Below are 103,290 nucleotides of genomic sequence, written 5' to 3' on the forward strand. Positions count from 1 at the left end.
GATACACAGCTATCATTACTGATATTGTGACAGATTAAAGGAGGGTACAGCTGAAGATCTATTCATTTGTGCATGTCCACAGGAGATTGCTTAATGAGGCGTGTAGCAATTGAGACCTCCCCAGGCCCCCTTTTGGCAATCCACGAGAGGCAGCAGCTGAATACCCCCCCCCCCCCCCAATCCCTCTCATCTTGAGCTCTGTAGGGGGTGGGGAGAGACTTGGATGAAAAATGAGTACCATACAAGTCTGGGCAATGACGTGACAAACAGGACCAGGGTAGGCTTTATCTATTCTTTTATTTTAATCATAAAGCTTATTTCTCACTCATGTACTCTAAGAGTGCACTTCAGCAGGATGCAATACGTGTATTGCTGGTGTGAGCAGCTGTCTTCAGATGGTGTTTCTTTATGGATGCGGTCATTAATAATGATGAATAAGGATGTTCCCTGGCCAAATCATTGCGTACTCGATGAATGGATCTCTTCAGGCAATTATATGAAACATGTTGTAATGAATAATTAGAATCTACATCCACAGAATAAGGAACATCATTTTGTAACATATGCACATAATTGCACCAACAGTTCCCAAGATATAGCTTTCAATAGCATTGCCATTGAAGGTGTTGGTACATTTAAAAAGGTTCTGTAACTCACAGGGGCCACACTGAGCACTAGTTCCATGTGACAAGAGCGTTTAAAATGACAACCACAAAAAACTAAGCAAGATTACAAATGTATATCACAAGGCATTTTATATTAAAAGATCAAGAGTGGAGAAAGTGTAAAGGTTGGCAACAAACATGATTTGAAAAGCATATAGCATACAATTAATTCACTGTCAAACCAGCCAAAGCTGGCTGGAATGTATTGGATCGCTTTGCTGTGTGTGTTATTCCAGATATGTTTGCTTGCCTAGCTAACATTCTGACACTAAAAGATAATTCAATACTTATGGTGGACCAGACAAACACAATGAAAGAATCTGTATTCAGAATCCTGAAAAACTTAAAAGTTAAATTATTTTTTCTAAAAACAAACCAAAAAAAAACCCTTTGACCCAGTGCTGGTTTTGCTTACTAGAAAACATGTTTTCACTGCTGGTGAGGAACTAGATTTTTTGGAATGCAGTCATAGCTTTTCAACAGAAACTTCTATTACTGCTGTAATAAAACAATACATGCAAAAGGGGAAATAATAAACATCAATATTACTGCAAAAAAAGTCTGGTCGTGATTTTGCTGAAGTATGTACTGTGACAACTTTATTTTTATTTTAAGGAAACTAAGCTACAAAAGGTATCTGGTCAAAAATCTTGAATCATCACTATAAAGTAATTACTATAAATGTATAGAAATTAAAATTACAATAAATTAATCCATAATTGCACGATTAAGATCAATCACGAGGTATTAAAACGACTATCTGGGATTTATATGGCAATAATTATAATAACAATCCCAATATGATTTTATTCTTAGTTCTCTTATAGCTGCCAACTGTTTCACAAAGATGCTAATTGAATTGCTCCCTAAAATATATTTCTTATTCAGGTGACCATCCTGTCCTTTCTAAAACTTCATAAAAAGCACCACTAGCTTCATTTTCTAATTAACAGGAACCAGCAGGGGCTTTAGACATCGCCACAGCCTCAGGTCTGAACAGTTGTTGAGAAGATCAGTCTGTTTTGATGTTCTTATGTTTCCAGGGGTAAATGAGCTCCCCGATAAACAGGTTCTTGCACAGCACCCCCCAGGAGTCCTTTGGGTAGCAGCTGTACGTCAGTGTCCTGTACCACTGCAGCACTGCACTGTACGTCAAGGGATTAATCTGTGGGCACACAGCAGGAAAATGCGTTTAGGGGTCAAATCTGGAAATCCTAATTCTGCTGCAAAGAGAGGGGATTTTGTTAAAAGGCAAACTGAAACATTAATGCAAACTCTGACCAGCATGATAACACTATGTAACACAAATTTTGTTCCTGGGTAGTAAGTGTTATTTCCTAATTGCTTATGCCTCAAAAGTATAGAAAATGGCTATTATTCCCCACAAACTTTGCTTTTGTGACCAGGACAGTGATATCTTGAAATTTACCTATTTCCAATGAGAAAACGGGCGAATCTGTGTCTTTTCGTTCACATAAAGTCAGAAAAAAACAACATATGAATCCAAATTAACATGTATTTATACTAAAGTAATACAAAAATGACTACAAAAGATTTAGAAGTAAGTAGTTTTACGAGATTTACGATTATACTGTAAATCACTTTCACGAATCAGCCCCCAAATGTAGTCTCCCATCATGTTCTCGTTATACTGTCCTCCATTGACAGCTCATCCAGGAGCCTCAAAGCCGTGCTGCTCCATAATGGTAACAAGTACCCGTCTCTTCCCCTGGCTCACTCGGTGCACCTCAAAGAGGATTACAACAGCATCAAGACCTTGCTGGACGCCTTGAAGTATGATGAGTATGGCTGGGACCCCCGGAAGGTGCTGATGCCACCACTGCACATCAAATTGGGCCTTATGAAACAATTTGTCAGAGCTCTAGATAAGGAGTTGGCAGCCTTCAAGTACCTTCAAGACTTCTTCCCTAAGCTGTCTGAGGCAAAGGTCACTGCCGGTGTCTTCATCGGACCACAGATAAAGAAGATCCTCGAATGCAATGAATTCCCCAAGAAGCTCACTAGTAAGGAGAAAGCGGCTTGGAACAGCTTTGTCGCAGTGGTTCGGGGCTTCCTGGGCAATCATAAGGCCGAAAACTATGTGGAGCTGGTTGAGACTCTGGTGAAGAACTACGGCACAATGGGCTGTAGGATGTCCCTCAAAGTCCATATCCTTGATGCTCATCTTGATAAATTCAAGGAGAACATGGGAGCGTACTTGGAGAAGCAAGGTGAGCGCTTCCACCAGGATATACTGGACTTTGAACGCCGCTACCAAGGACAGTATAACGAGAACATGATGGGAGACTACATTTGGGGGCTGATTCGTGAAAGTGATTTACAGTATAATCGTAAATCTCGTAAAACTACTCACTTCTAAATCTTTTGTAGTCATTTTTGTATTACTTTAGTATAAATACATGTTAATTTGGATTCATATGTTGTTTTTTTCTGACTTTATGTGAACGAAAAGACACAGATTTGCCCGTTTTCTCATTGGAAATAGATAAATTTCAAGATATCACTGTCCTGGTCACAAAAGCAAAGTTTGTGGGGAATAATAGCCATTTTCTATACTTTTGAGGCATAAGCAATTAGGAATTAACACTTACTACCCAGGAACCAAAAAAAGAAAATCTGTTGCACGGTGTAATGTAAGCATTAAAAAGAGATATACAAACATGCTGGTTACTGCATTTAAACACAGAGACTCTCAAATTGGCATGAAGGAATCTCAAAATCCACCACTCTTTACATACCTCCATTAGTAAGTGAAGTGGCCTCTCTGGCTCTTGTTCCAACACACGAAACTTCACTCCAGCTGTTAAAACAAGGAACATACAGTACTACACTCCAGTATCCACCGCGACGTATGAGGCATTCATTTTCAAGTTTGTATTATTACTGATGATGATGATGAATAACATGGTCAATGTTTAAGATTGCTTAATATCTATTTATTTATTCTTGAATCACTGTATTTAAAGTGAATTAACTGCAGCTCGAAGGTGAGATTACCTGCCAGTCTATAGGATCTGCAGATCCTGAGCCCCATAGCGAACAGAGGGAATGAGTTTATAAAATCCACACAGAGGTGAAGCAGACCCTGGAACAACACCACCAGCAGACGGAGCTACAGAGTCAAAGGAATACAAATTGAAAATACATTCATGTAGTTTTGGTCATTCAATCAATATGTCTTTGTTCAAATCTGCTTAAAATCGCTACCCTCTATCTAATAATGATCATCTACTAAAAACTATTAAACACGTATCTTGAACACCACCTTTGAAAACGTTTGCTTGTTTGTTAATGAAATAAAAGATGCTACCTATGAATACACTGTTCTGAACTGCCAAACTCTATATAAAGCTGACAATATTGACTGCCTTCTCACATGATAGAAATGGCCTGCCCCCCTACTCCCCCTTGTGGAGAACAGGTGTAGCCCAGTACTTACCAGTGTGAAGACCAGGTAATACAGCACTGTGGTTGGCAAGAGGAAAAAGAGAATGGCGAACAGCAGAGTCCCGATGAACAGCTGAAAAACACAAACAATTTCCTGGTAGTAAATGTATGGACATTCAACCACTTACATTTCTAATCAACTACCATTCGAATTTAGTAAACCTTGTGGTTAGGGCTCTGGACTCTTGACCGGAGGGTCGTGGGTTCAATCCCCAGTGGGGGACACTGCTGTTGTACCCTTGAGCAAGGTACTTTACCTAGATTGCTCCAGTAAAAACCCAACTGTATAAATGGGTAATTGTATGTAAAATAATGTGATATCTGTATAATGTGAAATAATGTATAATGTGATATCTTGTAACAATTGTAAGTCGCCCTGGATAAGGGCGTCTGCTAAGAAATAAATAATAATAATAATAATAATAATAATGATCAGGGAAGGTTATCCTGAACCAGAAACTCCAGTGTACTGGCATTAGAGCCATCAGTCCAGTCTCCTGTCTGGATCACAGGGGGCACACACACCAAGTAAGGAAGCTCTTTGTTTAGTTCTATCACTTACCTGGTCCGGGTCATAGGAACAGGAGTCCACACGTTGCCTCAGCACATTCCACTTCTTTCCACGGAACAGCCGCCACAAAGAGGTGAGCCCATAGATCTTTAGACAGTAGAGTCTGAGGGGAGCAGCAAAACACAGTTCAGTGTATCAAGGGTTACTACAATAAGCTGAGAAGTGTTTGACTTTTATAACATACTCTAGTGGATTTGATTATTTTACTCAATCACAATGGTTTTCATATTTTATCCACATTACTAAACTTGCTCTAGCTACAATTTCAGTGGTTTCACGTAAGCATGCAGCAATACGACATTAATAAAATGGGTTGGCTGGTGGTGTTTGAGAGCAATACTGCACTTTCTCCCCATACTATGGATCTATTGTGTTCTCCTAATTTAGGAACCTGTTGCTGCCTGGGGCTATTTATATACTCCACCTAATATCCCCATGCTCTATTGTTCACAGGGGAAGTACAGGTTCCCAGCGATAACTCGCTACTACTGTGTTACAGACCAAACAGGATTTTCCCCATTGAAGTGCAACTATCAACAATACCAACATGAGCGTTTATGCAACTCAGGTTAGTCTCGCTACCCACAAAATCGAAAGCAGAGACCTCTTCACAGAAGGAGAGTCATTTGACAGGGCTGAGAAATTAGAATTGGTCCCTACTGGTAAGAACTGTAGCTACATCACAGTTAAATATAACTCATGTATATATACGCAGAAATATCTATTTCGGGGGTTCAAATGCCCTCTGCAGGCAAGATCTTTACACTTGCAAGAAGGACTTAAGAGACAGGTGCAGCTAAAAGATTTAGATCAGTTTCTGAACTTTATAAAGTGCTGCTTACTGGCGGGGATTATAATAGGAGGCAGATTTTGAGCGGTATGAAATATCCAGCATTTGGGGGTGGGGGTCAAGCAGCTGCCACCTCTTTCCGCAGCCCTTATGAAGAGGAACTAAACAAGGGGATGCTTCTGGGAAAAGTGGGACAAACTGTACACAGCAGGTCTCGTAGTTTTCATTGCAGTTCATTTCCTACCTGGCTCCATAGACGTAAAAGCAGTAAATGTGGAAGGTGAGCAAGGCAACAATATCAGAGAGGACAGAGAGGGCAAATGTCAGCCCCAGGCAGGCAGAGAGGCCCACGTACCACAGGATCATCCCAATGAACGGAGACAGCAGGTGAATATAACCTGCAATCCAAGGGTAAGAACACATTTAAGAGAAATTTTTTAGAGCCGGTAAAAGATGCTGGATGGACAGCATTATAGAATGAACACCCTTTTTATCCTGAAGCCACAGAACAAAAATATAGTTTTTTTTTTTTTTTTCCTCTTTTCTATCATTTTTATAATTCTCCCTCAGATATAATGCGGGGTCCCTAAGTGTCTTAGTATTGTCCTGGTGCTCACTGATCCACAGATGGATGTGGTACAGGAAGAATCTCCCCAGCACCTGGTCCAAGGCCCGATTCATCTTCAGCCCAGCTGGGGCTCCCATCAGCCACTTTAGCAGCTCCTGAAGATCCTCTGCGATGTGCTGCAATAGAAACACAAACATCATGAGAAACCAGAGGGTTTAAGGTAGGGTCTCCCTAAGTTCAACATTTATAAAACTACTGTTACATCTTTTACAGCTTTCCTGGTGAAAGTCATCTGAATGCACTGAAACAGACAAAATGCCAACAACAGATTTGTAATACTTGCCATATCTTTAGTACCTAATTTAAAAAAAAAAAAAAGAATATATAAAGAAATGCAAAATCTTTTGACATTTGTAAAAACAGTAGAGATAGTAACATTGACCTGATCTTAGTCTTTATTTTGTCACAGTGTTGACTTTGTACAGAAGTTGATATTTGTTTATTATAAAGTGGAGATAGTGTATATTGTATTACTATTTCCTTTTAGCTAGATGTTTTAACAGCTAGAGGTTAATGGGCTTACATCAGCAACAGGAACCAGAGTGTCAGCAAGCCGTCTGATTCGATTCTCTCTGTAGAGCCAGGAGATGAGTAGGAGCCCCAGTGCCATATCAACCAAGAATGAAACAAAGATATTCGCCTTTCTGAAGAAAGAGAAATCAAGTAAAGATCAATAAAAGGGGCATTTCCAGAACAAAACTATGCAGAATCAACAGTAAACATGTTTAAGGGATAACTAAGCTCCACTGGTATAAAATGGGAGGGCACCTCATGAACTCTGTGTGGTCCTCTGCCTTCCTGGGCATGCTGATCGTCTGCAGGTGTTCTGCCCGATGACTCAGTTGGATGCAGGAATACAATTTGCTGGACACAAAACGCATTGGCCACAGGTTCAGAATCCTAAAGGAGAGGGGAATTGAAGGAGTTTTGCAATAAATTATCCCTAAATCCTCCCTCAGAAAATATTCTAACCAATCTGCACCCAGGGGCTAGACCTGCTCTCTCTGGAATAGCTTATTCCCCCAGGTCTACTTTAATTAACTAGGCTATCATTTAAAAGCCTTATACTCTACAGATTTACTGTATAACCAGGTATACTAAACAGGCCAGTACATTGAATATATGTCACAAAATTAACAGAAAATGCTATTTACAAGAAGCAGAAGAAATCAAGTTAGCCCATTCTGACCCCTAACGAACCCCTTGTTTCCTCACCTGCTTTTGCACACCCAGTACCAGATGGACAGCAGCCATGCGAGTACTAGACACACTGGCACAGAGGCTTGCTTGGACAGCTCCACTAGAATACTGCCCTCTCTGCCCTCTGACTGCCAGTGGGTGAGCTTGAATGGCCCTTCGTCATACTTGTCTATATAGAAGAGTGCCTGGCTCTGGGATACAGTCTGGAAGACCAGCCTGAGCTCGGACAGCTCTGTCTTGGGGTTGAGAATCCCTCCCTGGGCCGGGTGCAGCTGGGACAGCATGACCTTGCACTGATCGTAGTGGATACAGATCACCTGATCACCCTGGTCCTCCTTATCCCCAGACTCGATCACCTTGCCGTCTCGGAAGTTCACCTGGCAGCTGAAGCACTTCTTCCCTTTCTCATTGCTCAGCTGGAGCCAGCGTCCATGTGGGAAAATGGTGCTCAGATCCTTCAGAAAACTCTGCACTCCCTCCTGGCCCTCTGAAGGCTTGCACCAGGAGCCCAGAACAGTCAGGTCCACCTGGGTCAGGCTCTGGAGCTGGCTCAGATACTGCTTTACCTGGCCTGGGATGAAGGGGAAGTGGATCACAGCCAGCACAACGGCAGAGTTATGTCCTGGAAGCCACCGGCCGATCAGGAGACCGCTATCTGCCCCTTTGCAACACTGAGGGAAGAAGATCTTCAGCAACATGACTTCTGATTCCTTCTGCCGTCAGATCCTATAAATATTGCTGGCAAAAAGTAGAATAATAGTAATCAGAATTTAGCCTACCACATGAAATTACAATTCCACCAACAGTATGCATTTACGGTATTCATTTTGGAACATTTTGCATTCAAGTTATGAACTGTGGTTGGGCAAAATAACTGGATTCCTACTCCAAAATTTAAACAGATTAAAGAGCTTTGTGTACAAATAACAATCAGCCTTATCCATGTTTTGTTGATTGCTTAAATTACTGGTATTTACTTTACAGCAAATAGTTACGGCAGTAATAATGATTTACCTAATTACCTGTAACCATCAAAAATCAGTTGATTCTGTCCCAGTTGCTTCATTCTATAAGATGTGAATTACTTTATAATCTAATAAAACAAAGAGTAAAGCTTGACATTGAATCTATAAGCAAAATGCAATCAACTCCTTGAGCTGCGGAATGTGGAACACTACCTACATTTATACTTTCCCTGCCACACACTGACTAAGAGAACAGAATTATTTGCAGTGCTTTATCTAGAACAGTGTACTGTATATTGGTACAGCAATACACTGCATATACGTCACAGTCAAACACACATGGAATGACCCTACTCCCCCAGTCACAAAGGAAATCAGACAAGCTCATAGAAAAAGAAAACAAGGTCACAGATTTGCCCCGTGGCTGGTTTACTGTCATGCTGTTACCAACCTATTACCAATTACCAACCTGCTAATAACACACTTCAGATCTGTATTCCAATAGATGAAAACATGATCATGAAACACATATATTATTAGTCTGATAATAATAGTATGTAATAACCTAGCTTCATAAGACAAGACAAAGGAAACACAAACTCAGATGGTCGTCCACAATGCACTCATTAACATTAACTACGTTTTGATTATATTGGCTTCGGTGTCCTTTCTGACCTTCACACGCTGTTTCTATAGAAACCAAAAAAAAAAAAAAAAAAAAAAAGCCGTGGGCAAATTTGGATTCATTTGTTCACTGGTTGATGCTCGACAACACTGGTCGTAATATGAGAGGCCACACTTCGGGTATGGTAACTCACACACTCAGAAACACAAAGTTCTACCAAATTTCTCATCCTTGACCTTTATTATATTAATATAAAGAAAGAAAAAAAAATTCTAAACTTATTTACAAAAATATAGTAAAACAAAATACAGCTGTACCATTATAATATATCTCTCGTTGAACCCAAACAAAAAAAAACTCTAGAGATTGGGAACAAAAATACATCTATCCTTAAACGGGATATATTTGACAAATGTGACAAATCATATATTTAAAACCTTTCTTTCCCTTCAACAGAACTAAATGTCATGTTACTCCATCATTCACCTTACCTCATTTACAATTACTACAGCACCATTTATTTGTCCATGCACAACTTCAGTCCGTACCACGTCATATGCGATTTACACCTCCTAAACTTAACCCCTAAATCTAAACCCTACCCCAACCCCTAAACTCTGTCACTACTGTACAAGTATTAATCCCGTTTGTTTCGCGCCCTCTAGTGGCTATTATATCCGACGTTCACCGCCTGAACTGAAAGGAAACGCAGAAATATTTTCATCTATATTTCATAAATAAATTCATAATTACTGTATTTTCCACACTTTCTCATTTTTTTTAAATGACCTATTAAAGCTTAACGACAAAACATTTTGCAAAGTTTTCTATTTTTGACTGTGTGAGTTATGTACCGTAACCCACCCTTCTTTAAAACATAAACCTAATATTCAAAATTGAAATCTTTTATAAAAAAATAAATTAAAAAATCCAACCTGATTTTTTGGGCTACTGTCCTCAGTAGGTCCACATTCTCGTTGTTGTTTTATTTTTCTCGATAAAAATATATAACCAAAAGTATATATTATAACGATTTTGTTAAAAGCACCTTGACTTGTAATGCGACTGCAATGTGACTTTTCTAGGATTTTCTTTCGTTGTTGTCGGTAAGGTAATAATACATATACAATAAGAAATAGGGATCTGTGCTGTTATTTGCAATAACTACTGTTGTCGCTCATGTATTTAATAATGCATACTATCGAACGACGAGCAGGAACGATTAAATAAATTCCGCTTCAATGAACAAGGGACCGCCATATTTGTTGTTATCTGAATGGGGTCCGTCGTCTATACAGCTCCTCCTTGCGGACTGTGCTGCAGGATGTGGTTCCGACTACAAATGAACCTCACAATTTTACTCAAAAAGGCGATTTTTATTTTTCTAAAACGAGGGTGAGCCCTAGTGGAATAGATAACACGAGCTTCTTAACTTTGAGCTTTTCTTTAAAAAAAAACAAAAAAACAAAACAACTGCAGTACTAAAACAATACTATAAAAAACTGGACTAAATTCTGAATCTAAGAACCAGCCAATTCAAAATAGAGGAGGGAATCTGAACATTTCAGAAAATACAATTGTACAATGGACTTTAATGGTTTCCATATGCTTATACTTTCCACATTTACCGTGCCTTTTTTTTTTTTTTTTTTTTTTTTAACCATTCTTAACCATAGTCGTTTTACTATGGTTTCACTAGGCTGTAATACACTTTACTATGTTTTTACTGTGGTGTTACTATAAACACCTTTTAAAATGGAAAACTATAACTTAAAGAAGACAAAACTTTCCACAGATGTCAGTAGTGGAGCAACGCTAACTTGCCCAATAGGGAGACAGAACGATCACCATATATTGGAGACATCAGTGCTAACTCTGAGGTTTCTTGCCTGTTTAATAATTAAAGAGGTGAAATACTCATGTACTCACCTGCAGTGCTCTGTAATAGAAGGGGCTCATGGTGTCTCCACTGCAGTGTGAATGTCAGAATGCATCTGTGTGTGTCTGAAGGACTCTCCTTGTACAGTACTGTGACTCTGCAGTAAAAAGAGCGGGCTTAGCATCAGTCTCTAGACCTGATAACACAAAATGATAAACCCTTCTACTTTGAGAAGATTCTATTCTAACTTACTGTGAAAAAAAAAAAAATAGAAAATGGAAATCATTTTAAGTGGATTTAATTACAGGAGATGCATGTATCAGTTAATCAATGAGCAACATATTTAATAAAAACATAACAAAATGAGATCCATAAAAATAATAATTTAGCACCGGGACTGTTTCCCTATGAGATTGCATTCTCACAGAGTTTGCCCTTTCTCCATGATAAGGATGGAAAGTGAAGACCCCTTAAGGTACACCATGGTTTCTTCTTAAAATACATTTGAGAGTGACTTAAGTATCACAAGGACCAGATCCAACCTGCCAGTAAATTTTAAACCCGCTTCATGCACCTCATTGCAAAAATAAGAACGGTAACATTATTTTTATTTGTTGGACACATATGTCCCTTGTACCGCATAGGGTTAAACATGAGTAGCAGTGTGGAGTAGTGGTTAGGGCTCTGGACTCTTGACTGGAGGGTTCCCCGGTCGGGGGTACTGCTGTTGTACCCTTGAGCAAGGTACTTTACCTAGATTGCTCCAGTAAAAACCCAACTGTATAAATGGGTAATTGTATGTAAAAATAATGTGATATCTGTATACTGTGAAATAATGTATAATGTGATATGTTGTAACAATTGTAAGTCGCCCTGGATAAGGGCGTCTGCTAAGAAATAAATAATAATAATAATAAATAATAATAATAATGAGCCCTTTGGCAAGCACGTTTGATTTCAAAAAGGATACTGGCTAATATAGATGGTGTAATGGCTGGGGTGCCGACTGCCTGTTTCTAGAACGTGTTGCTCAAGTCTTCCATTCTGATATAACCTTATTAAGGTCTCCCTAAGTCACAGTGTATCAAACAAGGCCAGCAAGAGCACTACTCAAAGCCGACTTATCTATCATGGCAAACCTGGCCAGCAGTTGCTGACTGTCCTATATATATATATATACATACAATGCCCTACTGCCTTGAGGCTGCTGAGTTGCAGCCTATTATTATTTATTATTTATTTCTTAGCAGACGCCCTTATCCAGGCCTTAGCCCTTAGCCCTTATCCTGTTAAATTACACAGTCTCCCTTAAATTAGCATTTGAAAATATGCCAAGTTTTAGAGTAACAGGTTATGGTGCACATTCATCAGAGGTACAAATATGTTTGTGTGTATTCTGTGAAGGGGCCATTTTTTTTATACATAATAACAAACAAAACCTTTGCATTTCTGAAACAAATACAATTGTTTAATCTTAAACTTAAATCTTAAATACAGTTTATCTTAAACTTTTCCAGGGAATTTTTCTGAGTTTATTTTACTGTTAAAATAGGGGTAAAATCTGTAAAAATGAGTTTTTAATTTAAACATCGGTAAAAATCGGTAAATAGAATTATCAGTACAGTATAGACACTTTACATGTTGAATATGATGCTTAGCCGTTCTGGTTTCTGATTAAGTTTAATGTCCCTGGCACATTTTGCCATGTGTGATAAAGCAGAATCTGTGTAAGTCGAGGCCACATTTTCGCAAGTTACCTGGTACTTTGTGAGCGTTTGGGCAATCGCTGTCCTGACAGAGTAAGTACTGTATCTGCAGAAGGCATGACAGAGCTGGACGGTCAGAAATCCCACTGGACATATCCATCAACGAGTTCCATGCTTATCAACTAAAACATCATCATTTTCTGTCAAATATTTACAAGTAAGATTGTCGGCGTTAGGCAGTGTTTTATCTGATGTGATGGATACACGAAGTCACCACACCCCCTATATTTTCGTGTATTTCAATTTAGTTTTTGATCAAGCTGCTACACCTAGCACCTGCCACAATAATCGGACTTTGATTGACCATTGGCCAACAGAATCAGGTGAGAATGTGTTTGTTACAGAGAACCAATCACGAGCGACGTTTGAACGTTATTTGATCCTCTGACGTCTTAACGTACCAGCTGTATCCTACGTCAGTGTAGGGCTGCTTATTACAATGTAGGAGTCAAAATAAAACAGCCTTTTAATCCAAATATTGTGTATTTCCTAGAAAATAGTACCGGGAAAATACTGAATAGTAGACTAAAAGTCGGGTACAAACCAGGAACCGAGGTTCAATTGAAAAAAAAAAATCGTGTAATGTTTCGGTAGAATTCGGAATAAACCGGCAATGCGGAACGCAGCACTAAAAGTGCGTAAAAACTACATTACCCAGGTTCACGCTCGCAGTGAATTATGGGTAGCTAATAATGAAAAACTCTCCAGTTCCTTTTTAAATAAAGGCACTTGTATTTTTACTCCTGTTCTTGTATAATATATTAAAATTAAGAGGCACCATAGCATGTACCCATATTTTAAAGATGAATAATACAAAAGAGCTAGAAGTGGAAACCGAAAGCATTTCTGTATCATGCGGGGGAGACGAAAATGATTTATTCACAACCTTCCAAGTCTCGTTCTTTGCAATGTGCCGATTGGGGTCGTTCCCGTGGAGCGTAAGTTTACTGAATATTACTTTATACAGTGGTATGTTGCACTTCAGGGTACTAGTCCTGTTAGTATTGACGACGTTGAAGTACTGCCGGCCCTGTGTCAAACACGTGTATGTATCGAAACGTTTCTTTAAATGTCCTGTTTAAATTGTAAGCTGCCGCACGGTGGGGCTACTACAGCTGAAGTTTAACGATATAGCTTGTTGCTGTGCAGTTTGCCACAAAAAAAGTTTATTTTTCAGTTTAAACATTTCAGAACACGGTTTTATTATTGTTATTTTTTGTTTCCATCTTATATTAGAATATGTTCTAATATGTTAATGTCAACTGGAACATGAACATTGGTAATGCAATATGTGATTAAAAAAAATAATAATGTTGACGATATAGTGTCAAAATATGTGCTGCTGTGTGTGGCTTATTCTTCTTGCTGTATTTGCACAGACGGTTGTTGCTCTGTATATCCCCACTAGTACTGAACGTTTTGTGACAGGCTGCAGTTTAGACATACTGTAATCTGGTGCTCTACCTGTTTTTCTTGTGTCAGACTTTTCAGTTTCTTTCTGTTTCAGGAGTTTGAGGGGAAGCTGAAGAGTTCAGATTCATCACCAGTGCTACAGGAGATACTAAAGAAGGTACAAAGCTTTGGCAGGTCTTGTGTTGAAGGTTTGCTGGTGAAAGGTTAATACCATAGTAACACTGAAAACTTGCTTTTTTTCCCCCTTTCAGACTGTCTGCCATCCAGTTTGTAGAAGAAACCCCCCCTCTGTCAAATACAGAAGGCTGTTCCTGCAAGAAATTATAAAAAGGGTACATTTTCTCTTTTTGGTTCCCATATTGTGGCGAGGTCTGAGTATACAGACTAACAGTCTTAATCACATACATCTCTAGATTTTGGTTTCAATTAGTAACTTTTTTTTTTATTTAAATACCTGCAGCATGAAGCCACCGTGACAGAACCCATGGACGAGTTGTATGATGCCTTGGCTGAGGTTCTGGGAGCAGAGGAAGGAAAAGTTTGTCATAAAAACTACCTCCTGGTACTTTTTTATACTTTTTTTTTTTTTTTTTTTAAACATACCTGTAAAAATGATTCTGACTGCAATAGAAGTACCATAGGTACACTACAATACCAGAAGTTTGTCTTGTTGCTTTACTCCTGTAAGGTGTGTGATTTCTCTTGTTCTTCTGCAGCCCTCCGGGGACTTTGTGAGCCTGACAGAGAGCGTGGCTGTCATCTCTGAAGGGACGACAGGCCTGGTCACGTGGGAGGCAGCTCTCTGCTTGGCAGAATGGGCATTGGAGCTCCCACAAGTCTTCAAAGACAGGTGGGTTCTGGGGTCTTCTTTTAGGGGTTGTTGGCACATGCCTTCTAAATGGAGATGATGAGCGTCCTCTACCTGTGTGTGTGTGTGTGTGTGTGTGTGATATAATATATAATAGATGGGCTTCAGTGAGTTACAGGAAAATAATTCCCATCTAGGGTTTCTGTGACCATCATAAATTACGAGACCCTCCCTTCAAAATATCATTTACTGTTGCTACTTCAATTTCTATTTCACTTAATTTTCTGTTTAATATGTTTCTTTGCTGAATATGTATTGCATTTCCTGAATATATGTTCCACTGTTTCTTGTTTCCCACAATTCCTACATAACCCATTCTCATGGCTCCCAATCCTGTATAAAGGATGATTTTAATGCTGTACGTCCTAACCTTAGTCTGTTAATATTAGTTTCTGGTTCTGGGGTCCAAGGCACTTACTGAGAGTGTAACAGAGGGGTGTCTAATCACGGTCCAGGAGGGCTATTCCACTCCAGGTTTAACATGTAAAATGAGACAATTCACCATTTCGGAGTCTGGATGGAGGTTTAATTGATTCCATTAAACAATTTAGAACAGGGTTGGAACAAAGACCAGGAGTGGAAGGGCCAACTTTTAGCTATAAGGTTCAGTTTAGATCAGGGGTGGCCAAAGTTGGACCTTCCAGTCCTGGTCTTTGTTTGAAACCTGTTATAAATTGCTTAATTGAACCAATTCAAACCTCCTTCCAAACCCTAGTCATTAATTATCTAATTTTACCTATTAAACTTGGACACTCTGGTTTAGAATGTACATTAGAGGGACTGTTGTAAGATGGGGTCATTTGAATAAACTTCACTTGTGTGTGAACAGGTGTAAAAATCTACTGGATATACATCAACAATACACCCCTTTCCTAAATATACTTTTTGAAGCAGGAAAAGCTCAATGGATGCGAATGTGGGGAAGGGTTTGTGTGGAGCAGGCTAGCTTAAGTACTGCATTTAAAAGCTCTTGCTTCCCTTCATTCCCTAAAAGCATCATTAAATTAAAAAAAAAAAACTGTGACAAGGTCTGATTGGAATTTTCATTTTATGTTTTGCTTACAGAAGTACAAGCAAGAGGATTCCTACTTGCAGCTCACATATTGACAAGCAGGTTTCGCTACCTTTTGGGGCATGCAAGGGCTAAACTATAGTTCTTAGTGGTCATACTCTTTGTTGAGGGATTTTCAACAAAGATGCTGCACATCTGATCAGTTTTGTTTTGCGTGGAAGATACCATCCCATGCTGTTGCCTAATTTGTTGTTTATATGCCCTGGCCAGGTCAGTGCTGGAGCTGGGCAGTGGAGTGGGGCTGACTGGCATCGCTTTGTGTAAATCCTGTAGCCCCAAGAGGTACACATTCAGCGACTGCCACCCCACCGTGCTTCAGCAGCTGCAGAGGAACGTGGAGCTCAATGGCCTGGCTCTAAGGGGGAGCTCAGTGGCTGACTCGAGCTTAGCCGATGTGGGGGTGGCAGTGGAGGGACTGGACTGGGCAGCTGTGTCTGAAGAGCAGCTTCAGGATCTTCAGGCTGACGTTGTGATAGCCTCAGGTAGAGCACACAACTACGGCATAAACGCGGGCAGCACACGGGTGCTCGAGTCCATTTGTCTGTCTGTTGGTGCATGTACATTGTCTATTTCTGTTGCTAATCCGTGTTTAGTGTAAGGATGTCAATGTACAATATAATGCAAGCTGCAAAATAAGATAAAATAATACTGTTTTGTTAAAGTAATTGCATTTATTGCATGTTACGACCGTATTTATCATGCAAGCAAGCTTTCATCTTCACAGTATTAAATTGTTTTATCTATGTCTTCTCGTCTACACATTATAGTCTACGTGTGCCTGATTTATGGATTAAAGACATATACACGCCAGCAATTAAATAATCTACAATTAACCTTTTCAGATACATAATGTGTTATTAGAACTTCATTCTGTCTTGCTACTTGGTTTTGGATTTCTCATACAGATGTGGTTTATGATCCAGAGATTGTCTGCTGTCTAGTGGGGCTGCTTTCAAAACTTTTATCCTGCACAGTCAAGGACAGCATCCCTGAAGTTTACATTTCTTCGACAATCCGCAACCCAGAGACGTACAGCCTCTTCAAGACGGAACTCGGTAAATACTCCACATGCTTGCAGATTCCTTAGGATTACAAAGCCACCCTGCACCCTGTGATATCATTTAAGATTGCAGACTGCTTGACATCTGTTGTGGATATTTTTTAACAGCTGTGAATTATCCTTGACAGTTAGCATTAAATAAGTAGTGATGTATGGCAGACAGTCTAACATTGCTGCAGACAGTTTATTTTGTTTAAAAAGCTGGGACAATTCGGATGCTGTAGCGGTGCCTCTGTGATTAAATGGAGATGTTGACAGGTTTTGAGCTCAGTAGGTCACCGCAAGACTGGTTGTCATTCAATCCCATTTACCACAGAGCCCTGCAGTGAATTAGTAAACATTCCTGAGCCAACAGTGTTTGGCACTGCGATTATACTCCACAAACAGTCAACCGTGGTGTCTGTGTAATTTTAGTGGTTACAATTAAAATTAAACTACAGTTAAATTTTCAACACATACTTTTATCATTTTGGTCTAATTGTTCTTTTTTTACAGGTAAAATTGGGATCAGACAGCAAGCCATTCCAGGTCCTACAAAACAGGTGTTCCCCTATAACAGAGCCTCGAAAATAGAAATTATGAAATTGTATTTATGAAATAAAAAAATCTTTGTTGCAAATGTGTCCTAAATTAATATGTATCATTTGTTTCCACAATGGCCTGCATCTACGGAGTAACAGGGAGAGCTTTGACTGTTGTTTCACCATTACATGAATGCACATTGTAGCCTCGGTCAGGTCATCTAGCAATCTGTATTAACAGAAGACTTCCAGAACTGCTAAAGCATGTCACACTGGTCCTGTTAGTGGTGCTGTTATACCTCCCAGCTTCAACATGGCTAAAGTCCCGCAGACCTAGTCTGAAAGGCTATTGATACGGAAACTATTATCCGAATATAATTGTGAACATCATTGGAAATGCTCTGTTCCAGTATAATATTACTCTGCTTGTAACATGAAGTTCAGCATACTTTCATTCTGTGCCATACTCCTTTTAAACATTCAATTAACCACATAATCTGATGCTCCCAGGATCACAGATTAGGCAGAATCGAGATACAACTTTGTAAGTTTTGTATACAGCATGGTTCGTTGGTCTGAAGTAGAGAATAATAGGAAGTAATAAAGTAGCTGTTACTGAGTGTGGGTAAGGCAGGGCTGTTTAAACTGAGATGCCTGTATGTACACACTGCAATCAGCTCCAGCAGCTGGTTTTCTCACGTTTGGGTGCCTGGGGCCCCTTTCAGTGTTGCTGCAGTGTTAGCCATCAGAACAGGAAGAACAGTCTAATCCCACTGAAGTTGTCCAGACTCCCTGAGGTTCCTGCTGAAGGTGCTCTGCTTGCAGTAAATGCTGGGAAAGTCAGTGTCTGGAGGTGCAAAACAAAGGAGGATCTTGGTTGCAGCCTATATAAGCTCTGAACCCAGCATATATAACTGAGTCAAAAAAGTCTAGTTCGACATGTAAGTTATGTTGAGGGTTATCCAAGTACAAGTGGAGTCCAAGATCAAACGCCAAATAAAACAATGAGGACCTTGAACTAGGATCATCAATTATATACCTTTAACTGCTCAGCCAGTTCCTGTGAGTCCATAAATATCAGTCCATTCACTTCCTCCTTCACAAGTTCATGTAAACTGAGAAAAGAGAGGTTTATGTTTCATGCAACCAAGCTGTGCATTTCTTTCGTCAGAAGCGCCCTGGTGTCTTGATCCCACCCACCACACTATATGTATGTAGGAATATACTTGCTCATGTCATGTTATCCATTTATATGCTTATCAATAATCTGTCCTGCCCCTGACTGACATACGATCTAAAAGGAAATCATGATGTTTGCTCAGTGAAAGTGGAATGCCAAAGGTCCTTCATGCTCACCGTTGGAAATGTATAGCACAGACAGGGAGACAGCAGCCAAACATGTCCACCACCTTCATAGGCAGGTCAAGGCCACTGGACGACTTGTAGAGGCACACCCCAAGGTCAGCAGATCCTGCAGATATGACCAAAACCAAACCGTGAGACGACGACTCTTTCATGAATAGAAATATGCAAACCCCTTTTTATATATTGAAGGATTTACTTAGTAAGACTGGATAATCTGCTTCCAACCATGGTGTGCAAATCTACATGTTTGAAATGCATTTTTATCAATCAGTGTTTTGTAGTATTCTTTCAGAGGACCTTTGCCTAAAAATACAAACCAAAACCAGCATTTGAAAAACAAGTGTTTTTAAATTCCCATGTCTGTGCTGGCTTGTGTTGTACACATGACGATGGTGTGGTGCTCGACACCTATTCATGTTGGTTGTGGAAAGGCTAGGGCAGGATGTCAGATGCAAGGATGGAGATTTGTTATAATTATGACACAGACCAATGAAGGCAACGTGGCTCCATCATTAATGAATGGTTCATAATCTGTTTAAAAAATAAATAAATACAGAACAATCTGTTAAAGGTGAACTGCATCCCAGACTTGAATATCTGTTTTTAGAACTGACCATTTTGAAAGATTTAAAGACATGCCTGTTCCTACTTTCTAGAGCCTTCAGAAGAATGGAAAAGTCTTCATCCAGAGCTACAGCGTCGGAGGACAACGCAACTCTGGGCAGTTTCACAGGCAAGCCTGCAGGCGCCCGGCCAGTCCTCAGGGGTCGCTGGTGCGCTGCGAGCGAAAACTTAGTTTGGAAACTTAGTTGCAATGCTGATAGTGTGACAAAGTTGAGATACATGTTAAATAAAGCTCAATGAGAACTTGTCGAGTACCCACAGCCACACTCAATATTTTAAACAAACAATATCTATATACAGAGTTTAAAATTTACCAAGAAAGCCAACTAATGTTATGCTATATCCGTGCTTGCTGAAGGACGCAGAATGGTACTGCATTCTGGGGCTGCGTCCGATGTCTCCCAGAACCAGCACGCATACATTGAGACTGCACGCGTTAGATGCCTGGGTTACCAAACGCGTGCTCTCAGGTAACTTTATATACGGTAAAGTTCATCATGCTATCTTTGCGTGTTTACGTAAAGCAGGATGGCATAATATCGAATCCTTATGTGTTAATCATAGTTTATCACTATTACTTATGTAACAGTGTTAAACTGTAGAACACAAACTAAAAGCACATCAAGTTAAACAGTAGAGTTATAACGACGCTTCTGTTATAACTGAACATGCAGGGAGCAGTACACTTAATAGTTTTTTTTTACGCGACGCTGTTTTTGTTGCTTGCATATTAAATATTAATACATCATTTACAATCTGCACTGTCCATCTTTACCCTCATCACCTGTTGTAGTTTTGTTTTGTTTAGTATAGTATTAGTAATACAGCGAGTTACTCAATTTCCACCTAAAGCATTGGAAATGTTTTTCAATTTATCCCTGTAAGTTTGGAAGATCTGTACATAATAGTATGTATTTCAATATTGCATTAAAAAATCCCTGTTAATGTAAGAGGCGTGAGACACCTTTTTGAAAATCGTGTTGCTCTTTTTACATGTGTGCATTAGTCGCACAGCAAAGGTCTTAAAATCTTTGAATGGTTGCATTAAGTGTTATACAGTAATTAATGCAAACAATCATAGGAGACTAGTAGTTATAAAACTAAAGATTTAAAAACTGAAAAAAACCCATCCAGACCAGTCAGATCAAATCGAGGTATGACACAGGCCCGGTTTTTTTGGGATGGAACCGCATGACAGTCTCGCGTTTTGATTGGTCCATCTCTGTCACATGAATATGTCGTCACACGAGTGGAAAAGCGTGCAGGCATTTTTAACATTGTGATCAGAGAGAAAGAGTGAGAGAGATCTGCTTTCCACAACCTTACCATTCAAATAAAATTTGGTATTACGCTGTACTGATATAACAAACTATGGGTGATTACTTTATATGAATTATCATGTTATGCACAAATGTAAGAATTGGCTTTCTGTGGTGGTGTACTTTTTTCTTTCAAGTAGCATATATCTATAATCGTTTTTGCGATATATTTTAATATAAAATGTATACACTATTGCAGTTTTGTTACAGGATACATTAGTTTATCTCTAATGTAATCACAGTTTTATATATAGACTGCCCCTGTTTTCATTTACGTCCCAAATTCTGGGCCGCTTTGCTTTTCAGACAATGTCCCAAATTCTGGGCCGATTTGGTTTGCAGATAATGTCCCAAATTCTGGGCCGCTTTGGTTTTTAGATAACGTCCCAAATTCTGGGCCGCTTTGGTTTTAGATAGTGTCCCAAATTCTGGGCCGCTTTGCATTTTCGAATTCAGCCCAGTTTTGGGGACTCAGCTGACAGCCGAGTTTCTAAGTCATCCATGCAGTTTACCATAAACTGGATCGTGAATTCATTTGAGAGTAACCCTTAGTACATGAATCAAAGTTAATGTATTTTTTACTCTCCCCAGAAATCTTTTTTTTTTTTTTTTATGAAAATACAAATAAAATGTATTTCTTATTACATGTAGAAACTACATTGCACTGAAATAGATACGTGAAAATTAATTAAAGCAGTCGTTTTCCTTTATTAAAGACTACTTTATTAAAGACTAATAGTGAAAATAAATGATTGTAGTAATTTTTCTTTTACTCTACCCTTCCCAGTCTTTTACCCGCCCCTCTTTTGCGCAAAACCTGCACTCAAATTCCTCTCCACACACGTGTACCACCATGCAACCCCGGCACGCACACACCCACCATTCAACCCCTGCAAGCACACACCACCATGCAACCCCTACATGCACACACCACCATGCAAGCCCTATATGCACAGACCACCATGCAACCCCTGCACGCACACACCACCATGCAACCCCATAGCAATTCTTTGCAAAATATATTTTCGGGTATTCAGCCCCATTCATGTCTATGGCAGTGTTAAAAAACACTTTTTCAGTCATATCTCTCGAACCAGAGCACGCAGAACCACCATTCAAAGTGATATAGACTCAGGGGAGCACCCCAAACCACCCCCTAAAACAGTGTGGTGGTTCACCCAAAAACTCATGTCATGAAGAAAAAATTCACTTTGCCAAGCCGTCCTGGCATCTGAACCATGAAAATGGTGACTCCTTGTGTGGGGCCCCATGGGGCCCTGCCACAAAAATAAAATCAAGTTCCTAACCCCCACAGAACCCGAGATACGCCCTGTCAAAAATGTCCAAAAACTACCCTTTTCGAGGTCATATCTCCATGACCCTGGGGCCTAGAAACCGGGTTGAACTTCCTAGGGTCATGTCTGGGGGCCCTCTTTCACAGGGAGCCACCCGTTTTCAAATGCTACATTTTCAACAAATTTACACATTTTCAGCATGATGGCATGTCAAGGTTGCATTTCCAAAAGCTTTTGAGCTCCAGGTTGGAAAAAAAAGTCTAAACTGGTGTCCTTTCTAGCTGGGGACACGTCACTTGGAGGGATCGACAGGGGCCCCGAGGTGGACCTCTGTACCGATTTTCAAGTCTCGGGGACCCCCGGAACCCAAGATATAACACCCTGAAAAATGTCTATGGGAAATCCCATTATAAAACCCCTTTGGGGCAACGCCCACCATCTGGCGGTGGGGTGGCGTATGAACCCATGGCCAATGTCTTTCTTTAGCTAAGACTCTTGTGCACGCAAAGAGTGCCCTTCTGAGTTCGTTGGCCCAGGGGTCGTGGAGATACGGGTACGATAAGAGACCACCCCCTTCCCTATGGCAAATCCCATTATAAAAACACCATTGGGGTAAGGCTCGGCCAATGGCGGTCGTGGGTCATACGAACTCGAAGGAACCCATTTTCTTTAGCTAAGACTGTTGTGCATCTAAAGAGAGTACTAGCGAGTTTATTGGCCAAGGATTTGTGGACTCATGGGGTACGACAGGAGGACCCCCTCGCCCCGACTGCGATTTCCTATAGCAAAATACATACAAAAAATGTCCATTATATATAAGACCTGAAATGTTCTCATTTTGTAGTGTATTTATTCAACAGAAGCACCAATTTAAGTCCATTCCAAGTGTTTTGTGATCACAGTATCAGCTTGAGTGTATCGGAGCATAGTTTTGCACCAAAAGCGAGCAGAGGTGAAAAAAAGCACTATATACCCTATTCTTTAAAATATCACTTTGCAATGCAAATTTGAGGAACGCAACCACTTAGCAACTTGCAAATTGGTACTGCAATTTAAAGGCCTGTAGTGTTAGACTGGTAGTCCCTAACTGATTCAAGTGTTTTTGGAATGATTCCTGCAAAGACTGATTTATAAGAAAAAAGAGAAATTGACAAACAGCATTTTGCTTTATATGCAGAAATGGGCAACTACAAGAGGGTGTCAAACAAGCTGTGAATGTCCTAGGAGGCTACTGAGTACCTCTGGGTATGAATCCAGATGCTCGCAGTACCTGTTCTTAGATGTCCGAAACCACTGTATCGCTGTATAACTGTATACCCTATAAATATCACTTTTTATTGTGTATTTGAGGAACACAACCAATTACAAACTTCATTTGAATTGCTATGCTATCAGAATATCAGTGTATAACTTTGCTGGGTATTGCAGTGTATGCTGGGTATCAAAAGGCCTTCACTTTTACAAAAGGCTGTCAAAATTTAAAAAAGGCCGTCAAAGTTACAAAAATATAGGTGTGCTCCTAACCCAATACTTGTCTTTTTAATTCTGTGCATCCAAATACTTGTAGTTAAAAGTTTTAAGAATTAAGCCTACTGTTTGTTGTTCTGTCCTAAACCAGCAGTTTGTCACCCAAATTTATTAAACAAACGGGGAGGGGGTCATCAGATTATTCTCCATTTTATTGTAACTGAGGTACCGTTCAGTTGAGCGAAAATTGTAAAGGGGTACTCGAGCTGAAACCTCCAGATAGAAGGTGTACAGTTCTAAAAAAAAGGTTGAAAACCCCTGACCTACAGTATAAACTATCAGGAATAGATAAGGGAAATGTTGACTAATACAATACAATAGGATTTATCTGAAGTTGTTGAAGGGCACTGGTCTCTTAAACCCAGAAGTTCTGATAAACCCCTACGCCTCACTATATATTGATGGACATTACATAAGCAAATGAGATGTCTTTTTTTTTGGTATACCATGTTCCTAAATGTTTTCTGGGGAGAGTAAAAAATACATTAACTTTGATTCATATACTAAGGGTTACTCTCAAATGAATTCACGATCCAGTTTACGGTAAACTGTGCATGGATGACTTAGAAGCTCGACTGTCCGCCGAGTCCCCAAAACTGGGCTGAATTCGAAAATGCAAAGCGGCCCAGAATTTGGGACGTTATCTAAAAACCAAAGCGGCCCAGAATTTGGGACGTTATCTAAAAACCAAAGCGGCCCAGAAATTGGGACGTTATCTGCAAACCAAATCGGCCCAGAATTTGGGACATTATCTGAAAAGCAAAGCAGCCTAGAATTTGCGACGTAAATGAAAACAGTGGCAGTCTATATGTAAAACTGTGATTACATCAGAGATAAACTAATGTATCCTCTAACAAAACTGCAATTGTGTATACATTTTATATCAAAATATATCGCAAAAACGATTATAGATATATGCTACTTGAAAGAAAAAAGTACACCACCACAGAAAGCCAATTCTTACATTCGTGCATAACATGATAATTCATATAAAGTAATTACCCATAGCTTGTTATATCAGTACAGCGTAAAACCACATTATATTTTAATGGAAAGGTTGTGGAAAATAGATCTCTCTCACTCTCTGATCACAATGTTAAAAATGCCTGCACGCTTTTCCACTGACAAATTCATGTGACAGACATGGACCAATCAAAACGCGAGACTGTTATGCGGTTCCATCCCAAAAACCATCATACCTCACCAAATCGGTACCCACCACGTCTCAAAAAAACACGTGACAGATCCTGCTTCAACCTGGCGTGCAGCGTGCAGTTGCAGCAGCTGTTCATCATCGACGAGCTACAGAACACATCTGCTTCACAGATTCAAGCTAGGAAAGTTACCATGAGCTCGCGCCTTGCTGCCGTGATTGCTTTACTTTTAGCCTCAGTTGATGCCACACACCAAGAAGTACTCGGCGAAGTGTTACTCGCGTTGGAAAAGGCTGCCGTCTTCTTTGAAAATGAGTTTAGACACATTAATCTGGACGGGGTCATGGGATTTCAAATTTTGAATGGTAAGTAACATCTGGCGTTTAAACCTAATGTTGAATATACATGCCATGTGTGAATGCATTAAAGTGTTTTGTCAAATAAATAAATAAACAAATACGGTAGTGTGGGGCATTCACTAGAAATCTACACTGAAAATGAAATGTTTCCCTACATAATAATTTTTCTCCATCATTTTTTTGTTCTAAAGGTAACATTTATGTGACTGGTTTCACAGACCCTGATTAGCACTAAACCTGAACTACCTAATGTTAGGCAAGTTAGACCAATATAAGCGTTAGCGCTCTGTGAAACTAGCCGATGATGTTGTCTGATGTAAAAGATGGAAACGATCATAATTCGTTTTTCGTTATAGTTATGTATTTAACGATTGCACAACTATGTATATTAGTAATGCCATTCTTGCCTTTGAATATATTTCTAAGTTGTGGCAATATTTCACGGGGTTGCCAAATACTGTATGAAGCATCAGGTTGTTTATAGAACCTAAATAAAATAAGAGGCGAAGAAAAAAAGATGAGTAACTGACTGAGTTATGTGTATTGATCCTGTACTGGAACATAAAAGCTTTGCACTTACTTATAGTCATTTGCAAGAGTTGGAATCAGATTCTGAAACCCATCTCTTTCATGTGTACACCTTCCTTTTGCTATTTGACTGAAATGAACTCACCAGTCTACTCTATAAAACATTATCTTCAGCTAGCAGAAACAGCATTTGCACTGACACAGACAGATTTACCACTAATAGGTTTGAAATCTCTTAAGTAATTACTTTTTTTTTCAAAACTGGTATTTCATGACTGCTACCATAATCTGTCCTAATGTTATGTATTAAGATGAATACTTTCATTCAGTGCTGCTCCCCTATGCAACAAATATGTTTGTTTAAAATTCACTAGATGTGATCGAAAAATGACAAACTGTTTTAGAGCAGGTGCAGTGACTTTTTATTGTGTTGATTAACAATTGACATCACGAAGATGCTGCAAATTGATCTGTCGATCTTGGGCAGGTGTTGTGACTCTTGGCCTCCCAGTTCGTGGCCTGTCATTGACAGAGTGTGTCTGGTTATACCGTCTCGCCAGGTTTGAAATTGCTGGCTGTGAGCACCCAAGATGGCGAGCCATAGTACGCTGCCCTAGTCCAGCCTGCAACATGCCAATTGCACAAAGGCACTGCTGTCTTGACAGACGTGGCATATATATATATATATATATATATATATATATATATATATATATATATATATATATATTACTGTGATTATCTTTATTGCTTTTATTCAAGCTTGCAATTCAACAGCTGAAATCACTCCATATCTAGTGTCAAATCAACTGTCTCACTTATTAGGTGATCAAGTGCATATGCTTCAGTCATAGTCACTCAAATGTGTGATGGTCAGGGATGAATGATCGAGTGATTAAAAAGAAACCAAAAACATTTCGGAAGTGCCCATCATCAATTTTTCGAAAATTAATGTGTTATAATACTGATAACTTTCTTTTGATGCTCTGTTTATGTACATATATATAATAATAAATGGTATAAACCAAAATCCTAAAGCACATATTTGTCTTCACAGTGGAGGTGGAGGAAGCTTTGAGAAGATGGCCCCACACAGACCCTTGGAACACACCTCAGCTCTCCAGAGTGAAGAGGCTGGTGAAAAGGCTGAATTCTGTCATTGCCCAAGCAGCCCTTACACTCCAGGAGAGTGATCCTACATATTATAGAGGTAAAAGTGCATAAGCTTCAGAAATGCCTCAAAATAGTGCATTATGATGATACCGTATTTGAAAAAAGATCCATGTTAACTGTGTAGTTGAACAAGCTGTTGATTTTATTAATTACATTTTTACCTTATATTTGAACTGGGGAGGTATAGCAGTTATCGATCAATCATGACCATTCATACATCATTATTAACATTGCTCAACTAAATTCAGATATTGTGTTTTCTTTCCATATTAAGAAGGCACAGTAATCTCCAGTAGTATTCCTAAGTGGAGTCGGGACAAATAGCTGTGAGTTAGTGTTTTGAATCAAACAGGTTTCGAGGATTTAAATGCATGACTGCTTCATGATATGCCTACTTTCTTTTTATTTCAGAATTTGAACCCATTTTGGGAGCTGACTTTTGGACAGTTCCTCACATGTGGAATACATCAAACCCAGCTCTCGTCTACCCGGCATTCAGAGAAGTGGAGTGCTTTGACGAGAAACTGAGTGACAGGTGTATGACCCTTCTGCTGGGAACATGGTATGATGCCTTTTCAGACTCAAGAGATCAAGAAGTTCTTAGATGAAAGCACTGCATCATCAAAGTGGTGCAGAGGGAATGAGGCCAGAATTTCATGAGATGCCTTTAATTGAATTATGGGACTTGGATTCTTGCAAAAATGTGGATACATTCGGTGAAAGAAATGTAAAATTGTAACATAAAATATTTACAAATACAATATTAAAGGGTAAGGTTTTTAAGCAATCCATATACAAAGTCTTTATGTTTCCACGCACAAGGAAAAATTAGATATACCAAAAAACTCCAACACAAAACTTTTCTGCTGTATTTTTTTCTTTTGAAGGAAAGACAACGGGACTCCATGCATTGTCACTAATTCCTGCAGGAACAGTATGACGAGGTTCGGATGCCCTGATTACTCCCTGTCTCATCAGCTGTTGTACTTCCTGTTCGGAGCAATGGTAAGATCATTAAGAATACCCAGGAGTCCATGTGTTAGCGTGTGGGTTCACTTTGTTCTAGTTTGTATTCACAGGTACTCATTACTCTCTATTACTGTTATTCTATTTTCCCTTGATGGATTTTGCATGAGAGAAAGATTTCTTATATTATGAAAGCATCATTCACGTAATGCCAGTTTATTTCAGATTGGCTCTCTTGGGTTTTCAGCAAGGGTGTTATAACATACTGCAAGGGGAGCGCAGGGAGAGCCGAGCCAACCTGACAGACCGCGACTACAAGACGATTTTCTGCTCTAACATGATGAAGCGCAACGTTGAGTTTGAAAAGAATGGTTTCCCAATCCAGACACGGGACATTTTTATGGAGAACAGTGAGTGTTTCCTCTTGATCCATACAATGGTAAAATGCTGGGTTTCAGTCTAGTAAAAGAGCATTAATAATAAATCAGTACTATTGGTCCGTTTCCATTGAAATACATACATGTGATTTGCACTGGTGCTCTTTCCTGTGGGAAAAAAAAGAGTTAATTGATGATTAAACACTAAACAAATATGCCCCAATGTGTATAGTTGCATTGAACTAGTAACACTAGCAGGCTGCTGTACTGAACCTAAATGGTCTGTGCTGTTTTTACAGTAATGCTATGTGGAATGGCAGGCTTCTCTGATTTCTATAAACCCAGCTGGCTGAGGCACATCCTGACATGGCAAGACTCTGATGTCGGTTGTTTTGGGAAAGATGGTAAGTGATACAGCAAAACAAAAATGTACCATACAGTTAAAATAATCATAACTAATCCAGGTGGTAAAATTACACTGAGAGAAAGAAATTACATTTGACCTATTAGCCTGAATTGTGAAAGTTTTGTGCTGTTTAGGTGACCTGTTTGGCAAAGAGAGTTAATTGGGTGTTCCAGCATTGCTCATTATCTTTACAGAGGAGGAGGAAAGCTCACATAGACTGGAGAGAAACCTACTTGAGACCACAGATCTTCACAAAAGAGTGAAGAGAAGAGAAAAAACATTAAAGGGTATACTTACAAAAATGTACTTTGATGACAGGAGGCTCTAATGCACTTCATTATTGCAATTTAAACTGATTAGCAATTTGATTTGATTTCTTATATTGTATCTGTTTTTTGTTTTACATTTTTACGGCTGTTGGATGTTTGATTGGTGAACCTTGTTTAAAACATATATTAGTATTGAAACTAAAGTGCCCAGCCTTTGTTTCTGTCCTGTCATGTTCCTGTCTGAAGCGTTACCTATCAGTCTGTTTTCACAGATGGATGTTCCAGCCACATGACTGCAGTTGCAGTGAGTACATTGGGAGGGTACATGAACTTCTACCAAACGGAGCAGGACACTACTAAAAGACCACTGACTTAACCACACAGTACATGAAACTCATCTGTAAGATTCTTCCTTGAGTCACTACCCACGTGTCAGCTCTAAAAATTAAGTAACCACTGAAAAGAGAAATATGCTTGCTGATCCTGTATTAATCCATAAAGATAAAATAATATGTAGCCCAGTAATCAACAATGACATTTTGTATGAAAAATGTAACATTAAAAAAGTGTTGTTTGAAATAGAATGTAGGATCAGGAATATTTATTACCACTAAAACTCCCCTAGCTCCCAGTTATCTACTAGGGTGTTGTTATATGAACTGCTCCCACGAGGTGAGCTTTTTTAAGCCATTAATCGCTTCAGGGCTTGAATATTGTCGTAGAAATGTAACTGCCTTATTAATGTTTTACAGTGTTTATCAAGTGCATTATTGCACTGTTTTTAGGTTACACTGGATAAGTCTATGCTAAAAAACCCTGTTGTATCTGTTTTTTTGTAACACAAACTTAGTGGCTGTTATTTATTAAAGATTTTGTCAGATAAAATGGCTTTTGGATGTAGAAAATAAAATATTGCTTTGAGAGTTAAATAAATCCATTTGAGCAGCTGTGAGATACAGTATGGTTTATTGCTAGAAAAATAAATTGAGCATTTTCAGAGTATATTCAGGTTCTGCAGAACAAATACAGTAATTGAAAAGTGTGCATTAAGAAATAACAGGCTGCAACCATTAGAAAAATAATCTGACAGTTTCACAAACATGAAGAAACACGCAGGCGCTTTGACAACTTTTGGGGAATGAGTATAGTCAGTAGTATCTTAAAAGCTTAACATACAGGTGACGTGTGAAAAGGAAGAGGTTTTTACTGAAATAAATGGAATACAGTATTTAATACGTTATTGATTCCATGCGATAATTTCATAGATGAGTGCTTTCAGCAGGCGAGATTCGTATGCGACCGTGCTCTTTCCAGTGTGTATTCGGTCCTCCTCCAGGGGCTGCTCAGTGACAGCTGGGACATTCTTTCCACAAACTAGAAAAGGAGAAAAGTAATTACTCTTAGTGTGCAATGCATTTGAACAGCTTCTCAGCTGGTGCCTTCAAATTAAAACACCTAACTCCACATGATACCTCAATATCGTTGCAAATCCAGCTGGTAATTTTAGACATAGGACACACTCCACTGGACATTTGCTATCAATACCTACTATGTTTTAACTTGTGAACATTTGTCATTATCATAATTTAACAGTTACTTACCTTCACAGTGTTCCAGGACCTGGATACATTCTTGCACGAAGCAGCCTCGTAGCATGATCATGTGTTTCAACATGTTTTCTAGTAGGGACAGGAAGCAACGCTTGGCATAGTACCAGGTGTCTGTCACAAGCTGTTAATAAAAATGAAGCAATCAAAGCACATTTTCAATGCATAGTTTTTAAAATCTCTAATACCTAGAATATCTTAAGACCAATTAAATTCAGCAAAAATATTTTCTAAAGAGATTATAGTTATATAGCAAACCTGTTGTTGGTATCTCTAATGATGGTCGTGGTGAAATACAGAGCCTTTAGTGGCTGTGAATAAGGTATCATAAATATAGGCCACCATGACTACATTTACAGGTACCTATATTTATGTGAATTAATTTTAGCTTCACAGCATTGCAGATACTGTATAACACATCTTTAACAATACTCAAGAATAACGCTGTATTAGAAAGATACAGAGGAAGCGACACCAACATTTCTCCGGTAAACACATTTCCAGTTTATAATTAACTATGGGGATCCAAGCATAAGAATTGCTACTGCTAAAAAATTCTCTTGGGTTACACAGCCAGCTGTTTAGTAATTAGAATCTTGTTTGGGAAAGTGTAAGGTATGAGTCAGTTTTTTAATATGATATAAAAATAATTAAGATTAACAATTAAGTTTACGTTTAACTGTATGTTTTCACAGCCAGTATAGGTGCATGTCACCAATGGGTGATCTACTGCAATCCTTCCCTACCCATAACCATAGCTGATTTGCAGATATACGATAAACAAAAGATCTAAAGCCATGTGCTGCTAACATGCACACTCAGTGATGTTCTTAAAGGGGAACTGTACTCAAAATAACAAGGCTCTCTAAATGCTCTGTATACACAACAAATGTGTCTCACTGTGCCGATTTTGTTAAAAAGTCAAGCGTTTGGCCAGTATTTCAATTTTTTGGTCGGCTTTCTGGGTCAGCTGGAAATGCAGGCCGCCGCCATATTGGATCCTTTCTGGTGCCGCTGTTCCGTCATATCGCTGACAGGCACCCACACCAGTAAATTACGTCGGAATGCAAATAACAAAAGGAAAAACAGTAACAACAAGTATTTTGGTGTGCCTAAGCCTTTCAACCAACAAAGGGCGGCCATAACAAAACAATGGGTACGTAATATAGGAACGGTACATCTTCTCAATAGAATACTATGTGTGACTAGAGCGAGTCAAAGACAGGACGACACACGAAGCGCGGACGGAAGAGAGCTCCAATACATTCAATGTTCATTTGTTTTAATGGTTTTCATACCATATACTGCTCAAGTAGAGGCTGAAAATGTGTCAAAAGCTTTAGTTAACATGTTTTCTGTTGAAATGGTTATATATTCATTTCCATTACAGTTCCCTTTTAAGGGACATAAACAGCTGTTAACAATCAGAATCATTTTTTTAATCGGGTCTCTTAAATTTCTTTCCAGTTGGATGAAGGCACAGAAATCCACTGGGAAATTAAGTTGCAATGCAGTGACAAGACTACTGTTTACATTTCTACATATAATAAATATAAATGTGAGGTGGATTAAAGTCTCAAAGTAACAGTACCGTTGGCTAATTAAGGGGCTTCTAACATTAATTTGACCAGACACTATTACATAGAAACAATAAATAAGAAACCCTGGACAAGTAAGTAAATCTTTCTTAGCTTTGACAGAGCTCAGTTATTTCAGGTACTTTTTTTATGGCAACAAGTTGTTAAGGTACATCACACTTCAGCATACACCCAGTAGACATTAACAGGATGTTGTTTCTTGATTATGCAATTAAATAAGGAAATATGAAGATTATTTATTGTATACTATATCGTAATTTTTCCATGCATACCCTTTGTTTTATTTCCTTTAAATGCAAGAATGCAAGTGTTAGAAATAACTTTTATTCTAGAAAAAAAGCTTGTCATTATTGCTTTGATCCATAGGTTTGGGGTGAGATCAATGAATGTTTCTAATAAGGAACAGGACACGGGTTCACTGTGTATAACAATCTTTCAGCATTATTATAACATTCACACTCCAGGAATCCAATACAGGTGATGATTAATGCTAAATCGAAGTTCTTCTTGCAGTCAGAATTAAAATTGTACAGCATTTGTTCAATTGATTTATCTGCAATTATTGTATGATTGCAAATGTATCAGTAATTGAAACATTAGTGGGTGCAACAGTAGAAAAAATTATGTTTCTTACCTTTTTGTTGTAAGGCTCCAAACTCTTAATCACCTGAGAAATTCCAAAATCATAATTGCCTTTAGCACAGTACTGGGTCCTGTGGGAGCAGGAATCGAGAAAATGAAACCATCTTCATGTTCTGATCCAATCTGGGCTTTTGTAAACGTTGCAAAAATGATACGCCAATGAACAATGTAGCAAACCCAAACTAAACTGCAACATTTTTACTGTCATACATGTATTTCCAGAGGAAAGCCAGTTAACTTTAAAAACGCTAACGTTATCATAGTGTTTTTTTAAGGATGGGCTCGTAGAGACCTATGGCCTCTTTGTATTTGTTCTCCTGCAGGAAGAGGTTGTGTGCCACAGTTTCCAAAACATCATGCTCGTTGCAGAACCCCACAAACTTGCGAAAGATCTTCTCCACCATCTGGTAATTCTCCAGGTTCCAATAGATCTTGGCCTGAACCATCAGCACTGGGATGTACCTAAGGGTGGGTTTACACCAGGCAGTTATTGCCAGCAATAGTTCTAATCTACATTTCTCAATTTATTGCTGGTAATATTGCTAGCAATTTCATGGCAATTTAGTGATTCAGCTGAGGTGAGCAAACAAATATATATATTTTTAAAAGAATAATTTCCCCCTGAAATTAAATAATTCTTAATAAATTGGGCCTGAAATTAATTGAATTACATTTGTTCTTTTAATCTTTGTACAGGTCAATACAAAATGAAGTGATTGCACAAACACTTTCTAGAAATACTGTAGAGGACAAATGATCAGAAAAACAGTTTAGCTCTTCTGGGGCAGTTTGACATGTTATCATGGTGTCCAAAAAGAAAGTAGAACAAAGAAAGAATAAAAGTTAAGAAAAGTTAGATTTAGTTTTTATTAGGTATAAACATTTTCCTGTCTGGCATGCTGATTTGCAGACCTCAGCTCTTTAAACACTATCCCATTCAAATCTGCACACTGCTCTAGTAGTACAGGAAAGATATGTCTACTCAAAACAGCAGCATAATAATGTAATATACTTAGACCATTACTAGAATGGCATGACTGAAATAAGAGTCACATTGGTCTATTTACTGTGCACCCATTTATATATTTTCCATTAGTGGACCTATTACTAGCATTAGGATACAGGTCCTCAGACACTCAGAAAGATGTTACTTCAGTTTTTCATTTAATCTTTTAAACAAAACATAGGCTTTCTGTGAATTCGCTAACAAGAACTGCAATATGCATTACAGGATAAAATGAGTAAAATCAAAACAAAACAAAAATTCTCATTTATACATAGCCTGGAGTGAAATATCCAAACAGATTCCAAATGTCAAAATTTACAACTCTGAATACATTGTTCAGAAAACAACACTATACGTGGGTTTTTTGGGGCCATCAAACTGTCTATAAAATTAACGAGAATGTACTGCTTGCATCCATAAAATGTTAGATCTTATGAGTTTAGATGCAAGAATGAACAAATAATCTTTTGCACTGAAATATTGAACCTGTTTTTCACAGTTTCACATTGATTTCCATTTCAACAACAGCCAGCTTTATAAAAATCCCATTACCAGCAAACAAAGTACATTATGGCTTGAAAGCCAGTGGGCAGATGCTACATTCTGCAGCTGCATTCTACTGACAGACATGGGATCAATATAGCTAGGGTAACAAAGGCTTAGGACCAAAAGACAAATAACTAACAGCTTAATTGCATGACAGTCCAGTGAACTCTGAGCTATCTTTAAACCAGGGACATAAACATTTTTAATCAGGAGCAGATCTCTATAAATCGAAATAAAATAGTCTAATATACTGAGCCTACAGATTTCTCTTTTTCTAGTCCAGAACCTTCTCCCAACCACGCCTTTAATAGACTAACTGAGCTTAATCGTTCAATTAAGTAGTTAAGGACCTGATTGGAACAAGGTCATGGTTTGGAATGAACTTAAAGAGACACAAGTGAGTACCATTGTTCTAGAACAGTGGTTTTCAACCCCAGTCCTCGGGAACCCCTGTGTCTTCTGGTTTTCATTCCAAATGAACATCTGCAGTCAGGTCAAAATACTAAAAAAAAAAAAAAAAAAAGTTAGAGAATAATATTTCCAAACTTTTATTACGAAAGCAATACGAGTTTTGGACAGTAGCCAAGATAGATAATTTATGTAGCTGGCAGACGCTTGAAGAAGTCAGTCATGCACTAATAAAGAACATTAGTATTCAGGTCCACACCTTACTTTCAAGTCTGGAGTCAGTCATGTGGTAACCCTTATCAGTCACACACTACACAACATTTAGACTTGAGGTTCATGTACCTTCCTTTCAAGAGGAAAGCATGGGTTTAAGGTTATTGGAATAAGGGTATTCTGAAGCAATCTTGGACAAAAACGGAGAACAAAATGACATTAAACAAATTGAAGTTTTTTTCTTCAAAATCCTAAATATACCGGCATAACCTATAAAATCAAGATTATAGATGAAAATAAGTCTTCCAAACCCCTTTCTTATTTTAGATAATGGTAACTGAAGACGCCTCACCAGAAATTACATCATATTGCAATTAATTAATGTATAGATATGAATGTAAATTTAAATAAGCTCACTTCATTTTTAATGTAGAGGAGCAGGAGGTTTCCAAAGGTCTCTGGGGGGAAAGGGTTCTCCTGCAGGAGAAACTGCAACTTCTCAAAATCTCATGGGGTTTGGAATCCATATTCATCAAGGCTTGGTTCTGCAGAGTTGCTGGATTGAGCTCCTACAGTCAAGCACACTTAAAAGAGTTTTGCCTGAAATCTTAAAGCTATAAATAAAAAGCCTTGTTTTCAGCTTGTTTTAAAAACCACCCCATGGGGGCAGAAGCAAGCTTTCCCAACCTAAATGTAAGTTTCTGGAAGTCAACCACATGGCACGGATATAACTTGTGTTCTATAATCTGAAGTTTCAGTTGGTAGAAATAAGGTATAAGTAGCTAGGGAATGCAAAGCAATTTTCTGCAAGACACATACATGACAGGACATTAATATGTCTTTGCAACAAGCAGTGATCCATTTTTAGAAAAAATGAGATAGGGTAAACCTAATCACATGGGACAAATAAATACAATCAAGATATTAGCTTTAAATGTCAGCAGCTATGAGATCAAAACGTGTTTGGGCCACACGTGTCCCAAAGATATCTATGGATAGATATGAACACAAAATATATGCGTCAGGCACTGCAGATGTATTTAAGTGCAGGCACAAATACAGTATATATAATAATAATAAACCGTTTTTTATTGTCTTTAGATATCAATACTTCAGCATTGAATACATTAATTTCATGGACTTTCTTTTAGCTCCCTCGTTCAATCTGTATTCATAATGGCCTATGCTGTGGGTCAATATAGTGGCCAAAAAACTTTACTACATAATAAACAGCAGTGCTTCCATTTGGTAGCCAGATGGTGACATAAAGGCATGTCCTTACAGTCCTGATTCATTCCTCATCTTTAGAACTGGTGTAGTACCTTACAAATACAGACTGCGGCTTGGGATATATTGCTGAAGTTTCACAGCCTCCAGATGTCTAAAATTCTTAAGACCACAAATGCTGCAAAGACACAGCAAACCCAGCATACAGAGTAAAAACTGTTTTTAAAAAAAAACATTCTGAAAATGCAATGTCTTCATTCTAGTAATCATGTGTGCTTATGGGAAACTGTCTTAAGAGTTCCTCCTCTTTTTTTTCCAGTTATAGTAAAAAAAAAAAGAAAAAGTACTGGAATCTCCAGGGATCAGGGGTTTGATTAAAAGGACCTAACAAATAAATTATGTGTTATATAAAAGGTGAAAAGCTATCACGCTACAGCAAACAAATCCTGCCAACCCAGACGCTTTAATGTTTTTCATTATGAAATACCTCGGCAGGCTGCTTTAATATCAATTAAGATCAAACAAGAGCCAGTGGGAAGTTACTAATGGGCATTTTACACAATTAAATTTACCAGTCTGTGTGTACGGCTAGACCTCTACCTTTCAACAGCTCATTTGCATAGGCTTCTAAAGCTGATGTCACATTTAGGTAAACAGCCGAATGTGCTGGTTATCATACAATATTACTTCCTTCATAGATTCAGTCTTCCAGTGACGACCTTTAATTTAAATGTTGCTCATGGTACAAAAAAGCCACATATACTGGTATGATCCATTTTCCTTCATACTTGTTTTCGTTAAAAGACTTCTATCCATTTCTCCACAGCCCTACTGCATTCTCTATCAGGGTTTCCTGCACATGCATAAACAGGTCTACTAGGTATAAACAAACTGTAGTAGGTGATTCATTTTAAGTCCTTATGTATGTGGCACAACACAGCTTCTCTTAGCTTTTCTCCATATAATAACCAGCATCTGTTTGTCAAGTGCTTCAACTGGAATGCCAGTTTTCCAGGTGTCAGTACTTTAACTTGAATTACATGTTCAAAGGGTTCAAATAACAAAAACCATAACTGGTAAAACATTCAACAAATCTGTTAATGCAGCACTAATCATAACACAGCTTCCATCTGTATTTACAGCTTGAATTCCAGTTCCATAGGCGCGCTGGTCTAAAATACCTTTCTTTGTTTTAAAGTTACCTAACGTGAAAATAATTAATTGACATACAGATTTTCAGTTGGTACTTAGTGGCTGCTTTAAGATTAAATGCTTCGATCAATGCTGTTTTGTGAAGCACAAGGGTGTTGCCAACACTCCTTAGAGCGATACCTTCTGTTGTCATGCCAACACTCTGTTCTGAAAAGGTACATACACAAAAGACACAGCTGTTTCACAAGACTCAAAAAGATCAAAGCATCTTAGACCTACTGTAGTTATTTGAAACTATTACATTTTCTTTAGATTAATCTTAAATCTGTACTGTCTTTAAATGACACCTGAAATCATAGTCTTTGCAAAATAGTCACATTAATCACAATTTCTGTTCAATAAAGCAGGTGGAAATGTAATGACATGTACCATAAAATTTAAAAGGGATTGAAACCAGAAGCAGTAAAAATATAATCAAACAAAAAACAATACAATCCGTGAGAGCTCTCTAATTCCATGTTCTATTATGTCTGCAATGTACTTCAAGGCAGGAGCACAGGGCTTCATACTGTAGTAACAAAGGGCACTGTTGTACGACAAACAGACCAGCATGCATTGAAACACCTAACAAAATTCAAAACTAGTTTATAAAAAACAAGTACACGACATACATAAGATAAGAAAATGGTGGCTCAAAATCAAATTTAAAATATTCAGATTACATAAAAAAAACATCATCCAGACCAAAATGGAATTACTAACCTACACTTTGTTTAGTATTTAATTATTGGTTACATTACAGCATACAGTTATAATCTATGTATTTTACTAAAAGGTCTGTTTTAATTGATCTTACTCATGCATACCAATACTATTGTACATACCAGTCCAGGGAACTCATTTCAAAATATGAAACCTGGTTATAGGCTATATACACATTCACATTACGTTGTGATATCTTGTAACAACTGTAAGTCGCCCTGGATAAGGGCGTCTGCTAAGAAATAATAATATTTCATGTTGCATTTTACAAACAACCTGTTTAGTGATGCAGATTACCTGGTTGATAGCCCATGACTTGCGGTTATAGCTGCCTGCAGCTTTAACTTTAATTGACTCTTATTTTTTTTCCAAATTTAAAAACAAACAAAACAGAAACAACATGCAGATTTGTAACATTGAACATAACCAATTACATGTAATACAACATTAATCCACCAGGTGTCATGCTGATGAAAGTACCAGCATCAAAGTGCCACATCTACAATGATCACAAAAAAAAATAAAAAAATAAAAACACCTTCGGTAAATCACGTTATCAGTGGAGAATAAAACATTGATCACATGTATGAAGTCATATTTACACAAGCTAAATATCTAATACTATAGAATATATGCACTTGAAGAGGTTTTCTCTTTACCTTAGTATGATACCCTTGGTTGTCCAGAAAAAATGTAGCTTTCATAGCATCTGTCTAAACGCAGGCCTTGTACAGGGACTGGGCATAGTAGAGTCTGTAGTCCTCTGGGTGAATTTGTCCTGAATGTGATAGTAGCAGTATCCCAAAAGGGAGAGGGCTGCCCTGGACTGACAAGACAGACAGAAGAATAAGCACAATCCTTACCGTTACAAAAGAGCAGAGTTCATCCATTATACAGGTCAACAGTGAACCCGTGCTGTTGCACTCTGCGAGACAAACCAAGAAAAAAATCTGCTACACAAAGCAAAATGTTCATAAGGTTTTAAAGAGCATATATTTTCCTCCACTTCTATTCACTGTGAACACCACAGGGTTTGGGTGTGACATTCAAGTGCTAACTAAGTTCTACGTTTTTAAATAACTTCTCTTTGCTTCTCAAATGTGTTGCCAGATAAACACTATATTTGAGGCAGACTAACCCTTGGAATAGAAATATTGCCCATGTGGCAGTGTGGCTTGTTGGTGACATCAGACCAGAAAGAGACAGACACTTATTGTAGTTCTATTTTTTAGATCTTACTTTTCTCGTTCCGCCTCTGAACAACCCAACCCCGGTCAGCAAAAGCTGCTGGTTTTTATATCGTGGTCGAGGGATTAACTGGCTATCATTTACCTAGTTTATCCCTCGACCACATTCTGCCCAAGGTTTCTGATATGCATGATCGACAGTCAATCTGTCAATGAATCATTAGCTGCTGACCATGCATTCTCATGAGATTTTAACCCCATCCAGGCTGTAAAACAACAATAACAAAACATTGTTTTAAAACAAACACAAAAAAGTACATTTAAATAAGTTTTAGTTATTTGGTTTTAACCATAATTGTTAGGCTGGAAATAGATTAAAAAAAAATACATAAAAAACAGACCAAACCAGACTGTACCTTAAAAAAGAACACAAGAAAAGTCTTGAATGTCTCTAGCAGAGAAATCAAGCTAAGGGATAAAAGCCTTGTTGCAGAATAGTGTACATATATAAAATAAAACTGAAAAACAACTAAAATCCAAGAGCATTTTACAACTAAAGCCTAAAAATGTTATGTGATGAGTTTAACAACTATTCTCTTGTTTTTTTTTAACTGTAGTATCCACCTGCTAAATGGAGACTCCATTCATTTTATATTATCAGTTACAAAAAACACATTATATTCATAGATAAACAAATACTTTTCTAGAATGAATGAATGGGATTTAGTATTAGCATGCTTGGTGTTACAGACACTGCATCCTGTATAATGTACATTAAATAAAATGCTGTTTAAGTAATTTAAGGAATTGCTTTATGAATAGCGTTAGCAGTTGGAGGGAAACTCATCAGTCAGCCATGGAAGATTTTTGAAGACAATTAGGCCTAACCTCTTCATGGCATAAAGAATCATTAAGGGAAAGACATCAACCTGTTCAACAGTCTGTGAAGGATACATGTTTCCATTGCAAATTAGCCAGTGTGCAATTTAGAAAATGATAAGCAATGGAATTTGCATTGTCGGCAGCTCATGCTGGGACAAAAGCACTAAGAATTTTGGGAATACAGATATCTTGGACAGATCGGAATGGAAAATGTGTCCTTGTCAAAGGCTGGAGGACAATTTGTTCATGGACCCTGGATGTGCCAGCGAGGGGACAGTGAAGCAGCCAAGGCCTAATGCCGATGTGGTATGTCTGATGGACTGAGCAACTATCCCTCATGCCTGAGGTTTCATATTCTTCTACCATGTCCAAACTCCCTTCAAAGCACACATCTTTGTCAGCCTTCCCATGCTTTTCATATAACACAGGCTTGAAGTCAAAAGTGTTAAACAGTAAAACATAGCCTAAGTACAAAGCTAACAGGAAGCGTCACTGGTATGGAACAACATTAAATTACTTCCACAAGACTATACTAAGCTTTGCAGTTTGTTAAAAAAGGTCAGCCCAGCATAATATTACAGGATAAAAATCAAGTGGGGAACAAAGCAACAGCGGAGAACCAATTCCGAGCTGCCCTGGTCCTGTCACGCTTGCTGGCAGGATTTAGAGTGCATACTGCACAGTACTTATACAGAACAAACCACAGAGACAAATCTAGATGTTACATTGAACACAAAATATTAAGTCCCACAGAAAAAAAGAAACTTGCTGACGTAGAGAAAAAACAGGAAGAAATCATTTAAGGGAGGTTTTGCAAAACCCATGGGATGAAAAATGACCAACTCTTTACTGTTGAAAAATTGGTCTGAAAATTATTTGAGTTGACAGCTTGTAAGTCCTTTTTGAGAAAGATGGTTTCTTATAAAGCTGTTTTGTGTATAAACTTTGGGCCACTGCCTAGTCTGCAGATTGGAAAAGCTAAGTACATAAATATTTGTTTTTTATGGGATTAAAGAAGCTGCCACTGAGGTCTGGCAGTATAGAAAGAGCAGATGAATAATTTCCTGTTGACACCGAAAATCTCCAAATCAAACCTTTAACAGCTTCCAAGGCCGACTGGAGAAGAATTCCGGGACTTTGCTTTGTTCCACCAATTCATACAGTAATTGTTGGCTGTGTGTTGTTGGGTTTTATAGATGATTTATATGTTAATTACAATCCACTTCCATAATTATATACACTCAGTTCATTACTTGTCAGAACAAGTCCTGCAACACATTCCTAACATTTTTATTAAATTCGGGTGGTACTGTACAGTGTGTCTACTTTATTGGAAGCTGCATGTATTTACTTGAAGATACTGCACACGCAAACTTGTCTATAAAGAGGCCCTCTACCTCCCTTATAGAAAAGGTAGAAAAATACCTACCGGTCCGTATGTTCCTGAACCCTCTGACTCTTACTATGTTCTAACTAGCGGCGGGGTGTGGTGGGTTCTCAGTGGCGGTAAAGAAGATGTTACCAGGAATTTCGTCTTGGCTCTAAAGAGTGCCATTTAATTTTAGCTCTTTCAAAAAGATGGATTTAGCTCTTTTACAACTCCCCAGCAACAACAACCTGCAGCACGCAGGCTGTGCTTAATATAGGCCCATTCTCACTGCTCATTTGCTGGGGTTACAGTAGATGATTTGCAAAACCTTCCACCACTCACACAGCGCAGCAAGCCCGCAGGGGGCGATGCACACACAACAGCAGGAGGTAGGCAGAGACACTCACAAAGAAAGTAACAGGCAGCAGTTCGTACACACACAGCCATAAAATAACAGCGATTTAACAGACCTAATAAAAAAAAAGAAGTGATAATCACAACCCCCCACCCCCTCAAGTTCAGCACAGAACACACAAAGTCACAACTTTCGGTCTCGTTTGACCCGACGCTACAGTATTATGCCACAGATATCCCTTTCTCAGCTTTAGTTAGTGATACAAAACAGTTATCCTCCATAACTATAAACACTCAATGGTGATAATACTAAAAGACACTTAAATTCAATGACAAATGTTTTTTCTAAAAGTTTGTCATTCACTACTTATACCATTTTGGACTATGGACTTCATCCCCAATTGATAAAGCGTGATGGGCTGTTAATGGCCACTTAGGAGAAGTGTATGTGTGTTAGTTATCCATGAATGGGACAAGCTTGCAGAGGTGTGAGAATGGAAAAGAGAGGAAAAGAAAAAAGCAAGTAGTAAGTTGAGTTTTTGTCAAAGCATTCTTTGAAAGTAATGACTCCATCACATCCAATGGAAATGGAAAAGCTTATTACAAACTTACTATGCTGTTTTCAGTTGGTATAAAAAGTAAGAGAGTGTCATTTTGTAATGTCACCAATTACTGTTCCACCAGTGGGTCATTCCATTGCGGACTCCTCTGTGCCACTGCATTGCCATTGAAAACAATATAGGAAGGGTAACCCTGTGATAATTCTGTCAAGGCAAAACCAGGGTCCATACTTATCTCTAGAACATCAAAAAAAAAATTCTATTTAACTTTTAAATAGAAAATCTGGTCAGTTGTGCAGGCTGTGCAGCTTGACTAACCCCATTTCTCAAACTGCATTCCACCATGACAGATTCTGTCAGTAACAGATAAATAACATAGATTATTATGATTTATAATAATAACATGACAAATATAGCTTCTTTATTTTTAGTTTTGAAACATATTTTGGTGTACATCTTGCCCAGTAAGCAGAAGTGGAGTGTTGCAGCATGCAGACCTGAGAACAGTAAAGACAGAAGGAGCAGTGTTGTTATAACAAGGTTTTGGCTGGAGAATTGACATGCTATGTTTAAAGCTGGATTTGGCTCTGCGTTCACATGTGTCAGCTATTAGAAGCTTTGTCGATGTGGCACTGGGGAGCAGTGTATTTATTTCTGAACAGGAACTCAAATGGGACTCCATTAAAAACTCAACACAAGGCAAAATAATATAATGCTGTTTAAAGCTCAAGCATATGCGAAAATGAAAAACAAAAACAGCAGGCAGTGAGAAAAATACTGGGATTGTTTGAATATCGTTTACATAATGCATAATGCCAGGACCTGCATAATGTCTCCCAAGCAACTTCCTTAACAATTAACTGTTGTGTGTGCCTTCGATTAGTGTGATTATAGGCAGAGATGCCACTTTAAGAAGTCAGGGGATTGCATTAAATGTAACCTGTTGTGCAAATCCATTCATTATATAGTTCTCAAATGTGTAATTTTGAAAGAAACACATACTTTCTAAAAATATATTTTATCTGGTGCTAGGTTAAAGAAATTAATTGCTTTCAGGTAGTGTTGCATATCCACCTGGGCAGTGACATTTTCCCCACCAGATTAATGTCTTTAACTTTCTTGAACATCGTGAAGTACCAGATATCTTGTTTTAAAAATGAAGACATGCTGGAGGTATCACAGAGGTTAGTACTTAGTAATACATTTTAGTAACATAATGTTTGTCTAATTTCAGAACTATTGCATGTCTTGCGTGTTAAAGTTGCACAGAGTTTAAAAGGTTGTTTAAGTAGGCAAACAACGAAAAAAAAGATGAAGCACACAATTTATATTTGAGAAAATATTTAGTAAACTTGTTTACTGCCAGGAATTCTATAGCATGTGCTTTATAGATATGGGAGCTATAACCATATACAGAAGTTTACAGCACCCACGATTCCGCTGGAACAAGCAGACTAACCCTGTTCTCTCCTATTTAACTTTATTTTAATGCCATATACTTTGTACAGAATTTATAAAGTGGTCTGGGGCTAGCAATGGAAATCATTAGTAATACTTTATTATAAATGTGTCACATTTTGCCATTTCCCTAAACATTTGAACAAAACTCACTAGACACATCAGCCAGTAAATTAAATACAGTATATACATGCTTTGTTATATCTGAAACAGTTCATCATTTTAGTATTGTAACAAAACCATTGATACACCCTGTTACAGTCAGTGGGAGTAAGGAAGATTCTGGTTGGCTGCCCCAAGGCAGTATGCAAATGACTGTAGGAGGGTCATAGGAATCTGTCTTAGCTGCATACCTGTGTATTATTACACACACGTCACGGTTATATATGTTATATCACTGATAGGAATACCGTTTTAGCCATGGAGAGATTGCAAGTTTTACTTTAATTGTTTTAATAGGCCCCTATATTATACAAACAATAAATTTTACCAGTACTATTTAGTTCACTCCAGCTAATGGCTACCTTAAGGTTTGCATGTCTAAAAGTGTGGCATTATTGTCTACAACCAAAAATACTCTACATCAGTAATCAACATTGTCAGCCGTTTTCATTCTGCATTACTAATTATGTGCAAATAGGTGAACTTCGGACATTAAATAAATCCTGTGAGGGTATCCCAAGGGCTCCTCTGGGTAGACCTTCCCCACATGTCAGCTCATCCTGTCACCGTCCTTTGCATATTAATCCACAATAATGTTGGTACTTGCTTCACTTCATTGGGAACAGCAATGACTAATTCCGATCGGTGCTGGCTCACTCACTAGTGATATTAAATCACTCAGCAAGTCCTAATGAAGTTAAAGAGAAATAAAAACATTTAAAAGAGCAGTCACAGTTGGGGCTAGGATGTTCTCTGTTTTTTTGACCAGATGTTCACAGTTTTGTCAGTAGAAATGCCAGCAGGAGCCTGGGCATTTTTTGTTAGAAGTTCAGTCACTATGAATAGGACTGTAGGCGTCACCCAATTGGAGGATCATTAAAATCTGAACTCCAAAACTTACAACATGTGCTTTTAAAGTTCTGCCTGGAAGCACATATCTCTTTTGTCAGTGGTATAGCAGTGGAGCTGCTCCAGTCAGGCTCCAGTCAGGCTCCAGTCAGGCATGGTGCTAATCAACTCTGTTGTGATTTTATAATATGTACTTCTGTCCATTTAGAGCTTTGCTTAGACCACCAAACTCATTTCCCATGTGACCTCAACAGTCGGATTGAAACCCATTCCTCCATAAGGTGCCACCAAGCCCCTCTGAAGAAGTATTTCAAGCTTGTATCTATTTCAAATGCTGCTGGCAGATGGAGTTCTTAGGAACTCTATTGTATTGCCTAGTGGTCAATCAACAAGCCTTCTAAGCATGATTTTTATTCTGTCTAAAAAAATACAATGTTGACTGGTACAAAGGTAATAAAAATCAATAGACAATACACTATCAGAGGAGAATCAATGGAAGTTTAGTAAACGTTTCTGAACTTTGAAACTTTGAAACAGTACCTTTTTTTTTGGTTGCTGCTGTAATTAAAACCACACTGATTGGCCCAGTGGAGATTTTTTTTCATGTGTGTGGGTGTGTGTCTCTACCACAAGTAGACACACACACACACACACAAGTTCCAGACAGGCGCTTGCTGTGGAGGCTGTGCAACACCTTCAGAGTGAAATTGAGAGCTGCAGCTGAGTTTCTCAGATCATCAACCAGGTAGGCAATGGTTGTTTATTTAAGATTTGTTCATTTCAATTTGATTGGTAATACATTTTTATCTTTAAATGTGAATATTAAATATATAGTAAACCTGTTTGTTAAAGTTGTGTGACAAGTTGGAGGTTAGTCTGGACTAATGGTGAGTTGGCAAGCCCACCAGTTGTTGTACAGATAATTAAAATATATATTTGGTCAGTCTCATGTAATAGGAATTTTGTTATTATTATTATTATTATTATTATTATTATTATTAAATAGATATTTAAATAAAACAAAGTTCTGATAACTAGGCTAATTATGTTTTCTGTTTACTATATAATGTAGAACAATTCTTTAGGAAACGGTCTTTGGAAAAACAGAATTATTTCTATCTTATTCAGTAAATACAAGCTAAGGTATAATTTAGGTTTCTGTATTGTTATTTTAGTTCTCTTAAAGCTGTCATGTATTATTTGGAAAACATGTAGAAAGTAATTTGTGGTACTAAAAATGTGTTTGCATAAAAGTTACAGTATTACCCTTCAATTGATTGTATTAACCTTGAAGAAACCCCTTTGAGAATTTGTCTTTGTCACTCGATTGTATTATTTTGGTATTCACTGTTCATCTGGAATTAACATTACTGGAACTATCTGATCATAGTTCCAGAGTTTTATTAGGATTTATAGCCAACACAAGATGATTAAGATTAAGGGAACCTGCACATGTATCCACACATCAAGGACTGTTAGACTGAGTTCCTCAGTGCCTTTCAATGGCTTGCTAATGGGAGAATGCTGAAAGCAAAGCCAAACAGTGCTTATCTTCAGGGTATTCACTGGTCTGGTATCTCAAACTCATTACCAGCTTTATCCATTTATTTAGCTTATTTTAGAATATAGTTGCTATTGTGTACCATGATAAGTACATGTACAACCATGGTAAATAACAGTAAACTATATACTACTAGATACAATATATTACATACTGCACAATCAGGGGATAATGCTATCTGCATCTGTAGGAATTTAAAACAGTGTACTTGTACTGAAAAGGGTGGCAAAAACCATAAAATAAGATATTGTAAGTCATGTTCCTGACTAAATCACATCACCCAACTCTTTGGAAGGCTCAGTATCAGTATCTGTTCCAGGGTAATCAGGGCGTTTCCAGGATCCCAACATGTATTTTCGGCTGGGTGTGCTTTTGGTCCTGGCTCTTGGGACTGTGCAATGCCAAAAGAGACCTGTTAAAGATGAATGGGACTACAGAGATGGAGGTAAGCCTAGCTGAATTCATCTTGAATTCTGGTTCTTGTGATTCATGAAAGGTACTGGTCTGATTGAAATGGAGAGTATATGTATATCAACTTGTGCTACTAAATTACCTCAGTACAGAACTATTGCTATTGTTGTACCTCTCCATTGCTACTGAAGAGTATTTGGTTCAGGGATATTGTATTGGTGCAGTTGTGGCTACTGAGGGAGTGCCCAAGAAACCCATGCTGCCTCTGGATCTTATTCTAAAATCATAATTCATACCCCACAAGTTTTCCTGTACTGTACTTGAAATATCTTCAACCAATAGATTATCAACACAATAAAACAGAGACCAAAATGTCTTAAGAAAATGATAAAGATTTGAAAGCATTAGCACTCCGTTAAACTACAGTAAACACAGTATACAATTCCTGTAGGATTATACCTGACCATAAATTTGAATCTGTAAATTACAGTAGAGGTAAATATCTATGTACTCCAATGTAGGTGCTGAAATTGTCTGGAGAGAGAGAGAGAGATATAGAGAGAGAGAGAGAGACAGAGAGAGAGAGAGAGAGAGAGAGAGAGAGAGAGAGAGAGAGAGAGAGAGAGAGAGAGAGAGAGAGAGAGAGAGAGGGCGGAGGAAGGGAGAGAGGGAGGGACGGAGGGAGAGAGAGAATATGCCTTGGCATAATTTGTAAAATAAATTGAATTTATTTTACAAGTTAGCCTTGGCCCCGTCTTCATTTTTTTGTATTATATATACACAGTAAATGATGGTTTAGAAAATGTAAAATTCTAATGGTCACAAGTCATGCCATTGGAGGTATTGACGGTCACAGACTGCAGTTTGTTGGTCATAAATTGTCGCTCATGTTTCATTTTAGCCGATAAGGTCAACATGCGAGGGGTGGCCAATCTAACTGAGGTCCTAGACAACTGGAGATTCGACATCCTGAATCAGATGAAGAACCTTGTTCAGAATGACCACCAGGCCCTCCTCCCAGACTACTCCAGGTGAGGCAGTGAGGCAGAGTCCAGCTGGAACCAGCACAGAAGCACACTTACTCCCTGGCCCCATTGTTCCTGTACTTTAAACACTTCTCAATATGCATGGCTGGTAACAAGCAGATAATGGTATGCAAAAAGGACAGTGAACCTTCTCAAATTACCTTTTTGTCAATATCTATGAATATATGGCACTGGGTAATGGTGTAACTTAGGTAATGCACGTAACTATACCAGTTCTGTAACCAATTATGAGTATGCCACAGGATAATTAAGTTAGTTGACATTGACAGTCATCATCCTGGGTGTTTAACCATACCAGGGAACACAAACAGGATCTACAACTGTTTTTTTTACAAAATAAAACAGAAATGTCCATACTGTAGTTAAAGTGAGGTTTTCCAGGTATATGGGTAATTCATTTCATCTGGGTTTAGGCATCATATATGGTGTTGTCCCTAACATAGCACACAAGTACGCATCCAGATCTTCAGCAGCTAAAACAGGCCCGCTCATGAAATGCCACAGGGAATAATCCCACTTTCTCTCTCTGTCTATCTCGCTCTTGTTTCTGCAGGATCCCGCCGCTGTCAGAGGCCCTGGACGACCTCTTCAATGAGTTCAATGCGCTGAAGGAGCGGCTTGGGGATCTCAGCGAGAAGTTCGTGGGCATGGAGACCTTCATCGAAGAGGTCAAGGCTGGGAAGGTTCCCAGTGGAGGAGCACGAGCTGCAGCCCCGCCCAAGAAGAAGGTCATCCCCAAGAAGAGGAATCCCTGAGGACTCCTGGAGGCTCCCTCCACTCCACGCACCCTGCAGCAACCCTTCTATACCCTGTAGCAATCCTTCAGGATAAAGCAATAGAGGCAAGCCAATCACCTGAGCTATCAGCCTGCAAGCTTGGATCTCGGCCATGAATCAGGCACTTACAATAGATATTCAGTAAAAGCTACATTAAAAACATGGAAGCTCGTGGGCCCCTTATAAAGGTTTAAAATGGTAAAAACATAGCAATGTGTAATAAAGCACAGCGAAAGCAAGGTAAAGCGTAGGTAAGCATTGTAAAGAACAACAAGGTATGGAAAAGCATATTATTAAACATGGCAAAACAGGGTAAACTACGGTAAATATATAGTATAGCCATTGGAAAAGCATGCTAAAACTGCAGAAATACTATGCAAAAATATTGTGGCAAACATTTATAAGGGGCAGTGCTAATAAATCAGTAGTGTACAGTAAAAATACTTTGTATTCACTTGTACACAATTTAGTTATGAATACAGCCTTTAGGATTCATAAAGCTTGAACTTGTACAGTCCTTGTTTTCAACATCTGTTTTTCAGAAGAAAACACAGTTTGCTATTCAAACACAACAATATTCTCAGACAATAAACCCATTATTGCCCTTGGCTTAGATTCAGAATGTTTATTTTGATCTTTTACTGACTATGCTGTTATGCATTAGGTGCTATTATATAGTAGTTTTTGTTGTAAATACAGTACAGTGAAATCAAGAAGAGAACAATTAACCTTCTACACTAGAGGGAAGAAAAAGCTAGGCTGAAAATAAAGGTTTTTAAAAAATCAATTAGATACAATTAAAAGTGTAGACAACAAACAACTGATTTTACAGGGTAGCCCCTAAATCGATGTAGAGTATCACAAGCATTATAGCAACAATATAATATACCAATAACATACCATACTAGGATTAGGCCTCCACTTAAGGTTTGCATTAGTAGATTAGATGAAGTTCACACTGTCAAATACAATACGCAGAATGTACCAGCATGGTTTTGTTTCTATTGAAATAACAAAGACGCTGTTGGGATGGCTTACAGACGCTGTCTGTAAGCCATCCCAATTGAAATTGTATACACCTGTATCTCTAATGTATCTGATTGCCTGCTGGTTTAATCGCTTTTAGAATACCACAGAAGAGTGCTTGTGAACAGGGAGTCTGCCACTAAAAATGAACAACTGCAGTTGTAATGTGCAACAGTCCACTGAATACAAAACAGCCGCTGGTAAAGAGTATGTTTCTGTTCACATTTTAACTGTTTGTGTATTACGTGTAATCCTGAAAAGCAGCTATAGTTTTCCTGTTTTTTTTTTCTCTCTGCATGACTAATAAAAATATGGTGAAAAGGGACTGACTGGTTGTTCATGTCTGTAGAATGCATAACATGCCCTGAGTATGTTTAAACAGAGGATTTGCTGATAATTTACTTTCGCTGTTGATTCACTTCTGTGACGGATACCGCTGACCTCTGCAGGACACATGAGGTAATAGAAAATAAGCCTTATAACTGCCCATGCAAACACATCTGTCCCTTTATCAGCGAGGTACGCAAAAAAAGAACCGAAGAAAACACATTTTGTGCATTTCTTGGAGGCTCCTCTAGATGGCAGCATAGACAGGATCCCTACAGAGCCGTATATAGAGAGAGTTCGGCCAATCTTTTTTGCTTTTTTGATCGGCGAACGGCCGCAGGTGATTGGTCAATCCCTTTCATGCGCCCTAAATCGGTGGTACAGGCGCCATGTTGTCACCAGTTTCTGCAGTGCTGTACGTTCATTTGCATTGACGGTTAACAAAAACAAACACAAATAATTACAGAGCATTTTGAGGAAGACCAGTATGAACAAATAAATTAAATACAAAATATGGGGTTAATCAATTTTCTTGCCAGGTTTTCTCATATCATCTAGACTTTCCAACTGGCTCCAGTACTTACCGGAGACTTAGAGACAGGACAGGATTTTGAAGTTGCTCTTAAATTGAAAGTAATATTTTACCTAATCTGCACTGACTTGAATGTATTTGTACCGACTCTCCCGATCAAATAACACCGATCAGCTGCTCCTCATAGATTTACATTGCGGAGAGTGCACGCCCACACTAGTTTGCTGACAACATGGCACCTGTGCCTACAGTTGGCTGAACTCTGTCTGGGCTCTGCGTCCCTTAAGTTCTGAACTGTACACAACAGCCATATTGAAGAAAGACATGTGAGAAGCAATAACTGGTAGTAATGCTCAATACATGACACTTTTTACGGACAGACCTCTGCACTGAACATCAAGAAGTTAGAATCTAGTTTATATTCTCCAAAGTTCGTGTTCATGAAATCTAGTGTCACATTCAAAAAGTCACACAAGGAATGAAAGTCATTGACAGTCCAAGCTATTATTAATTTGCTTTTCAATTGGAATTTATAGTATTATAACGTTTTCGGTTCTGCAGACGGGGTTCTCACAGGCGGAGGTGGGACATGAACTCCGGACATCCCGCGCTGAAGCATAGAGCCGATACCTCTGTGCAAAAGAGTCGGTTCTCTAGCAGCAGCTGGTATCGGGCTTATGACTTTATATTTGATTGCGTCACCTACCAGCCCTCACCCCTACCCCCGTGCAGTCTACACTCTCCCCTGCCAGCCTCATGTCCACCCTCGGACTGGTTCACCAGGCTTTCTCATATGCGGAGGTGGGACCTCCCGCACTGAAGCATAGCGCAGATATTCATTGCATATTCCATTTCAATTCAGTGGAATTCACGGTCATTGTTTTGCTGTGCAACCTAAAAGCTTATTACATCTAAAATGTGGGGACTTTTTTTTTTTTTTTTTTTTAACAGCCATTGTACTGTATGACAGCTCGGCAATAAAATCATTCTTTTGTCTGAAAGGCTTGGACAAGAAGTGCAGATTTATACCTTTCATCATCCTCACTCGAGTCACGTCCGCGAGCGCTCTTCAAACTAACGGTACTGTTCCCTAACAGACAGGGAAATGGAAAATGACCTTTGAATAACAGAGTCTGTAATTTAGTATCGGTACTGACACTACTGCTCTGTGGTGGAATAAAAGAGAATGAAGTAGGGCAGAGAACAGTCCATTTTTTAAAAAAGCTTTTAGTGTTCGGATATAGTATCCACAGACCTCATACTAAAATGTGGAACACATTTTATTATAACGTATTTGCAAACACTACTTAAGTTTATAACTTGCCCTACTGTATTAATACATTGTACATATTGGGTAATATGTTTAAAAAAAATACAAATAAAATATTGTGTGTTGTGTGTAAGTGTGTTTGATTTGTGTATATCAAAGTATTCAAGCTTATATGATGTTTAACCAAACTACAGTTTATCATAGGAAAAGTTGTTTTTTAAAATCTAATTGCCACCTATTTAATCAACAGGAGACCACAATCAGGGGTAACAGCAGGTAGTAAACAAAATATGACAAGCTGTATTCGCACATTTCCTGCAATTAACTATCACTAATATTTTCTAAACCGTGTAATCCAAGGTTTTCCCACTAGAGGGAAGTGCAGTACACACGTTTACATAATATTGAGTTTTTCATGGTTTAGTGCCCCATGAGTTAAAAATATTATTATTATTATTATTATTATTATTATTATTATTATTATTATTCTACAAAAACAATGTTTCAGTAAATTTCTACTTTTCTTGATTACCTTCTACCTTGACATATATTAATTCTCAAAAATGCAGAATACAGAGAAAGCCAAACTATGAAGACTATAAACAAACAGACAACAAGGAGCAATTTTGTAGTGTGAAAGTCAACATGCTTCTGTAGTGTAAGCAGGAGACATGGACATGGTAAGGTTAATGATGGGAGATGGAGACATGGACATGGTAAGGTTAATGATGGGATATTGTTTCCTCATAATTAGATTCTGCTTTCTCATAAATTAATTCTCATAAATGTGTTACACAGTGTTTATAAATCAGGTCTACAACTTTGCCGCACAAGTACATTTACAATTGTTCAAAGAAAACAGACATGCAAAACAAAACATGTTGAAGGCTCTTTTGACAAGGTTTTTTTTTTTTTTAATTTAATTAAACATGAGTTTCGGGTGGATCACTAAGCCTCATGTATGTAATGTGAATACACAATTTCTTAGCTGAAGATGCAGTCTTGCATGCAAATGTATTCAAGACCAATATGTAGTTTTGTAAGGACACCCCTTAGTGATATTTGTATTGCATATTCTATAAGTTCACACGTGATCCTTTTTATTCTCTGGGGGACTCAACATCTCCCGGCCCCCTTATTTGCTTTTAAAAATGGAGGATTATTGTTCTTTAACCTTCTTGTGCTGACCCAGCTTTAATATTGCATGATGGAAACTGAAATCCATTATTGATACATTCTCTATTTGTAATCATTGCTTCTATAATATCAAAAGTTGAAATAGCATCCTGTATAAACCCTATTAATAATACAAAAAAAAAAAAAAAAAAAAAACTTAACTGCATTAAAACATTTAAAAGACACATATTAAGATAAGCTTGCTGCTATGGAAGTTCATTTTGTTGACAACCGTACCATGGTACTATAAAGTCAAACCCATTTTAACATGAAAACCAGAGTATCTTTGCCTGCTGGTTAATGTCCCTGGTTCTGTGCTCTATATCTGCTGAGACAGCAATGTTTATTCTGCATGTTAATGGTGTTACTCTCATGTCTTTCTCAAAGAACTATGATAATGCACATTATTATATGACTACTGAGAAAACACACAGAAGACTCCAAGATGGTAAAGAACAGGTTTGGAGAATAAATGGTTTGGGAATGGAATTGTTTCACTGAATGAAATTCCTAAAAAGCCCCATACCTAAGCCCCAGCTGCCCACTTTCTGTTTACTGTGCTGTGAGGAGGAATAAAGAGTTCTGAGTTTGGTAGTTGACACTTTGTGACTGATAAGAGCAGCGTGTAACCCTTATGGTGTTGGTTTTAATGATTTATCCCCCTCGTAATAGCCAATTACTTTGCTGATTACAGCTGTCCCATAAATATAAAGCCCAAAGTCAGACATACTAGATGTGTGTTGTTTATTTATTTATCACACAGCACTACAGCATTAACAAAAGGGGTCTCATACTGAAAACTTCCATGGGGCAGATACTGAATGACTGACTGGAAACTGACTTCAGCTTGGTCATTCAGGATTTAAATAAGGAAATATCCATCAGAGAAGCTGAATGGCCTACAGGGAGCTACAGTATTTGGCCATTGGTCAATTTAATATCCAAGTGGCTGTTTTCTATTGAAAAAACAATAGGACAACTGGTAACTAGTTTGGTCATTTGAATCATTAACAGTTTCTATTTTCTGTTGTTAAAGCAAATTGGACAACTGTCTGCTGTTGGTAAAGCATGGCAGCACAAGAAAGCATGGTACAGTAAATCACAGATCATTAAAGCTTTTAAGATACTAAGGGGTTGATTTGATCAACCTAAACCCCACTAGGATCACAGCTGGATCATTTTGGGGAGATAGCCACGGTTGATGCAATCCAGTATGATTCCTCAGTGCTGTAAAATGGTCTAAAAAGTGTCTAATGCTGATGAACTGACGTGTTCAGCTACCCACAGTGACAAACACCAAGGGCTAATTGCTTTAATAAAGAATTGATTCATGGACTCATAAAACGGGTCTTCCAATTAACAGATTACACCCAGTCTTCAAGAGCCAGAGTCATAATCTGCAGCAGCATTAAAAAAGATAAGGAACACTTGTCTTTTCTAAACAGATCAAGCAAGCCCAGATGGTAGTATCATCCAGGGATATGATCCTTAAAATCTGAATTATGGATCTGTTAGTATTACAATGAAGCTGGTTAGCTGAACTGTACGTATGGCAAACAGACAAGCACACAGATGTTTACTATTAAGCAATCAGTGTGGGAGAGCATTGTGTCGGGCTGTGCCTGGGCTTGGCACTGTGTAGCGTCTGACAGACTTCTCCTCCTGGTTGGTGTTTATAGGCGTATTATTATTATTATTTATTTCTTAGCAGACGCCCTTATCCAGGGCAACTTACAATGGTAAGCAAATACATTTCAAGTATCACAGTACAACTAATAATACAATTATGCAGTATGCTGTGCCTCCTGCCATGCCCACAGCAGATGTAATTAGATTGCACGTAGGTAAGATTGACCTGTTTCACAATACCTCTATGGACTTTGATGTGTGCTTTAAAGCAATCTATATGAGCCCTTTTCACAAAGCATTCACCTGTGAGTTATTTAAAGAATGGCTGATAGATTGATATTGTTAAAGGAGAGAACAGCAGCCTAGAACAGTTTCATGATATAAAACTGTATTTAGTCCATCAAAACAGAGGCTCGCTAAAGGAATGCTCAGGTCTGTGCTGGGTGAAAGAAGTGTGTAGACAGACAGCACCATGGCAACTTACCAGATCACATTGATTTAAACAGCTGGTAGGGCAGAGGAGCTCTTCTGGAAGAGGGGGAGGAGACAGCAAAGCAAACTCCAGAAGAGGCACAAGAATGTACCCTAAAGGGGGCTCCCGAGTGGCACATCCAGTAAAAGCACTCGCTAGGGTGCAGGATGCGCTGTATAGCCTGGACGTCGCCGGTTCGAGTCCAGGCTATTCCACAGCCGACCGTGGACGGGAGCTCCCAGGGGGCGGCGCTCAATTGGCCGAGCGTCGTCCGGGGGAGGGAGGGAGGGTTAGGTCGGCCAGGGTGTCCTCGGCTCACCGCGCACCAGCGACCCCTGTAGTCTGGCCGGGCGCCTGCGGGCTTGCCTGTAAGCTGCCCAGAGCTGCGTTGTCCTCCGACGCTGTAGCTTTGAGGCGGCTGCACGGTGAGTCTGCAAAGTGTAAAGAAGCGGGCAGCTGACGGCACACGCTTCGGAGGACAGCGTGTGTTCATCTTCGCCCCTCCCGAGTCAGCGCAGGGGTGGTAGCGGTGAGCTGAGCCTAAAAATAATTGGACATTTCAAATTGGGGAGAAAATAATAAAAACTAATTGGCAACGACTAAATTTATATAAAAAAAAAAAAAAAAGAATGTACCCTAAAGAACTTCAAGAAAGTTCCAAATTGTCACTGCTTCTAAAATGTAAAACGACCTTACTAAAAGCATAATGAAATTCAGTCCTCACAAGTAAACACTTTGCCAAAGGTAGTTACATTAATATAACCTTATTATACAGAATCCAATATGTTTATCTTTTATGGTCCAATTAAAAGTTTGTACCCTTTGAAGCATTGCTGCTTAGAGTCATGTTGAATAATCAGGAGGTCCTGTGTCCAGTACTGAAGATCCAGAATCTTTAAATAAAATTGAGAAATGATAAAATTATTATAAGAGTGATAATGTCTTCCACACAGAATTCTTGTACACTGGGTTTAATCCATTTGAATTGCTCTCCCATAAATCCTTACGAACGGTAATGCCTGCTTCAGATGCTGGCAAGAGATTACATGAAGAAAAACGTGCTTTCATTGATCCCACGGCCATTTACAGAAAGTAATGAGAACTCCACAGATAATCAGAATTAAGTTGTCAAGCCATGTCTATGCTATATTCCTGTCTGTATATTCCTCTGGGGTATATAAGGGGAAGTCAACAGCTGGCCATTATGCAAAGCCAACAATTTGAATTAGGTGCCATCCTCTTCAAAAAATGACAGAAAAGTTAAAAAAAGGACTAGGGTTTTGCAGACTGTAAACTCCTAAGTTAAACATGAACTCCAAATTCTGTTAACGTACCAGCTGCATTTCTTTCTTTATTTGTTTTTGGTAGACAACGATATTAAATTACACCTTTTGGCTGGGTATGGTTTTCTGACATTCTGGGATTCAGGCATTAGCACAGTTGACGGAATATGTATCTACACAATTAAAAAAATCTTATTTTTGTGTGCATTTTTTTTTCTTTGAAAACACGATAATATTAATGACAAAAGTAACAGAGATGACGGAGCTATTAATTCATCCAAGGGAATTCAGGACAATGGCACTCATGATTTAGGGAGCTAGAAAACTAATATTCAATGAAGAATGGTTATTTAAAATAATTGGGCTTTGTTTTATTTTCTAGGACAGTGTGTCCTTGTTTACAGAGATATGTCTGTGAATAAAGACTTACATTTATAACTTCTCTTGAGAAATGTCTTTGGCTCTAGTGCAAATGCTGATCTGGAATTTGGGATTTACAACCTGGCCCTGAGGCTGGGCAAGTGTATTAGTGTTACTGGGGTGCAGTAGGGAAGTGAGGGGAAAGCTGGATTTAAATATCTTTTGAGGGAGGGCATTTAAATGACACAGCATGTAAGCAGAGTTATTATTACGTGAAGTGAAGAGAATCATATTAATTCATAGCATTTAAAATTAATTACTTGGGCAAATAAACTTTGTGTTACTTTAACTGTATTTTTTTTTTGATGGTAGTAACAGGACAAGGAGAAAATAATACAATATGTAAATGGTCCTCTAGTTTGAAACAAGTGAAAAGGCCAAAGCAAAATTGCAGAGTGGAATTTACTTAATAATTATATTTAATGTTACAAATGCTAAAAAGTATATATAGCCTGTACCAGCCATTTATTCTGTATTAGTGCCAAGGAAGACCACTATATTGTATGGCTTGCATGGGAGCAGATTTAACCAATGCTATAGCTTTTCCCCCTCAGGGTCCATCACACAGAACTTCAACAGAAATCATCAATACTTCTGACTTAGAAAACAAGATACCAGCCATGAGTGTCCCTCTGATGTGTGTCCACCAACTAAGGCATGTTACTTAACTGGGGGAAATGGATCAGTCCACATTTCTGCCTCCATCGAGATTCAGTTTTAGACCTGTCCAATACTTGGCATCTTTTTAATCCTCCGACAACCTCTTGACAAGGGCACAGGCAATCAATACCAAAGCTAATGGCTGTTTTACTTAAAGAGGATAATCAATAAACATTACACAGAAAAAATTAGTTTTTGCCTTTTAGAAGAAGCAGCTCAGCGAGGAAGCCTGATATATACCTGGAGTTGTCCTACTGGGCCATCCTAATTTTGTAAAATATTTTGTAATTGTACCATATATATTTTCAAATAAAATAATTTTATGGTTGTGTGTGAAGGTTAATAGGAAAGCGGTTTAGAGAGCCAGTAGGGTGGGGTATGCTTTTGGTGGGTTGCTATGGAAACCTATATATGGATGGGCAATGAGTGTAAGTAGGGATAACAGCTTCTGATTAATTATTCCATTTCTGTAAAGTAATTTATATATATATATATATATATATATATATATATATATATATATATATAATGCATGACTTCAGTTCTTTGATACTGTATTAATGAACACATGAACAAATATTATTCATCTGGTATGTCCACAGGGCATTTGGAAGATCTCGCTAACCTCCTTTCCTTCCTGCAGACACAAAAAAATGTTATAAACAAGCTGAGCCAAAGTCATACAGGATTGGAATTCTTGTCAGGCGCACGCTATATTGTTCACTTTCCAAGCCGCTTGTGCTCAATTAATGGATAATTGGCTCTCCTTAGAGAAAGATAAGAGTTGATGGGGCGGGAACAGAGTCATTGGTAATTAACAGCCAGCAATGCTGAGGTGGGTAGGGCTGTATTATTGTTTTTCATCAGCCAAAAAATATATGTTTTATTAACAACTAGATAGTTTAATATCATATTATCAACTACATTTATATATAGTAAACCATTTATAAACAAATAAAAGGTATAATAAGAATAAGAATATGCTGCTGACAGTAAGTGCCTTTAAACATTCTGTAATGAAAGGTTAATCCTGAAAGGGGGGTATTTTGTGTCATAATAAAAAGCCCTAGTTATTTGGATGCAATTACGATCTCTCGCCACAAGTTTTGGTGCCTAGATAAGCACATAGTAAAGGTTAACAATTTGCCACTTAAAGATGAGTGGATTTCATCTACAATTTCTATTTTGTGCACATCTACTGTACTGCTAAATGGTATATTTAACTGTTTTTACGAAAGATGATCTTTTCCTCTCAGTCGTAATAATAATAATAATACAAAAAAAAAAGAATGGCAGAGGGATTTTCAATGGCAATCAAATACCAACCTGAATATCGCTGTCCGTCATGGACACACAGAATAACTTTTGCGCTGGTGAGTTTACATTCAAACCACAGCCTCTCTGACACGTAACACCACAAGCAGACTATCAGTCCCCAGAAAAATCAATATCTGTCATAAAATGGCCCTGATATAGTGGGTCTGAATTATTCACCTTATCCCTATGCACAGCACAGGGGACTTAAATGTAAAATGTTTCTAGCCTAAATTACGAATATAAATGAATGCAGTACACCTACAGAGTAGAGGAAAGACGATAACTTTTTAAAACTAGAGTGTTACACTTTAAAATAAGTGTCTTACTTAACACATAATAACACACTATTTATTATGTGACCCTGTCTCAGATTTTATCCACTCAGAAACTGTTATCAGTCTCTATTGTTTTATTTTGCAGAAGTATCTAAGCAGAAACAGCAACACAGAATTGTACAAGACACACAAAAAAGCATATTAAAAAAAAAAGTCTCACAACGATTGTATTTATCTTTCCTGAATTCAGCTCCCCTATGCCCTGCTGTTGTATTTTGGTAAGCCTCTTGTGTTTTCAGCTTGTGTAAATGTATGTACAGCTGCCAGCTTTCTTCTACTTCCTAGAATCCTATTGGAAAATGATGTTTTACTGCGATCGAAAAAATGTGCATTATTAGGCAGAATTCCAGAGAGACAGATGTTAAAGTGGATGAAACAAGAAGGGTTGGCCTCTATTTAAGAGCCCCTGCAAGTGTGATGTGTGAAATATCTTATAGTGAAAAGCATAGCATATGCACTTGATAACTCTGACTTAATCGGAAACACACTAATAATGGAATTGACCCTGGGAATAACAAACAGTAAAAGATAGCTAAGAGAAAGCTTTTGAAAATGATGGGCGTCTTTTTACTTGTACATTTCCGTCAAATATTATTCGATAAAATGGAGATTGAATCTCAACATGGATTTCTTTCCCAGAATGCGATTATCGGGATGGGGTACCGATTTGTTTTAAGGAATTATTTTATTTGTTTTACATGCTGTTAATCTGAAATATCCTTATTGCCACACCAATAATAGCGTATTAGGGTTAGAATTTGTTCCATCTTGAGCTGCCACCGACACAAAGCAAGAAATTGTGGTAATAACTGTTTACAGTGACATGCAATTAATACTGCATTATTATTGCATTGCATTAATACTACTGCATCATTAATGATCAAGGAATCCTTTACACACAGCTTCTAAATATTTTTTCAGCTGGCAAGTTGAAGTGGTACATCTTTAATAAACAATCAATACCCAAAAGGTTGAATGTAAGAGAAAGGCATTCATGTATTAATTAGGTAATTCTTCCCAGGACACAAAACTCTTGTGATGTAACATAGAAAAGTGTCTTAGTGGCTCACCTGGTAAAAGCACAGCCATGTCATGTGCAGGGCGAGTCATACAGACAGGTTTGCGTCCTGGCTGTGCGAAGTGTCTGATCTCTCTGATTCCAGATAAGAGCATCACATTGGCTCTGTTGCTCTCGCGAGTCTAGGGAGGCAAAACCGGCAGGGATTGTTTAAACTCATCGCGCTACAGCGGACTACCGGCCAGGCCCCTAGTGAGCTCAGGTGAACACCTGCAGGGCTGGCCTTTGTCCTCCAGAGGCCAGTAGCTCACTGATATCCGCTCTCGAGTTCCAGGATATAAAAGTGGAACTTGCTGGATCGTGGGATCAGAGGACGCCCTCTGAACCTTCGGTTCTCCTGAGCTGTGCGAGGAAGTGCTATGGTGAGGGGAAAAATAATGGGACATTCTAAATTTAAAAAAAATAAAGAAAAATATCTGCAATGACTTACGGTACTTTTTAGAAGACATACGACTTGTTTTGATCACATCAAATAATAATCACAAAATCACAGGGCACAGATTTTGCCTGTGTCACTAGCTAACTGTATATTTTCTATAATTATACAAACACTGGGGTTACTCTGCTACTTTGCATAGCTGTTGTTGAAAAAAACATTCCTGAACAAATTGAAGGATGCCATCAGACATGTAGCCATAAATGCATACAATATACAAAAAAATTAAAAAAAAACAAAAAAACACGTCATTTTCATTTTTTCTTTCAACCTTGCCAGCTGGAAGCACATAATGACAACCTGACAGTCTACATTGTAGACTCTACAATAACATCACATACAAAGACAACAATTAATTCTGATTGCTCTAGTCTGTTTTAAAAAGGAGCCTTTTTTTTGGTTTCAGCTTTTCATATGTTTTTTTCTGTTGGCCTATTTGGACAAATGCTTTGTTTTTCAATTACTGCAGCGAGAAGCTGAAAGGGAACTATAATAAGCATGTTGTTACGCAAACTGAGTGCCTGTCAAGTATCTGCTGTAGGGGCTTAATACAGAAAAGGGGAGATAGAAAAGAGATTAATCTTAAGAGATTTTAATCCACCAACTTTTTCTTGCCACATTGATCTGGAAAAAAGATTACACAGAGTTTGTCGTCATGTTTCTTAATAGAAACACTTGTACATGGTGACAACCCCCACCCACACCGCACAAGATTGCAGCAGGAAAACTGACTTCTTGGGTGAAAACCTATTTCCAAAATCTATCTAAGCAAGGCAGCTTCCAAGAAAATTAAGAACTGTGATTTGTGCATGCCAGCAACAGCTTGTGTTATGTTATTTGGGAGCACCAATAATGAACTGTGTCACAGTGGTGTATAAACCAAAACACACTGCTAATTAATAACTGCACTCTATAGGAGTACCTCATTTCAGGACCACTGTTCAATATTTGTTCCACTGAGTTGCTATTGCTTGTAATGCTGTGGTTAATGGTTCTTCTCTTGGAGATTGAGGATTTTAACGGTATGTCAATGGTATAAAAACCAAAGCTCTCTCCATGACGGCAGATCCTTGAATACATTTCATTAACTTTGTTTTTTAATGCTGAAACTAAATTCTTTCAAAATTTGAAATCATTTTCATTTCTGCTACCTGCGGACATTTAGTCCCACTGGTTTTTACAGCTTATGACCTGTAAATTGCCTGAGCGATGGCCTGCAAGTTGAAGGTAATATTGTAAATGGTGGCAGATGAGTTTATGACCAGTTTGACTATTCAACCGTACAGCAGGTAGGCACCATGAAGCCATAAGATGATATTTAACTACATCATAGCAAGGCTTTGAGTTGAAGCACACTACACATGTTTACTTCCCATCTAAGTGTTTTCCCTATGTAGTGTAGGGGAACCTGCATGCACACAAACATCCATTGTCTCCTAGAGGACTACCGTCTAATGGGATCGTTGCTACTACAAGAGTTAACATGGCTCTAAGTACAGTACACTGTTCTAGAGAGAATTCTAGCTTGTAATGTTTGGATTGCTTAATCGCATGTCACAATCCCTCATTAGCTACATGAAGATGTCACAGATCACCCTACAGGGGAAGTGGTTTAACTGGGACTCTTTACACATTGCGTCACTGGCATCTCATTCGGGAAATTAAATCTATAATTTAGTGCTTGAGAGGTGATGTACAGGCAGTCCTGATAAGGGGACCCTTTATTTATCCCAGACCAGGTACACAGCTAGCAACTGTAGTAATTTTACCCAAACCTCCTGCTTCGCCAACGCACTTGTGTGCAGAATTTGGTGTAAGGGTCATAATTCATACATAATTAAAATATATATATATATATATATATATATATATATATATATATATATATATTTTTTTTTTTTTAACAATTTCTATTGATTAATAATGTAATTCCACTGGATTTCTCAATCAATCCACCAAAGGTACACCAAAGGTACAATTTGGTGTAAGGGTCATAATTCATACATAATTAAAATATATATATATATATATATATATATATATATATATATATTTTTTTTTTTAACAATTTCTATTGATTAATAATGTAATTCCACTGGATTTCTCAATCAATCCACCAAAGGTACAGTATCCATCCATTCAAGTACACTAACCAATCATCAGTACAGATATTATTTAAGTTCACAAACAGATTAAGCAACCATTTTTAATGTATTTCAGCTACATTAGAAATGTCTGAATCGGTTATGACTCAGTGTTGGTTTTCTTTCCATTATCACTGAACACAAGCAACTCTCTAATAATGCTAATACAAGTTATGGAAATATATATTTAAAGCCTCTTTAGCATTGTCCTTCATCTCTTAAACTTTAGTCTGACCAACTTCACCAACAGATTACATCAGCCTGATAAATCACTCTCACATTTGCACAGCGATGCTTGTGATGGCAATGTAACCTGACTTTTGAAGAGGTGAGAAAAGTAATTTTGTGGTATCTATATTCTAACCACTAGATATAACCACAGACCACATTAAACCACTATGCCACACTGTTTACAGTACATACCAGTTCCTTAATTTTAACCACTAGTCCACACGGCCTTCCTATCTACATCTCATACCAGCTGTGCAAGATTTATTTTTGACTCCACATATTTTGCAGCGGTTTTGGGCCTCCGGAGCTCAATCAGTCAACCAGTCCCTCTTTTACAAATGGCACACACATTATTTAGTCTGGTAATTTCCTGATAAGAGTGCATGTCAATGAGCTAGGTGTGAAATCAGCTGACAATCAAGGGACACATTAAATCCTCTGTAAGGCTTTATTAGTGCCAGGGATATGACACAACCTATATTTCTGAGGCTGGGGTTTTAATATTAAATCTATCCGGGGAGCGCTGGTCCTGTTGCTTTGCATGTCTGTTCAGCAGTGGGTGTGTGGACTGTGTCCATCCTGCAGTGACTGACTGTCACACTGCCCCATCTGCGCCCTTCGCAGAGGTCACAACAACAGGGACTTGCCATCTTGGAGGAAAAATAGTATCTTATTAAAACTCTAGAAAGGAACTTATTTATATCCAGATATGCCAACCTGGTGGTGGTGGAGGGAGGCTTTAATGCCTTCATACAAGAAACAGACCTGCATGTGACAGGTACATGTAAAATAAGTTTCAGTCGAGGTAAGTGCTCTCAAAGTTTGAACAGACCAGTAGTCAACTGTATGGTATTTCTCATGATTAGATGCTATTCTGACTGTTTATCCTGCGGGCTCGCCTACATTCATATTTATATCTTAAAAAAATAAATGCTCCCTGAAAAGTCAGTATCACGGCACAAACGCATATTAGCCACATAGCTCCTCCAGTTTGTCCTTTAATGTAAACTGACATTAATCTAGTTCCAGAGACCCCCCCCCCCCACCCCTCGACAACACTATTAAGCAGTTTTTTACCCAGCACCATGTACAGATTTTCTGTTCCAATAGTTTTGTTTCCAGAAGACAGGTTTCTTGGCGTCTCTCCCCGCCACTGTGCTGGGTAAATCCAGCAGTGAGCGGTTTGTACCGCTGTCACATAAAATAAATGGCAGTCTCCATCTCCATCACTACCCACGCACCATACCAGCTGTGCCCTTACCACTGATCTGGCGCTGATCACCGTCTGGATGGGCACCAAGCTACTCTGACCTAACGGCAAAGCCAGGAATGAGCAAGGTGATTTACAACTTAGTGGAATGGGAGGTTTGGGCTTGCTTTTCGACATCCCAAACAGTTTATTGTTTATCACTGTTTTTTCTAATGGATATACAGGAAATTAGGTTTCAAGCAGTGATTACTCTAAGGCTAAGCTGACATGACTCTCACCTAAATCCGTCCATTTCAAGCAGTCTAAAGCAATAAAAACGCATTTAAAACACATTGGCATAATTGAACAAATACCCTCCTCAGTGGACATTATCTGCTAGATAATAGATCTTTGGCTCAAGAACATTTTCTGTCAATGCGGTTAATAATCTAGCACTGTGATGGATATTGATGCTGAATTTCTTGATGGCTGAAATGACATGCTGTCTTGCTTAGAGCTGATTGGACCAAATAGGTCCTGGATCAATCACTGCTGAGCTCTGATATATACCATAACTCAAGTGCTCCAAGGCATGCTGTCTGTCTGTCCCAGGGGTGGGACAGTTCAAGACACAAATGAAGAATAGTTCCAGTTAGAATAGTAAATAACAAAATATATTTTCAAAGCAAACTATTGGTCACAGAGTGACAAGATTTAGAATATACTGCACCAGTAGCCCCAAAAACATTACCATACGTTTGTATTTGCAATCCTTCCGTCTTTGATTTCTTTGAGCTGATAAGGATTGGTCCATAGCCATACATTTATGTAAAACTGACTCAGTTTCAGCTCTAAGGTGTTTCATCATGGACAATCTGTTTTATTGTTCTACTGCTGTCTTCAACTGAAAACTGTTTTTGTGTATATGTTCTATATGCCACAGTTCAGTAGTAATAGCCAGGGCAAGATGCTCCATTAGTTTGAGAGTTTCTTCATGCTTCTGGGAGAGTACCCTGAGTTTCTGAACTTCATTCTTCCCTGTCAAGGCAAATGGAATCATGTAAAAGGCACGGTTGGGTTTTAGCTATAATTAACTTTATGCAGGCTATAGAAAAGTGTATTTGCTGACATTCAGAAGGTGGGCTGCTCTCAGCAACCTGAAGAAATCCTCATCAAATTCAGTTTCAGAACCGTGTCAAAAAATAAATGCAGCAGAATACCCACCAAATACCTACTAAAACACAGAAAAAGAGTGGAAATAGAAACTATGATGAAATGCTAGCCAGGTTTAGCAGACCATAACCTGAAGTTAATAAGATGCAAATCACTGAATGTGATCGTGTCACAAAGGCCCAGCATTTTCCAGCATCCAGTCCCGCACTTTGATGGCGTCTTCTGCCATTTTTTTATTTTATTTTATTTTTTTTTTAAATCCAAAACTGCGGTTCCTGCTCTGGCCTGAGTCCTGGAGGCGCTGTCGATCCCACGCAGGACACCACGTGTCACAAAGACGGCCGGAGTGGGTGGCGTCAGACCAGAAACAGGAACACAAACGACACAGACAGTGGTTGTGATGAGCTGAGTGCAATGGTGGCACTCAGCGTTTAATAACAAAATAAAAGGTTTAAACAACGGAATACAAAACAGGACACGGCACTTCACGCCAAAATAAAGAGACAAACAAAACGGACTATACAGTAAACAGTGCACGGACAGACACACAAACAAACACGGTGAGTTTTAAATAAACAAGTATCGTGCTGGTCCTACCAGCACGTAATAGCAATTGATATTTAAATGTATTTCTCCTTCTCTCTCACCCGTTCTCCACTCTCTGAACACCTAACCCCGACTGCATGCTACGTGTCTCTATATATACTGTTGTGCTGGGATTCAATTACTAATTAATTATTCACTTGAATCCCAGCACGTGAATTAATTCTGTGCAACCCCGTGCTCACATATTACATTTAACCAGCACGTGAAGTGATTTGTGCTCTCCTCGTGCCTAAATACAAATCTACACTTTTTAAATATACGTGAAACACAGACCCGTTTATATCCCGTGTACCAATGACTATACACCAACATTAACACACGCACGCAACATACAAATGCACACAGGGACGGGGCACATTGCCACAGATGGGTAATACTGAAGTAGTCATATTAACTATAAATGAATAGTTTGGGAGGGAAATTCATACCCATTTAACTGATAACAATTATGTCAAGGAGCGTTTTCATAATTATATATATATATATATATATATATATATATATATATATATATATATATATATATATATATATACATATACATACAAATGATTGCTTTATATTAAGTTTGGCTGCTTAAAAGTAGAATAAATAGGGTCTACAAAATAAAAAAAAAATGTTCTTACCCAGTATAATTCATCTTATGCTGCTTCTATTTTTCATTACATTTTTGAAACTTATTTAAAAAAAAAAAGTTTGTGCATAGCAATATGTTCTCTACTAAAGACAATATGATATGCTTATAGCTAGCTCCTCACAAGGGTTTTTTTTATCATCAATGTGAGACTAAAGGTAAGAGATTGAGACTTTTGATTATTATAGTCTCACCTTCTACACTTGTGGGAGGTAATGAGATACAGGAGTCTGATGTTTTCATTACAGAGAAGCTCGCACAGGTGAGACTAATAACCAAATTTGTCTCAATCTCTTTGTCGGATCGTTGATTTCCCTATTTCCGAACACTGCCAGTCTATGACTGCAGCTAACAAAATTATTTGCGACAGCATTTATCTGATTATTAAGGATGAAAAAAAAGCCACATAGAATGGTAGGCTACATATATGATCCATTGAGGTCCGACTGCCCCAGTTTAACTTTGTCAGACAGCGATAGTGAATATTCAGACGAGGATAACGAGGACGAGTCTGCAAGCAGCCTAATCCGAGAAAACTGAACCAAGTATGCTCCAAATACTTGGTGCACTTGTAGTAAGTGTGCTTTGTGGAAACACTGCTGCAATAACTTTTTCTATGTCAATTATTTTATACAAAATCTCCATACCATGCACATTTAAAGTAAAATCACTCTAGATTTGTATTTACATAGCCTACACTATTATTATTATTATTATTATTATTATTATTATTATTATTATTATTATTATTATCAGTAGAAGCTGTTTACAGCCCTATACATTCTATAAGAACTCCCGGAGTTTACAGCTTTATGTAGGCTACCTAGTAAGATTATAAGGTTTATTATCCTGAAACTAAGGGAAAAGAAGAGGTACTGGCCAGAAAGAGTTAGGAGGAAACACACAGTTTCAACCTAAAAATACAGTAATTATAATCTGTAAAAAAAATTACAAAACCACTTGTTTCAGTACAACAGATACTAACGAGCAATAATATCAGTAGTAGTGAGAATTATAATTTCTAGACAGGAGAGTGAGAACAGAAAACAAAATGCGAGCTACTACACACATACCTGAAAAACTGAAGCGTAACAATTTCCAAACTGGAAAATTATAATAAAGAGAATACTTCTCTTTTTTCTATGATTCATGCAAGTGTTCTACTCTTTCAAGCTTTTGTAAACGGCTACAACTGAATAAATGAAGCACATCAAGTGTGCAATAAAAAGCCTGTAATATTAGCATCTCAGGCTTCTGGTGACATTGACCTTCGGTCTCGTCGTTTATCTTGACCACTTTGATGTAGTTTATTCCTTATTGTTAATAAATACAATTGAGTTATATACAATGACCTACCTTTTGATGATTTCATCGTGCTAAACGATGATGCCGGCCTTTGCTGTGTGACATTTCTTCTTGTTGTAGGCAAAAAATATTGGCATCGCATTGGGGTTTAGCCTTGTCTTGCATTCATACCCCAAAAGCTCTGCCTGCATGTTCCTAGCATTCAGGTTCAAAGTGGTCCTCACACATGAAGGAATATCGACCGAATGGAAAGGTTTTCAGTGTATGCCCCGTTCTCAAATTATGTAGCCATTATTTTGCTATGATTGCCCATTCTGAATTAATAGGCTTTGGCACACAACATAACTTTTTTGTCTTCTTTTTACGCTTATTATTCAAGTACCTGAAAGCTTTGCACTCCACCATATCGCACACTATGGGTGTATCCCATAAACCCATGCGTGCAACTTTTGACCTATCAGGGAAATCAACGACTCAGCATTGTGTCACTGCCTGAAAGGCTCCAATATGTCAGCTCCCTCAAGTGTTACTTGACCCAAAAAGTGGACAAAGAAAATGAAAACATCGCTAAAAGTGCGACCTGTTGACCAAATCGGTGCAGCAAGAAGCATTTATTGGATATATGGAACACGAGAGCTTTGTTATTTTGGGGTACAGATACCCTTTAAGGACAGCTCCACTTACACAAAGCACATTACCAATAACTATACCATTAAGAGCAGTTCTGGTCAAGAGGGCCATCGTCTTGAACCACAAACATTATTTCCTTGAGCACATACTATTCTGGTCTGGATGGAGGTTTAATTGGTTCAGTTAATTTAAAACAGGGTTGGAACAAAGATCAGGAGTGGAAGAGCCAACATCGGCATTATAACAGCTGGCTAGCTACACCATGTGACTGTTTGTACTTTCATTATATGGTACCCTCAGTGTGGTTTAACTGTAGTAATTTCTCATGTGAGATTTTAAAGCACAGTGACAAATGAAAATAGACACAGGCAGTGATATTTGATCTCCAACGCCCATTTTCTTCTCATATTGTAAATTAACTTTGTTATCCTGAGACTTAAGTCATAGTCCACCAGCTCCTGAAAGATATGCTCCATGGGAAAGATAAAGGTATCTCCTGATGTGTGATACAGTGCCTATTCTCAGAGCTGTACAATGATATCTTACTTTTGCCTGGATTTAGCACTTTAGATGCCAGAATTTAATAGTTTTATTATTATTATTATTATTATTATTATTATTATTATTATTATTATTATTATTATTATTATTATTATTATTAAGCTCATTTTGGATATTTTATTCGATTGAAATGTGCAGGTGCGGTTTGCATATAATAAACCACTGTCATTTTCTATGACACATCTCGCAGGGTTTCACTGAAATTGGTCTTTTAAAAGTGAAACCACACAGTCTCAATCAGCAGTGATATTTAGCACAGAATGTTACATTGCATTTTTAACAATTGTATCGGGTTGTGTTGCAAACATCTCCACCAATAAAAGCAAAAAAAATATGTGTTTTATATAAACCTGTTATTATTTATGGAAACACAATTATATGTTTGTTACAAGCATTATGGTAAATCATTTTTTGATATGCTGTACTATGGTGACATTAATAGTTGCTGGTGTAGGATTTGCACACAGTATTACAAGTAGAGACTGATTTTTTGCCCAATTATCTTTTATATCATCTTGTGCAAAATGAACTGTGAATTAAAAGTGACAGTTTTTGTATTAACTGTGCCTTATCAGTATTCTAAATTAATATGAAACAGCCTAGTGTGTGAATGTATATGAACCTCAGATAAAGCATTGTTGTACGGCTGCTATTCTTTGGAAAGCTATGTAGATATATACATACTTGAAAAATGTTCACATGGTATTTCATTTATTCTTTATTTGTGCGGTTTTCTGAAGAATATTTATTTGAGCCAAGACACTAAAATGCTGAAATCAATGCAAAACCACCATGGCAAAAAACAAAATGGAGGCATCTCCTATATATTCTTAAACAAATACAGTATTTTGAGTTTTGTTTTTTCCAAACATAATAGCCTATTGCAGGTCCACTGTTATAGTAATGAGTACAGTACTGTATACTTGCATATCTAACTAAAATGAAGGCAAAGTAAAATTTTCTTTTATTAGCAAACTAAACAGTAAGCTAGATATTCATATATGCTCATAAGTAAGGGTGGTGTATACAAAATGAATGGCTTGGGTGGGGTGTATATAGCACTGTATATGAGAGGGTAAAAAATATATTTTTGTAAAAGAAGCCAGTTTAGACTGGGTGTATTTATGAGAGATTCTAAAGTCAGGTCAGCCAGACAGAATTGTGTCAAGGCTCTTAAAGGAAAGTTACATTTTCGGGACAGCCTACTCAGTAAAACTAAAAACAGTTTGAACCACAACAGAGCTTGAACCGAGCTGAAATTGAACCAAGTAATCGGGACATGACATCCCTGCACATTAATTCAGTACACAACCAACTCTTTTAAAAAACAGATCCATTGGTAATCACTACCATCACTAATAAAGCTACAGTGGTTGTAAAATAGTTCATCAAGCACCAAGAAGTCCAATTATGAGACCTGCAAAAGGGCTATTAGAGTCATAATTTTATTTTCATTCCGAAAAAGAGTGTGCTGAAGAAGCAATGTTTATTAAAGTAAGGGGGTTATTAAGAATTTTCACGGCACGCTGATTTTCATCAGGGCTATGATAGCGTACCATTTGTGCAGTGAGATGGCTGTCACTGAAATGGAGTTCAGGGCTCTGGGGAGGCAAGCATGCTGACAAGGGGATCTGTGGAAATAAGCTTCTATACTTTTTATTCTCCACTGTGGAGTATGTGACCACACTACCTGGCATGTATGCACTCTGAAACAAAGGGGGCCAATTAACACAGAGTTGCCAGGAGAAGGGGTTAAATACTCAAAGCTTAAAAACACCACCCCAAAACATTTAAACTCTGATGAAGGCATTAGCCAAAACATTTGTCTACTTGCTTTAGTTACGTAGTCTTACTTCATGAAAACAAAACAAAAAGTAGGAGTAGGAGACAAGATGCAAAGGGCAGAAGTGTGGAGTAGTTGTTAGGGCTCTGGACTCTTGACCGGAGGGTCGTGGGTTCAATCCCAGGTGGGGGACACTACTGCTGTATCCTTGAGCAAAGTACTTTACCTAGATTGCTCCAGTAAAAACCTAACTGTATAAATGGGTAATTGTATGTAAAAATAATGTGATATCTTGTAACAATTATAAGTCGCCCTGGATAAGGTCGTCTGCTAAGAAATGAATAAATAATGGACTGATGCACAAGACTCTCGCCTTTGTAGGGTTGGGTTTGAATATGGCTTGTGGACAAAACCCACTTCATAAAATAATAGTCCACTAGAAGTAGCAGAGTCCTTTAGTGCTTATGCCACAGCTTCATCTTTTTTTTTTGTATGGGCAAATACCCCTCAATACACCTACAGATAGCCTTTTTAGATCCAGTAACAAGCAATATTTACTTGTGTTATGAAAATTCAATACAGTACTTACTCTATTCTGTTCATATCCCAGAGATAACCTCTCCTCCTTGTGACAACCCTCTCTATTGGCATTTCAGTATATATGTTACCGGCAAAGCCCCGAAATGCAGGCAGTTTGTGAATTGTCCATTGACTTTGGGAAAAGCTTGAAATAAAAATTTAAATAACTTATTTATGCAAGTTGCATACAAATAGGTTTATTAATAAGCAAAAATAAACCAGAGCAGTCTACATATCCAGCATTTATATGAAAAAATGTGCACTTTTGCTGGCTTTTACAACTTGAACATGTGACCTAATTTTAAGCTATGGCTTTTCTTTTGGTTTGTTTGTTTGTTTTTATGATAAAGGCGGGGTCATGTATTTATTTCCAGTCTTTTGGATGGTTTCCAAGTCGGGTCTGGTGTGGACTGACATTCGACGACTTCGCTCGCGTTGCTCTGTCCAATGTGGATGCAGCTTGAGAGTGTAAGTTAAGTACATATCCAGATTTTAATAATTTGTTTAAAATAAATTGGCCTTATATATCTCATTAGATATCTTCCATAGTCATATTGTCAATAAAAATAATTTTAATACATTTTTAAATATATGCCTATTTTCTGAAACCAGACTTCCTGTGTAGTTTTATGAATGAGATGAGTGAGTGAGTGAGTGAGAGAGTGAGTGAATGACGCTACTCAGATAGGTGGGTCAAACAAGCTCTTCAATTGTACCTCTGTCCTGTGAAAACATAAAATGAAAGATCTTTGAGATTCATTTCGCACTCCTAGATCTGCCCGAGCAAAACCCGGAATTAAAGATCTTTGTGATTCATTTTGGACCGCCTGGGCAATCCACGTATTGCCCAGTTTCAGGGTTTGCCTGTAACATATACATTAAAAAAGTCAGAATTAAGAAAGTTAATTACAAACCATAAATATATTGAAAAAGAAACATGTACCATAATAGGGATAAGGAGCTTAGAAAGTAGAAACAGTTAAGAGGCGAGTTTGTTTTTTTATAGCATTAATAAAGCTTAGTTTTATTTTCAGTTCATGCAAACTATTTAGTTCCTATTGCAGGTTTGCTGTCGGCAGGTTTCAAATATCTTGGCTGACACTCAATGCAACCCGAGCTACAGTAAGTAGGATCAATAATGTGAGAAAAAAAAAGCTTTTAAAAATAATTTAGAAGTCAAATGAAAAATGTCACGGTTCTGTTTCGCCCCAAGCTAAATAACAAAACAAAGCACAGGCTAAGGCTGCGAGGACAATGTCTGAATAACTAAGCATATTGCACCAGCCCCTGCTGGACCAGGAACTCTACTACAATTTATATATATATATATATATATATATATATATTTTTCTTTCATCTTTCTCTGATCCACATGTACAGGGTTTGATGCGACCTTCAGGCACTTTCTCAAACAACTGGATCAGTCGCATTGAATTAACATTTTTTACAGTAAAAACACTTAAACATCCAGAGATTTGTTGGTTCCAACAAAAAAACTAAAGACATGGTCAACCCACTAGATTCGGCTATCTTTTACCACAATTAACCGTCGCCAGATTATGCTTTGTATGGATATTGCACCACAGCCAAGCCATATCTAACACATTTTTATTGAAAGATCATGGTCTTGCAGAAGATGGTCATAATTAGAATGAGTGATTGTTCAACCTCAAGTGATCAGGAAACAATAATGGTCAACAAGATCAACAACTTTATCTCTCCCCACATTGCATGCCCTCTTAGGTGGTGGAATAGTTTGTGTCCTCACAATCATTTACTTTTTTAAAACCACATGGGCCAATACATTCCCAATACATGCCAATGCTCTTTCACACTAGTTCCCTTACTTGCCTAAGGATGTGTCTGAGTCTTGTCACGTACTTTGTCATTTCTTCATAGCAACCTGCAAGCAAGATGTCCGTAGAGACAATCCTGTCTGTTCAGTGCTGTGCACAGGTTTAACAGATCACTGCCTTTTGGAAATAGAAGTATTAAAGGAAGGGGAAATTAAAAAAAAAAAAAAGCACAGCCAATCTGAAAATCATTTGACCAAACTGAGAGCTTGTTTGCTAATTCACTAGCCTCTCACCTTTGGGGAGTTGGGTCACAATTGTAAGATATTATATAAAGGTACTATTACTTCAGTATTACAATACTGGAAACTATAGTATAACTTTTTTAAAAGTTAGCTGGTACATTTGTAACTTCCAAGGTTGATAGCTTCTAGAAACATTAATTTTTCAGATCCTAAATGAGGGGTTGTGGTAGTGTGGCAGCGAGAAATTGAAAGCCTTGCCGGTGCATGGGTGTACGTGTGTGTGTGGGGAATATTGGGTGGCAATATAAAATCCTCCCTGCAAAAACACATGGGAATATGGCTAGAGCCATGAATTGAATAAGTGATTAAATGATTAATTAAGGCTCCAGCCACAGGTGGATAAACAGGATGATCATAAGGTCCTGTCACACGGAGTGCGTCGTGTCAAGGCGTCAAAATCCGGCGTAAATTATTTTTTTTAGAATACAATACATCCCATGGAAGCATTCACACTGGACGCATCGCGTAAAACCGACGGTGTCAAAAAATAGACCTTCTCCTATTTTTCTGTGCGCCTCAGGCGTAAATTTGTCTCTCTAACCAATCACACTCTCGCCCCCTCGTCGGCATGATAACAAACATCAACAGGTAGCCCCTACTGTATTTCATTAACACAAACAGAGATCGGCCTAATGAAAATTAGTGATTTAAAACAGTAGATATTGCCTTAATGAAAAGTTTCCTTAAAGATAATGGAAACAAATAGAGCTACAGTAAAGAAAACAAGAAAACTCATTCAAGGATTTTTAACAGCAACACAAAATGAGACCCGACATGTTAAGAAAACAAACTGTATCTTTAAACTGAATAGTTGTATAAAGTTTAGCCTACATACTAAAAATATGCAACACATCAATGGTTCTGTTCTGGTTAAAGTGCTATAGCGAACTTCAAGTAAAGTACTATACTGTTGCTTGTTTTACTTATTTTAAACGTCTTGTGACTCAGAAGTAGTTGAAACCCAATGGAAGAGCTTGTGGGACCAGTTTTCTTGAGAAAAAAAGGAGGAAAAAACAAAGAGTGGGCAGGCAGTAAGAAATATAAAACCATGGAAATGCAGGCTGCAAATGCAGTTTATGGAAATGAAAAGGTAGAGAAACATAAACAGTCAGCAGTAGGGTTATTATTATTATTATTATTATTATTATTATTATTATTATTATTATTATTATTATTATTATTAATCCAATATTTTTTCTTATTTGTGCTGTGCTCTTTTATTTATTTGTTTTAACTATGGCTGTTTAGGTTTTTATTTTAAGGGGCAGTGCTCCATCATACACATGAATGAATACTAATTAATAAGTATATTATTTAATAATAATACATCTCAACTTCTTGTGCATCACAGGTTTGCTGTTTCTTGCGTTCTAATTATTTGAACATGTGAAAGCAACTTGACGGCATCAAAATACGCTAGACACTGACGCTTTGACGTGACGTGCTCAGTGTGAAAAGACCTTTAGAGTTAATGTTGATGTTGGTGAGAGGTGTATGGTTTCGTGTTCTGTGCTGTCTCATCCTGAGTGTGTGTATAGACCTTTTGTTTTGGCCCTTGTGCCATTTTTTTGTTAATGTGTTTTATTTTGTTTACTGTTTAGTGTTTTTATTATTATTATTATTATTATTATTATTATTATTATTATTATTATTATTATTAATAAACATGCACACCAGCGCTTAAACCTGCATTATCTACCTCTGAGTCTCTTCTTGGTTACAACAGCCTGGCCAGTGACGTCATCCTTGTGTTCTGGTCATTATTGAGGCAGTTGCTCATTATGGTCTGAACTGTATAGGATTAAATGGGCTCCCCATCACAGATCACCAGAAGGTGGTTAAATAGTCTGCATTGCCATGTGCGTTATTTGTAATCTTGAAAGTTTCTTATTAGAAGTATTTCAGTTTATTTAGAGTAATCTACCTCCGTCATTTCCGGGGTCAAAGTCCGTATCAGTGGAATAGAAGAGGCCTAGAAACTGGAAGCAGCTGGATTAATCAACAGGGTGATGTGCAGCTTCTGTTTAAATGACTGAGGGGTAGATGTACTAAGATGGGTCATTCTGTTGCAAAAAATAGCAACCTTTATTTTGCTTGGTGAGCTGTTTTTGTGAAAGTGTTTTGTTTTACTTTTGGAATGAATAAATATGCTCATCAGCGCTTCACTTGCAGTACTGTGTCTGTATTTCCTGGTCTGGCATCACCCACAAGCCATCCAGGTGACAGTCGCTAACAGCATTGCACATGTTTAGTACATTTCACCCTAGACTTCTGACTCATTTGCAACTGGTTTGTGACTATTGTGACAGCTGCAGCACTTTAGTACGTCTACCTTTGAGTCTTCACGTATCACTTCAGAAATCACTTGCAGGATGGAACATTCCAGTTATTACAAACGTTTCGACCGCAAGTCTTTTTCAAAGTCTTCCTCAATGATCAGAGGTATTGGCACGAAAACACTGTTAAACATAAAGGCTGTAGCAAAAAGATCAGTGAGGTCCCTTTAAAAACCCACCGCGCCATTTTGATCTCATCGGAAAGTTGAAATCTTGTGAGATTTCGTAGCCAAATGATGCAGTTTTAAAATACAGAAACGGATCTGCAATTGCTCATCGGAGGATTCTTTTCCAGAGATGTACATAAGAAAATATCTAAAATAGTAAGTAAGCTAGTAAGATATAAGGTTACCAATGTTACAATGCCTGGAGGGACTCATTCTCTGATAATGTTATTCATTCATTTGGCCAGCACTGAGAGAGATTTTTAAACTTTCCAGAATGTTTTGAAGCAAAATAATACGCTTCAAAATGTTTTCCTTCTCAATTTTATGTGTTTGCTTTCTGGATATAATGATACAGCTTTTTATAGTTTGTGTGAAAATTGACCTAAGAGAACAAAAGGACAAAAAATAGCATTAAACCAATGTTAAAGTAGGATTAATCTGTTATTCTTCTATACCGAAGCACTCATTAAATAAATACATGTTATTAAAAGCAGATACACACACCAAAACACACAGTGGGAATACAGTCTCTATTTACACCATAGATATATCAGTATGCATGATTTGTCATCATTTGATTTAGACATTTAATGGCTTTGCTGATGCCAGTCCTTCAGCCTGCAGTCTGTGATGACCTCAATTCTTTGCAGCAGTTTCCCTTAATAAACTGCTTGGCTAGAACCAACTGGCAGGTGTCATACACAGGTGGTGGGATCCAAGTGGTCCAAAACAGGAAATGGTGCTTTGCATTCTAAAGACTTATCCCATTGTTCTTGGGCATCATAACAATATTGTGAGCACTGTTCACTGAGCACAGTGTGACCAGCTGTCATTAAAAAAAAAACTTCTTTCCAAAAAGATACAAGTTGCATCTTCATGCTATGCCTAGGTTCTAGAACAGTGTCTGAAATGACCCCAGCATTTTAGCTTGCTCTGCATTGCAACCATATACATTCTACAATGACTAACCGTATGATTACATTTTAATTATAGCACCACTATCTTTATAGTTTTAAAACTATCAAATGGTAAAAACTATGATAACTGCGTACACTCAGTTAATGCATATAAAATGCATCACAGATGTTGTTAGTTTCTTACTTGGGTACTTTTTAAAAGCCGCTATAAAGATAGCAGTACCGTAATTTAATCATTAACAGTTTTGTTTTATAAAGTGATGTCCCCTTCACCCTAGAAATGTCTCTGTTTTTTAATACAAAAATAACTGGACTCGCACTCCTCATTGTTTTGAGCTTATTAACTTAGGTACCCAGATGCACTCAAGGTTGGAGCATATTTGAATGAATAATGATATAAAAAGGGTGTTATCTTTCCCTCTTTCCCAAACAGGTGGTCAGTAGGGCTGCCCAGTGTGCAGAGGCAATAAAAACGACACATGCGTTGATATTGGATGGTGATGGCAGCTCAATGGATGAGATTCGCTGCTAAACCCCACAAGGAACAGCAGTGACCCACCATTGATTTGAACCTCATGCATTTGGGGACCAGCAGGCCCTACAGTATATTAATATCACACATAATCCCCAGCATACATATCTGTATGAGGCACAGGTGCTTTAATTGGCTGCCACAGAGTGTTTAATTAAGTCCTTAATTAAGACTGGTTATTGTTCCAGTAATAAATGTTAACCTCCAGGTTTTCCTGGGAGCAGACATCAGTTCATAGTTCTATACAGTTTTTGAAGTTTGTAAGGTGTATATCGACTCTCCACATTCATATACCAGGTGGCAGTGATTGGAATACCCTGACAATGGCTGTTATAGACAAAACACGTCGGTTTTAAATATTAAAGACAATGTTTTTGTATATTTGAGAGGGGTTCGATGAAGTCCATGGACCTCACTGCAGGTTTGAGAAATTGCATCAGTTCCTCCAGAATGAAAAGAACCAGGTAGCCCACAGTACAGACTGGTGCTCAGTCCACTGCCACACATCTACAATAACAGGCTTCAGGGTAGCATGAATGTGTAGTATGGCACAATTTATTCCAAGGCTGTATCAGTCCTAAAACAATAAATAAATATGTATTGACCTTTTATCATTGGAATAGTTCTTTCTAGATTAATCCTCAATATCCTGTTTATCTCTTTATGGGTTTGAACAATCTAAATTAAATTACGGTTTCTCAAGATCCCAAAAATGCATTCTCAGAAAACTGGTATTAGACCTTTTGTGTGTGTGTGTGTATGTGTGTAAAAATGGAAGGTTAAGACTCAGATCTTAACACATTTTGGCATTTTGCTAGGTTCAGAACATCCTTTTGGTTGTCTTTATAACTCAAATAATTCAGCTCCAAAGATAAGGGGGAACTATAAATTGTTTTCCCCACTTACTGTAGCAAACAGCAGAGAGCAAAGTTGTAGCAAAATAATAGGAAAATCGGCTGGAAAATACACAGAACTGTAGGATAAATAAATCAGAAGATCCGGGAAATACATGATAAATGGCTGGGAAATACATATTTTGGTTTATGTTTCTTTGTTGCCCTCAATTATTGACCAATTGAAAGAATATACTAAGTATTAGTAAAAGGTATTTCTCAAGGTCTGCTTTTCCAGACAGAGGGAGGCCTCCAAAGCATAGTATTTGAGAACTGTACTTACTGCATTCATATCACAAGCCTCATTTTGAGCTAAGAATTAAAAACACCAATGAACATTAAAAAAAAGGAATTTGATAGGGAAAGTGTAACACAAGTTTCTTTCCATAATAACAATAAATGTGTTTGTAATAGTAGTAGAGAAAGAATAGCTACAATGTCCTTGAATATCTTCTATATTGCCTGCTTTGATTAGATGAGACTGAAATTGAAAATCTTTATACAACAAATTGTTTTATGTGTCAGACACGAAGCCAGTGGTATTCAATTACATTCACTGGAGGGCCACATAAGGCAATGTCCAAATTTTGGTTGGGCCACAGCGCTCATGATGTGTCTATCGGCGGGGGGTAACCACTTACAATGATACGATTTGTGATTGCCATTTAATAATAAAAAACAAAGTAAATATATGTATCACTGTAATGTTATTAAAACTGCATACTATTAATCTTAATTTTATTAAAACTATGAAATTAACTTTTTGTCAAAAATGTTGACACTCGCTCACACTGTCTTTGTTTTCGAAAAATTACTGCGCAGCAAGCATGCAAGTTAAGTAATGAAAACATGCAATCAGTGGTGGTGCCAGACTATCCCTGATGAGGGGGCTAAGGTGGGGCAGAACAAAAATTGAGGGGGCTACACCTCACTTTGTGCGGGCATGCATAAAATACATTTGAATCTCTTTCTGTGTCAGAAGTGGACCAGGGTGAACAGCAAGCATTTAAACGTGTGCTGTGTGTATTTTACCCTCAAAGGATAACAAGAAAGTGAAATTGTGATAAGTGATATATTTTCTTAAAACCAACATTCACGGGTACATTTTGTATGTAAATATGGACTGAGATTATTGAACACAGACCAACCGTCACTGTGACTATTTTCTCTGGTGGGACGGGGGGTGCGGACTAACAAGAAAATTCATAATACTTCTCCTTTCTGTGTATCTTGTTTTCTTTTGATACTCTTGATACGTAAATATCAGCATTTCATGATCACCATATTGGTTTAAAAGCAGATATAACTTCGATGACAAATTACTTTGAAAATGTCACCAATAACAAGATTGAAGTTAGCTGTAGCTACAAGTGAAAACTATATCTTGTTTACTATATATACTGTATGTTTACTGTAGACTTTTTTTTATTTTGCTTATTTTATTTCCTAAAAGCAAAGCACCTTTAACTTTAAATTTGCCAGTTGTAATTTTATAAAGACATTATGTAAGGTATAATAATATAAACACGCACATATATATATATATACAGCTCTGGAAAAAATTAAGAGACCACTGCAAAATTATCAGTTTCTCTAGTTTTACTATTTATAGGTATGTGTTTGGGTAAAATGAACATTTTTGTTTTATTCTATAAACTACTGACAACATTTCTCCCAAATTCCAAATAAAAATATTGTCATTTAGAGCATTTATTTACAGAAAATGACAACTGGTCAAAATAACAAAAAAGATGCAGTGTTGTCAGACCTCGAATAATGCAAAGAAAATAAGTTCATATTCATTTTTAAACAACACAATACTAATGTTTTAACTTAGGAAGAGTTCAGAAATCAATATTTGGTGGAATATCCCTGATTTTCAAGCACAGCTTTCATGCGTCTTGTCATACTCTCCACCAGTCTTTCACATTGATGTTGGGTGACTTTATGCCACTCCTGGCGCAAAAATTCAAGCAGCTCGGCTTTGTTTGATGGCTTGTGAGGGTCTTGATCTGGTGGTCCTCCATCCACACCTTGATTGACCTGGCTGTGTGGCATGGAGCATTGTCCTGCTGGAAATCACCCCCAGATGAGTCCAATTTTCAGCTTTGCCCAACACCTGGTCGTCTAATGGTTAGACGGAGACCTGGAGAGGCCTACAAGCCACAATGTCTCGCACCCACTGTGAAATGTGGTGGAGGATCGGGCGACCAGGTGTTGGGCAAAGCTGAAAATTGGACTCATCTGGGGGTGCTTCAGCAAGGCTGGAATCGGGCAGATTTGTCTTTGTGAAGGACGCATGAATCAAGCCAAGTACAAGGTTGTCCTGGAAGAAAACTTGCTTCCTTCTGCTCTGACAATGTTCCCCAACTCTGAGGATTGGTTTTTCCAGCAGGACAATGCTCCATGCCACACAGCCAGGTCAATCAAGGTGTGGATGGAGGACCACCAGATCAAGACCCTGTCATGGCCAGCCCAATCTCCAGACCTGAACCCCATTGAAAACCTCTGGAATGTGATCAAGAGGAAGATGGATGGTCACAAGCCATCAAACAAAGCCAAGCTGCTTGAATTTTTGTGCCAGGAGTGGCATAAAGTCACCCAACATCAATGTGAAAGACTGGTGGAGAGCATGCCAAGACGCATGAAAGCTGTGCTTGGAAATCAGGGTTATTCCACCAAATATTGATTTCTGAACTCTTCCTAAGTTAAAACATTAGTATTGTGTTGTTTAAAAATGAATATGAACTTATTTTCTTTGCATTATTCGAGGTCTGACAACACTGCATCTTTTTTGTTATTTTGACCAGTTGTCATTTTCTGCAAATAAATGCTCTAAATGACAATATTTTTATTTGGAATTTGGGAGAAATGTTGTCAGTAGTTTATAGAATAAAACAAAAATGTTCATTTTACCCAAACACATACCTATAAACAGTAAAACCAGAGAAACTGATAATTTTGCAGTGGTCTCTTAATTTTTTCCAGAGCTGTATATATACTAGAACTAACTAGAACAGAAGGGGATCAACTCTGCACTCACTGGAGCCGGATCATGAGACGGTGTTGTACTAAGCTGATCTAGATGAGGCTCCACTGATATGTAATCTTGATCCGATATTGGAGCTCACCCGCCGTAACTAGAGAAAAAAGTGAAAAGCCGACACAAGGCAAGGAGTTTAAGGCTAAACTTTTAATTTTGTTTTAGCTTCAATAAACACTTAATAAAACTGCTGTCAGCCACAGCTCAGGCTTTCACAAGTCAGCTCTCTCTTCTCTTTAGCTTTCTTTCTCGTTGGCTGTTGTCCACCCGTTCTGTTTCTTTCAGTCTGACCCTGGGAGCCAGCTCTCAGCCCCTTTTATAAGAGAGCTGGAGGGAGGCAGTGCCCGTTCCAGCCAATCCAGAACAGACATCTCACCCGACTGGAATTTCCCTGAATGGCAGTTAGATGGAAATCTCCCCGCTCAGGGGCCTCAGTCCGGGGATCGGAACATTCTGGAAGGAAGGGGACGGGGCGTGCCCTTCCGGGTTGGTGACGAGCAGTCAGCGCGCTAGCCCCGCCCATCTCTCACTTGGCAAAGATGGTCTCAATTTGTTTGGCAAATTAACTGAGTTTGGTTCACTTGCTAAACTTCAATGTGAACAACAGTGGAGCACAGTTCGTTTGCACATAGGAAGCAAACCATACAGATTAATCTTTGTAAATAACTGAGGAGAAAATTAGGTTTCCTGGTTATTTTTGTGTAGTTGGTTAGTAGCGTTGCATGTCTTGGTATAAAGGTTGGTCAAAAATGTTGAGGGGAACAATAGAGACAGTGAAAGAAACCATGACATTTCTAGAAACCAAAGGAACTTAATTGAGACTGTTTGTAATTAAGCCAATGTGAACATGGCCTTAAAAAGCCTTATTGGGTAAACTGGCTTTTTTATGTATGACTGCGTTTTTCTTGATGACCCAGTTCCATGTATATTAGATCTTCTATCTGAGTAAAAATAACATAATAGTGTAGTCTGGCTATATATTAAAACAAATTCCTTTTGTTCATCGACAGTTGCTGTACCTATGGATCGCACATTAAAGTCGTCAAATACATACATTTTGCATTTGATTGGGCAGAATAGCAGGTTTTATAAATGCGCACACAAGTCTAACCTTCTGACCACCTTTGTACATTGTATACAACCGCCTGTTATGACACTTACCTGAATAACCTGAATTATTATTCCCGGTTTGAGCTGAAAGGCCTTCGCTATTGTATAGAAATCATACACAACGGAATTAAATAAAAACCAGAAAAGACAGATATGTTTATTTAATGTTTCATTATTTTTCAAAAGTGGAATTGATGTAATTCCTCCATTATTCTGGGAGTCCCAATCTGTCATTTGTTTGGAGCCCATCTCTTTGTCTGACAGCTTGGATGATTGCTTTGTCACTACCAGATATAATACATATGTCATCAAACAACATGGCAGAATCTCTTGAATTCTAGCAGTGGCTGACAAAGGCGAATACTAATGATAAGGGACGTCCCTAATCTTTAGGGAGAGTAATGGATCAATAGATTTCATGGAATAAAATTCTATTCAAATAACAAACTGCTTTTGAACATTCTGCCTCTCAACAATATAAGTAATCCAATTGGACACAAGTTTTTTTTAGTGTTCTGTTAATGTTCTGTTAGGCACACAGAGGGAAAGGACTGTATGGGGGGCTCTGGTTGGCTGAGGACCAATAACAATATATCTGTTCATGTTTATCTGTTCAACCACCAAACGGGGGAGTTTAGCCACTTTTTATTTACCACTACAGCACTGGTCGTATAATCACATCATATCTAGAGGACTCATTGAGTGTTATCATAACTACTAGCTCCTTGTACCCGTGATGAACTCTGTAGTTATCACTTGGCTCATAGTTGCCATAGTTTTTGATGCTACCGTATTCTTATAAGATTTCAGAAACTTAACAAGGATGAACTTGTTGCTGAGGAAGGGGAGGGTTAATGTAGTTGTTATTTGAGCTGATTTTGTTAAAGGCTTTAGATACCAACTCTCTTGTTACCCCAAAGGGCATTTTCTCGTTTTGACAGCAATGGAGACTTGTTTCCTACTGGTTTTCTATAAACGCCTAACCACCAATAAAGTCAACCAGCTCCCCAAATAACGTCATTCAGGTGCACTGGAGACTGTGAGAAGCTCTGTTTGAGATGCCGTCCAGACTGATGAATAATACTTGCAGATTTTAAACCATTTCACTGGAGCTCCTGCTGTTTTAAAATTCTCTGTGTCATGTGTATCATTGATGCAGTATGCACAACATTCCTACACTTAGCATCTCCACTGGAGACTGGTACACACTGGACTGGCATAACGTCTGGATTAGCTAGTTGATTGCTCAAGTGAATTATATTGAAGTGACCTGCATTGATTTACACAGTCAGTGGTAGCATTCTCCCCCAGATCACAAAAGGATATCTTTCTGTTTTGTAGAGAGATTATCACTGCAGTTAGCCTTGCCCTCCACACCCCATCAACAGACATTTCCTATAATTAACAAGTTAAGTAAATAGAAACACTCCATTAATTTTAAGGGAAAGCTATACAAAACAATGTCAAGTAGACCACAAAAGCCAGGAAATTACACTGATGTTGAAATTACACTGAAATGTTGAGTGTTACTATAGTGTGCATCAGTACCATATATACAGAACTGGATGGGCATATCAACATATCTGTATTTTGTTCTGTGAATCTCACCTTTCTCAGTCCATCTACAGAGAAATAAATACCATGAAGGGTTACCCGTATTACAGTCCTAATAAACAGCATTCAGGTATTTCACTGTAGTGACTGCTGTAAGTGTAACAGGGCGGAGGCTGGGCTCAGACTGGCAACCACTCACATCGCAAGCAATCGTCTTAACCATTGTGCGCGAGCCAGGTTTGTCTGCATTCATGGCTATAGTGGTTTTAACCTCATCATATTTCATCTACAGAGGTTGGAATCCTGTTACATAAACTTTAAAACTAATATCAGAAAACTGTTCCCATTATGATGGGGTCTTATTCACAACCAAAAAGCATAAAGAATATTTTCCTTTTGAATGTGACATTTGGGACAGGATGGGTGCAGAGGCGCTTTGCAAGAAATCCACTTAATACCACTTCATTTTATTGAGCATTTTTATTTGAAACGCCAAATAAAAAGAATAAGAAACTGAATACCTGTCACATTAGTTTGCCTACAGCCAGCAGAAGCAGCAGGGGAACCTTTATGAATTGACAGATCTGGACTGGCAAGTCAAACTCAATGAAAGCTGTTCCTTATTAAGTGCTGCTGGAGGAACCTGGGAGCTTTGAGTCTGGAGGAAATGTGTTAGACCCTTGATAAGATGAAACATACTGTAATTGAATTGTAAAGGGAGTGTCTTCAGGCAGAACGAGAGCCAAGATACAACACCTGGCTCCTGCCTCAGGATTTCCTAGTGCATTGCTCTTCAGCAGCTCAGTGTTGCTGCCAAAACAGACCCGTGAGGCTCTACTGGAGAGGAGACACCCACCACGGACCTTGTTACAAAACAAGCCCTTTGGATCTTCAGGGACTTACAGTAGAGATCAGCTTTCTTGACAACTGCTACACTTTGACAGCTCAGTCAACAAGGGAACAGCGGTATTGTTTTTGTCCTCTGAGTTTTTTTTTTTTTTTTTATAGAAATGTCAAGGTACATTTTATTAGATTCTATAAGATTCTGGTTTAAGGGGACTTTGGGTTTGATTTTCAAAAATCTAACAAATACCTTTACAAAAGTTTACCATGGAAAATATGCACGGGCAGTTTCCTCTGGTTATACAACACATTCATTGTACATGGCTTTACTTGAGCTAACCATGGTTTTTGCAGTGCTTTACCCTACTTTTTCTGTGATTTGCCATGCTTGCTTGCTGTTCACTATGCTTCACTGCAATACGTTTTTGCTTTACAGCAACATTTTGAAGGTAAGAAAGGCTTTGTAATCAAGCTTGTCTAAGGAATCTGAAGTACTGGGACAGACCAGCCTTGCTCATTCCATTCAAATCATGTGCCAGTGTGTCCTTTCAGCACTGCCAGCCCCATCTACTCTAATTTTATATCAACAGAGAGTGGGTGGAGTTAGCAGAGTTAGAAGGTCACACTGGGACATGATTTAAATGGAAGGAGGCAGGCAGTTTAGTCCTGGAACTTGGAATTCTGCAGACCAGCTCAAAGCAAGTTCAAAGCCAGGTGAAGAGAGATTTATTAGAATTCAATATTGGAGAATCTAGAACCATCCAAATGATTGCAAACACCATAAAACAAAGGGGAAAGCTATAAGAATGACATTTGAAACTGCTAACTCTTTAATTTAGTCTTTGAGGTAACGTGAAATAAGTAAGTTAATCTCTAGCTTCTCTTTACCCTTCACTGCTCTCAGAATAGTCCCTTATTCTGGTTGGGCTAATTTCTGATTTAAATTCCTTATATATATATATATATATATATATATATATATATATATATATATATATATATATATATATATATATATATATTGTTGTAAGGCTCAAAATATCTAAATACCACAGAAACACCCCACGAACGCACTGAAGCGTTTTTCTATAATTCATTGTAATTGCTTTTTTCATTGTCATTCACATAAACAAGAAACATACACAACAAGGATACAAACAATACACTCGTATTCCATTATCAGTGATATCTTTGTTAAAGGAGTGGTTAATTAAACTGTGTATGTTTTGCCGTTGTTCCAAATGTCTTAATATTCTTTGTGTTTAAATGAATTTTCTCGTAATTGCTTTGTCAAAAATCATATACAAAAATTGTCAGGTTGTCATTTTTCCAATTATGCAATGTTAGTTTTTTTTTTTTTGTGAACAGCTGTGTTGATAAATGTCTTTACCCAATTACAGGATGTATTGTACATGCTATTGTATAACAATTGTTAATTGATATTCGCATTGGGTCTTACAATAGAGAAACATTCTTGTGCTTTCCAATTAAAAGACTTTAAAGAGATTTTCCTTTAGGGAAAACTGTGCATGATTTCTACAAACAATAACACACAATAATACAGCTATAGGATTACATGCAACTGACATTATACCATACAAGAAAACATCCCCAGCTTACAATATAGATATAAAAAAACATGGTCAGGTATACAATATAATATACTTTACTGTGAAGGGTACAGCTATATCCCCTCTACTATTATTATTATTATTATTATTATTATTATTATTATTATTATTATTATTATTATTGTTGTTAAATTATTATCACAGTCTACTTGCACATACACAGTCATACTTGCACATACACAGATTCAATACCTGTGTATATACAGTAAATAATGCTGCCGTCCTCAAATTAGTGCTGACATATGCTAGTCTGGTTTATTAATTTGTTCAATATTAAATATATAAATAATCTGATATAATGTTAGAAACAACTACTGTCTGTTTTTGTACGTCTCTCAATGAAAGCCTCTGGTGTACAAAGGCGTGCTTCTCTCTGTGTGGGATGCCTGGCTTTAAATGCTGCACCTGTCGTCAAATGCTTCAGAAAAGAAATGGGAGCATGTTTACTGAGAGATATGCCACAGAGCAGCTTTTGTGTCTCGTTGTTTTTTTTTTTTCTTCAACTCTCTCCACTGCTGCGCTGGAACCAGGCAGTCATTTTAAGAAACTTTCAATCTGTGAATCACATAGTTATTGTCACTTCCCTTTTTTAATCCTCTCTCTCTCTCTCTCTCTCTCTCTCTCTCTCTCTCTCTCTCTCTCTCTCTCTCTCTCTCTCTCTATATATATATATACTGTATATTCTTGAAGGCATTTATGCACTGCAAAACTTTTTCAAAAGGAGGTGCCAACCATAAGGCACTTTATATATTAATGTCTCTGCAGAGTTAACAGCAATGACATATAAGCCATGTGTATTTTGTTCAATGATGATCGTAGAGATGAGGTTGGTCGCACTTGCACACTCAACAATCTCTTCTTCTTTTTGACTCGACCACTAATAATTATATGCGTCAAATTCCTCTTGCATTTTGTTTAAAAAGCTTTATTAAAACAAAACATGAAACAAACATAACACAACGCGTTTCAACACGTTTTGCAGTGGCTAAAAGAAACACGACAGTGAGGGAAAACAAAGAAATAAGGCAAAATAATGAGGTATGAATCATGGAAGAGTCGACTCCCAATCCTCTCATAGAAAGATGCAAGAGATCCTGATAAAAGAAAAATCCTCTGGGTGCCTTCAACATAAGTTTGTTCCATCCTGTTTTCTAAAGATGTCCACGGCTGAGCTAAAGTGTTAGTTTCCAATCATAGGAATACTCTGACTTAATGTTTTCCGGTGAATGTTTAATGCTGTTGAATATTGGGCTCATTTTAAATTGCAACTTGCCTTCTTTTTATGAGAACAGAGACACAGACACAGAGACTATTGTATTACTATGTCCTTTAATAAAATAACTTAATTTAGCAGTTTATACTGCAGTTTATTCAAAGCCTGATAGGTGGCTGTGTGGTCCAGTGGTTAAAGAAAAGGACTTGTAACTAGGAGGTCCCTGGTTCAAATCCCACCTCAGCCACTCACTCCTTGTGTGACCTTGAGCAAGTCACTTAACCTCCTTGTGCTCCGACTTTCGGGTGAGACGTAGTTGTAAGTGATTCTGCAGCTGATGCATAGTTCACACACCCTAGTCTCTGTAAGTTGCCTTGGATAAAGGCGTCTGCTAAATAAACAAATATTAACAAAGAATTGTTTCACTGCTACCACTTTAATAAGAATGGCTTGTCTTCTGTTTTACCTGCGTACATTTTGAAGACATTGATATAGAGTTTCATTAAGAATGTTTGTCATTGAATTTATTAAGTTTATTTTCATATTTCTAAATTCAGCATGATTTCAGTGTTTAATATGACACAAGTACATATCAAAACTTCAAAAAGATGTTGGTATTTATTTATAAATTGTACATGCTACAGTAGGTTCTTTGAGACTGAGTCCTAGGGATGGTGCTGCGTGTTATGCATTCCAGATTCCTGAACACTGAAATAGATGTATGATTTTAAAAAAGAAACAGATTATTATTATTTGTTTATTTAACAGATGCCTTTATACAAGGCGATTTACAGAGACTAGAGTGTGTGAACTATGCATCAGCTGCAGAGTCACTTACAACAACATCTCACCTGAAAGACAGAGCACAAGGAGGTTAAGTGACTTGCTCAGGGTCACACAGTGAGTAAGCTGGGATTTGAAGCAGGGACCTCCTGGTTACAAGCCCTTTTCTTTAACCACTGGACCAAACAGCCTCAGGTATGATCATAAGAAATAATTAGACCTCACAAAGACCACTCCTAGATCATTGTAAACATGCCTAGTTAAACATTTAAGCTTAAGTATAGATGACTGCAAAATAAAAGCCAAGCTTCACATGTCATATGTTGCTCTGCTCTCACTGCAAACTACGAGCAAAGACATTCAGTTAGTGACCAAGGTAAAGACCACTTTCTCCATGTCCCACAGGTGTTCATTAGAGACTTCCTGACCTGTGACCATTAAAACTGCTCCATCTCCTCTTTGTAAAGAATGGGATGCCATCCAGGTTGACCTTTACCTCTATACATCTCTTGAAGAAGCTGGCAATTTTATTTTGCACCACATTATTATTATTATTATTATGTATTTCTTAGCAGACACCCTTATCCAGGGCGACTTACAATTGTTACAAGATATCACATTATTTTTACAAACAAATACATTATTTTTTACATACAATTACCCATTTATACAGTTGGGTTTTTACTGGAGTACTCTAGGTAAAGTACCTTGCTCAAGGGTACAGCAGCAGTGTCCCCCTCCTGGGATTGAACCCACGACCCTCCGGTCAAGAGCCCAGAGCCCTAACCAGTACAGCACACTGTTGCCCTTGTAGTCAAACGTTTACATACCCCAATGGAAATTTATCATTTCTAGAAATTTATCAACAAACAAATAATTATAGGAAACATCTTTTGTAGCAAAAGTTTTGCTTTTGTGGATGAGGAAAAAAAGCTACAGGAAATAGAATTATTTACAATCTACAATTATTTATTTCAGCAATTTTTTTTTTGCAAAACTCCAAAAATACTAATTAAAAAATATTCATACCCTGACAAGGAAAATGAAATTAATAGCTAGTTGAAGCATCTTAAGCAATAATAACCTCTTTTAAATGATTAGGATATTTGTCAATGAGCTTTGGGCATGATTCTTTAGTGATTTTTGACCATTCTTCAATGTAAAATTGTTCCAGTTCATTCAAATTCCAAGGACTTCTCTTGTGCACAGCCTTCTTCAACTCATACCAAAGATTCTCAATCAGATTTAGATCAAGACTTTGACTAGGCCATTCCAGAACCTTGATTTTATTCTTCTTTAACCATTGAGGAAAAACAGCCCAATAGAAGGATATTACCACCTCCATGCTTGACAGTAGGTATGGTGTTCTTTTCCTTGTACGCCTCACTAGACTTTCTCCAAACGTAACGACTATGACCAAATGGCTCCATTTTATGTTTCATCACTCCACAAAACCTTTCACCAGAACTCATATCCATCATTCAAATGCCATTTTGTAAACTTTAAGTGATTGTCCTTGTGACGTTTTCCTAAGAGTGGCTTTTTCCTTGGCCTGGAACCATTGAGACCTTCACCATGCAATACTCCACCTATGATTGAAATGGAAACCCCAGTCCCACTTGCAGCCAATTCACTTTGATATATTTGGCAATTAATCTCGGATTGTTATTAACCTTCCTCACAATTCTTCTGCTTGTTCTTGGTGAAAGAACCTTCTTTCTTCCAGACCGAGGGAGCATTGTGACAGTACCATGAGTCTTGTACTTCTTGATAATAGAAACAATAGTTGAAATTGGGATACTCAAATGCTTGGAAATCTTCCTGTATCCTTCTCCAGCTTCATGACAATAAATAATTATCTGCCTAAAGTCTTCAGATAGCTCTTTACTTTTCCCCATATTGACTTATTGGTAATGACAGCAATCATTGCCTAACCCTTTTATACTCTATAAGAATGTTCACATACAATCCAGCATTTTCTAAGCTTTTCTAAGCTAGCACCTTGTAGACAATACTATCATAGCATCAAAGGGTATGAATACTTTTTAATTAGCATTTTGCTGAAATAAATAATTGCAGACATCTATTTCTTGTAACTTTTTCCTCATCCACAAAAGCAAAACTTTTGCTACAAAAGATTGTTCCTAAAATTCGTTGTTTTTGAGAAATTTCTAGAAATTTGTAAACTTACAATATGTCAACTTTTGACTACAACTGTATGTTTGTTCTGTAAATTCTGTTCAGGATACCAGCACAATAATGTAAAGTTGAGAGTAGGTGGCATCTGAATTTCCTGTCCACTTTCATGTATCTATCTGCATTGTATCCATTGATCCAAGTATATTTACACAATTTAACATAACTGTTAAATTGCAGACAGAGGACAATAACTCAAACATGCATGAAAGAAATGTAAATACAAATCCAATTACAGGGCAATAAAAAAGACAAATTGAACCTAATCACTGCAGCAAGCTGCATCTGAATCTTTAACAGATTCCTGTGAGCACTCTCCTGTAACTGGCTGCCTACTCTAACTGTAATTCCAACTGTTAATAAGCAGAGAGGGAATGCATCTTAGATTAATAGCATATTGGTTTTGCTTTTTAGAATTTCTTTATCGGCTTAACCAGGTTTAACTAAACAATGTCTTACAGTTCGGTCATACAGATGAATAAAAACGAAATCCTGTCAGTTGAGCAAGAGGCCTAAAGGTTACATGTAGTATTATTAAGCCCCATTGTCGTTATGACCCTTTCACCCATTTCAATTATTGAAGGTATTTTTGAGTTGCAAAATTAAGATGTCTGACATGCATGTTGGAAAGTTTAATTGATTGTCGCAATAGAACAGGTAAAAAACGTGATGTATTTTATTTGATTAAATCCACAGCTTAGTTTATTACAATTGCTCTGTTATCTCTTTATGGAATAATAAACATGTCATTCTGAAATACTGAATCTTGTTTTCAGTGTGGTTATTGTGGTTTGTCCTACAAGGCTAGATGCAGTCCAAATAGTATGAAAGAAGAATTCAATTCCAGCACTCAAGTGAAGCCAACAGCAGCAGTGTAACATATTGAAATGTCCGCATTGAAGGCAATGATAAAGTATCTATTGCAAGATGTCGTATAGGGTACAGTTCTGACAGGAAATCAACGTTTTATTTTTTAAGCTGGACAACTAAACAGTCAATGGTATGTGTGTCCGTTTTAGTTTGAGTGAATTGAATATTTACTTGCATGACTCAATGAATTCAGCTGGGAGAAAAACACGATTTATACATAATAGAGAAAATGCCACCTTTCACTGACTGTGACCCCTGTATTAATTATATAAAACATGTTAGCTCCAGCTATTTGCAAAGAAAATAAAATTACACCAACAACCCACCTAGTTAGTTCAGAAGTTAACTGCATAGAATTAGACTGCCAGAGAATTCACTTTAGAGTTTAATTAGCGTCCATCTCGATAGGAAAATGAAGCTCAGGTCTCATTATACAGGTCCACAGACTACCTTATAATGAACAATGATAGTCGTATGTGTGCTGACCTGTATCCCTATTAGGTAGTTCATCAAAATGAGTAGAGACCAAGACAGGATTTCTGTAGCCAGAAGAACATATATAAAATAATAACTCACTATTAAGGACATTGTAATTTAAGAAACCAGGCAATGGTTTTGACAAACAAATACATGCATTATCAAACAGAATGAATTACAATATTGGAGCCCAGGACTTGGACAATGGGAGCTGTTTTCATGTTGACTTTTCCTCTAGGAAATCACTGTGCTGCAATTCTTTGGACAAGTTATTTACCAAATCTACCTGTTTATTAAGGTCTTAATGAATCAGTTGCTACCAGTTATTCAGACAGATTGCTTTAATTTTCTTTTTTTTCTGATCTCTTCCTAAGCCCTAACCAAAAGCAAACACCCGTCATGATCAGTAGTTAAAGGTAGCTTTTTTATGCTTTATCTGTTGAATTCTAAGCTAATTTTACATTAAAACACAGATTCCACTCCATATTGTTTTTAAAACATTAGATAATAGATAGTAGAAATGCCACCTGATACCAGGGTGTTTCAGTAGTTACAGTAGAGGGAGATGACTCAGAACTTTCAAGCCAGGTCAGGTGCAACCAGCTACTAACCTTGGCTCAAAACAGCAGTCCACAATACATTTTAGTTAACCACTAGGGCCATGCCGAATAAAACTTTTTTATCTGACCATTTTATTAGTAATAAAAATGATTGTTTATATATAATATTGAAGGTGACTTTACATTGCCGTCAATAGCAACAAATTGGGAATGTAAAAAAAAAAAAAGAAAATGACCTAAATTAGATTGTGCCTTTTATACTGAAGTGGCTATAAATGTGAGGTTTTACTGTATGTAAACTAACCAGTTTTAACAGTTATTAAACTACATTTCAGATTATGTTAATGGATATCAAACTGTATTATACTGTATGTGGCAGGGCAGATCCCTGCCTGGAAGGACTGTGTTGGGGTTTGGCAGGGATAGGGTTGATTTCTGTCCCTGCCAGAGAAATGTAGGTGTGGCTCAGCTACAGGTGTAATTAGCAGCCAGGTATATAAGCAAGGAAAACTGTTTGTTCAGGGCAGTCTCCAATTTATGTAAAAATAAAATGGCATAAAAGTGTCTTAAACTTCAACTTTTGTGTCTGGGTCTGATTAAAAAAGGGCTATCGAACCTTTAAAAACAGTGAAATCTTTCACATATATTAATGGTAGCAAAGATGCGCAACTAGAAAACTAGTTCAATTCTTTGATGAAAAATGTTGATGAGGAAGCCATGCTTTGATAATTTGCTGCTAATAACAGCTTTTGGAAGTCTGAAATGTGCTGGCTTTCTAGGGAAGCTTTCTGCTGTAATGATGGTCACTTACAGATTACAAATGTTACAAAGCTTTTGAATTCAACCGTTGCTGGTTCCCTATCTCTGCCGGTCAAATAGGAAGTGCTGGCTCATCAAATAACTTCAGTTTTCATCTGTATATGTAGAGGGCCTAATCCATATGAGCCTGCAGTTATCATGTTCATCTATTTGAGGTGCTGGCTAATGAGAAGACCAGGTACTGCGGAAACCCTTGTTGAGATTAAGTCTATGTTTATTGAATGATTTGGTGAAGCATTACGTACATAGGCACTGGGGACAAAAGCCCACTCTCTCTACATGGCCCTTGTAAAGAAAAAACATCATTAGCAAATCTACAGAGGCACTGCAAGGATGGTGCAATACAATGGTAACGGAAGGGCAGCTGAAATGGTGTATGTTATAAGTAAAATTGAATTTTAAATGGAAACAATACATACTGGTAATCCATTGCATTACCATGGTACCCTATCTGTAATAGCTTTTCCATTGTTGGTAATGAGATGATCTTCTAATGATTTGCTAGTGTTTCTTCAGAGAAATACAGTAGTATTATATTAACTGTTCAGTAAGGATACCCGAACTGCAGTATTTATGACAACAGAGGCTGGCATACAGATTGCTTTTTGATAGTGTTTAATATTGTTTGTTAGTGTCTGTCTGGCAAGAACATGTGTACGGTAAATGTATTGTGTATGTATTGAACTTTGTAGTTTTACTGTAAAATGGAAAAACGTACTAGCAACAGTGTCTAATACCTATAATTCATGAGCTTTGCAGGTAGGGGGCATTTGCTGACTTGATCAAGCTGTAAGCTTTTAGTTTACAAGATAAGACTGTTGCCTAGCAACTCCTGCTGGTAGCAAGATGTATATATTGGTTACAGATAATGGGCGAGTGTGTGTTTGCCTGAGAGCAGTGGATTTAGTGAAAGACATTAAGCTGGGAGGATCCAACTTTAATATGTTTTAAAACTACAGTATAACCTAAAGTAAGGGGGTCAGAACTATTCATGTAAGATGGAATACCATGTAAACTGGTCTGTCAGAATTGTAAAATTTTTTTTTTAAAAAGACCAATTGAATCTCCACTGTGTTTTTCACTGCACATATCATGCAGTATAAAGCAGCAGTAAACTGTGCAATCAGTGACTGCCTAAACTCTTAATAGCATGACAATATTGCACTGACCACATGGCTCCTCATGGGCAGCAGGTGGGGTCCTATTATATGCAACACACAGGCAGTAAACATAAGCCATTGCGACAGGGGAAATCACCTGAATGAAAGAATAATAAGAGAATGTTGCTTATGAAAGGTAAGCACATGCCCTGGTTATAGCTCCTTATAATACAATTAATTAAACATAGGTGAAAACGATGTTTTTTTTTAAATATTACTCTCCCTACTAGAAAACAACAAATCACATCTTTGTAGAACTGTGTGTGATGGATGTGTCTGTAGCACTGTGTGTGTCTGCCTCTGGCACATTCCCATCGAAGCTGGAAGCACCTGGGAGAATCTGGTAGAAGGTTAATTTGGGGATAATGGGTAGAGTGATGATGATGATGATGATAATGATGATGATGATGATGATGATGATGATGATGCTGAAATCTTGCCAAGAGCAAAATGTATTGTCTACCAAACAAAACTGAATCATTAGATAGAAGCTGCAAACATGAAAATAGCCCTCCTGCCTTGAACAGGCATTGTGAAATGCGGCGAGCACAAATTGTGGGTTTCATATCAATTTACTAGCTTGATTGTTATTCCAATTTTGACAACTGTATAGTATGTTTGAGGAGTAACATGCATTTTTGTGTTCCGTGTGTTTAAGGATTACCAAAGAACATTTTAATATACTGACACTATTATTAGGTGTGCAGCTTGTGTGATGTAGAGATTATTCATACATAGCCTACTGCTTTCATACAGAAATTGATGGCTGTATTTTAAAGAAAGTGAAAAGAGAAGACATGTTTTCTGAAAGGAATAAAAACATGTGTTATTGGTATAAACCTAGCAAGGGAACTAATCAATCAATTATTCCTCTGCCAAGTAGTTTCTTGCATCACAATAGGGGGCATTGTGTTACATTTAAAGTTTGTTTTTCCTTGTATCTATAGAAAATAGCATTCACTTTGTTTCAGTAATTCTGTAAAGAAAATCTTTCTTAATTACTCGAATTAGTATGTTTGTCATTTGTTAAATAGCTATATGTTAATAAACAAAATAATAATACAAAAATATAAGTTTTTGACTGTCAAGTAGCAATATCTAGCCTCGAACAACAGGTATCCTTGAGTTGCAAACATCAGAAAAGGCAAGGGGATAATATAGTAATCTGAAAGCGAGGCTTTTTAGGGTGATATAGTTGTGATTAATGGCAGTAAATTGGAGTAATTCACATAGGGTGGTTATCCTTTCAGTAGTCACTGACAGTTACCTGACATTGCAGATAGATTCGGTGTCACTGTGGAGGTGTTCTGAGGAGGGCATGAAGTGCAGAGCCGCTGTCTGTGTGCTAACCTTTAAACACAAAGACAGAGGAGACACACAGGCACTTAGCATGCAATTTTAACAATGGCTATGTGGTGGTGGAACAGTCACATCACCAGTGATAATTCTATTATTATTATTATTATTATTATTATTATTATTATTATTATTATTATTATTATTATTATTATTATTAGGATAGCTTAATGTCTGTCTGTTTTTTAATGTCTCTATTTATTTAAAGTGCAGACATGTTAATAAAATACCATTATACTGTGATACTATACTAATGTAAGTGTATTCCCTTTAAGAAATGCATAGCAGACACATAGTTACCAACAATTGCCACACATTTGATTGCAGAACAATTATTGCACAGTTGTCCAATTTATTGCATTTCAAACCAAAGCAAGCTCAAGAGCAGGTAAAGGTAGAATGAATCAACAGAATTGAATCGTAAAATATTAACGCGCTAATTACTTATTAAGTAAAATGTATTAATAAGAGAAGGTTATAAACTGTGATAACCATTTTCAATTTGTTCACCTTTACAACCCCACACCAAGCACTGGAAAACTGCACATTCATGGGTCGTTTTTCAGAATATATACCCATGAATCCTTCGCTCAATATGAAGAAAAGCGTCATATAAATTAAAAATGAAAAGTTTCTGCTGTACCATCATCCGCCTAAAGAGTTGTAAAGCATTCCATCTACGACAGGTATTAAAGATGAGCTAACAACATTGAGAAGGCTGGCACATTTATTTCCTTGCAAAAAAATGTGCGGCTATTCCAACTAGGTCAAAGTCATTCCTTTCTGCTGTTTTAAAAGTAGCAAAGTCATTTATCTCTTTCTCATCCTCTGTAGTCTCATAATCAGGCATCTTGAAAGTGGATGGTCCAAGGTCCAATAATGCTTGAGAATTTATCCACAGTGCTTCTTGATATTTGGGGTAAGGGACAATGGGATATCCAAGTGATGAACAGCCATTTAAGCAGTTGGACTAACCCTCTTTACCTTTGGTTTGTCAGCATTGGTTGGTTCAGAGATCCCTTGGGTGAAAATACAATACTCTCACAATGCACTTTTACTTAAGATTTTAATTACATAATGTAAGCTTCTTTGAGGCATTGTTAGATTACTTTTGCATGTGAAATAACCCCTCCTAAAATACACTGAACTTTCTTTTTTGTTTTTAAATACTGCTTATATTTTCTCAAGATATGTTGAAGGCTAATGTATAGAACAAATACAAAATTAAAAATGCAAAAAACTGTTCAACCAATTTTGGTCTCTTAGGTCAGGCTCTTTATTAAATAGTGTTCCCTACCTTTTCCTCATACCTGGAAAAACAAGCATCCTTTTTGCATGAAAAAAATAGAATAGGTATTGTTTACCCAGAATGGCTAAGAGTTGTTTGCCCTTTTGAATCTGTTTCAGGGTTTTCAGATGAGAACCACATAGAGGTAAGTTACATGAGGTCACTATCCACCTGCCTACACCTTGACCGAATATAAAATAGCTGAATGTTGGAGTTAATTTATTCAACCTCCATATAAATAAGTGTCAACAACCATTATATAGTCACAAGTGAGGAATAAGTGGACATGCATAGCATGTGGCACAGAAGCTGAACAATGCAAAAAATATATAGAAAAAAGAAGTGCCAGTGCTTTCAGTAAGATATAGCTCAGAGTTTGAGAGTTATCTTGCTTCTAGCCATCAGCCAGCCCATTTCTGAACTTTAAAAAACTGTGGCTGCCATAATCAATCAGCTGGTTGTATTGTAATTGCCTAGTTTCCCTGGCTGCAGTGGAGTCAGAGATTTACAGTCCCTTTCAGATAGCCCGTCCACATTGGTGACTGATGATCATGCCTGTTTGTTTGGTCTGCTCTTCTTTCTCTTATTTTTTAAAATGAATATGGCTCTCTAGCAGCCATTTCATTATGTCATGTCTGATGGGTAGAGACGGGGAGTGTTTGTCATTACAGGGGAAAACGATGGCCAAACCAAAGCTCTTCCTTAAAACCTTGCTATGTGATATTTATTTCTGGCATCTTTGAGTGGCATTTGGAATTATTCTGAGCTTATTCCAATATTGGCAATAAAAACAGAAGGTCAATGCATTTCCTATTAAATGAGCGCTGACATCTTGAAAAACATACATCATCCCTGAAATATTTCAAAGCTACATTGTCACCGAGTCTTCACTCGGTCAACTGGTATTGTAAAATGCCTCACAAAAGCAAATGTGAACTTTTATTTAAAAAGCCCTTTATTTATTTTGTTCAATTGATTCATTTTCCAATTCAACATAAAACTGTGGATGTGTCAAATAAACTAAAGATGACACATCCTTTGCCTACCTGAAAGTTATTTTTTTAATACTAACATTACATTGCTAAGAGAGTGTGTGGTGGACAATGCTCACAGTAATTCTTCACTATTCATTATTTTCCTGGGGATCTGTCATTATGTAATGAAGCAACAGATGATAATTGATCTTTATTAAAGACAAAAATATCTAGCCTCATTGGGTTGAGGAATTGGAAAAGGATTTGGGTCGTGGGCATGCAAATTGGATATTTGTCTTACAATGTTTTTTTGGGCAGTCTGTACTGTGGTTCACCCAACTGATCTTTTTTTTATTTTTATTTTTTAATTATGGCTTGCAGATCTAATGCCTGACAAAAGTAGAGGAGTTTGACGTCACCGGATATTGCAGCAACCTTATCTTCCTTAATAAAAAATACATACTATTAATAGATCCGCTGTCATCATTTCCAGGGAGTATGTTCGGATATCCTAATTCTAGTTCTATTGCATTGCATTGTGTAATTCTAGTTCTACTTTTACTGAAACAGAAATATTATTATTATTATTATTATTATTATTATTATTATTATTATTATTATTATTATTATTATTATTATTAATATTATTATTATTATTATTATTATTATTATTGATTTTAGTTGCATCAGTGGTGTGCATAGATCACATAGATTATATATTTAACATAGTTTTTCTTATTGCAAGAATGCTCAGTGCGACATTCTTTTTTAAATGCTTGAGAATTTTAACACAAAAACTAAAGGTAAAATGCATTGGAAGTTAAATTGAGTGCAAATAAGGTTAACAAGGCAATTTTGAATATATAAATGGTCCTAGAATTAGGATAAAAATGTATGTTAAAGAAAGTAAAACTTACAAGAAACTTCCAAGTCAATTAAATTTATGTTTCAGGTAGTTTATTGTAAGTTTTTCCTTCGACTTTGCAAATATGCCAAAGTTTCCTGATGTAAGATTTCATTTTAATAGGCTCACATACATACTATGGTCGAAATACAGTCTGGGGAATAAAATCACAGTTCAATACCGTAGGACAAAAATTGCTTAACCTACATTTTGGTTTATTTAAATTAAAGCAAGTTACAAAAGATTGGATTAAATTCAAACAGAATTCAGATTTATCCAACTGTATACTTATCAGTGGCATTTAAGACCTGTTTTCTGACTAAAGATGGGGATCAAATCAAACCCTCCTTTCTGCTTGCCTTTTTCAGATTCTGGCATTTTCTTGTCAGTTGACTTCATTTTGCAGGATACACTTAGTCCTGCCTGATGACTGTGATAGAGAGTGTGTATGCAAGATTACATTATTGTGTTCTGACATTTCAAGTCGTCTAGCAGAGCATTTAGCTGCAAAGAAGGATAAGAGATTAAGAACAAGGAAGTTTTTCTGATACTGTTTAAAATGCCAATGAAAATATTGTGATTAACATTCGCTAAACCTAGAGGTGATATTATCTAACTACAGTGTATGTATATCTATCTATCTATCTATCTATCTATCTATCTATTGTATTATATGATTCAATAAAAAAGCACACTTGTTGTTCACCTGTGCTACAGCCTAATAATGAAATTCCACTATATGACTAATCAACCTTGCATGTCAATTTCCAAAAATGAGAAATCGTCAGAACTCCAAAACAATTAAGTCTTTTCCTAATGAGTTAAAATCAATTAAATATAAAATGAACTAAGAAGCTGGTCAGTCAGCCCCAATATACTATGTTTGGCAGTCCTGCTCAAGACTCAATAAAAACCCTCAGAAAACCCCATAGAATTCGTGTCAGCTTTTAATTAATCCATAGAGCTCTACTGATGATTATTTAAAGTGACACCCCTAATGGGGTGAAGAGAGAAATGGACATCTCTATTAGAATAAAAAGTCAATTTCTCATAAGCATTAGGGTTTGAAAAATTCAAGTTATTGGAATATTAAGTAAGATTATTTAAAAAAAAGGTTTAGTCATGTCTGGAAAGGAGCCCAAATCTGGGCAGTCAGGGCTCCAGAACTACAGCGGATATAAAAGGACCAGGCTCAGTTAGTATATGTGCACTTGGAATCATTACACCATGAAAAGAAGAGTCCCAAGTAAGCCTTTTACACAAATAGATATCTCCCTGGGCATCCAGAAATGTGTTGGTTAGCAGTAACTAATATACAGTTTGCATCCATATAAAGTAGCTATTGTTGAGAGTAGGAGAGATAGAGAGAGCAGATTGAAGTAAATATTTAGCAAGCAGGTACACCAGCAAAAGCAAATCCATATCAATGTTGTAATCCAGGGAAGAAAATAAGAACATAAGAACATAAGAACATAAGAACGCTTACAAACGAGAGGAGGCCATTCAGCCCATCTTGCTCGTTTGGTTGTTAGTAGCAACAACATGATGGACAGCTGTAATTGTCACAGGGACACGAAAACATGACACGGAATAAGAAGGTTTAACTGCACATTTTACAGCTGTGGCACTGTGTTGTGTTTGAGAAGAGAGAATGACATGAATTTAATCAAACTGACAACCAGAACAGTTACATTACACACCTATCGCTGTGACTTGAAGACCAGAGCAGTTTGCCTTGTCTTATAAATAATAATAGCCTGGCTTATTTTCAGTCCCAGGGCTTTGGGAGTTGGGAATAAGTTTGCGTCTTAGGGTAGTCACCTCGAAGGAAGGGATCAAGGCCTGCATGCCTCAAGTTGATGGATGCCTCAAGGGCAGAACCAACATTAACGGTTTAAATCAAAATTCTGCGACCTTGCCCCCATTTAGAGCTCACTGGGGAGCGATCGGTTTTCTGTTAATGAAGGAGCGGATACTGCAGGGTCAAGGTTAATCAGTCCTACCAAAGGCAAGATGTACTGGAAATACCTGTGTAATAGAAAAGTAGGAAGTGCTTTGTCAGCCTGAAGTTTTTAGGGCTAAATAGCAAAAGGAAAACAAAACAACAAACAATGAATTTCAACATTTATATATATATATATATATATAAAAATGTTGAAATTCACCTGATTATATATATCCTACCTGCTTGTTTGTAATTTCTCTGTAAGAGAAACCAAAACTAAATCTTCTCATAGATAGTAAGCAAGTTTTTTTTATATATATATAATTGTACAGGACTGAGTAAAATTCCAATTGAATAAAAAACAAAACAACTAAACCCAAGAAGATATCTTCAGCCAGCTTTCTGATAGCGCTTAGAGTGACCGGCAAAGCTTAAGTTCCTCCGAGTTTAAGTTTTCACCATCCAAGCTGACGATGAGGTAAACAGACAGCCCTTGTTTTATCCCCTGCTGTGTTGGCACTGAACTCTGCTGGAAAAAAAGTGACGTGAAGAACTGCGTGCTGTAAGTAGTTCATATTGGGTTGTTTGTTGGGACTGTACTATAAAATAACATTTGCTTAGTAAGGTGGGTATACATTAGTTTGTATTACATGCTGGATTGAGGTTGCAGTCTCTTCGGAGGTGTCATGTACATAGGCAGAGTTGCACGTTTCTTTATTTTTTGAGCAGGGGTAGAAAAAAATACCTTTACGTTTCTTTATTGAGAGCGGCATTTATTCAAGGGTTGCGTCTATTAAAAAGCCGATATCTGAGTGAGGCGTTAATTCGAGGGAGGCGTTAATTCGAAGTAATACAGTATATATAAATGTATAAGCATTTATATATACTGTATTACTATTAAAATTAGAGCCCTATTTTGAAGCAAGTAAAGGCAATTTTTCAAGAGTAGAAGTACTAAGAAGAAACTAGGATTCGATAAGCGTTTTGTCTGGAGGTCTTTATCGATGGATGCAATAATTGTAATGGTACGGTATAAAACTAACTGGAACTACTTGGCAGTATTTTAACTATCCCTTTCTGCAACTTCCATTTAGTTCACAGGAGGCAACAACATTTTGGTTTTTCACAGTTTTCAGTGCTTTCATAACTGAGGAGAGGTGGGAGTAGGGCTGAAAGCAGGTTTTTTTTTTTGCAGTTATTTTTCTTTAAAAAATGGGAATGTGCAGCAGTACAGTCTCCATTGAGTCTCACAGGCCCCTGCAGAAAAGTTTTACTTAGTAAAGCACAAAAAAACAATGGGCTGAATCTTTCTTACAACCACATTAACAGCCAACCAGGTCAAGCACTTTCCAGTTGGCAACTCTCCCTGCTTCCACCAGCAGAGGCATCAATAAAAGGTCAGACTTTGAAGGCAAATAAAAAGGCGAGAGCTCTGGAGTTGATCTTATTGGAGAGATCAGAGAACTCTTAAGGCTGCTACACACCAGATGCGATGCGACAAGCGAAACTGCAGCGATGCAACAAAATAAATAGAACCTATACTTTTGATAAGTATCATTCACACCACAAGCGACGCAACAGGCGGCGAATCCTATTTTTTGCGATTTGACGCGCGCCAACTAGGGCATGGAGCAATCAGAGAACAGCTTCAATGCAGGTGGTCCAGCAGGGTGAAGCAGTATCCAAAATGATGGAGGAAACAATAATACGTTGAAAAAATACCCAGCTTTATGACAAAGGTTATCACAATTATAAGCATACAGATTTGAAAGACAATATATGGGAGTCAATTTTGAAGGAACTGGATAAGCCTGGTATGTATGATTTATTGCCATATGTGTTGAAATACTGTCATGTTGATGAATATGTACCAGTCTTGATCATAGTTTTGTCAATAGCAATTTTTAACAGTTGTATAGATCTGGCAGTTTTCAAACCTGATGCATCGCCTCTGTGTCGCTTCTGGTGTGTATGATCATGTTGCTGCGAAAGTGTCTCATCGCCAATTAAAAAATCACATCGCATCTGGTGTGTGGAGACCTTTACCAGTTTCCAAGCTTCTGAGGTTGGGAGTTGCCTCTGAAAGCCACACAATGTACAGGGTTGCATTGTTTTGTTCATTTACTTATTTAACTTTTGAAGATTAATATATATACTGCTGTGCATTTTACTACTCTGATGCATTATGAGCATCAA

At 37.7% G+C, this 103,290-nt stretch overlaps 4 protein-coding genes and 2 pseudogenes across 7 annotated transcripts; 3 read left to right on the top strand and 3 right to left on the bottom strand.

Annotated features, from left to right (window-relative positions):
* Nucleotides 1–278: 278 nt before the first annotated feature.
* LOC117417644 (phosphatidylinositol N-acetylglucosaminyltransferase subunit Q-like) lies at nt 279–12,814 on the bottom strand. Of its 2 annotated transcripts, none has more exons than XM_034029799.3 (11): nt 12,549–12,814; nt 7,338–8,060; nt 6,891–7,022; nt 6,646–6,766; nt 6,112–6,238; nt 5,739–5,892; nt 4,696–4,807; nt 4,126–4,206; nt 3,684–3,798; nt 3,425–3,486; nt 279–1,830 (listed from the first exon to the last, which is right to left on the bottom strand). In XM_034029799.3, exons 2-11 carry the CDS (start codon nt 8,018–8,020, stop codon nt 1,678–1,680), a joined length of 1,740 nt encoding a protein of 579 aa, XP_033885690.3. In that variant the 5' UTR covers nt 8,021–8,060; nt 12,549–12,814; the 3' UTR covers nt 279–1,677. The 2 variants fall into 2 exon arrangements, with proteins under 2 accessions (XP_033885690.3, XP_033885689.3); XM_034029798.3 differs by lacking the exon at nt 12,549–12,814 and adding an exon at nt 9,848–10,236.
* A 144-nt stretch (nt 12,815–12,958) lies between these two features.
* On the top strand, nt 12,959–17,589 carry LOC117418136 (protein-lysine N-methyltransferase EEF2KMT). The gene is made up of 8 exons (XM_034030754.3): nt 12,959–13,495; nt 14,065–14,127; nt 14,222–14,302; nt 14,431–14,532; nt 14,687–14,820; nt 16,121–16,392; nt 16,816–16,965; nt 17,466–17,589. Exons 1-8 carry the CDS (start codon nt 13,361–13,363, stop codon nt 17,564–17,566), a joined length of 1,038 nt encoding a protein of 345 aa, XP_033886645.2. The 5' UTR covers nt 12,959–13,360; the 3' UTR covers nt 17,567–17,589.
* Nucleotides 17,590–18,482: 893 nt separating this feature from the next.
* Nucleotides 18,483–20,249, bottom strand: LOC117418340 (chitobiosyldiphosphodolichol beta-mannosyltransferase-like; annotated as a pseudogene).
* Nucleotides 20,250–24,831: 4,582 nt separating this feature from the next.
* Nucleotides 24,832–29,910, top strand: LOC117418496 (UPF0764 protein C16orf89 homolog). 3 transcript variants are annotated; one of them, XM_034031622.3, is made up of 8 exons: nt 24,832–25,140; nt 26,720–26,872; nt 27,247–27,397; nt 27,723–27,840; nt 28,049–28,211; nt 28,478–28,582; nt 28,758–28,871; nt 29,126–29,910. In XM_034031622.3, the coding sequence occupies exons 1-8, from the start codon at nt 24,969–24,971 to the stop codon at nt 29,227–29,229; spliced, it is 1,080 nt and encodes a 359-aa protein (XP_033887513.3). In that variant the 5' UTR covers nt 24,832–24,968; the 3' UTR covers nt 29,230–29,910. The 3 variants fall into 3 exon arrangements, with proteins under 3 accessions (XP_033887513.3, XP_033887516.3, XP_058891585.1); XM_034031625.3 differs by having other exon boundaries at nt 28,779–28,871; XM_059035602.1 differs by lacking the exon at nt 29,126–29,910 and having other exon boundaries at nt 28,719–28,842.
* A 169-nt stretch (nt 29,911–30,079) lies between these two features.
* Nucleotides 30,080–36,175, bottom strand: LOC117418341 (intraflagellar transport protein 70A-like; annotated as a pseudogene).
* A 9,261-nt stretch (nt 36,176–45,436) lies between these two features.
* Nucleotides 45,437–49,980, top strand: LOC117418536 (uncharacterized). Its single transcript, XM_034031695.3, has 4 exons — nt 45,437–45,580; nt 46,716–46,841; nt 47,709–47,838; nt 48,407–49,980. Exons 2-4 carry the CDS (start codon nt 46,745–46,747, stop codon nt 48,606–48,608), a joined length of 429 nt encoding a protein of 142 aa, XP_033887586.1. The 5' UTR covers nt 45,437–45,580; nt 46,716–46,744; the 3' UTR covers nt 48,609–49,980.
* The last annotated feature ends 53,310 nt before the right edge of the window (nt 49,981–103,290 follow it).

This window comes from Acipenser ruthenus, chromosome 13, assembly GCF_902713425.1.
Source record: "Acipenser ruthenus chromosome 13, fAciRut3.2 maternal haplotype, whole genome shotgun sequence".
Lineage (NCBI taxonomy): Eukaryota > Metazoa > Chordata > Actinopteri > Acipenseriformes > Acipenseridae > Acipenser > Acipenser ruthenus.

Excerpts from the sequence above, each read along its gene's own strand:
- LOC117418496 (XM_034031622.3), top strand. The coding sequence starts at position 24,969 with ATGAGCTCGCGCCTTGCTGCCGTGATTGCTTTACTTTTAGCCTCAGTT. Across the intron at positions 27,841-28,048 it reads ACTTCCTGTTCGGAGCAATG|CAAGGGTGTTATAACATACT; the intron begins GTAAGATCATTA and ends TTGGGTTTTCAG. Across the intron at positions 28,583-28,757 it reads CGGTTGTTTTGGGAAAGATG|CATTGCTCATTATCTTTACA; the intron begins GTAAGTGATACA and ends TGGGTGTTCCAG.
- LOC117417644 (XM_034029799.3), bottom strand. The coding sequence starts at position 8,020 with ATGTTGCTGAAGATCTTCTTCCCTCAGTGTTGCAAAGGGGCAGATAGC. Across the intron at positions 6,767-6,890 it reads GACCACACAGAGTTCATGAG|AAAGGCGAATATCTTTGTTT; the intron begins GTGCCCTCCCAT and ends CTCTTTCTTCAG. Across the intron at positions 6,239-6,645 it reads CTCTGGTTCCTGTTGCTGAT|CACATCGCAGAGGATCTTCA; the intron begins GTAAGCCCATTA and ends TTTCTATTGCAG.
- LOC117418136 (XM_034030754.3), top strand. The coding sequence starts at position 13,361 with ATGAATAATACAAAAGAGCTAGAAGTGGAAACCGAAAGCATTTCTGTA. Across the intron at positions 14,821-16,120 it reads CCACAAGTCTTCAAAGACAG|GTCAGTGCTGGAGCTGGGCA; the intron begins GTGGGTTCTGGG and ends TGCCCTGGCCAG. Across the intron at positions 16,393-16,815 it reads TGACGTTGTGATAGCCTCAG|ATGTGGTTTATGATCCAGAG; the intron begins GTAGAGCACACA and ends TTTCTCATACAG.
- LOC117418536 (XM_034031695.3), top strand. The coding sequence starts at position 46,745 with ATGTATTTTCGGCTGGGTGTGCTTTTGGTCCTGGCTCTTGGGACTGTG. Across the intron at positions 46,842-47,708 it reads ATGGGACTACAGAGATGGAG|CCGATAAGGTCAACATGCGA; the intron begins GTAAGCCTAGCT and ends GTTTCATTTTAG. Across the intron at positions 47,839-48,406 it reads CTCCTCCCAGACTACTCCAG|GATCCCGCCGCTGTCAGAGG; the intron begins GTGAGGCAGTGA and ends TTGTTTCTGCAG.